The sequence below is a fragment of the Manis javanica genome, chromosome 3 (genome assembly GCF_040802235.1).
Source record: "Manis javanica isolate MJ-LG chromosome 3, MJ_LKY, whole genome shotgun sequence".
Classification (NCBI taxonomy): domain Eukaryota; kingdom Metazoa; phylum Chordata; class Mammalia; order Pholidota; family Manidae; genus Manis; species Manis javanica.
In genome coordinates, this window is record NC_133158.1 from 75,810,148 (window position 1) to 75,954,326 (window position 144,179).

The window sequence follows — 144,179 nt, forward strand, 5'->3', positions numbered from 1 at the left end:
AAATAAATTAAGTATTTATTTAATATTTGGCAATTGTTTTGAAGCAAACGTTAATCTGAGACTGTCTGACAAGGAGATCTGAATTTAGCGGGGGGTTAAGGGAGTGTCTTTTAGGGAATAGTATTAAAGTCACCCAGGGTATGAACTGGAGTTAGCTATCATGTCCTATAACATGATAAAGAAATTTTAACAATGCAGTTATATATTTACTTGCAAATATGTAAAGTTTTAAGATGTTTAGAAAGTAGTATGTTAGTAAATTGTATTCTACGGTATTTTATCACATGGATGTAGTGTTCATTCAATTTTTATGACTGCTTTTTCCTTCAGTTATCTAATTTTTCCTCCTATTCACCTTTCCCTCTGGTACATACAACCATGTTTCCACACAGCAAAGGCTTTTCCTTGTTTGGTTCTGCTAAAATTTCCTATTCTTGGTTTTTGTGCAGTACTTACACATTGGAGAAATAATAATGTGAACTGAGTTGGAAAGAATTTGAATGCCTTTAAATACCAATGGTAAATAAGTAATAAAAGCAGAGGCCAATGAGAACAGTTTAGCAACAAGAGAACAAAGGCATTTTGTTTTAAAATATTTTAAAAAACAAATGGGAATTTCTAAGGCTATTTGAACAGGTACTTTTAAGTAAGTAAGTTCCAGATCCAAAAGATGAAAAAAAGAGTGGCAAAATATAATTGTGGAATTTTAACTTACTATTGGTTTTATCAAATGGGCATGAAAGAAATTGTATTAACTTCCAACTATTGTTTTCTAAATTGGTGTTTACAAAAATTAAATGCTATTTTAAAAATTAAATAGGAAGTGGAAAGAAAATATTATGTATTTATGCACTGATTTAAATAACTTAAAGGATTTGAGTTCAATTTTTTTTAGATCTTTTGAGTAAGGAAACTGATTTTGAAGGGTAATGATGTAATAACCTGAGAATTTCTTAAATGGTCATGAAAAAATAGAAGAACAAATGCTGTTAAACTTTGGCAAAACATATTAAATATTTTCATGAGAATAAGATTTACATTAAAACAATATTGCATTTCAACCAAATTGGTATAATTTTCTGGATGTGGTATTCAGATCCAAAGCAAGACTCTTTATGTCCCTAAATCAATCAGAAAGTTTGAAATAAGGATAAGCATGTTGATTGATGCTATAGGTTATATTAAATTTCATCAAGAAGTAATCTTATGTCATGTGGACTAGAATACAAAGGATGAAAAAAGGGAAAAACATCCATATTGGCTCTGAAGTTTGCTGATTAATAAAGAGGGAACCCATTTCTATTTCTCTAAGAGTTTTTATAGAGAATGTTTAATTTTATTTTTTTCACAAGATTTGAACCAAATGGCTATATGGTTTCTGATAGCTATTAATGGGATTCATTGCATTAATAGCTGTTTTTCTGTTGAGCCACTTTTACCTTCAACTTCATGCTATATTATATATTTCAGTTTAATAATATCCTTGCAGGATTTTAGCTTCATTATTCATATGTGAGATGTCTGTAGATTTTTTTTTGAGGGGGAGGGGGTAGCTACTATTGTTGGGGAGGGAGACTTTTCCTCTACACTTCAATGTTATAGCTAGTCTGAGAATTAACTTGACATGAGATAAATTAACAGGATAAGTCAAAGTTAATTATTTCTGTGCAGGAACTTCATGTGCATGAGAGGTTCAAAGACAAGACAGGTAAAATGAATTATGTATGCTATCCTGTGCTAAGGAATGGGATAGGGGCCTGGGGTGTCAAAGGGGAGGGGTATAATCACAGAGTAGAGTAATTAAGATATAGAGAAGATACTTGGTAATCAGATGTTTATCCAGCTATGTGTATGGGATATTCAAATAAAATTTATCTCTGGAAATAACTCTTATACTGACAAGGATCTCCAATTTAGATTCTTCTGTATAGTTAAGGGAGCAGCAAAAATTTCTCTTGAGCCCACATGGTCTTTATTGCCTTCAGCTCAAAATAGTCCATATACTAAAGTGACACATTGTGGAGAGGTTTGTTCTTAATCCATTCACTGTATTCTTCAGATTTGGATATTGATGGTTTGTTCTCATAAATATTGGAATCTGGAAATGGTAGAATCACTCCATGATCTGGAAAAATCTGACTGTTTTGGAAATACTGGTCCTTCAGGGACTTCAGCCATGCGGGTATCAGAACCCGGCCTCCTCCGACCAGTTCAGTGCATGTAAATTTCTTTCTAAACATATGCTCTTTATTTATCATGCCTTATTTTTATCATCTCCATTATATTTTTGTTCATACTTCCACAAAAGCAATCTTTGAGACAAATTCCAGGTGATCTCAGAAAATACAGTTGAGGGAGTGGAGAAGTGAGACAGAAAAAGAAGGAGAGACAAAAAGTGTCTACTGAGTGGGTTCCAACCATAGGCAACTGGGTGTAATTTTTTGGGTAATCAAAAGAGAGTCTTAATTTTTTGAGAGACCATGAAAAATATATGAACATGTGCTTCATGCTCAATTTTATTTTCCTGCCATATTAAAAATGATGCTCCACGTAAAGTCTGCTAACTTAGCCACGTTCTAGAATTAAAAGAGCATTGAGCAGAGGTACACCTACCCAATGATACATATATAGCATATGAATAAAAAACAAGTCCATATTCATGTAAACCATGTTATAAACTAGTATGTAATGGTTAATAAACACACCAAACTCAATTCTTTTTTTTTTATTTTAAATTTTATTTTGTTATCATTAATCTACAATTACATGAAGGACATTATGTTCACTAGGCTCCCCCCTCACCAAGTCCCCCCCCACATACCCGTTCACAGTCACTGTAAAATCACTACTTGTCTTCTCTGTGTTGCATAGCCCTCCCCGTGCCCCACCCCCCACACTATACATGTTAATCATAATGCCCCCTTTCTTTTTTCCCGCATTTATCCCTCCCTTCCCATGCATCTTTCCCAGTCCCTTTCCCTTTGGTAACTGTTAGTCCATTCTTGGATTCTGTGCTCCTGCTGCTGTTTTGTTCCTTCAGTTTTCTTTTGTTCTTATACTCCACATATGAGTGAAATCATTTGGTATTTGTCTTTCTCCGCCTGGCTTATTTCCCTGAGCATAATACCCTCTAGCTCCACCCATGTTGTTGCAAATGGTAGGATCTGTTTTTTTCTTACAGCTGAGTAATATTCCATTGTGTATATGTACCACATCTTCTTTATCCATTCATCTACTGATGGAAATTTAGGTTGCTTCCATATCTTGGCTATTGTAAATAGTGCTGTGATAAACATAGGGGTGCATCTGTCTTTTTCAAACTGGAGTGCTGCATTCTTAGGGTAAATTCCTAGAAGTGGAATTCCTGGGTCAAATGGTAAGTCTATTTTGAGCATTTTGAGGAACCTCCATACTGCTTCCCACAGTGGTTGAAATAATTTACATTCCCACCAGCAGTATAGGAGGGTTTCCCTTTCTCTACAACCTTACCAACATTTGTTGTTGTTTGTCTTTGGGATGGTAGCCCATCCCAAACCAGCCTTACTGGTTTGAGATGATATCTCATTGTGGTTTTAATTTGCATTTCTCTGATGACAAGCGATGTGGAGCATCTTTTCATGTGTCTGTTGGCCATCTGAATTTCTTCTTTAGAGAACTGTCTATTCAGCTGCTCTGCCCATTTTTTAATTGGATTATTTGCTTTTTGTTTGTTGAGGTGTGTGAGCTCTTTATATATTTTGGATGTCAACCCTTTGTTGGATCTGTCATTTATGAATATATTCTCCCCTACTGTAGGACACCTTTTTGTTCTAATGATGGTGTCCTTTGCTGTACAGAAGCTTTTCAGCTTGATATAGTCCCATTTGTTCATTTTTGCTTTTGTTTCCCTTGCCCGAGGAGATACGTTCAAGAATAGGTCACTCATATTTATGTCTAAGAGATTTTTGCCTACTTTTTTTCTAAGAGTTTTATGGTTTCATGACTTACATTCAATTATTTGATCCATTTTGAATTTACTTTTGTGTACGGGGTTAGATAGTGATGCAGTTTCATTCTCTCACATGTAGCTGTCCAGTTTTTCCAGCACCATCTGTTGAAGAGACTGTCATTTCTTCATTGTATGTCCATGGCCTCTTTATCGAATATTAGTTGACCATATATGTTTGGGTTAATGTTTGGAGACTGTATTCTGTTCCATTGGTCTGTGGCTCTGTTCTTGTGCCAGTACCAAATTGTCTTGATTACTGTGGCTTTGTAGTAGAGCCTGAAGTTGGGGGGTGAGATCCCCCCCCACTTTATACTTCCTTCTCAGGATTGCTTTAGCTATTTGGGGTCTTTGGTGTTTCCTTGTGAATTTTTGAACTATTTGTTCCAGTTCATTGAAGAATGCTGTTGGTAATTTGATAGGGATTGCATCGAATCTGTATAATGCTTTGGGCAGGATGGCCATTTTGATGATATTAATTCTTCCTAGCCAGGAGCATGGGATGAGTTTCCATTTGTTAGTGACCTCTTTAATTTCTCTTAAGAGTGTCTTATAGTTTTCAGGGTATAGGTCTTTCACTTCCTTAGTTAGGTTTATTCCTAGGAACTTTATTCTTTTTGATGCTATTGTGAATGGAATTGTCTTCCTGATTTCTCTATTAGTTTATTGTTAGTGTATAGGAAAGCCACAGATTTCTGTGTGTTAATTTTGTATCCTGCAACTTTGCTGAATTCCGATATTAGTTCTAGTAGTTTCAGAGTGGAGTCTTTAGGGGTTTTTATGTACAATATCATGTCATCTGCAAATAGTGACAGTTTAATTCCTTCTTTACCAATCTGGATTCCTTGTATTTCTTTGTTTTGTCTAATTGCCGTGGCTAGGGCCTCCAGTACTATGTTGAATAACAGTGGGGAGAGTGGACATCCCTGTCTTGTTCCCGATCACAGAGGAAAAGCTTTCAGGTTCTCGCTGTTCAGTATGATGTTGGCTGCAGGTTTATCATATATGGCCCTTATTGTGTTGAGGTACGTGCCCTCTATACCCATTTTGTTGAGAATTTTTATCATGAATCGATGTTGAATTTTGTCGAATGCTTTTTCAGCATCTATGGAGATGATCATGTGGTTTTTGTCTCTCTTTTTGTTGATGTGGTGGATGATGTTGGTGGATTTTTGAATGTTGTACCATCCTTGCATCCCTGGGATGAATCCCACTTGGTCATGGTGTATTTTTTAATTCGGTTTGCTAGTATTTTGTTGAATATTTTTTCATCTACATTCATCAGGGATATTGGTCTGTAGTTTTCTTTTTTGGTGGGGTCTTTGCCTGGTTTTGGTATTAGGGTGATGTTGGCTTCATAGAATGAGTTTGGGAGTATTCCCTCCTCTTCTATTTTTTGAAAAACTTTAAGGAGAGAGGGTATTATGTCTTCTCTGTATGTCTGATAAAATTCTGAGGTAAATCCAACTGGCCTGGGGGTTTTGTTCTTTGGTAGTTTTTTGATTACCACTTCAATTTTGTTGCTGTTAATTGGTGTGTTTAGATTTTCTGTTTCTTTCTGGGTCACTCTTGGAAGGTTTGTATTTTTCTAAGAAGTTGTCCATTTCTCCTAGGTTTCCCAGCTTGTTAGCATATAGGTTTTCATAGTATTCTCTAATTATTTTTTGTATTTCTGTGGGGTTCGTTGTGATTTTTCCTTTCTCATTTCTGATTCTGTTGATGTGTGTTGACTCTCTTTTCCTCTTAATAAGTCTAGCTAGAGGCTTATCTATTTTTTTTATTTTCTCACAGAACCAGCTCTTGGTTTCATTGATTTTTGCTATTGTTTTATTCTTTTCAATTTTATTTATTTCTTCTCTGATCTTTATTATGTCCCTTCTTCTGTTGACCTTAGGCCTCATTTGTTCTTTTTCCAATTTCGATAATTGTAACATTAGACCATTCATTTGGGATTGTTCTTCCTTCTTTAAATATGCCTGGATTGCTATATACTTTCCTCTTAAAACTGCTTTTGCTGTATCCCACAGTAGTTGGGGCTTTGTGTTGTTGTTGTCGTTTGTTTCCATATATTGCTGGATCTCCATTTTGATTTGGTCATTGATCCATTGATTATTTAGGAGCTTGTTGTTAAGCCTCCATGTGTTTGTGAGCCTTTTTGCTCTCTTTGAACAGTTTATTTCTAGTTTTATGCCTTTGTGGTCTGAAAAGTTGGTTGGTAGGATTTCAATCTTTTGGAATTTACTGAGGCTCTTTTTGTGGCCTAGTATGTGGTCTATTCTGGAGAATGTTCCATGTGCACTGGAGAAGAATGTGTATCCTGTTGCTTTTGGATGTAGAGTTCTGTAGATGTCTACTAGGTCCATCTGTTCTAGTGTGTTGTTCAGTGCCTCTGTGTCCTTACTTATTTTCTGTTTGGTGGATCTGTCCTTTGGAGTGAGTGATGTGTTGAAGTCTCCCAGAATGAATGCATTGCATTCTATTTCTTCTTTTAGTTCTGTTAGTATTTGTTTCACATATGTTGGTACTCCTGTATTGGGTGTATATATATTTATAATGGTTATATCCTCTTGTTGGACTGAGCCCTTTATCATTATGTAATGTCCTTCTTTATCTTTTGTTACTTTCTTTATTTTGAAGTCTGTTTTGTCTGATACTAGTTTTGCAACACCTGCTTTTTCCTCTCTGTTGTTTGCATGAAATATCTTTTTCCATCCCTTGACTTTTAGTCTGTGCATGTCTTTGGGTTTGAGGTGAGTCTCTTGTAAGCAGCATATGGATGGGTCTTGCTTTTTTTCCCCATTCTATTACTCTGTGTCTTTTGATTGGTGCATTCTGTCCATTTACATTTAGGGTGATTATTGAATGGTATGTACTTATTGCCATTGCAGGCTTTATGTTTGTGGTTGCCAAAGATTCAAGGTTAGCTTCTTTACTATCTTACTGTCTAACTTTACTCGCTTATTGAGCTATTATAAACATGGTCTGATGATTCTTTATTTCTTTCCCTTCTTATTCCTCCTCCTCAATTCTTCATATGTTGGGTGTTTTGTTCTGGGCTCTTTTTCAGAGAGCTCCCAGCTAGAGCAGTCCCTCTAGAATACCCTGTAGTGGTGGTTTGTGGGATGCAAATTCCCTCAACTTTTGCTTGTCTCGGAATTGTTTAATCCCTCCTTCATATTTAAATGATAATCGTCCTGGATACAGTATTCTTGGTTCGAGGCCCTTCTGTTTCATTGCATTAAGTATATCATGCCATTTTCTTCTGGCCTGTAAGGTTTCTGTTGAGAAGTCTGATGATAGCCTGATGGGTTTTCCTTTGTAGGTTACCTTTTTTTTCTCTCTGGCTGCCTTTAATTCTCTGTCCTTGTCTTTGATCTTTGCCATTTTAATTATTATGTGTCTTGGTGTTGCCCTCCTTGGATCCCTTGTCATGGGAATTCTGTGTACCTCTGTGGTCTGAGAGGCCATTTCCTCCCCTAGTTTGGGGAAGTTTTCAGAATTCTTTCTTCAAAGACACTTTCTATCCCTTTTTCTCTCTCTTCTTCTGGTACCCCTATAATGCGGATATTGTTCCTTTTTGATTGGTCACTCAGTTCTCAATATTCTTTCATTCTTGGAGATCCTTTTATCTCTTTCTGCATCAGCTTCTCTGCATTCCTGTTCTCTGTGTTCTAGTCCATTAATGGTCTCTTGCATCTTGTCCATTCTGCTTTGAAGTCCTTCCAGAGATTGTTTTATTTCTGTATTCTCCCTCCTTAGTTCTTGCATATTTCTCTGCAAGTCCATCAGCATGTTTATGGCTTTTGTTTATAATTGTTTTTCAGGAAGACTGGTTAAATCTATCTCCCCAGGGTCCTTTCCAGGGGAAGATGTAGCAGATATCGAAGCTGTTTGGGTTAGTCTTGTCTGGATCAAATGTTTTTTGCCTTTTTATGTTGATAGGTGCATTGGTATGCTTTTGACACTTCTGTCAGCTGGGAGAGCGTAGACTTTATCCACTTGCTCCTGGCCTTTCTTTACTGGGGCAACTGCGACCCCTAGTGGCTTGTGTTGGGCAATTGCGTGTAGACTGGGTCTCTGTATCTTGCCTGGCTGGTATGGAGGAAGCTCCCTTGCTGTGGGCATGGCCAGCCTCAGGCTGCTGCTCTGCTATGGCGGGGCCCCGGAGGGGTAATGGATGGGGGGCTTTTTGGCTGTTTACCTCCATGAGGGGGTCTCACAGCTGTTGCCCAGAGGGTTAGTGTGCCTGAAGTTCCCTGTAATTTCCAGCTGCTGGACTGTGACCCTGGATGCTTCTGTCCCGTTGTGGGGTCCCTGTCCCTTTAAGACTTTCAAAAAGCACTTGCTTTTCTTTGTCCCAGAGGCACAGGCTGTGGGACCCCCTCACAGGTTTTACTGTCTTTCTTCCCTAGTTTCCAGTACCCCATGCATGCACTGTGTCTGTGCTCTGGTGCAGATGGCTAGGGCTGGGTGTTTAGCAATCCTGGGCTCCCTCTCCCTCCCTGCTCTGACTCCTCTACTCCCACTGGGAGCTGGGGTGAGAGGCCTCAGTTCCCGCCGTGCTCCGGCTTGTATCTTACCCCTTTCACCAGGCGCTGGGTTCTCACAGGTGTGGATGTAGTCTGGCTGTTGTCCTGTGTCTTCTAGTTTCTCTTTTAGGGATAGTTGGAATTGTTGTATTTTCAAAAATATATATGTTTTTGGGAGGAGATTCCCACTGTCTTACTCATGCCGCCATCTTGGCTCAGTCCCTTCCATCAATCTCATTTCTGTCACCAGGTACTGAAGTTCCATCTTTCTAGAACTATCTCTTTATAGAAGATGGCTGGCATGAAACCATCTTCTTCTTAAGGTTTACTTTCTCACTTATTTTATTTCTGTTCTGATATCAACTCTTCCAAAGGGCCTTTTTTTACCTCCTTGTGTAAGATAACAAACGTGTTCTTATTTTCCTTCAAAGTACTTGCTATTAACTAAAATTATATATATATATATCTTTCAATATATTGCAATTAAATGAAGGTAGATATCTTGTGTAACCTAATCACTGTGGCTTTTGCATTAATCTGTATATTCCTACCACAAAGCAGGGACACTTACTGAATGGATGACTCTAACAAGTGATAGATGAGTGTGTAAATTAATTAAATAGTTAATATATGAATGTTTATATTGTATTCTATGAAAAGTTGATACCAGATCACTAACATCAAGACAACTTACTAAACTTCAAATATAAGGAATTGCTTAGACAACTAGGCAGAATGCCTAAAAGATGAGAAATCATTGAGCTTCCCTCAGAGTCCCCCTTGGTGACATTAATGTCAGAAGGCTGCAATCTGTTTCTTCAGGGTTCTGGGAGTGAATAAAGTGTAGTTCAACAGTAGTCACCCAACCAGAATTCCATTCAAATATGTAACAACTACTATTCAGAAACATAAAAGAACACTAGAAATATGGCATCCATTAGCTCTTCCAAAACGAAAATACTAAGCACTGAAATCAAGATGATTGACATAAATTAAATGAAAGAACATGAGCAAAGGGCTCTGAAAAAAATGCCATATAAATAGCATTCATTCTCTTTAATAAAAATCAACACTAAACTTTTGTACTAAGAATTATAGGACACACCATAAGAAGTTATAAGTATTTAAAATGTAGAAATAACAAAAATTTGCAAAGTAAAGAAGTGGTACAAGGAGGTGGGAGGAAATGGAAGAGTTCTAAATAAATTATTTTCACTTCAGATTACTTGTTGCTTCTGACTTTAGAATGTATAATTTATAAAAATGTCTCCACATTACTTTTTAGTTACACTTATTAATTTTCTTTAACTTAAAGAGATGTTTGGGGAAGTATCCTTTATCCTTTGAGATGAAGTTACAGTTATCTTTAGTTGAGCAATTCTTTGAACATCATCAGTTTCTCTCTCTTGTTTTTTAAGTTTTGTAGAGTTTTCAGAAGCATATTATAATATCATTTCTTGCAGGAGTAGATCTTTGTTATATTTCCTCTCTCTATCCATCTCTTTCAAAATATAGAAGTGATATATAGATGGATGTGTTATCTTGAAGTGGATTAGAATTTTTTTTTTTGCTTTCTGCTTAAATTCCTTATAATACAGAGCATTTTTTTCCATTTACAACAATGCAGTGATTTTTTAAAAATTGGATTAAATAGAAAGTGTGAGAAAGTCCTGTGAGTTAAATCCTTATCTTTTATTATTATTATTATAGTTAATATAATCTGTATAAAGTTCTTAAGTACTATTTAAAGATGTGAAAATTACCACCAGAATACCTCTTAGAAGAATATGCATATTGACAGGGAGTGAGATAATGTATTATTATTTTCATTATATATAATTACTGCTATAGTATTTAACTTGCTTTTTTTCTTTCCCCATGTACAACTTATTGAATTTTTATAAATACCTCTTTCTACTAAAAAAATGAACATATAAACTTTCAGCCTATCATAGTAAGTATACCTAGAAAGTAAGTTCACTTGGTAAAACTGTATGAGAGGGAGTGACATGCCAATGCTCCACTAAATACTTTGTCTAAATCTGTCTAAATATGTATATACACACACACACGCACACATATATATACAAACATAAAATACAAAATATATACACATTTTATTCTAGAGTATTTTTTCAAATAGAGTAGATATGTAAATGTATATATAATCATATATACATTCATATGAATTTTAGGACCATATGTAAAATAATGTCAATATTAAAATTAGCATACATACATATGAGTTTAGTAAGTTTCCATACCATATATTTAATAACATCAAATTCCTACAGTATGTATTACTACTTGCATTTTGTCTGATTGATGATTCCTTTATCGTCATTCTATGCTGAGTATGATTTAGATGGTTCTCAAAGAGAAGTACAAAATGCAAGATGATCTGCACAGGTCCCAGATTGCAAGACAGAGAGAAAAGGTTTTTCACTGAAAGTAAGCCTGCCAAACCACCAAATCCAGGAATTACAGATTGCAAGAACAAGCCCTGCCCGTGACTGCAGTATTGGGACAGTCACTAGGGGTGCAATTGTCCAACAGCAGTTACAGCTGTCACATAATATTTCCCCACTAACCAGCACTCTGATGTGGGTTCCTCCATTTGTCACAGGTGAGAAACACATCAAAGTGCATGGCCTCCTGGCTTCAGGGTAACTTGTAAGCATGCTTTATCTCCTGTTTCACAACCTCAGGGAAGGACAACTAATAGGATCTTTCTCCTAGAACAGTGGAGTGAAATATGGCTTTTAAAGTATGATGGTGATATTATTATCTGTTTAGGCTGAAAGATGAGATGACTGAAAGTTCAGCATTCATTGATTGCCCTTTGCCCTTATCTAGCTTTTGAGGACAAAGTGATCAGTGTTACAAACTTCCGCCTGTCAGTATGGATCTTTCCTGATGAGTTCTACAAACTAAGGTAGTTATTTTCTTTTTTCTTTTCTTTTCTCCTCTTCCCTTCCTTCCTTCCTCTTCCCTTCCATTTCCTCCCCCCCTTTCCCTCTCTTTCTCCCCCTTGCCTGTCTCTCTCTTTCTCTTTCTAAGGTTTAAGGTATATACCTGCTTTAATATGTTACTTAACTCATGCATCACCCAATTTGTCTCCACCTTGATCTGAAATCACTCTTGCCCTACACACTATCCACATAATTATTAGAATTGCCAGGTGAACAAAATTTCTATGCTAAACCTGACCACAGTTGATTGTTTTCCAAGGGAGATAATCTGACTCAAAGATGGAAATGAGAATCCTTTTCTGAAATATTTGTGAAGGGTATCTAGAAAGAAAAGCCCATCTTTCTCTCTGAGTGGAATTGGATGTAAAATTTCTACTTCAGAGTTATTAGCAGCAGGTCTTCCATATAGTTTGAAGAAAAAATTAAACAAATGAAGCAGCTGTAAAGAGAATTGGCATAGATTGAGAAAAAAGAATGGCAATTTTCAAGTCCTCATAACCATTGTTCCTGATTTTTAACTCCATCCCAGTTCTCTTTAAATTTTTCTACTTCTCTAAATTATTTCAGGTCAGGTCTCTGTTATCTGCAACCAAAATAATCTTTATCTTTACATTAGATATATGCAAAATTATTTATTCAACAATCAGCTCTTAGAAAATAAGTAAGAGATTTCCAGTTAAACGTTTAAAATCATGTCTTTCCACTGGAGTAAAGAAATCTACTCCATAAGGAAAATATAAGTTAATAATGAAAATCATAGCAGCTTCTAAGGTACATCTGTTGTCATAGATCAGGTTCCCAAGAAATAGCCTCTGAAAACAGTTGTCTATTGGGGATTATTCTCAGGAACAATATTATAAGTGAGGGAGGAAAGCCTGTTGGGACAGAAAAGCTGAACTGCATTGCAGTTACAATATAGACCTCTGCTGACCCCATGGGAAGCTGTCAAGCTGAATGACCCTCCGTGATGTCTCCAGTTACTCTCCAGGCAAAGAGTAGTTGGGGCTTATTCCCATGTCAATCAGTCATTGAATGCAGGCAGTGACTTTTGGTTGGGAATAATTCCTGAAGAAGGATTTATCTATGAGTGGGCAAAGTTATTGCTTTGTCCTCTCATTTTCAGGCTCATTTCTTATAGCTGCCATGCATGATGCCTGTGGCCTCCAGGTTGGGGGGCTCATCAGGGTTCACTCAGCTAAGCACATCTGCTCTGCTGTGTTTTGGGGTATCCTTCTGTGAAGTTGCTCTCTCACCCTCTTTCATCTGTCACATTTCCTTCCCAATTTCCATCTTCTGTAAAAGATTAAATAACTTTTACACATATTATCTCTTCTCTATGGATGTATTTTTTATTTCTGTTATCACTTTAAGGAAAATTTAGGAAAAAGAGAAGATAAAGCATTTTACTCAAATCACCTCTTCAACCAGAAGCCCACAAGGCATTTTAAAATGTAGTTATCATTTTTCTCAAGTGAGCCATTCATAAATGTGTTAGGTGTAACATTTCCATTTACTTATTAAAGAGACATTCCATAATTATCATTTTTTATTTACTTTGCTGATTTAATTTTAAAGAGCTTTTTATTTGGCAACAGGATGGGTTTACTTTCTTGGCTCTTCTCATGTTGTTCAGAATATTCTGAGACTTTAAGCAGGTTGTGCATCACCCTAATTCCTGCATACTGACAAGTTATCTTTTTCTGCCATCTTCTGTCATTGTTTCTGTTATTGTGGTTTCTGTGGATCAAACCACTCCAGACTTTAATGACTAAAACAGCTATCATGTTATTATTTCTCATGAGGCTGTGATTTGGAACTAGATGTCCTTAGGGTTTCTTATGCAGCTGTATTCAAGTCAAAGCTGGGACATTCCAAAATGATCTTACTCACGTGTCTGGCATCTTGGGATGGACAGAGCAAAGGCTGCGGCCTTCCTCAGGCTCTCTAAGAGGCTAGTTTAGATTTATTTGCTTAACAGCAGGTGGCTTCAAAAATGAGTGTTGTAGGAAATAAATCTCCGATGTGTGCACATGTAGTAGGACTTTGTTTCCCTCTAGGGTAATACTGTCATGCCCTAGAGGCCCAATCCAGTCACATAACCAAGCCAGAGTTAGTGTGGGTGGGGAGTGAACTAGAGCCTGCCAGGGGGTATGATTCATCAGGGGTCCCAATGGTAACAGTCCACCCCAGCCATCTACTACCAACACAGTTGTTCTTGTCATCCGCTATTTGGAGAAAGATATATTACTAAATAATCTGAATCATTGCATGATTTATGTTCAGGAGCAATGCGTGAAACATCTCCATATAAAAATAGAAAAAAATATAAAATTAAATTCCTTACTCTTACTGTGCTTCCTGCTTTTCTGCTTCCTAAAACTGATATCACTTACCAAAGTAGAAGATGCTACCTTTTGTGCATTTCTGCCCTTTCTGTGTTGAATTAATGGGGGCTAAATTTCACAACAGGTGTTACAAAATACCTCTCCATACTCTCCTTACCTCTATGCACTGTTTTGTTAGCTTATACTTACACAAGTACTTTCTTATACTCCTTACTTCTCCATAGTCCATATTGTTCCTATTACTCATAGCGCCTAATCCTCAGTAATTGTGGGAGCCTGTTTGCTCCTCAAAGCTCTGTTTACATTCATCTTTATTGTATAAGATTTTCTTTGTTTGGCTGACCTGAAAAAAAGTCATCACTATCCCTTCTCTTTGTTGACCTGCTATTACAATATTTATAACTCTGATAACTCTACCAAATGTTAGACTCTAAGTGTATCTATTATGATCCCCTTTAGGTGAAAAGTGAAATCAAAGTGTTATGTCTGTATCTTGTTTCCATTTGCATAAGGCACTGGCAAAATGTTCTACAAATAAGAGCCCCCAAATTCATATTTATTGCATAATTATAGAAATGATTTAATTAATTTTGAATACATACTTGTGTTGTTGGATTCTCCCAGAGGAGGACGCCGCCCCAAATCACTCACGAAAGGCGTCTCTTGATGCAACAAGCAAGAGGAATTTATTCAGGAACCAGCTAGCTGGGGTCCAAGTGTCAGCCCGACGCAGCGGGTCTCAACAAGGACCCTGAGCAGCCAAAGCCAGAGGTTTTTATAGCATTTTCTAAGAGGACAGTATTTTTCTACAAGCATGTAACAGGGTTTTTTTCATAGACACATAAATCTTCAGCTGGCACCACATCCTGGGGTTTAACGGGATAAGATCACCCTCAGCTATACAGTGCTTAAGCAAGATAAGCTTGGTATGTATGACTAACTGACCAAGGTTAGCTGTCTGAAGGCCGCAGTGGCCCACCACCTGGTGTTTATGATTAACTTGTTTTTCACCTCGTTTTTCAAGGCCTTTCTGAGTCACATATTCAGAAAATGGCCTCTGAGCTTCTCAAGATGGCTGTGCTTAGGCTAACAGGCTAACCTGTTGTCTTCACTGAATGCTTAGATCCTACAGTGTCACATGCTCTTCTAGGTGCTTTGCATGTCTTAACAGTTAATTCTCTCTTTCTCTTTCACACACACAGGCACATATAAAGAGGAAGTACTTAAAAAAGAATTCCCCATTGAAAGTACAAGGTAACAGGCTAAGAATTCTTCTCAAGTCTTACTGCAAGTCAGTAGTGGAAGAAGATTTGAAGCCAGTTCATCTTTAACTAGTGCCCAGGCTTTCAGTCACCTTGTTCTGCTGAATCACTATTCACTTGAGTTTCTCAAGGAAAATGTCTGTTTTAGTAAAATTAAGTGTTTGTAATTATTTTTTCCTATTATTAATGTTGTGTAGACATTCAAAGGTAAAAAGAACTTTACTGTTTACTTGGTGCTACAGCTTCATTCCAAGGAAAAGGAAAATCAGTAATTTGCTCAAGAAAGATCTAAGATGTGAATTGAGATCCTCTGATTTTCTGACTAGCTTTTACATTGTACCACACAGATTTAGTACCACAATAGCCTGTTTATGTAGCAATTATGAATGGGTATAAGAGGGAAAATAATTGAGAGGATTGGAGCTAGTGGTTTGGAATAAGTTTAAAAAAAATAAAATTCTCAGAAGATTTTGGAACCAATTCAAAAGGTATAGTTTTTTTTCCACACTCGGTGTCATTTAAGAAATAGAGGGGTAACTAATAAGTGGAAATAGGAATTGTTAAAAATAACAAAAATATATAAAGCCACATCAGAAGTCAATAATATGCATAGTGACAGATGGAAAACTGAAAACACATCCAAAAAGATCATACTCATATTTTTGGGTGAACAATTTCTAAATATATAAACATATTTGATGATATGAGGACTGAAAATATGAAATGGTAGGAGAAAAAGTTTATGGAAAATAAACACTATATTGAAAAGTAGATAACAGATTGCCAATAAAAATAATTTTTCAGCCTTGTCTGAGAAATACTTTAATTGAGTTTTTTAACCAAAATAAACCTTGATATGATTAGAAAACTCCTCACAAACCATTCTAATAAAAGCAAAATTTTATCATTGCTCTGTCTCTAAGGATTTTTCCTCTTTGTTAAAGGAATGTATTTATCTCCAATTTCTATCTTAGACTGACTTCTCAAGTAAATCATAATGAGAACATTCAAATGTTTTGCCATTGGAAAGTTCAGGAAATCAGCATACTAATTTCAGAACATTCTTTATGGAAAACATATGAACAAATTTTATTTTTCATATACTTAACCTCTTTTTTTTTCTTCATAAAGGGTAACACTGAACTAGACGTTAGCTGAAAGACTCCCTAAGGATTCAGAAATGACTTCTGGGAAATCTAAGTTATTATAACTTCTATTTAGAACCTTGACATAAAACTGGTTACTTGCTATTGTCGAATAGAGTAATTCAAAGTCATTTCTTATGCCACAGACACATAAAGTAATAATACAGTAACATTCCCTTTATTTTAACCTTCTCACTTTTCTTCCATTCATTGTGTTTTTGTTTTTGTTTTTTGCCTTGAGAACATTGTGCAATAATGTGTTATTCAAAATCCCATGATTTATGAAAAAACAGTTTCATGACTTACTGCAGTTAGTCTATATAGCAATCAGGGACCAGTCAGTAAGCCAGAATTATTCCAGTATTTCAAAAAGTGAGACAAAAAAAAGGAGAAAAACCCATGGAGGAGGGAATTGGTTAAACAGATTTTGAAAAAACTGAGAAGACAAATGAGTTAGTGAGTGACATAACCCAAAGAGCTGCAAGGGCAGGAAGTTATTAATTTGCTTAGAGTAGAGGGACAAGAATGGAAATGTTTTTGTCACTAGGAGAGAGAAGCTAAGACAGGAAGAGGGAGCTAGACTCTTTGGCAGACTCTACAAAGCAGGACTGAGATCATGCAGGGGGAGGCCCACCGTGGAAACCAGAGGGAGAGAGAAGATGCCTCTACTTCAAGACATACCAAGCAGCAAAGCTTCCTGTTCTGGCTACAACTAACTCCCCAATAAGGGCTGGAGACACAACTACAAGCAATTGTCCTAGTTACAGAGTAGAAAATGGGAAGGGTACAATATAGATTTGAGAGCACCAGGCAGTTGATAAGCAAGCATAGTTTAGAAATCTAATTTGTCTCCACTACTGTTTTATTTTTATTAAGGTATCATTGATATACAATTTTATGAAGGTTTCACGTGAGAAACATTGTGGTTTCAACATTCACCCATTTATCAGGCCCCACACACCCCATTTCAATCACTGTCCATCAATGTAGTAAGATGCTAAGAGTCATTACTTGTCTTCTCTGTATTATACTACCTTCCCTGTGACCTACCTGTATTGTGTGTACTAATTATAATGTCCCTTAATCCCCTTCTTCTTCCCTGCTAACCATCCTCTCAAATCCCTTCCTTTTGATTACCGCAAGCCTCTTCTTGAAGTCTGAGTCTACTGCTGCTTTGTTCCTTCAGTTTTTCTTTGTTGTTACACTCCACAGATGAGTGAAATCATTTGATACTTGTCTTTCTCTGCCTGAATTATTTCAGTAAGTATAATAACCTCTAGCTCCGACAATATTGTTGCAAATGGTAGGGTTTGTTTTCTTTTTCAGACTGAATAATGTTCTATTGTGTATATACCACCTCTTCTTTATCCTTTCATCTACTGATGGACACTTAGGTTACTTCCATATCTTGGCTACTGTAAATAGCCAAGGGTTGCATGTCTTTTTGAATCAGGATTCTTGTTTTCTTCTTTGGGTAAACTCCTAGGAATGAAATTCCTGGGTCAAATGGTATTTCTATTTTTAGTTTTTGAGGAACCTCCATATTGCTTTCCACAATGAATGAACTACTTTACATTCCCACCAACAATGTAGGAGGGTTCCCCTTTCTCTGCATCCTTACCAGCATTTGTTGTTCCTAGACTTTTTGATGCTGGCCATCCTAACTGGTGTGAGGTGATAGCTCATTGTGGTTTTAATTTATACTTCCCTGATAATTAGCAATGTGGAGCATCTTTTCATGTGCCTATTGGCCATCTCTATTTTGTCTGTGGAGAAGTGTCTATTCAGATCCTTCACTCATTGTTTAATTGGGTTATTTGCTTTTTGGGTGTTAAGGTATGTCAACTCCTTCTTTATTTTTGATGTTAACCCCTTATCAGATAAATTGTTTACAAATATATTCCTCCATGCTGTAGGATGCCTTTTGTTCTGCTGATGGTATACTTTGCAGTACAGAAGTTTTTACTTTGATGTAATCCCATTTGTTCATTTTCACATTTGTTTCCCTTGCCTGAGGAGATGTGTTCAGGAAAAAGTTGCTCATGATTTTTTCAAGAGTCTTTTGCCTATATTGTCTTCTAAGAGTTTTATGGTCTCATGACTTACATTCAGGTCTTTGATCAATTTCAAGTTTACTTTTGTTCATGGAGTTAGATAATAATCCAGTTTCATTCTCTTACATGTAGCTGTCCAGTTTTGCCAAAGACCATCATTTTCCCATTGTATATCCATGGCTCCTTTATTGTATATTAATTGGCCATATATATGTGGGTTTATATCTGGACTCTCTTTTCTGTTCCATTGATTTATAGGTTTGTTCTTGTGCCAGCACCAAATTTTCTTGATTACTCTGGCTTTGTAGTAGATCTTGAAGTCAGGAAGCATAATCTCCCCAGCTTTGTTTTTCTTTCTCATGATTGCTTTTGGCTATTTGGGGTCTTTTGTGGTTCCATATGAATTGTAGAACTATCTGTTTTAGTTCATTGAAGAATGCTATTGGTATTTTGATGGGGATTTCACTGTATCTAGATTGCTTTAGGGTGGATGGCCATTTTGACAATACTAATTCTTCCTATACATGAGCATGGGATAGGTTTCAATTTATTGGTGTCTTGTTTAATTTCCTTCATGAATGTATTTTAGTGTTCAGAGTATAGGCCTTTTACCTGTTGGTTAGGTTTATTTCTAGGTATTTTATTCTTTTTGATGCAACTATGAATGGAATTGTATTCCTGATTTCTCTTTCTACTAGTTCATTGTTAGTATATAGGAATGTGACATATTTCTGAGTATTAATTTTATATCCTGCAATTTTGCTGAATTCACTTACTACTTCTAATAATTTTGGGGTGGAGTTTTTGGGATTTCTATGTACAGTAGTATCATGTCATCTGTAAACCGTGACACTTTATCTTCTTCCTTACCAATTTGGATGCCTTTTATCTCTTTGCGATGTCTGATTGAATGGCTAGGACATCCAGTACTAGGTTAAATAAAAGTAGGGAGAGTGGGTATCCTTGTCTTTTTCCAGATATTAGAGGAAAAGTTTTCAGCTTTTTGCTGTTAAGTACAATCTTGGCTGTGGGATTGTCATATATGCCCTTTATTATGTTGAGGTATAAACCCTTTATACCCATTTTGTTGAGAGTTTTTATCATGAATGGATATTGAACTTTGTCAAATGCTTTTTCAGCATGTATGGAGATGATCATGTGATTTTTGTCCTTCTTTTTATTGAAGTGGTATATGATGTTGATGGATTTTCAAATACTGTACCATCCTTGCATCCCTGAAATAAATCCCACTTGATCATGATGGTTGATCTTTCTGATGTATTTTCTAATTCAGTTTTGCTAATATTTTTTGAGGAATTTTGCATCTATGTTCATTAAGGATATTGTTGTATAGTTTTCTTTTTTTGTGCTGTCTGTCTGGTTTTGGTACTACAGTGATTCTGGCCTCATAGAATGAGTTTGGAAGTATTCCTTCCTCTTCTAGTTTTTGGAAAATAATAAGGAGAATGGGTATTAGGTCTTTACTAAATGTTTGATAAAATTCAGTGGTGAAGCCATCTGGACCACTGGTTTTGTTCTTAGGTAGTTTTTCGATTACCAATTCATTTTCATTGCTGGTAATTGGTATATTCACATATTCTATTATTTCCTGGGTCAGTCTTGAAAGGTTGTATTTTTCTAGAAAGTTGTCCATTTCTTCTAGGCTATCCAATTTATCTTATAATTTTATCATAGTATTCTCTAATAATTCTTTGTATTTCTGTGGAGTCCACACTGATTTTTTCTTTCTCATTCTAATTCTGTTTATGTGCTCACACTCTTTTTTTCTTGATAAGTCTGGTAAGGCATTACTTATTTTGCTTATTTTCTCAAAGAACCAGCTCCTGCTTTCATTGATTATTTCTATTATTTTATTCTCCTCTATTTATTTCTTCTCTAGCTTTATTATGCCCCTCCTTTTGCTGACTTTGTGCCTCATTTGTTATTCTTTTTCTAGTTTCATTAATTGTGAATTTAGATTGTTCATACAGGATTGTTCTTCTTTCTTGTGGTGAGCCTATATTGCAATATACCTTCCCCTTAGAATGGCCAGCCTTTGCTGCATCTCATGGGTTTCTGAGGTCTTGAGGTGTTGTTTTCATTTGTCTCTATATATTGCTTGATCTCTGTTTTTATTTGGTCATTGATCCATTGATTATTTAGGAGCATGTTGTTAAGCCTCATGTGTTTATGGGCTTTCTTGTTTTCTTTACATAATTTATTTCTAGTTCCATACCTTTGTGGTCTGAGAAGCTGGTTGGTACAGTTTCAGTCTTTCTGCATTTACTGAGGCTCTTTTTGTGGCCTAGTATCTGATCTATTATGGAAAACAGTTTTTGGGTGGGTTGTTCTGTAGATGTCTGTTAGGTCCATCTGTTCTAATGTGTTGCTCAGTGCCTCTGTCTCCTTACTTATTTTCTTTCTGGTTGATCTGTCCTTTGAAGAGAGTGGTGTGTTGAAGTCTCCTAAAATGAATGTATTACATTCTATTTCCCTCTTTAATTCTGTTAGTATTTATTTCACATATTTAGGTTCTCCTGTATTGGGTGCATAGGTATTTATAATGGTTATATCCTCTTGTTGGACTGACCCCTTTTTCATTATATAATGTCCTTCTTTGTCTCTTGTTACTTTCTCTGTTTTGAAATCTCTTTTGTCTGATATAAATACAGTTATTCCTGCTTTTTTCTCCCTATTATTTGCATGAAATATATTTTCCCATTCCTTCACTCTTCGTCTGTGTATGTCTTTGGCTTTGAAGTGTGTCTCTCATTGCAGCATATAGACAGGTCTGGTTTTTTTTTGTCCATTCTCTAACTCATGTCTTTTGTCTGGTGCATTCAGTCTATTCACATTTAGGGTGATTAATATGGACTTATTATCATTGCAGAGTTTAGACTTGTGGTTACCAAATGTTTAAGGGCAGCATCTTTACTGTCTAACAGTCTGACTTAACTCACTTATGCTATTTCAAACTCAACCTAAAGGTTTTTTTCCTCCTTCTTCTTCCTCCTCCACTCTAATATACTATGTGTCATATTCTGTACTCTTTGTGTATCCCTTGACTGACTATGTGTGTAGCTGATTTAATTTTGCTTTTGTTTATTATTTAATTCATCTACTTCCTTTACTGTGGTTTTATTTGCTCTGGTGACAACTATTTAGTTTTAGGAGCACTTCCTTCATATCAGTCCCTTTAAAATACACTGTAGAGATAGTTTGTTGGAGGTAAATGTCCTCAACTTTTGCTTATCTGGAAATTGTTTTATTCCTGCTTCATGTTTAAATGATAGTCTTTCTGAGTAGAGTATTCTTGGTTGGAGGACTTTCTGTTTCATTGTATTATTATATCATGTACTCCCTTCTGGCCTGTTAGGTTTCTGCTGAGAAGTCTGCTCGTAGCCTGATGGGATTTTCTTTATAAGTGATCTTTTTTCTCTCTCTGGCTGCTTTTAATACTCTATCCTTGTCCTTGATCTTTGCCACTTTAATTATTATATATCTTGGTGTTTTCTTCCTAGATTCCTTTGTGTTGAGAGATCTCTGAATTTCCATGACCTGAGAGACTATTTCTTTCCCCAGATTTGGGATGTTTCCAGCAATTATTTCCTCAAAGAGACTTTCTATCCCCTTTTCTCTCTCTTCTTCTTCTGGTACCCCTATAATGTGAATATTGTTCTGTTTGAATTGGTCACACGGTTCTCTTATTATTCTTTCATTTGTAGAGATCCGTTTTCTCTCTGGGCCTCAGCTTCTTTGCTTTCCTGTTCTGTACTTTCTATTTCATTTATCATTTCCTCTATCTCATGTAATCTGCTTTTAAATCCCTCCACTGCATATTTCATTTCATATACTGTATTTTTCAAAGTTTCTGTCTCCTTCTTGAAGTCCTCCCTGAGAGCTTGAATATTTTTTTCTAGCTCTGTGAGCATATTTACAATTTTTATTTTGAAATATTTATCAAGAAGATTGGGGATTTCATTTTCACTTAGCCTTCTTTCTGGTACCTGTATTTTTGTACAAAATTTATTTGCCATTTCATTTTTCTAGCAAGTCCTGTGGAACAATAAGTTTGTGTAGGTGGAGCCCTCTAGTACCCAGAAGCTCTATTCTGTGGAGCTGCCCAGCACCTGGGACAATGGTGGGTGTCACAGGCGAGCAGAATTGGCATCTGTTGGGAAGAAAGAGCCTTTTCTGCTCCTAGCTGCATTTCTTGCCTCCACTGCCAGGTCCAGTGGGCCAAGCATGCAGGGAAGAGCCTCTGTGTTATACCCTTGTATCTGCCATAGTCAGGTTCACTGTCTGGCTGGCCTGGCATGATGACAGGGTCAGCAGGTGTGCAGAACAGTGTCTGCAGGGAGGAAGGAGCAGCATGATGCGTATCACAGTGTGGGGCTTGGGGCTGCATTGCCAGCTATGGAGATGGAGTGTCTGAAGCTCCTAAAAGTTCCAACTTGCTGGGCTGAGTGTGCCAGGATGATTTTGTCCACATGCCCTTCCTCCTGAGCAGCAAGCTCTGTGTATTCTTTGCCCCTTTAGCACCCCTCTTGCTATTGGGAAGTGTTTCAAAGTGCCTGCATTTGTAGTGTCTTGAAGCAGTCAGTTGTGGTACTTGTTCTCCACAAATACCTGGAATCTTAGTCTCTCCAAGTATTCTGCCTGTCTTTGCTTTCCAAGCCAACTAATCTCCAGAGCGCCACATAATGTGGATTCATTCTCCCAGCACGGTTCTCCAGAGCTGAGTGTTCAGCAGTCCTGGGCTTCTACTCCCTCTCCACTCCATTTCTGTCCCTCCCGCTTGTGAGCTGGGGTGAGGGAGTGCTTGGTTCCTGCCGGATCAGGGTTTTGCTACTTTACCCTTTCCCGTGATGTTCTGTCTTTTCCCCAGGTGTAGACAATCTGTTGTCAGTCTTCAGGATTAATTGTGTTTGCTGTATTTTCATGTTATATGTGGTTGTGGGAGGAGGTTTCTGCCTCACTTCTCATGCCACCATCTTTTTCCCTCCCTCCTTGTCTCTACTACTTTTAGATGTAATTTAAGGAACTCTATAATCATTCAGGTATATTTTAAAAGATTTTTTTAAAGTAATTTCATCATAAAAGTTATAGAACTGTGTTCTCCAATAGTATTTTCTGTTAGGTTGGAAATATTCTGTCTGCACTGTCCAATACTATAGTTGGAAGGCACATGTGACCACTGAGAATTTGAAATGTGGCTAGTGTGACTGAGGAACTAAATTTTTGCATTTCATTAAATTTTAGTTAACTTACATTTACAGAGCCACATGTGCATGTGATTACCATATCGTTACATCAGAGATCTAGACATATTAAGTAACCAAATTGATTCACACACACACACACACACACACACACACACACACACACACACATATATATACATATATATATATTTTTTACTAAGTCATTCATTTTCTCTTAAAGTCATCAGAAAAAGTGTGTTTCTTTCAGGGACACTGTATATGTACTAATTTTCTTTTATAGACAAAGCTCAATGAAGAAGAATAAGTGTGTGTGAGAGAGAGAGAAAGAGCAGATTATGAAAGAACTTAAATTTCTAAATGATCTCAAATTATGATATTCATAATACACTTTTTATTTAGGTAAAATAAAACATGAAGTCTTTTCTACTGTTTTTTTTTCAGGTAGAGCTTTATTTAGACCTAATTGATATACAAAGAACTGCACATATTTAGTGTATGTAACTTAAAAGTTTCGACATATGGAAACCCTAATGAAGGTAGTAGACATATCCAACACCTCCCCGAGTTTTCTTGATTGCCTTTTGTTTGTTTGCTTGCTTGCTTGTGGTAAACACACTTCTGAAATATACCTTCAGCAAATTTTGAAATGTGAAATGTGATATCATTAATTCTAAATACTATGTTGTACAAATCTCTATATTATTCTAACATAACTGAAACTTTATATCCATTGAATAATAACTTAATATTTCCTCTATTTCCAGCCACTGGCAATCACTATATCTACTCCTACAATTTTGATTATTTTAGATACCTCATGTAAGTGAAATCCTACAGTATTTGATCTTCTGCAGCTGACTTGTTTCACTTATCATAATGTCTTCTAGATTCATCCATGTTATTGCAAATGGTAAAATTTCCTTCTTTTTTAATGCAGAATAATATTCCATTGCATGTGTACACTATAGTTTATTTATCCATTCATTTGTAAATGGACATTTTATTTGTGCTCATGTGTTGGCTATTGTTAAAAGTGCTTCAGTGAATATGCATATAAAGATATCTCTTTGAGAGTATGATTTTAATTATTTTGGCTATGTACCTAGAAGTGGAATTGCTGTACCACACAATCATTCTAATTTTAATTTTTACAGGAATCCCCATACTGTTTTCCTTAACTGCTGCACCATTTTACATTTCCACCAGGGTAAATGGTTGAATTTCTCCACAACTTCATCAATACCTCTTATTTATTTGTTTAAATAATAGCCATCCTAACAGGTGTGAGGTAGTATTTCATTATAGCTTTGATTTGAATTTTCCTGATAATTAATGATGTTGAGCATCTTTTAAAATACCCATTGGTTACTTGTGTGTCTTCTTTGAAGAAATGTCTATTTCAGTCTTTTGACCACTTTTTAATCAGGTTATTTGTTCCTTATGTATTTTAGATATTGACCCCTTTCACATACATGGTTTGCAAATACTGTTCTCTCATTATGACAGGTTGTCTTTTCATTCTATTGATTGTTTCCTTTGCTGTGAAGCTTTTTAGTTTGATGCAGCTCCACTTGTTTATTTTTGCTTTTGTTGCATTTGATTTTGGTGTCATTATCTATGAAATCACTATTAAGACCAATGTTAAGAAGCTTTTCCTTATGTTTCTTTTAGAAGTTTTACAGTTTTGGAACTTAACATGTAAGTCTTTAATCTATTTTGAGTTGATTTTGTGCATGGTATAAAGTAAGGGTCCAATTTAATATTTTTTGCATGTGGACATCAAGTTTTTCCAATACCATTTGCTGAAGAGACTACCCTTTCCCTGTTGTAGGTCTTTATTTAAAACTATGATATTTTGTGGTATTCACACCCAATTTTTAGGCTTGGCATGCTGTATTTGTCATATGGAAATCATTTATAAATCCACTTCATTTTTTAAGTTTTAATTTTAGACCAAATATATTCACATATCACTAAAATTTCATAAAACACAATATGATGGAAATATAGTATGCATAGATTTTAATTACATAATGATTTTTATAGTATTAATTAAGTTGCTTTTTAATTTTTGCTGCTTTGAATAATCTGATTTGAACATATTTTGAATTATTTTTAAGTGATGATTTTCTAAATTGCTAGGTCAAGTGTTATAACTATTTTTAAGACTCTGAACTGCCATCTGCAAATACTGATTAAATTAAACTCTCATCTGAAATATATGAGAATATATAATGAATATCTTTAATATAAAAATCATAGCAACCTAAAATGTGGTTATATATGAGATATTGTGAATTAGTAATGAAAGACATTAATTTCAACTGTCTTTTGACTAAATGATTTTCAAGCCTTTATCTTGGAAAAGTATCACCTGGATACCTTGTTTAAAATGAAAATTCTTGCACGTACACCAGAAGTATATCATTCAAAAAGTCAGAGCATCTGCATCTTAACTTGCACCCCTGGTGAATGTCATGCAAATTCAAAAAATACTTTTTGAGAAATGTTGCTTTAAATTGTCACATAAGAGTGCACAATGGTTTTGTCCAAATTTTCTAAATCAGGGGTAAAATATGGTTTCACCTAGAGATTAACATATAGGATCCTGATAATTAAAGTTTAGATGTTGCATGGGTCTGTTTTATATGTTAATTTGGCCAGGCCTTGGTCCCAGTTATTCATTCAAATACTAATCTTGGTTGTTGCTGTGAAGGAATTTTGTAGATGTGATTCACATGTACAGTCAGTATACTTAAGTAAAGGATATTGTCCTTGAAAATCTGTATGGACCTTATCCAATTAGTTGAAAGGCCTTAAGAGCAGAACTGATTCTACCTGCAGACTAAGCTTGAGACCCTCCCCAAGAGAGTTGAGCCTGTTCTCCTGACACCCTGCCCTATGGATTTCAGACTTTTTCTGTTAGTCCCCCACAATCACATATGCCAATTCATTTCCATCTATTATATAACTATTTTTTGTTTTTCTAGTAGAACCCTGATCATATTGATGTTAATGTCATTAATATTTACGTAGTTACATATACATTGGTATGATAAATGTAAAATTACATACGTTTTTTATAATTGAGTGTTTTTGCTTAAAATATGTGCTTTATCATATTGTATAATTATTTTGTAGAGCTCAACCCTTGATATGCTATCCAACTATGTTCCTCTTTAGTCTACTTTAGCATTCTTTATGATTCCACCCTGTCTTCTTTTCTAATTTTGGCTATAGTCAACTACAAACACAATTTTTTATCACCCCTTCTCTTTCCAAACCCTTCATATATGCCCCATTGTCTTTAAAATAAATTTTAATGCCTATTATATGGCTCACAAGACACCCCATTATCTAGCTCTTTTCCCCTTCTGCAATCTTATCACCTGCCCTGCTTCCTCTCCAGAGCATCCTTTCCCTGTTCCTCAGTAGCTCACACTCCACCCCTTTACATGCCTAATTCTTGATAATTCTTCATTTTTCAGTTTATATATTACTTTCCTGGAAACTCTATCCTATTTATACCTTCATGACATTTAATACATTCCTTTCATAGCTTTCATCACTACTTTACTGGTTTACTTATCCAAATGATTATCAGCTTTATATATGTCTCCTCAACTAGACAAATTGAAATGTGAGTAAGGGCCATATCTATTTTATTTATTCCTTTAGTCCAGATTTCCTTAAAAACAAATGTTGAGTAAAAGGCTGTGTAGATATAATTATTTAGGAATGAGTTCTTTGAAGCAAGTGTAAGGAACAGAAGGAATATACAAGGAATGAGAGAAGCCAATATGAGGATGTCTTATCTAATTGGCCTCCACTGTTGGTGACGGATGCTCAGTCTGTTGGCATATTATGAGATGTCTGTCAGAACTGTCCCAATGGAAATGCAAAAGAAAAGGATGTATTTATTTCTTGACTTTGTCATCACAGCACTCTACCCACTGCTCATGTGTAAATTTTAAATGAATTTCTGTGGCATTCATTATACAGAGACAGAGAAGCCTGCAGAAAACAGAAAGTTTTTTTTAAATGACACCAAAAGCACAGGCAACAAAAGCAAAAAATAAACAAATAGGATGCATCAAATGAAAAATTTCTGTATAACAAAGGAAATAATGAGCCTATAGAATGGTAGAAAAAATTTGCAAACCATCTCTCTGATAAGACGTTAATATCCAAAATATATTCCTACAAAAACAAGAGTAAAGAGAAGGAGGAGGAGGAAGAGAAAAAGAAAGAAGAAGGAATTTGATTTTTTTTTAAATGGCCAAAGGACCTGAATAGACATTTCTCCAAAGAAGACAAACAATTGGCCAACAAAGGTATGAAATGTCACAAAGTTGCTCAACATCACTACTCATCAGAAAAATGCAAATCCAAGCTACGATGAGATATTACCTCACACCTGTTAGGATAGCTAACTAAAACAACAAAGATAGCCAAGTGTTGGAGAGGATGTAGAGAAAAGGGAACCCTGTGTACTGTTGGTGGGAATGTAAATTGGTACAGACATTATAGAAAGCAGTAGGGAGTTCCCTTGGGTTATTTAGATGGTGACCTAAACCTGCTATTTTATGTTTTTAAGGTTTCCAAAGTTAACAAAAAGCATAGAACTGCAAACACCTTATATGACCCTTGATCCTTCATTTTAAATGCCACAGCTTTCTTTTAGCTCAACACTTTATTTTCTCCCTGCACCTAGTCTCATTCACTTCAGGTGAGAGTTATCATTTTGATGCTACCACAGATATGTAGTGATCATCACCCTAAATTACCAAAGAAATAGGGACCTCATTCCCTGTTGTAAGTCAAGTGATCCAACTTCAAAATTCTACCTGAAGGCTACCAATTGCTTTAACCGAGGTAACCATGAAGGTAAAAAGAAAGACTTGAAGGAAAGTAGTTTGTTGGCAATTTTATTTCAGAGAGTAGGTTAACACAGGTGACTTTGAAAAATAAGAAGGAAAAATGAATACAAGGTGCAATATAAATTTGTACATTCCTATCAGAGACTGGTACTCAGTTCCATGGGACATTTCAACATTCTTATGAAATGAATCTCAGAAATTACTAGGAAGATAAAAGAGGGATATGTTTCTTCATTAGTCCTGTCCCCTATTGGCCAAACGAGTCCTTGTGTGCATCAGTTTCTTTGTGCATTCAGCTTGCACGTATAAGAATGCCAAAAATGTACTTTTTTATCCCATCTTGAAGCAACAGAGAAGTCCTTTAAAGTAAGCAAGAAGCACATGACTTAGCACACAAGGCAGGGACCCGTCAGGTCTTAATTTTATAAACCTAAAAAGCCTGTGTGGAATTTATTCTTAAAACAGTGACTTGGAATAAAAGAACAGGGCTGAGAGGTAATAGAATCATAAGTCAGATATGTGCATGATGCCACCTCTTATTCTTATCACAAAAGAAGAATCAATAAACATCCGAATAAACAAGTGAATGCATATACAAAATTAAGATATAGTTAGTGGTCATGTGACAGCACAGAGAGGTATTTGTATAGTTTTAGATAAAGAAAAATGTTGATAGTCTATTGGTGAGTAGAGTGCTTTCTGCCCATACATTGTTATCTTCAACTACTACATCATTTAGATAAAATAATATTATTATGGGATATCAATCAATAAACCATTTATAGGTATGTAATATATATCCATGCATTTATTTATATAGCTTGGGGAAGGTGAAAAACTCAAGTAGTTTCTTCGAAGTATTTTTTTTGCAGCTTTTTCTTGCCTTCATATTATTTAACTCTTCTATTTCCATATATACAGAAAGGTTACCAAGGAAACCAGAAATTATGGTAACACCGACCTTGTTATTTATTTTAGAAAAAGAAAGTATGTACTGTTCATGCACTGACCCTTTAGCTCCTGCTCTGTTGGAGATAATCTCTTTCTCTACTCTGGAAAACAGCTGCTATAGCCTCCCCAAATCTTTTATTTTCTCTTTGGTAGGTTCTATATAATGTAAATATATTTGAGAACTTTGAAAGAGTTGATCTCCAGAATATCTAAGTATTAAAAAGTTTGAGTTGTTTGGATCTGGCCTGTGAGATAGTAATTTACTCTCTGAGTACAAAGGAATTGCCTGTTTTCATGAGCAAGCCAAATTTTCTTTCTGAGATTCAATTTTCTAAGCTAAGAAGTTCGGCTTTGGATGATAAGTATCTTTAGATCTTTTATTTATTGCTAGAAAAGGCAATGACTCTTTATTCTCGAGGGTGCAAAATTTGCCAAGAGAGTTTTTCTTTTAATGGCATCTCCCTCATCTTTCACACTTTGTTTATTTCACTTAGCTATCAGCCTGGGATGTTTTACTGAGACACTAGTAGGTATTTATATATGTTTGCAGGACATTTTTTTAAAAGTGACTTCCAAGGTATATTCTTTTAAAAAAATAATGCTGACTGGTCATTTACAGCTTATAAATTTGAACTAAGATATCTTATTCCTCTCTTAGTGATTATTTCTCTTAACATTAAATACAGCAAGCCTCTGTTCATACAAAACAAACAAAATGCTACTGCATTGTTTATTTAGTAAATACATACTAAATGTATCCTAAATTTACTGTACTGTTTCAGGCATAAAACAACAGGGCTGAGAGGTAATAGAATCGTAAGTCAGATATGTGCATGATGCCACCTCTGATTCTTATCACAAAAGAAGAATCAATAAACATCTGAATAAACAAGTTAATAAATATACAAAATTAAGATATAGTTAGTGGTCACGTGACAGAATGGAGCCGTGAGGGAGTGGAGGCCTGGGATTGCTGAATACCTAACTCCGGAGATCTGATCTGGAAGCACAAACCTACACTTCATGGTGCTGTCATGATACTCATGTGATTAGGTGTTTGGAAAGCTAAGACTGCCAGAATTCCTGGAGAGACTTGAGATTCCAGCCACTTGGATCCAGCAAGGATCCATATCCAGCTGCTCTGGAACAAAAGAAAGGCGGGCAGTCTGAGAGACTTCCTAACTAGGAAGCCCTTAGCAAGAGGGCTGCTAAAGGGGAAAGGATTGCACAGAGCATACTGCTCAGGAGAAAGGACACATAGACAAAATTGTCTGAGTGTACTCTGCTCAGCAGGTTGGGAGCTTTCACAATTTCCAGATGCTACAGCTCCCTGGCTGGCTACACAGCTCCAAGGACCCACTTTGTGATAGGCAGCCTGTTGCGCTTTTCTCCCAGCCAGCTAGCTCCACATGGCTCACAAACCGGCAAGGACAGAACATGAATAACTTCTTCAACAAGAAGCTGTTTGATCCACTACTTTTTCTTCTCTCATTTCCTCTCATATATTTTTATGAGAATGCAAAATGACACACTCACTATGGAGCAGAATTTGAAAATATAAAAAAATTTACACTATCACTTTGACACAGAAATCCAACTTCTAATAAAAACCTTCTTCAGAAGATATATTTACAAAAATATAAAATGACAGGCATAAATTTATTCACTTAGGTGTTGTTTATTATAACAAAAGATTGTAAATGTCATAAGTATCATCAATAGGGGATGGATTAAAGAAACTATAGTACATTCTCACAATGCAGAATTAAACATCTGTAAAATGGAATGAGTAATGGATGTTTCTCAATGAATATAATAAAGTGACAGAACACGGTGTACAAATTTATAGACTGCATGCAACACTTTGCGTAAGTGATGTGGCTATATGTGTATGTGGCATACATATTATTTTCAAACAAAAACAACAGAAATATAAAAATAGTTAAAATTATTTCCTTTAAAAGAAGGGAGGAAACAGGCAGAAATGAGGAGAGTAATGGAAGTGAGATTTTAGTGAATATATTGTTAGATAATTTTTTGTATTATTTTAAAAATTTCTTATTGAAAACTAATGTTCATAGAGTAAAGTGAATCAAGCTTAAGTGTAGAACTTGAATTATCATAAAATTAATATATCCATGTGTCCACCATCCAATCTAGGAATACAGGAGTTAAACACTACAAAAGTCCCCTCATGCCTATTGTCAAGTGATAACTTCAATTGACTTTCTCTTTCTATCTTTAATGACTCCAAGACCACTTCGAGCCTCTCTCCCTCTAATCTCTCTCCTCTCTCTTTCTTTTTTTTAGGGGTGAGCTATTTTTTATCTTTAAATGAAAACAAAGCATATATCTTCTTAGATCCTATTATTACTGGCAACTGAATGGTTATAAGAATTATCCATGTTGTGTGTAACAGAATTTTAGTATTTTTGTGTCATCTCTTAAATTACTGTAGGTTATTATAATTTATGAGTGTATCACAATTTTTCCATCCTTTCTTGAAAATCTCCTTGAATGTTGCCAGACTTGGGCTATTATGAGCACTGCTGTTATAAACACTCTTCTACATGTATTTTGCTTTATATATACACACAATTCTGTTACAGTAGGCCTTGTATACTTTCCTTGTGAATAAATAATGCTGAACATCTTTGCCACCTTGTTGTCATAACTTTTAACTACACCAGCAAAGTATGATAATTTCCATTGTTCTTATCTTCGCTAGCAAATGAGATTTATATGTATTTTTATTTTTCACCTTATCTACAATTATTGGATTATAATATGCACACACACACACACACAAAATTGCAGTTTGATGCAATATCAAAAACTAAACAAGGTTCTGTAAACACCATACACATCAAGATATCTAGTGTTAGAGTTAGCCGCAGTAGACTTACTGTGACCTGTTCTGGGTTTAATAGTGTACCCCCAAAATTCAAATTCACCCAGAACCTTGGATTGTAACCTTATTGGAAAGTAGGTCCCTCAGAAGCTTGTAATTAGTCAAAATGATGTCATATTGGATTAGGGCGAGCCCTAATCCAATGTCTGATGTCCTTATCAAGAGAGAAAGTAGACACACAGGTACATGGGAGAATACCACATGAAGATAGAGGCAGAATTGGAGTATTGTGTCTGCAAATCAAAATGACAACAAAGATTGCCAGCAACCACCATATGCTGGGAGAGAAGCATGGAATATATCCTTCCTCAGAACCTCCAGGAAGAACTAACTATGCTGACATTTGGATTTCAGACTTCTATCATTGCTACACAGAATTCTATTATATCAATATGTCATGATCTTATTTATATTTGGTTTTGGTTGTAACTATTTTTTGTATCTGTTTTGGTTCACATATGGGTATGCACATCCTTTGGATACATAGTTAGGAGTAAATCTGAGGATGTGAAGGTAATCCAACTACTGTTTCTATGCTCCAGAACAGCCCTTTATACCCTGCCTTATGATTCCATGCCAGGATTGGGCAATCTTCTTTTGTCCTTTGTCAGCTGACTGCCTGCTAGCTTCTGCCAGTAGTGGGCACTAGATAGGCCTGGAAGGAAGAACTAGGGGAAATGAACCTTTTTGCTTGACTTGCTTTTTCTTTCAACATAGAGCCAACAAAAGTTCGTCAGCCCGGAAGATTTGGTCGTCTTGAGGCCAACAGTTCACTTTTTAAATTTCTGTAGTCTTGCTAAGTTTTAGACTATGTCCTCTATCTTGATTCTTCAGCTTAATGTTTATCATGATTAGTATTAATGTATTATTTCTCCATATATATTTTAGAATTATTTATGTCTACACAACAGAAAATACATTTGATTGAATTTGCATTGAATATATGGATAGTTTTAGGAAGAATCTACATCTTTAATATTTTGAACTTTTAATTCAGTGAACCTCTATATTCTTAATTTATGTTGATACATCTGATATCTTTAGTATTCCCTTTCGGAGAGATTAATTTTGATTAATTAATTTTGATTAAAAATTAGTTCCTGTATTTTTGAAGATTACTTTTGCTGTATATAGAATTCTACCTTGGCTAGCATTATTATTATTATTTTGACTTAGGGATTTAATTCTTCTGTTTAGTGAGTCTTATTATTGTCCTTTAAAACTAATATTTCATTTTCTTCTGGCTTATTTTAATATTCTTCTACCTGCTAGTTTTGTTTTTATTTACATAGTTTCATTGTGTTGTATCTAGGTATGGCTTTCCTTGTATTTATCCTGGTGGTTTATACTGCCTGTTTAATCTGTTGATCATGTGTCTCATCATTATTTGAATACTCTAAAAGCTTTTGTCTTCAAATATTGCTTATTTTCCATTTTCCTTCTTGTCTTTTTTCTGAAACTCTTGTTAAAAGCATGATAGATCTTTGAACAATATTTCATATGGATTTTTTATCTTCTGTAATTTTCCATCCTGTTTTCTCTCCCTGTTCTGTATTCAAACCAATATTCTAGTAACTAATTTATCTTCAACCCTAACATACTGTTTAAGTCACCCATTAAATTAGGTATTTTAGTTATCACATCTTCTGACTTTAGGATATGCATTTTTATAGTTATATTTTTTCCAAAAGCTTTTACCTGTATTTATTCCTTTAAACATATTAACATTATTTTAAAGTCTTTGTCTAACATGTACATTATATGATCATTTTCAATACTATTTCTTTTGTTTCTGTTTTTATTTTACATTTTCTTGACCATTTCATGCCTGTAATTTAATATTGAGAGTAGGATATAGTATATGAAAAAATATTAGCAACATTTTGAGACTGGATGAATTTATCTTTCTACACAAGGCATTTCTGTCATCACCGCAGCATACCAGAAATCCCAGCTAATGTTAAACAAATAAGTGATTAGGATTATTGATTCTGTATTCTAAATTCCCTAAGGGTTGGTCTATGTTCTCTATACTTCAATTTTAGGTGGACATGTGTTTTATAGTTGTAATTTTGAAACTTTATAGACATTTTAAATAATCCAAATATTAAATAAAAAAGAAAGTAATTCCTCAAATTAAAAAGTCCTTAAAACAAATGGAATAGATGAGAAAGGATTACAGATGGCTGGGTGAGAGGTGAGAGAGAGGCTTCTTCCTAAAACTGCATATAATATGAAAATATAATTAATACAACTAATCCTGAAAGAGCAACAGGAAAGAGGACTATGCCAGACTGCATACACCTGGAGAAAAGAGCAGACCTCATGGAACAGGGTAACGTACCAAAGCTGTGCCCAGGGGGAACCAAGCCCTTCCCCAACCCCAGCTCACTGGCTGGAGAAAGAGAAATTGAGTGGGAAGGGAGTGGAGGCCTGGGACTGCTGAATACCTAACTCCAGAGATCTGATCTGGAAGCACAAACCTACATTTCATGGTGCTATCATGATACTCATGTGATTAGGTGTTTGGAAAGCTAAGGCAGCCAGAATTCCTGGAGAGACTGAGATTCCAGCCACTTGTTGAAAGCAGGGATCCATATCCAGCTGCTCTGGGACAAAAAAAAGGTGGGCAGTCTGAGAAACTTCCTAACCTTAGCAAGAGGACTGCTAAAGGGGAAAGGATTACACAGAGCATGCCGCTCAGACAAAATTGTCCAGGTACACTCTGCCCAGCAGTTTGGGAGCTTTCACAATTTCCAGATGCTACAGCTCCCTGGCTGGCTACACAGCTCTAAGGACCCACTTTGTGATAGGCAACCTACTGTGCCTTTCTCCCAGCCAGCCCCACATGGTCACAAACCATCAAACCCTACCCTGGTGTTAGGCCAGCCAGAGGGAAGATCTGTCTACAGCAACTACAAACACAAAGCATAGAGACTTATACCTGTGTGCTTGGCTCACCTGTTCAGGCAGTGGAGACAGGCATAGCGGCCAGGAAGCAGCAAACAGCTCTTTTCTCCCCCCAGGCGCCAGCACCACTCTCCTGCAACCCCCAACATTGCTTCAGGGACTGAGCAGCTCCAGAGAGTAGAGTTTCTGGACACTAGCGGGTGCCATATACAAATATAAAATGCAAAAGGAACCTGGTTCAGAGTAAAATCAATGTAACTCCTGAGAAAGATGACATGGACCTCATGACTCATCCTGAAAGGGAGTTCAAAATAAAAATTATTAACATGCTAATGGAGGTACGGAAAGATATTCAGTAACTCAGGAATGAATTCCAGTCAAAGATCCAATCATTGAAGAGCACAATGAAGAGTATGAAAAGCAGATTAGATACGGTGGAGGAAATGATAACTGAAATAGAAACTAGAGAAGAGGAATACAAAGAAGCAGAGGCACAGAGAGAAAAAAAGGATCTCTAAGAATGAAAGAATATTGAGGGAACTGTGTGACCAATCCAAACTGAATAATATTCACCTTATATGGGTACCAGAAGAAGAAGAGAGACAGAAAGGGATAGAAAGTGTCTTTGAGGACGTAATTGCTGAAAACTTCCCCAATCTGGGGAAGGAGATAGTCTCTCAGGCCATGGAGATGCACAGATCTCTCAACACAAGGGACTCAAGGAAGACAACAACAAGACATATAGTAATTAAAATGGCAAAGACTAAGGATAAGGACAGACTATTAAAAGCAGCCAGAGAGAAATAAGATCACATACAAAGGGAAGTCCATCAGGCTATCATCAGACTTCTCAGTAGAAGCCTTACAGGCCAGAAGGGAGTGGCATGATGTATTTAATGCAATGAAGCAGAAGGATGTGGAACCAAGATTACTTTATCTGGCAAGATTATCATTTAAATTTGAAGGAGGGATTAAACAATTTCCAGATAAGCAAAAGCTGAGATAATTTACCTCCCACAAACCATCTCTACAGTCTATGTTGGAGGGACTGCTATAGATGGAAGTGTTCCTAAGGATTAATAGTTGTCACCAGATACAATAAAACCACAGTAAAGAAAGTAGAACAGCTAATTACTAAGCAAATGCAAAATTAAATTAGCTATCCCCCAAGTCAATCAAAGGATAGACAAAGAGTACAGAATATGATACCTAATACATAAAGAATAGAGGAGGAAGAAAAAGGAGGAAAATAAGAAAAGAACCTTTAGATTTAAGTGAGTTAAGTTAAACTCTTAGATGGTAAGGAAGTTAACCTTGAACCTTTAGTAACAACGAATCTAATGTCTGCAATGGCAGTAAGTACATACCTATTGATAATCACCCTAAATATAAATGAACTGAATGCACCAATCAAAAGACATAAAGTCACTGAATGGATAAAAAACAAGACCCATCTATATGCTGCCTACAAGAGACTCACTTTAAACCCAAAGACATACAGAGACTAAAAGTGAAGAGATGGAAAAAGTTATTCCATGCAACTAACAGAGAGAAGAAAGCAGGAGTTTCAGTACTTGTATCAGACAAAATAAACTTCAAAACAAAGAAAGTCACAAGAGGCAAAGAAGAACATTTCACAATGATAAAGGGATCAATCCAAGAAGAAGAAATAACCATTATAAATATCTATGCTACCAACATAGGAGCACCCACATATGTGAAACAAACACTAACTGAACTAAAAGGGGAAATAGAATGCAATGCATTCATTCTAGGAGACTTCAACAGTCCACTCACTCTGAAGGACAGATCAACCAGACAGAAAATACGTAAGGACAGAGAGGCAGTGAACAACACATTAGAACAGATGGACCTAAAGGACAACTACAGAACTCTACTCCCAAAAGCAGTAGAATAAACATTCTTCTCAAGTGCATATGGAACATTTTCAAGAATATATCATATACTAGGCCACAAAAAGAGCCTCAGTAAATTCAAAAATATTGAAATTGTACCAACCAGTTTCTCAGTTCACAGAGGTATGAAACTAGAAATCAATTATGCAAAGAAAATGGAAAATTCCACAAACACATGGAGGCTTCACAACATACTCCTACATAACAAATGGATCAATGACCAAATAAAAACAGAGATAAAGCAATATATGGAGAAAAATGACAGCAAAATTCAACACCACAAAATCTGTGGGGTGCAGCCAAGGCTGTAGTAAGAGGAAAGTATATTGCAATACAGGCCTACCTCAGGAAAGAGGAACAATCCCATATAAGCAGTCTAAACTCACAATTAATGAAACTAGAAAAAGAAGAAAAAATGAGGCCCAAAATCAGTAGAAGGAGGGGCATAATAAAGATTAGAGCAGAAATAAATAAAATAGAGAAGAATAAGACAACAGAAAGAATCAATGAAAGCAAGAGCTGTTTCTTCAAGAAAATAAACAAAATAGATAAACCCTTAGCCAGACTTATCAAGAAAAAAAGAGAGTCTACACACATAAACAGAATCAGAAATGAGAAAGAAAAATCACTACAGACACCACAGAAATACATAGAATTATTATAGAATACTATGAAAAATTATATGTTAACAAACTGGATAACCAAGAAGAAATGGACAACTTTCTAGAAAAATACAACCTTCCAAGACTGACCAAAGAAGAAACAGAAATTCTGAACAGACCAATTACCAGCAACGAAATTGAACTGGTAATCAAAAACCTACCTAAGAACAAAATGCCTGTACCAGATGGCTTCCCCGCTGAATTTTATCAAGCATTTAGTGAAGACCTAGTACCCATTCTCCTTAAAGTTTTCCAAAAAATGAAAGAGGAGGGAATACTTCTAAACACATTCTATGAGGCCAGCATGACTCTACTACCAAAACCAGGCAAAGACATCACAAAAAAAAGAAAACTGCAGACCACCTTTCCTGATGAACATAGATGCAAAAATACTCAACAAAGTATTAGCAAACCAAATTCAAAAATACGTCAAAAAGATCATCCATCATGGTCGAGTAGGATTTATTCCAGGGATGCAAGGATGGTACAACATTCAAAAATCCATCAACATCATTCACCACATAAACAAAAAGGACAAAAACCACATGATCATTTCTATAGATGCTGAAAAAGCATTCAACAAAATTCAACATCCATTCATGATAAAAACTCTCAACAAAATGGGTATAGAGGACAAGGACCTCAACATAGTAAAGGCCATATATGACAAACCCACAGCCAACATCATACTTAACAGTGAGAAGCTGAAAGCCTTTTTTCTAAGATCAGGAACGAGACAGGGATGCCCACTCTCCCCACTGTTATTCAGCATAGTACTGGAGGTCCTAGCCATAGCAATCAGACAAAAAAAAAGGAATACAAGGCATTCCAGATTGATAAAGAGGAAGTCAAATTCACTATTTGCAAATGACATGATATTGTACATAAAAAACCCTAAAGACTCCACTCCAAAACTACTAGAACAAATATCTGAATTCAGCAAAGTTGCAGGGCACAAAATTAATACACAGAAATCTGTTGCTTTCCTATACACTAACGATGAGCTAGCAGAAAGAGAAATCAGGAAAACAATTCCATTCACAATTATATCAAAAATAATAAAATACCTAGGAATAAACCTAACCAAGGAAGTGAAAGACCTATACCCTGAAAACTATAAGACACTCTAAAGAGAAATTAAAGAGGACACTAGCAAATGGAAACTCATCCCATGCTCTTGGCTAGGAAGAATTAATATCATCATAATGGCCATCCTGCCCAAAGCAATATACAGATTCGATGCAATCCCTATCAGATTACCAGCAACATTCTTCAACGAACTGGACCAAATAGTTTTAAAATTCATATGGAACCAAAAAAGACCCCAAATAGCCAAAGCAATCCTGAGAAGCATTCTTCTAATTTAAAGAGACATATTCTCAGAAAAAGGAAAGTTCTATCCCTTTACGTTTCTTTAGATTCCTAAAAGTTGCAACTTTTATCAGGAGAATATAAAATTGATGAATGCTTTTATAGTTTACTATTGATTTTGGTCATTTTGTGTCTATTAAAAGTAAGATGTATCTTGAGTGTTATTTCCACTAAGCCATCTGGGTCATGTAAGTGAAATAAACAATCTGCCCTGTATTTGCATTCTAGAGATACAGGCATGGATAATGGCAATAACATATATTCCTTTCTGTTTGGGTCACATGAAGTCTGAAATCCTCACTATACTTCACGGATCTGTTAAATAGCCATGCAAACTTTGGAAATATTAAAGCTGTTATTCCATGTAGAATGTTATTTTTATTAATAGCAAAGACACATACCTACAAATACTGGAATAAAAATAGTAGCCATCAGTTCCTCATCATCACCTAAAAGAAACTCACCAAAATTTTAAAAGCCTCTACTAAAGTACATTTTTTTCAAAGTAGAGAGATAATTATAGATTACCATATAATTCAATAGGAAAAGACTGTATTGAAAAGTTTGAAATTCTCATAAGCAAGATATTATAATTTTTACATAAACACACACACAGACACACACACACATATAATTTAAGATTTATGAAAGTAGATATTGGAGGCAAGAAGTGGACAAAGTTTGCTTCATAGAGAAAAAAATAGGTTTATTGAAAAAGTATATTCAGAAAATCTATTCTTCTATAATATCTTGGACAGCCAGATTCTATAAATCTCCTTACTTAAATAAATCTTCAAACTAACCTCCTATTCAGTAAATAGGACTGAAACACAATAGCTTGTCCTGTAGACTCAAGAGCTAAATATATCTGTATCAAGTTCCAAATGGTCTAGCAGTTTAAATGCTCCGTGAATTTCCTATTGATAGAAACCCTTCATCAGCATGCCCATGGTTATCTCTCTTTTTGCATTTCTTTGTACAACCTCAAATCTCTCTTCCTCTTACCTCAAACAGAAGTCTGCTTTCCTAGAATAATAACCCAGGTTTGAAATACTTGTCTGCAGCTGTCTAACTAACCATCTTATCCCACCTCCCATGAAGATTACCCAGAAGGATCAGAAGACAATTTAATCAGTGATTTCTGTTTCTCAGTTCACTAATCTATACTGCACACCCTTCCAGTGTAGTTTCTTAATACCTTGAACTTTAGTCATAATATATCTATGAGCTACATAAATTAGAAATTGTCTTACAGTACTTGCAGGTAGTGGCTTTTATTCTCCAGATTCTTCTTCCTTGTCATGATAATTACTATTATCTCTACATGACTGCAGGCTACTTGAAAGCTAGAACAATGTCTATTCTATTTCACCTGGTACAGTAAACTAATACAATAACTGGAATTTAGAAGGACTTACTGATTTATGATATAAACACATAAAATTAACTTAATTTAGATTTTAGAATGACTTAAAGAATTTGATTCTGATAGAACAGTTTCTATTATTTATGAGTAATCATTTGTGTGGAATTTACCACAGTTTTAAATGATTTAAATTTTGATTTTCCTGCAAAACACAAAATTGGTTTACTTGATCTAAATGTTCAGGAATGCACAACTTATCCACTTTATATGTAATATGTTGTTTACTTAGCTTCACATAGTTTCAGAATAAAATGTTCAAAAGGAGACATAGAGGCTAACAGGCAAGATGAAAAGGGAAAGCCATGAGGCAATAATTCAGGGAGTGATAATTAATGTATATAGATATAAAGTACATGCTTAGAGGCAGGATATCAATCCTGAGGGTATCCCTGAGATGAGTTGAAAAGTAGGCATCTGATACTAGGGAAGGCCTAAGAATATCACGTGTGATACAACATTCCAGTCTTTGTACAATACTTGTTTTTGTATTAGACTGAGGCGCATATTGCATTCAGCTACTACATATGCTTTCCATATAAAGCTCAATTTGCTTGATCTCTTTTTTCTCATTCAATACCCTGTGGTATTTGATATCACCTACTTGTGAGGGATTCCTTGACATACTAACTTCAAGTTCAAACATTAACTTTCTCTTCTCATCTTTCTAACCATGTTAGAACTGGGCCTTACACCAAGAAGCTGTCAACAGAACCATGCTGGGTATAACAACAGCAGAAGCTAAGCTTGTCACTTGCTGGTGGATGTCTGTGAGTGCAAAGGAAATCTGTTAGAGAAAACATCTCTACTGGCTCAAGGACATTTTTCTTAAAATAAAATAATTGAACCCAGTCCTGAGGATTGAACACATCAAGTCTTCTTGATGGATTTACATAGCCAAGAATCCCATTAGAGTCACCATTTTAATGTTCATAGTTTACCTAAACATGTCATAAGTGATAACTATTTTTTGCCCTCACAACAAACCTAGGATATCAGCAATTAATTCTTATTCCCATTTTACAGATGAGGAAACTGAGTCACAATGAGCATGAGATCACATAAATAATGTGTCAAAGCCAAGATTCATACCAAAGTGGTCTTGTCCTAAGAGTCCATTTTCTTGCCCACTAGTCCATATCATCTCTGATAAAGTTGTTACATACTATTCATACCCATTTCATAATTACATTTAAATGATGATTCAAGATCAAAAAAGAAAAAAAACAAATGCCTGTGAAAATCCATACATTCACTTGGCTCATTTATTCATTAGTTTTTCCAATAATTTGAGATCACCTACCTGTGTTAGTCATTGTGTTCTACCCTGGAAATACAAAGATGAAACTATGTTTTCTCTCCTAAAGTCTACAGTAATAGAAGAGATGGATAGTATTCTTCACTGTTCATGCTGAATACTAGGAAAATAGAAATTTAAAGAAAGAACATTTTCTTTAGAATATTATTTTAGTTTATATCACAGAACGGGCAACTAGAACAAACCACATATGTCTGCTTAGGTTAAAGTTAAGAACAGTGAAAAAGTGTCAGGGAAACTGGAGAAATGTAATTTTCTTAAGTGAGTGTAGTGTAACTGAGTAAAGTCACCAGGAAAAATTGTCAGAGTAGCCTGTTTTTTATCCAGCACTGTGGACTATGACAGAGGGCTCTCCACAGGGGCAGGGGGTGAAAGCTGGAGATAGAAAATCCTCCCCAATAATATGTATTTCTTTTAATTTAGGATCTCCATACATGGATCTTAGATTACTTTTACCAGGAAGGGAGGCAGCCTCCATGGTGCTTGAGTAAACACACACACAAAAATCCGTGGCTTTATATTTAAATCCAAATCTCTATCATCACTAGGTGAAACTAGAGGCTGTGTGTACCTGCTTTCACACAGACATCTCCTCAATAGGTTGCTACGTAGTGACTTGTCTCCTGCACTTTTATTGTACTTGGTAAATTTATGCACTGTTTATACTTTCCACCAAGATTCCACATGGGGCAAAGACAAGTAGAAATAAAGTGTTATTTGTTCCATGGCTGCACACAGAAGTGCAGGCACATGAAGTCACATTATGTGAAGCAGTTTAGTTGCTTTAGTGCTCCACCCATTCATGCTTACAGTAAACTTACTCTGATTTTTCTTAGAGTTCTGACTTTTTATCATCATTTCTTTTTTACTGGAGATTATCTACTGACTCATATATTAATATCCATCTTCCTGCCTGTCAAAGATTGTATTGATCAGAAATGGAGTCATGCCTGAAACTAACTATTCACAGCGGTATGGATGGTGGTGTTCACCTAATGGACTCCTCCTATGGTGTCTAGAGGGCAGGTGGAATGCTCAAGAACACGAACTGGACTATAAAAAAGATCTGAGTTTAAATTCTGCTCTTATACTCATCAGCTTTTACAAATGAGTTTTTTTTTAAACCTAAATCGATTTCGTCCTCTAGGAAAAGTTGATAATGAAGACTTTTACCTCAAAGAATTTTGGTAGACAATTGAATGAGATAACTAATGAAGGCTAAATTTCTGTTCAAATTAAATGTATTTTACACTTTTAAAATTTCACAATTTTCTTATCTTAAAATATTTTGTTAATTCATATGATCTTCCTTGTTAACTGAGATTTGAATGGTTCACAGTAGGCTAATTTATGGGATGTTTTGTGAACTTAGTTTCTTATCTTTACTTTTAAACCAAATCTCTAAACTTCTGAGTTCCATAACAAAATATATGAACTGAAAGTTTGCCTTTAACATACATATATGGGGACATGATTTTCTTATGCCAAAATCCATTTAAAAATAGCATTGGTTAAAAATCAATTCTCCTTTAAGTTCAGAATAACTAATATGATTATCTTCAGAAGAGACAATGATGGTTTAATTCTTAATTGAGAAAGAGTTTAAGAATTAACATTTTGGGTGCCATTAGAAAAATTTTACTTGTGTTTTTGAATGGGAACAGATTTGTAATGCATTATTTACTCAGCAGGCTGTAACCAGTCCTTCTGTGCTCTCTCAGTCTTTTTCATCAATGCTCACAGAGCTCACTTCTCAAAATACATATTATTTTTTTCCCAATAAATCAAGCAAGCTTTGTAGGAGCACATTACATCCTTTCATGTAGAAATAGATCAGGGGAACAATATTTAATATTTACTGAGTATAACTGATAAACTCTCAGTATGGCATAGATTTGTAATTATCCAGTTATCATTGTTTTCAAAACCGTGTTTTCTCCTATCCAAATACCGTAGATTGTCTCAAACTCAGTATCTTTTCTTTCATTACTAGGGTCTCTTTCAATATACTTTTCCTTTTGCTTGCTATGACAAGGGCCAGTTAGCTTCAAAGAAAAGAAAGAAACCAAAAAATTTAGAAAGTCGTAGAGATGCTTATATAAGAAGGTGATGAAAATCTCATATGAAAAAATAACAGACTCTTAAGTTTTCAAGTTATCTTAATCGTTTGTCCCTTTTTAGGGAATTAAAGACAAGTCCCTTGATTGGACCCAGCTAGTTAACACCCGAAAACGCCCCAGGCTACCTTGATGAGTCATGCTAGAATGACAGAACTAGCCTATCAATCCAAGGTCGATTTCCTCAGTCCTGATTTAAGCGGCTCTCCCTCACGAGGGAGTGGTGACCATGCTCTGTTGTTCTCAACCTGACCAGCTAGCTCAGTTTTAGGCTTTAGTTTTACACTAGCTCCTAGAAGGAAAGTGATTGTTATGGAGGAGAAAAGATTTGGAAGGAACTGGTATTAGGTGAAAACCAACATCCCGTCAAGGTATAAACTGTAGTTTTGGTTATCTCAGAGCTTTCAAATATGCCATTGAATTTATATAGAAATAAGAATTTTTGTAGTAAAATTATTTTTTTCTCTTTTGCATGTACATCAATATTTATATAAAGTATATATGTTTTTTCAGTGGTCCAACTGTTTAGTAGGTATTAACCTTGTCTAGTCAGTAATATCCTGTTTACTGTGTTTAGACAAAATTATAGGAGGAATGAAAAGTCTTGTTTCACAACATGCAGTACAATTGGGGAAAGTTTGCCATTCTTATCTACAAGTACCTTTCTTTATTTAATTAGAATTACTATGAATCCTTTGTTGTTATGATTTTTGTTTGTTTTAATTAATTTTAAAATATATTTTTATTGAGGTACATACAATAAAATACACAAATATGAAAATCTTAGTGTAGAGCTTAATTAATTTTGACATGTGTATATACATAATGTAACCATCACCCATCTCAAGATATCAAACATTCTCACTTATTCTCCCCTCTTCACCTATTTCACCCAATCCTCCACCCCATCCCCTTATGGCAACCATCATTCTGTTCTCTATGACTCTATTTATGTTTTGCTTATTCATTTATTTGCTTTGTTTCTTAGAATCCAAATATAGGCAAAATCATATGGCATTTACCTTTCTCTGACTTATTTCACTTAGCATAGTACTCTCTAGGTGCATCCATGTTGTCATGAATGACAAGATTTTATTCTTTTTATTGCTGAATAATATTCCATTTTATATATATTCCACTTCTTCTTTATCCATTCACCTATTGTTGGACACTTAGGTTTCTTCCACATCTTGGCTATTGCAAATATGCTGTAATAAACATAGGAGGGCATATATTTTTTGAGTTAATGTTTTTTTTTCCTTAGGGCATTTCTCAGAAGTGGAATTGCTGGATTATATGATATTTCCATTTTTTGTTTTTTGAGAACCCTCTGTACTGCTTTCCATAGTGGCTGTACCAATTTACAATATTACCAGCAGTATACAAGGGTTCTTTTTCTCCACATCCTCACCAACATTTGTTATTTTTTGTCTTGCTGATATTACCATTCTGACTGGTATGAGATGATATCTCATTGTTTCAATTTTCATTTTCCTGATGATTAGTGATGTTGAGCATCTTTTCACTCATCTTTTGGCCATTTATATGTCTTCTTTGGAAAAATGTCTATTCAGGTCTTCTGCCCATTTTTTAACTAGGTCATTTGTTCTTTTGATGTTGAGTTGTATGAATTCTTGATGTATTTTGGATAGCAATCCTTTATTGAATATATCATTTGAAATATGTTCTCTCATACAGTAGGTTGCCTTTTTGCTTTGTTGGTTTCCTTTACTGTGCAGAAAGTTTTTAGTATGATGTAGTCCCACTTGTTTATTTTTGCTTTTATTCCCCTTGCCTCTGGAGACATATCCAGAAAAAAAAAATTACTTATGCCAATGTTCAAGTTTTCCAAGAGTTTTATGGATTAGGTCTTATATGTAGGTTTTTAATCCACTTTGACTTTAATTTTGTATGTGGTGAAAGAAAATGATCCAGTTTCATTCTTTTACACACAGCTGTCCAGTTTTTTCCTGATCAAGAGACTGTTTCCCCATTGTATATTCTTACCTTCTTTGTCATATATTAATTGACCATATAGATAGATGCAGGCTTTATTTGAACTCTCTGTTCTGTCCCATCATTCCATGTATTTGTTCTTGTACCAGTACCATCTGTTTGATTACTATAGCTTTGTAGTTTGAAATCAGGGTGCAATGATACCCCCAGCTTTGTTCTTTCTCAAGATTGCTTGGTATATTCAGGGTCTTTTGTGGTTCCAAACAATTTTAGAATTATTTGCTCTTGTTCTGTGAAGAATGTCATTGGTATTTGATAGATAATGCATTGTATCTGTGGACTGCTTTAAGCGTATCCAGCCTAAGATTTTAATCAGCAAATCTTGAGGGTCTTGATGGTCAAACTATTATAAGTTAGTCAATACAAAAGGACAATGATGGAAATGAAATCTGTGGCTTTAAGTGATATTATAAATTAAAACAGAGAGAAGAAGATGGAAATATTAAGCTCTATTCCAAAAGACCTGAAATTATGATTTTGAAATTCTTAGAAATTAGATGAGCAAAGGTAGGGTATAAGATCTGGAACACACTGAAAGAAGAATACCTCCAGTAGTTCTCTGAAGTTCACTGCTTTCATTATATTACTAAGGGAGTAACATTGGCCTAATGGTGGTAATCAAGATGATCTAATGTCATTGGAGAAGAGAATATTAGATCCCATTTTATGGGATTTAAATGGTGCAAATGACTTCCTAGTTGAAATACATTCACATGAATAATTAATACTAGCCTTAATGTCACCTAAAGAATCTGTGTAAGTCAGAGTCAGAAGTAAAAGGAGAATCACTGGATTATCAATATTCTTGCTTTCTGGTTGTCAGTTACACAATTGCTTAATTGTTAAAGTTTCAAAGAATTAAAAAGTGAGTGACACATGACTATTTTTCTTACCTGTTATATTCCATAATATTTACAGTCAAGCAAATGCCTGTTCCTTTTGTCAAAAATATATTTTTTTCTAATTTTCAGTATCACTTTTTAAATAATTCTGTTAATTAATCAAACTGGTGGGAGGCATTATAAAGCGATGGCAAAAATCACAAGTTCTGGAGACAGACACATCGGGTTCAATTCTCAGTGCTGATACTTACTAGCCACTTAATCTTACAAGTCACTTAACCTCTCTTTGCTTAATTTTTCTCATCTGAAAAATATTTTCTGTACTTAAAGATAATTAAACAAGTTATATTTTATGATGATTACATGAGCTGAACAAAAAATATACTTATATCAGAGTAGAGAATATTTTAGTTTATCAAAGTTAGTTTTAAATTATATGTACATTTCTCTCATCTCAACTTTTTCAAATTTTGTTCTTTATGTTTCAATGGGAAGTTTGTTTAATAAGAAAAATATGTTATTTCAGTTGGTTCAGTACAACCATGGAAATAATTACTTAGTGAATATGAAAAGCAATTTAAAATACCAATAATTGTTTCTATGTTTTACTGCCTGTAGGAAGATTCCAAAATGTTTGTATTGAATTTATAGAACTTTAAAGTAATTAAAAAATAATAACTCTATTTGTTATTTCATTTTCTTATTAGTGGGTGAGGATATTAATAAGAGAGATAGAGAGTTAATCAAAAGTCAATTGTGGGACAAGAAAGAGGTAAAAGGCATTTACAACATCTAAACTTTTTGAGTCAATATTTTCTGTTACTTAAAATCTTGATGCAAATTGTAGATAATTGTTTTATAACTTAAAGTAATTTACTTTTTATATATTATATGAGCCTGGAATTTGAAATCCATTTTGCTGATTGCTCACTTATTTATTACTAGTAATCACATTTTGGGGGTTAGTTTTCTAGGGATCTTAAACTCATAGATTCAATGTCTAATGATGCTTCCAACATCTTTCTGAGATAGATATGGGTCAATTATTATTCTTCCTAACAGATTTAGGACTGATATCCAATCTAGGACAATTGGAAAATACTACATAAAATCATAATGATGCATATTACTAGAGTATACCTATTGTTATGTTTTAATTTATTTCTTGTCAACAATATGAAAATAACTAAAAGGGTTGTACACATGTGCCGATATACAAATAGTCTGTAATCAAGGTCAGAATATTTCTTTGCAATCTCAGTTCAACATTTCAGTGACTATTCTGTTATCACAGAAAGAAAAAGCATACAATTCCCAGAACAAAACTGACAATTGTACCAGAAGCTCATGAGACTGAGAGAAGTCATCATTAAACTTCTGAATTACTACTGGGTGGAGAAGAGCAAATCAATCTAGTAGTTCATGATTTATTTTAGGAAATTGGATTTTTTTTTCAATAATTGATTCTCTGAATGCCTACATGGAAATTGTGGAAGATTTGCAGGGTTCAAAAACTATCATTAAAAACGATAAGGCAGGGAATAGATTATGCCAACAACTACATGCGCAACTAATTTGAATGCTTTGGCTGAATTACTGTTGTGCTATTTATTATAACTTTGCTGTTCAAAGTCTGCACGGATAGGAATCAAGTATATTGCTTCCATTAATGTTAAATTGTCTTCAGGCTGTTTCTTGTGAATTTTTTTTTATTTCAAATTACCAAGCTTCATGAGCTTTACTGACAAAGTATTTTTTTACTAAATTATGATATGAGAATGAAAATATGTCTATTTAAGTAAAAATTGTATTATCCCTCACAGTAAAGTATTTTCACACACCATGTAATAAATTGTCAGCTATTATGGCCATAGATAAACAAATAATATGGTCTCTGTTCTCAGGGAGTTTTCATTTAGTGATTGAGAAAGAGTAAAATTTGATAGCAACTGATTTTTCCAAGTTTAATTTCATATAACTACTGTGATTTAAAACAATGTCAGAAGTAGAGAATAGCTTGCTGTGGTTGTCCAAGGTGGTTTCAGTACTAGGCAAATTTTCACTGAACGACTGACCATGCCAAAAACTAAAGGGTGAGAACAAACAAGTCACACAAATAAGGGAGGCATACACCATTCCTCATTTCAGATCTGTGAAAATCTAAGTCAATGTTTGCATTATACTTAACACTGATTACTCAGTAGACATTGCTGTTTTTTTTTAAACAGTATTAAATGAATCTCTGCCTAAGATTGATCTAAGTCATGTGACCTTGAATTCTTAAAATACTTGAGTTAGTTTCTATAAGAATATAAGCATTGAAAGTTGAATATGTTTAATTTCTGTGAATTTCAGAATTTGAATTTATAAAAATATTTAATTCTAAGTAAGTTAGAACAGAGTTCCGTAAGGGATCTTATCTAAATTTGTTAATACCACTGGTAGATATTACACACACAGAACTTACATACATATACAGACAGAAAGATAAAAACAGAGAGTTTATAGCTTCAGTTATATAATTCACAGCTTTATGTAAAAAGAGCTATCATTTATTTTTGCCCCACCTTTACATTTTAACTGGGATTGCATTTCTGAAAGATGGGACAAGTTGAGTTTATCTGTTTTATAGCACCTACACCAAAATTTTGGAGCAGACCTTTAAGATTTCCTTTGTTCTAATTTGTAATCTTATGGAGGCTGTGGACCAAATTTTGAGTGAGGAAGTGAATGGAGACCAGGTGATAACCTGAGTATCTCCAAAGCCCATCTGGGGGATAAAATATCTTATCTGCTTCCAGTTAGCTTTTCAACCTCAGGTGGTTGCTTTCGGGATCTCTGAGCCCTTTGAGAGCTGTTGCTGAGAGAGGAGCCTGAAGCTGTAGTAATGGTAGTTCAGGGGCATTTGGGAGCGATTTGGGGGAAAGGTCTGGCAGAGATGGACAGCGAGGTGGAGGAGGTTGAAGTGTTAGAGGGGAACATACTAAAGGATTCAAGGGAGCTGAAAACAAAGTGGAATGTAGGGAAAAGGTGGAGGGGTGGGGAGAATAGGAGTGATAGGAAAGGAGAGATCTTAGATGAGACAGTCTGGGAAGTAGCCAAGCTGTCCATAACATCCATGGTAATATTAAACTTTTTTTAGTAAAAACTTCCCATTTTTTATATATTTCTTAATGTATGTGAATAAGTGCCATAATAGTGAAGCATGTAGTCAACAGAGGCAGAAAAGAGAGTGAGAGCTATGCCTGATTAATATCATCACACAATCCCAAGGTTGAGACAGTGAGAAAATACCACTGCCTGAAGCCTGTGTTTGAGGAACCAATGAAAATACCTCCAGGATCCCTGTGGTTCAAGAAGCTACAGAAAAACAAAGGAGGCTCCACAGAAGGGGTAAAAAAAATATTCTCTGCCTGAAAGAATCAAAACAACTTCTTATGATGCTACAGCAGACAAATATCTGGAGCACTGGATTAGGAGTTGTGACTCATCATGGAAATGGATCCCCTCAGCTAGGAATGGGCATAAAGGGTCGCAGAAGTCAGAATTAATACTTAGGTGAAGACAGTAAGGTCTGTGGGGTGGCTGACTTACCATCTGAGTCACAACACCAGCAAAGTGTTAAATATAAAAACAGATCTGGATTTAGATATGGAGCCATATTATTCAAAAATGCTATTTCAGTGGGGTAAAGATGATATTGCATCAGGAAGAATACTCTGAGTTTAAGAGCTACAACTGTCTCAAAGGTCAGGAAGAAGTGAGCTTTTCTTTCACAGTTGATTAAACAAGATTAGACAGAACAAAGTAAGGGGAGCAGGTGGTGGCACGTTCAGACAGTTGATCAGAGAATGTCTTTTCTTGTGGTCAGCCTATACAGTAGAGAGCCTAAAAGGAGAGGTTGCATGCTGGCTCAGGCTGAGAATTGATTGAAATTCAAGGATATGGAGAAAGAAGAGAAGGGTAAATAAAGTTTTGTCAAATTGAGCATTCAGTCCAGACTGGTCAATGGGCATAAACAGTTTAGCTTGCCATTTATATGCAAAATATGGGATTTGGAGGGTCCATCTCTGTCCTTGTCTGAGGTAAACAAGGAAAAATGTCCAAGAATCTTAACTAAACCATATTGAAAAGAATAGTTTGTTGTTGTTGTTGTTTTTCCACTAAGTCATTTCCTGGAATACAAAAAGGTGATGGTTTTCTTTAATTGTTAGTGTTTTCCAGGAGCAGAGATGAAGTTTAACAGAATAAAGTTTAATTTTAATACCAAGTTGCAAGTTGTATCCAGATCTATTCTATGTGTTTCTCATTCTCCTTGGACCAGGGTTTCAAACTAGATGATTGGTGGTCTTCTCATGACAGAGTTTCAAGAAATAAATCCCCAAATACAAACATACCTCATGTGCATGTTCATTCTGCTTGTGCTATGCACATCGGCCAGAGCATCACATTGTCCAAAGAAAGTCACATGACATAGATGAGGTAGGCCAAATCCACAGAGTGGAATCACACACCCCAGCAGAGTCAGAGGAAAGTCACATGGCCAAGGGAATGGATAGAAGGAGGACTGAACAATGGGTAACGATAATATAATTTCTCATAGTCATAGAATATGGAATATCATGATCAAACAGTCTAAATTGTTATATTAGGAGAGGTCTGGATGGAGAAAAGAATATGAGAACTTCCCCTGCTATTGATGTTTATGTTGCACCCTCATAAAGTCATCTTCATGGGTTCATCTTATGTTACACCTTCCTTATGCTTTAAAAGTTTTCTAAGAATTATCACTTATTCATACTTTTTGCCAAACCACCTTCACCTTCTGCTTCATACTTTGTGTTTTCTGCCATCTTTGTCTCAGAACTTCATATTTAAAATAGAAAAGATTCATAGAGTAGAATGGGTCATGTTATTTTTCCCCAGTGCTTCAGAGTTTACACAAACCAGTTGCAATATAGGTTAACTGTGATTTCTTTCTTCTTACTAATCAAATTTTGCAACTCCTAAAAATCTCCCTCTGTGTGGTAGTTGCACAGCAAAATAGCTCCTGCTAGTAAGAATATGTCATGGATATTGAGGTACAGCTGTCTGTCTCATCTGCAGTTGCTTTATTTATTTCCTTTTTATTCTACTAATCATGATCACTGACATAAACAACAGTATTTCATTCATGGAATAGGACCATCTTATAAATACTATTTCATATTTAGCTGTGTAGAATTATACTAATAAGAATTGGAATAAAGTGGTCTGATGCCTCAAGGTTGGATGGAAGAAACTTTAAAATATCATGCAGTCATGGTCTAAATCACCACAGCTTTTGAAATTGTAGCTGGAATATACCAGTGCACTTTCCATTTTATGCATAACTGAACAGAGATTGTGTGAAAATTACATGCCTGTGAAACTTTCCAATTTTATGTCATAACTCAAGATAGAGTAAGGATCATTCTGTATCTTCTGATATGCCCTTCTGTATTTATTTTTTTGAAAATATTTCGTACAGACAGCAATTACAAGAATAACAGAAAGTATTGTGTAAGCCTTCCCTAAATAACTCTTCTCATCAGAGAAGGAATCTCCTTGGGCCACAGAACAGGAACCAAATCCAATGTGTCAACAAGACTTTATGGACAGGAATCAAGCTCTTTGGATATAAGGAATGCTTTATCACAATGTTTTTTAGAACTCTGTTATGATTATTAAATCTGGTAAAGGGATTTAAAGCAAAAAAAAATCAATTGACAGTAATTCAGTTACTTCTTGATTGTTTTTCAGTTAAGAACAACCATGTTAGAAAACACACAATATGTAAATTTGAAAAATCAGGCAATTGCAATTAGTCACTTAGTAGATTTGAACAAACAGGTGTTAAAAATATCTTCCTTAATGAAAATAGGTTGTAGTAAAACTGGAAATTTCTACAAAATTTTCAAGGTCAAATAGAATTTGTCTTAATAAAGAAAGTAATTGAGATAATTGTCTACTAAGACATAGGTATTTGAGCAAGTTGAATGAATCTTCATGTGTTAAAAAGGTTGATATGTCAAAGGAATGTAAAGACTCCACAGATTTTGGACTAAAATGTAAAAAGAAAAGTCAATCCTATCCACACACTAAAAAAGAAACCCAAGCCAAGTAAACTCCAACTTTAAAATGTGTCTGGTAACAATCCTGTCCAACCTTTATCTAAGAGGGAGCTGTTATCTTGCCCTGGAAAGCAAACACGTATCCTTTGTCCTGGAGATGACACTATTTTTATCATTCTAGGCTCTTTTCTATGTAAGCATTCTTGAACAAGTAGTTCAAAGCAAAAGCTATTGATATCTTTACTCAGAAGTGTAGAAACACAAGAAATACAAAGGAAAATTCTCATGCAACAATATCACCCCTCCTTTCTATGCCATTTTGGCTTCTGGTAAATTTCCTATGAGTACACCAGTCTATCACCCACTTTGATAAGTATGACTTACAGGCTGAGACAGAATTTGTTCATTTTTCATGCAACATTATTTTTGGCTACTATCAACAGGACCGCATTTAGCAGGATGAACCTGAGCTGTAGTTTTGACCTCCTCCACACCATTCCAATATCCCCACTAAGCAAATCATCAGTCTACCTTAACATCATCAGTCTCTAAACCATCAGAATCTATCTTAAAATACCATGTGGTTTCTCCTTATGATTCTGTATTGATCCTTCCATTTAGCCTAAGGTATTAATCTAGGTTCAGCAGAATGCATTAGAAAATGCACAGACTCCACCCTGGCTTTAAAGAAGGAACTCTAGAGCAAATGCATCATCCATAGGAACCGTGGATAGTGAGTTAAGGCTGATCTGAAAGACTTCCAGGGTTGAGGTGGTGTTTCCTCAACACTTGACATTCTCTTATGACCACTCTTTAGGTGCAATTCTTCATGTTTTTGAAAAGGAGGAAAAATAATTCCTGGCTACCATACAAGAAAAGCAGTCCAAATGGCATATGTAGTGACTCTGGAAACAAAATGTTAGAACTATTATGGTCTTCCAAATGGTAATTATATCAGTTGGGGACACAGGTAGACAGTGCCTCCAATGTGTTCTGGATGACTGGCAGGCCTTAGGATTGCAAATTCAGTTTGAATAAGAGAGTGTATTTATTATTTTTGAAGTGACTTCCCAGCAGTAGTTCAAACTATTCTGTTTGTCTGTACCCCCAGTTGGATAGCATTTATTTGAATCATGGAATGAGTGGAAGAGGGCTGGTAAAAAAATCCAGAAATATTTTCCATGCGAAAAGCAGGATCTGGAGCCATCCATAGTATTGAAAGAAAATGGTTTTCTCCTATTTCTCTTATTATCCATGATTTTCTCCTATTTGTACAAATATAAGAGCAGAGACATTGACAGCTTTTGTTCTGGAATATCTCTTCACGGATGTTTGAATATCAAACCACCTGGGGAAATAGGGACAATGTCACTGTCCAGGGCACAGGGAATAGAAGGCAAATTTATTTATTATCCAGGAGAATAAAGATGATTTCTTTCTAGAGTAAGTGTTGGGCAGGTTTTTAGCAGCTCCTTATAATATCGGTGGCTCTTTAAGCTCCATTTTCTTCAGCTGTGATACAAATCTGCTCTGTGTGTTTAGCAACCACAGGACTGTATTACATGAATCTGTGAGACATGGTGGGAAAGGGAGTCAAGTTTGAACATGAAGTTCACGATGCCTACTGTGCTGTAAGTGATGAAGTCCTCTGTCTCTGACCCTGGAGTCTCGTATCTTCTGCCAACATCTGTGAAACTATTATTAACATGTTATACGGCAAACAGGGAAAAATCTCAGACTCTCCAGACTTCTTGATAGTGTTTAGATTTTAGGATGAAAGTGTCTAAAAAATAATTCCTTAATTTGCTACTTGGATCCTAAACTTTATTGTGTAGCTCAAAGAAAGAAAAGTCTATTAATTTTTGTAATAATGGGTGTCATTGCAAATATTTCATAATAACAAATAACAAAAGAATGATACTGAACAAGTTGATTTGGGTAGATTATGAACAGAAGGAATAAATACCTCATCAGGCCATGACCATCCCTGTCAAGCTGTTTCTTTCTGAGAATCAAGTAGAAATTATTCTACATTTTCACTCCTTCCTACCCAGGTCTTAGACCCCATGCTTTCATGATGTTAGCCTATATTCCTAAAGCTTTCTGAAAAAATTTTTCACTTGACTCTAAAGACCATTAAAAATAATAGGTGACTGTGGTCCTTTGACTTCTGGTGGTATATTTAAGATATTGTTGCCAGGAACTGAAAAAACCATATAGAAATGTCCTTAGAATTCATAAATTCATATGCAAGACCTTTTCCCTTACATAACAAGGTATGTTATGAACAAATTATCCATAATTTCTCATGATAACCTTGTATTTTCAGTATTTATAGAGGAATTTTTGAAGGGCATACAGTTCCTAGTAGAGCTAGCTTTTGAGGTCAAATATCTTAGTATTTTTCCAGTATTCTTTCCAAAATAACAGAAAGAGCTAGAGACCAGCATAAACTATCACTTCTTCATCAAATTAGTAAGTACTATAGATTCACAAACTATAAGATTGCTAGTCATCCTAGAACTTTGCCAATTTACCTCACAAATTAGAAGCTAATCTTTAATCTTGCAAGTGGTATTAACTTCAAACCCCAAACTTGATTCTAACTTATCATCTTTCCTTGCTTCTAGTACAGCACAATAGACTGCCTTACTAATGCCTTCTTAGTGCTCATCACTATTTAGCATTAATTTCATTTTCATTTCCAGAACCTGGACTTTTGCCTTTTTTCATGTTTTGAATCACTGAGTTATTGACATTATCTACAGCAGTATTTGAAATATTTCCTAAAGCACACACAATTTTGGCATCTGAGAAGATTGTTTACATCATATCCAGTCACATGGTAACAGAACAGAAGAAAAGCTATATCATTAAGAGCTAATTTAGTAACTACTTAAAATACTCATACTGGTTAATGTTTATGGTGCTTATTGTGTGGCATCCAATGAGCTAAAAGCCTTTGAAAATTACCTAATTTATTTGTCATAGCCACCCTATGATGTAAATTTTTTTTATGATTTTTTAGATGAGGAAACTGAATAAAGAGAAGTAAGTAGTTTGCCCATGATCATGGTATGAGAGATAAGTCTACAAATCAAAACCAGGATTCTGAATCTGACTTCAGACCTACCTAGTTCACCAGTATATTAAATTGTCTTCTAAAAGAAAACATGACTAGTTTAATTTAACTAATGAGTTAATAAATGCCCACCTTATTTGTCATCCTTATTCATTTTTCAATGAGTTTAGAACATTTTTCTGTCACTGTTGCAGAAAAAAATTCTTATGCGCACTAACTATAACTCAAGATTTAAAATCAGCAAGAAAATTGAGATGATAGAATGTCAGAGGGTGAATTAGTGAACACCTCCTGTTTTATTTTTTAATAATGTGATGGTTTAGTCAAGTTAAAAACACTGAGCTTTAGATAAAAAATTGAGAATGGATAATAAATTGGGCACACTGAAAGATATTCATTTGGGGAATTAATTTACAATGTTGAAAACACAATTATACCCTGATTGAAATACATTTTTTTCTCTTACAGACATTCATTTTTAATTTATTAATTTCAATGCTCATTACATTCTGATTAAATTCTCTTTCTGGAGGAAATAAGATTTGAAGTGCCTTGCATTGTTTTCATTATCTTTTTATACAGAAATTGTAGATTTGATATGTGCTTGAATCCATTGTACTTTCTCTCTTTTCAGTTTTTATTTTAAGTTGATTGTATTTAGGAGAAGAAAACAAAACAAAACAGAGGACACTCAGTTGCAAATCAGTCCCTGAGTGATGAGAGATTATATAAAGTCTCACATATCTACTGTGAAAGTTTTACTTTTAATGAAATTCCACTGTGCCATGTGAATCATGGGAAAAATGTAACATGTCTGCGTTTTTTAAACTATCTTACAGTGATTTGTTCTTATAACTTAATACTGATAAGCAAGAGTAAGTTATTTATTATTTTGTGTGTGAATTAATTTATTAGACATTGAAGAGGACATAAAAAATAGAACAAACTCTATTAGATTAAATTCTCCTGCAGCCTACACTTCACATGTACTACACATATGTAAAATACCTTCATATGCAGTATTTGGACTTTTGATTCTTCAGCTGAGCAATGAACCTTTTGAGATAAGGCATCAAAAGACAGTTGATGGCTGATTCACTCTTCTACATTTGACTTTCTTTTATATTATTAGGAGTTACATGCAGATATGTGTGTGTATATATAAATACAGATCAAGATATGCAATGTACATGATGATAAGTGTTATTGATATTAAGAATTAAATATAATAAAGATCACTAAGAGCTAGTGGTCAGGAAATGATTTGAAAAGCTATAGGCAGACACTGTTGAGCACTGAGAAAATGGAAGGCATTATAGGGAGAACACCTAAAGCCATCAAAAACAGATTCAGGAAAGAAATAGCAACAGGATTGAGAAGTGGGGAAAACAAGGAAAGCTATATCTACTACTGTTTCATAATAAAAAAAATTTAATGTTCTTAATTTTATCATAAACCCAATGTTGTTGTAAACAAGAAAATTAAAACTCACCAAGTGCCCAAAGGTATACAGAGGAAAGGAAAGTAACTTTTAAGTCTATACCCTGTGGATAACCACTCTCAACATTTTGAAGCATCCTGCTTGACCTCTATTTTATTCTCTGTAGGACCAGGGTTGATAACTTACTGAAGAAAAGACTAAAGTGAAGGGCACAAACTTGGTATACCTTATTATCCTCCTGAAGCCTGGTAGTCACATGGGAGGCAAGCAGGGAAGTAACTAAAAACATTTAAAAAAAACCCTATATGAACGGTTTGTACTTTTCTTAAAGATGAACTAGATTTCAGAAAGCCTTCTTTCATTGTCATGATATTCTCATAATTTTAGCCACCTTCAAAAATCTTGAAGGGTGGGAAGATAAGGGCTGGCTGTCAGTGGAGGAATCAATAACCTTTGCCTCAAATCTGCACAGAAAATTCTGTGTGTGCTTTTTAAAAATATTTCTTGGCCTTTAGTCATCTCTCATATTTACTCATAAGCATTCAATGATATGGGACTTAGTTGACATTTTAGGTCTTAGAAATATGGTATGATTCCTTGGTCCTCATCACATAGATTTAAACAACAACATGATTTTATACATAATCTAGGGGAAAATTCTGAAGTTTTCCAAAGCCACAGGAAGTGCAAGTTATGTATAAATAATTATTTTTTATTAGAGGACAAGCGGAGGCTAGCAAATACTACCAAATTCTATGTTTGTATAAGACCACAAAAACACGCTGTATACACAAACACATAAATGCACATTCACATACATATTTTTAACTTATACTTCATACATGGTTAAATACCTTGATTGTTTTTTAATTCAGTAATATGAATTTATGTCATTTTAAAGAAATCTTAACTAATTTATGGATTTAAATAACTTTTCTAATTCTATTCTAATAAGCATCCTGCATTTATCTTTCCATATTACAAATGCTACTCAGTACACAAACTTGTGCATTTTAATTTGAACACTTATAATTTTCCTAAGATAAATTGTTAGAAATAATTTGACATAAAATGTTAGATTATTTAAAAATTTTTGAAATATATTACAAATTCTTATCCAAAACAAAGTGTCATTATCATATGCTCAATATGCACAAAGTGCAATTTTCTTTTAGCCTCACCAAGTGTGAGGACCATTACTTTTTAATATTACTTATCTGAAAGAAACATTTTAATGTTATTTATAACATACTATATAATTATTTTATCACAATAGTTTTTATATTACTTACAAATTGGAAAGGATTAAAAATCTAAAAATTAGAAGTGTATGTGTAATTTTCAGTTCAGGTATAAAATGGAATACCATACAATCATTATAAATCATGTCTTCAAAACATGTTGAATGTTACTAACTTTCTCAAATAAATGAAAAAACATTATCCACATCATCATTCGTGGACATGTGAATATTTATATATGCTGCCACTCTGCATCTATGAACCATGTATGGAAGCAAATATACCAGTTTGCTAGCTGGATAATAACATTATAGGGTACTTCTACTTTCATATTTATATTTATGTATTTTCAAGTTTTCTGCATTAATTAAAATCACTTGTGTAAAAATACTCAAATATTTAATATACAGATTTTTTTCCTATTTATTTCTCCAATTTGGAAGATACAATATTTACCAATATACATTTGTGAAATTGTCATTCTGAAAATTCATGTGTTTGACCCTAAGGGTGTTAAAATTCTGTTCATGTTTATAGTCATTTTATGTCATTTTCTGTGGATTCCTCTTATGAATTCTTTGTCCTTTTTTCTATTATGGTGTTTGTCTTTCGGTTTATTTTCAAAGACTTTGGAATATAGAAAAAGTAGTAATCCTTTCTCATTCGTCTAAATTTGAGGTTTGGCTTTTAATTCTAGTGTTCAACAAAAATCCATAACGCTGTGTAGATCTTAATACCATTTGCCCTCATATTTATTTCCTGCCCTTGTGCTTTCCAAGGTGAGTGGGTGGTAGAACAGGACACTGATATCTGATAGCTTCATTTTTAATCCCACTGTCATCTGGATTCCTGTTAGTTTTGGAAATATCTGACACTGGTTAGACAATGAAAGGTGTAAGGGAGGGAGAAACCACAGAGTATTTCCCCAGGAGAGCTTCTAGGCCTCAACAGGCATCTCTAGCAGCAAGCAGATCTCCCCTGTGTTTCTAGGTGGGCCCCAAACTTTGGTTCCAGGTTTTCCTGGGGAACCTCACTCAATCTTTTCCTGGGGAACCTCAACCCTGTACCCAGTAACACCTATTCTGCCTTCTGTAGTGACTTCAAAATGGTATTGCATTGAAGTTTTAATTTTCCTTACTCTAGGAAAACAAACATTTTTGAAGTGTTATTCCCCATTGGACCATGTCCTTTAGCCTTTTATATTTCTGTTGTATTGTTAATCTTTAAATATTTTGGTTTCTAGATGATCTTCATATATTCTAGATAGTAATAATTTTGTCAGGAATAAATTCTAAACACATTCTCCCATTGATGTTGTGTTTTATCACATTTTATGATATATTCTTATAGGATATTTTTATTTTATTACAACTGTATCTGATTTGTATCTGTGCAGTTTGTATCTGCTTTAAGAAATTTCTCTGTACATACCACAAACTATTTTATTTTCTCTCAAACATTTTAAGGTTTTGCTTTTAATATATACATATATAGATAGATAGATCTTTATTCACCTAAATCGCATTTTCTGTGTGGTGTAAAATACTGATCAAAGTAACATTTAACGTATGAATACAAAAATCTCAAAGGCATTTAATGAATAACCTATTCCTCTCTAATGATGCAGGGTGCCACCTAGCTCATAAACAAGATTTAATATAATATTGGGCTTATTTTTAGAATCCTTATTTTGTACTATTAAATAATTTGTCTATTATTGTGCAAATCCCATGCTATTATAATATAGGTTTAGATGACTCATTATTGGTACAGTAAGACTTCTTAACATTCTTTTCCTTTTTGTGCCATGAAAATTTCATAATACAATTGTCAGTTTCTTTGAGGGAACTGTTGAATTTTGATTGGATTAAACTAAATTCAAAGGTTAATTTGATGTGAATAAATTTCTTTAGAATATTTAATCTTCACATATAGATATAAATTCATTTAGGCATTTTTGTGTATATGTCTTAAATAAGTCTTATAATTATTTTATTACTATTCTACACATTTTTTCCATTTTTATTTATTGTCAGCTCATAGTTTTTCTTCTTAGCACTTTACAAATGTATTTTTTAACTGCCCTGTATAGCCAGTATGTAAGCAATATTTATTTTCTGCAACAACTAAATTTTACCTCAATAGTTTTTGTGCTTAGATTTTTCATGTTAAATTTAATCATATAAATTTGTCATTTTCATTTTTTCTAAATGAAAAGTGGTTGAATAAGAACAATTTCTTATTGTTCATTTTCTTATGTACAATTAAATCATCAGTGAAAAACAGTAATTTTCTTTCTTCCACTCAATCTACATATTTCTTTCCAAAAATAATTGAGCATATGCTGTAGAGTAATTTTTTAGGTATAATTCTCTATGACATTGTCCCTTTTATATGAATGTTTTATATAAGCTTGCCTATGTTTTTCAAGTATTATTGTCCTATGTAAAATCCAAGGTCAGCCTCCGGTTGATCTTTCACTCTTGTATTTCTTATGTGTACTTTCTGATTTTATTAATTAAATATGCTGGAAGCTTGTCTTCTAAGTTTTTGAAGAATTTTGTAAGTTGGTATTATATCTTTTTCCTCTGTTGTAAGAACTTGCACTCTTAGCTTTGTCATATGTCTCCTATTCAGTTTCTTTTAATTTCCTTAGTTTCCTAATCTCCATGCTTGAATGTTCAGCTTTTAATTTTTTTGCTTTTCTATTACAGTCTTGTAGAGCAGAAAACTTCCTTACAGATATTTCTCAAATTTAATCCCCCATATACTAATGTGTAATGTGTTATCACTAAATACTATGTATTTCATGAATTCCATTGTTTTCCTGCAATTATGTTGTATATTCTTAAAGTAATTTTAAAGTAATCTTTTGGTTTATTTCCATGGATACATTATAAAGTATCCATAGTAATATTTTAGTCATCTTCTTAATTCTAAGTTGCATTAAGTCAGAGAACATGATCTTCATATATAGTTTTTAAATAAATGCTAGCATGTGATTCTACAAGATATTAAGGAATGTACTCTTCTAGAACTTTACTTGCAGTTTTTTGTTGGTTGGTTGGTTGCTTTTTTATTATTATTGTTTTTCTAGTATAGAACTTAAGAGTGCTATCATTTTCCTAGTTGTGGAGGAAAAGAAAATCTTCCTATGATTGCCTTTCCAAAAAAAAATTTCTATGGTATTTTTCCCCATAACACTTTTCTTGAGTCTCATTTGTACATATTTCCAAGTAAGAATAATTTCCTAGAGTTTGTGATAATCACAGTGTAGGTTCCATGTTGAAGAGTTACTGTTTTTATTTAACTCTTAAGTAATATAATGGTTTTATATTATCAGTATTTCCACAACAGAAATTGTAATGCCAGTTAAAATCTAGGACTTCACAAGAAAGGGACTATTTGGAGGAGGCTATTCCATCTAAGAACTTCTGAAATATCTTTCATTGCCTTTGAACAGTAATTTCCTTAATATTATTCAGGATCAAGGAACCCTATAGGACTTAATATATCTGTGACACAACATAAGCAATTAAGAGTAACTATTGGCTCAAAAGAATAAATGCATTTGTTGGAAAGCATTTGCAGTTTTTATCAGTATCTTCTTGAAGTTTTGGAGAGCTTTAGAATGAAGTACTACATGTAGCACAGACAAACAGAAGGACCTCTCCCCTCCAAAAAAAGGAAAAGCAAACAAAAAACACAGTTAAGCCTTATCTGGTATCACCTTAATAAGGTAAACTTATGAATTTTTATCCTAAGAAAATGAAATACTATTCTTTGATCTAACTACTAGCTAGAAATGAGACAAAACAATGCAGTCTATCTTCATTAAAAAAAAAAAAAAGAAGAAGCTCTTTACTGAAGGTAGAACTGCTACTGCTGAAATGGAAGAGATTTGATCTAAACCCAGTGCATTCCAATTCATGCACATACAGTATCAATTTGACAATTCTTAAATCAGGTGGCCATGTTACAATGAAAAAAGGACGATAATGAAACGTATTTTCTTCATTTAACTGGTGTCACACACCACACCCAGTTTGTCTGCCTGGGTATATACCCTTCCTTCAAGCAATAAGGAATTCTAATTTATATCAAGTACATCTTATGAATTAAATAAGATTCCACTTTTATCCTTCAAACCTCCTTATTATAAAATTAGCACTGAAAAGGCAGGTTTTTATCCACCCCCTTGCTGTTGTCTTATTTTTTTATATGTAATTGGCAAAAAAAAATATTTTTGATTGGAACAAGAATGAGTTTGGCATTTTGTTATAATAAAGTAAAGCTCTAAATGAGTTGTGTATCTCATCGCGATTAATCAAGACTTTCTAATATGCATGGCCCAATCAAAGTTCCTCCTTGGTCTAAATAATTTTAATTAAGCAATTCTACCTTCTTTAGCGGTCATCACTGGGAGATAATTGACTGAATCAGTAATGAAGCATTTGGTGGATACTAAACAAACAGCAAGGTTAATTATCTGGCAGTGATGTCTGTTACGGAAGTGCAAAACTGGCCTTCCAAGTTTCCTAATCCTCTACAGAACCTCTTAGTAAATTATAATAATCCTCATTCAGATATACTGGGCAACTGCAGTTGCTATGCACCATGCAGGGTCAGATCAAGTACAGAGAACCTCATTTAAATATAATAACGGTGAAGTGTGCTTCTAAAATTAGCCCATTTCTTTTGGGCAGCATGTTTTCTTTCTCTTATTTAATTGTTCCTTCAGTTTTAAATTCTGGAATAACTCTCCAAATCCTGCAGCTTGGTACCAGCAAATCTGACAGCAAAGATATGCTTGGAGACACAGTCCAGAAGTTTATATGATGTAATATATAATCCCATAATTTATATGATTTATATTCACTCAGCTATTGTTTTACTCCTCTTCCCTTCTTGCCAATAAATCTATTTGTTGTGGGTTCCCTGATGAAGCAGATTGTTTTCAGGAAACACAAAGTTGAATTCTGCATTCAGGTGCATTTTGCATTCAATTCCACTCACTTGATTTTATGCTTTAAAAAATAATTGTAGTTGTGTGAATATTTTCGTCAAGCAAAAAATGGTGTTTGAAATTCATATCAAAACAGTTTCTTTTCAAAGGTGAGAATGAAATATTAATAAAGATAATCTTAAAATCATTTGCTCTTTAACCTGCAGAACTGGCAGAAGTCTTTTTTTTCCCTACATTATGTTTGATAAGATTCTGAGCTTTATTTTCTAAACTATTTTCCCAGATCACTGGGTTCCTGTTTTTAAATTTTCTAAACTCTTGCAGAATTATGAACATTATAATTGGATTTCTATATTTCTATATTTAGTATATATTTTGCATTTAGTACATTTCTAAATATACTAAAATGCAACTAGAAGATAACTAAATATTCATTGGGAGGCATTCAGCAAATAGTATATCCTTCTCTCTTTTCCTCTTTTCTCTGAATATAAAAGTCAAAGTAATACATATACCTTGTAGAAATGTTGAACAACATAAAAGTAATGAATAGAAATGCATTCATATGGGCTGTATTTGAAATGTTATTTTATTTAAAGCATCTATTCCTGTGAGAATAAAACAGGTTAATTTACAGCACCCAACATATCTAAGCCGCTATGTGTGCTGATTATCAACTAATGTTATTCTTATTATTTCCACTTATTATGCAAGAATCAGAACATAATGTAAGTACTGTAAAGGGGCTTAGACCTAGATGTCATTCCTTTTCACAGAATTTAATCTGGTATAAATGTCAAGTAGAGACACGAATTACTTAGGTCCACCTGGTTTTGGTAACACCAATAGCTAATTTCTTGGTGCTCTGGAAGCCAAAGGAAAACAACATTGTTCATAATAAAAGTGTCACATGTGACTATGGGTTTTGTTGGACTGCCTTTGGTAACCAAGTCAACATGGTAAAGATTTTTATTTTTCCTTATTGGAATTAAATAATAACCTGGCATTTCAAAACAAAAAGAAATCCAAAACTCCACTACAAAGATGGTACCACTAGTTTCCTGAAGTGGAGATGAATGAAGAAAATCTTATAACTGTAGTGAAGAGAATTCCCATGAAATTTAAGAGAGAATAACTTTCTCCTTTTGAATTTGTTTTTTTTCCTGGGAAAAAAATAATTTTCTGTGACACTTTTTTGCTCCTGGAGCATCTAAACCAGTACAACTAAATAAGAAATGTAACATAGCAAATGACAACAAAATCTTCCAAGAGAGCTTGGATGTTTCCCATATGTAATGGAAAGTAAAACATAGCAGGTATCAGAAAAAAAAATGCAGGCATTTTAGACATGGGCTTATTCTCCAAAGTATAAATTATAGTTTAGATAAATTTATTTAAAGGCTTATATTAATCAGATTAAAATATTTCTAAAATTTGCATTTTCATTATTTCTTTAATACATCTTATAGGATTTTGTTGTCTTTTTTTTCATCTATATATAGACAGTATCATTAATGCATTCCATCCATGGTACCCTTAGTTACAGAACATTAGCAAATGCCTATTTTATCTAACATAGTAATAGTTGATAGTGATAGTTGATTTATCTTAATCAAGTTCATTTATACAGATTTTCTCTCAGGAACAGTGGCAATCTCAATTTAATAAGCTTTAAGAAACACATATTTTCACAAAGTATTCTCATCACTTTTCTGTGCTTCAAAGTTAACAAAAATATTTTGGCTAAACTGGCAGCACACACAGTACATTTTAGAAAATCTAGTGCTGGGTTAATTTATAAATTAAGCGTATGACCTGTTATTAAAAAATAATTGGAGGCCTTGTATTTTCTACTTAATTTATTCTTTCCAAATACATGATGTTGTCATAAATTCAACTTCTTGCAATTCATTATATATGTAACCTCATGAAATATTTTATCCCACAAAAATACCAAAGGAAGCAATATATACTTTCCATATTGCATGCGATTCATGGAGCTGTGAGACAAGCTAAACTAGATTTAGTAGAAGAATTTTGCTTAGAGATGGACAAGACTATCTACACACATTTACACATGTATCAACACAAAATTTGGGAACAAGGTATTTTGCAAGTATTTTAAAGAACATTCATACAGTTGAAGTTTTTCAAATCTATTCACCTAGAAAACAAAGCAGAATTAATCCAGAATAATAAAGATCAACTTATTTTAATAATTTAAAATACCAAGAATTTTTTTTAAAAATCAAGATTAATAGGGATATAGGAATTCCAGTGACACAAATCAAACTGATAAAACTTGAAGTGCAGAAAATCACGTTTTACACAATGCCAACCATGGAGAGCACAGGTCTTCATGGTGTCCCATCTGGCTAGGTCCCCAGGGCCATCCTGGGTCATGTGTGGCGCTAGAAGTGTATTGCAGGGATCTGTGCCCTGCAGAGCGATGAGTGAGGATCTCAGTCCAAAAAGAGGAACATTATAGTTTCCTCTGAATGATTTCAAGAAAGACAAGTACTTAATAATTAGCACTAAAACAGGCAACAAGGAAAAGGTGGAGAATAGGACAGAAAAGCTTCAAAATGGCTTATAGATGATGGGGTTAATTCTAGATAATTTAGTCTGACTTTGGACAGACTGATTTCCCCTAAAGTTACACACTCTGTTTAGAGACCTCCTTTTCATTAGACATTTTGTGGGCTTAAGATATTGCTTTATTAAAGAAAAGGGAATTAAAGTATTGAAACTCACCTATTGGAAATATTTTTTATGAATTAAAGTGTTGAAACTCACCTAATATTTTTATGCAAATAAGCATTCAAATAGAAACAATAAAACAATTTTTAAATCTGCCTACTTTTGGAGAGTGATCATGTCAAATACCCATATTCATGATTGGACAATGGTTGAGAATGTCTTTGCTATTATAAATGCATATTTTTACCTGTGATCCCCAAATCAGAATTATAAGAGATACTCAAAATTGAACTGACTCACCTACATAGATGTCCACCACAGGCACACTCACATACATGTGCATACGCACACAGACAATAACAAAAGCATTGTTTCCAAATGTTTCCACTTACTCGGTGCTTATATATCTGCTAGGAAAATGTCAATGGGTTTAATCCCAAGAAAATAACAAATTTCAACAAACCTAACCTAAGCAAATAAACAATAGCTTTGTGGATGTTTGTAATGTATTGCTGATAAGAATTAATATATATTTTCCTCTTGTTCTAAATATAGTTGCAAAGAATATACCTTCAAGGATCCCCAAATGCATTATTATGCTAACATAGATACAATTTTCTTTTCCACATACTTTCTCAGTCTTTCAGCCATTTTATAAATATTTGACATCTCTTTTAGATTTAATTCCAGAGGAGAAATACAATAAATTTTCATGTTTGATTCCAAAGTTTCGTATTAGTCATACTACCTCGATGAGTTATTTGAAAGTTTTCCTCTCCCACCCTCCAGAGTTCAGTAAAAGGGATGAATAATTTCCAGTAGAAGGTATTTTTATGTAATATAGAAACATAAAATTTACAAAGTCTCAAAAAACAAATTCAGCCTTTTAGTATTTAAAAAAAGGAAATTATATTTTCCTTTTTTAGGTCATTGTTATAGCTGCGAAGAAATTTCAATATTCACTTTATTATTTCTCTACTATGTAAAGATTACTTCATATTTCCTCCTATACTGCATTATTTTTAGTAATGTGAATTGTGATGAATCGTCTAGTTATACCAAATGAAGAATCAATATTATCTAAATTAAATTATAGTGTTCTGATTACATTTATTATCAATGGTTTTCATTATACTTTTTCTCTGTCATGATTTGGCTGCATTAGAGATAGTCAAAATCATTGCAACTAATACAATTTTGGAAGCATGTTACAAACCAAATCATTTTAATTCAAAAGTGTGTCTGTGCTATATTTTTTTATATTTGAACATCTCTATTATTCAGTTCATTCCTAAAGAGAATTTTTACACCTACTATGTTCCAGTAGCTGATGATACACAAATTACCAAAATACCTACTCTCAAATACATTACAACTTAGTAGGTAAAGTAAGTTCAATATTACAAAAAAGTTGGGAAAAGTGTTTAAATCAAAGTATTCTTAAGAAAGCTTCCATTTGTCTAGCATTACGGTTAACCCAGTGTAGCAAGTGAGGTGTAAGAAGATAGGCACAATGTTTTTATTGAAGAACTTTACATCGGCCTGAAGTTAAAGAATGCAGAAGCTGATCTGTTGGTGTTGCTAAAATATATCAGGCAACTTAACACTCCAAATGCAATGGCACAAAAGTGTGACATAAAAGAGTAAAAGAGCATATTCTGGGAACTGCAGGGGGATTGGTATGACTGGCACATAAACAGAGAGTAGGGAATTTTTTAGAGTTGAAAATAAGAAACAAATAAGGGCAAGAACATTAAAAGTTCTGTAAGTGAGGCTAAGGAGTTTGAACTTAAAGAAAACCACATTCTCCTTTTATCCTGTCAGCCTGAGAGATGTAGTTGCTTGCTGTCATTGTGTATCTCACTGTTAATTTGATTTGAAGAGGTTTTCAGCACTTTAACACAAACATAAGTAGCTTTGTTTAAATTCCCTCCATTGGGCCAAGGCCATGGGCCCTATGGTACTGACAGCCTTGACCAATATACACTAGTAATTACAACATCATTATGAACATTCTTGCACATGCTTCCTGATGCACATACAAAAGAGTTTTCTAAGGCTGCATATCCAGTACAATAGATACTGGCCACATGTAGCTATTAAGCACTTGAAATGTGGTTGGGTGTGCTCTATGTATAAAATACACTAATATGTAAAAGACATTTGATTCTGAAGAAAGTACAAAATTAAGGGAAGTATCATAAATATTTTATAGTGATTATATTTTGATATTTTTTTTTTTTTTTTTTTTGAGAGGGCATCTCTCATATTTATTGATCAAATGGTTGTTAACAACAATAAAATTCAGTATAGGGGGGTCAATGCTCAATGTACAATCATTAATCCATCTCAAGCCTAATTCTCGTCAGTCTCCAATCTTCTGAAGCATAACGAACAAGTTCTTACATGGTGAACGAATTCTTACAGAGTGAATAAATTCTTACATGGTGAACAGTACAAGGGCAGTCATCACAGAAACTTTCGGTTTTGATCACACATTATGACCTATAAACAATCAGGTCAAATATGAATATTCATTTGATTTTTGTACTTGATTTATATGTTCATCCCACATTTCTCCCTTTATTATTATTATTTTTATTTTTAATAAAATGCTGAAGTGGTAGGTAGATGCAAGATAAAGGTAGAAAACATAGTTTAGTGCTGTAAGAAGGCAAATATAGATGATCAGATGATCAGGTGTGTGCCTATGGACTAAGTATTAATCCAGGCTAGACAAGGGCAGCAAGACATCCACGGATGCAGAAGATTTCTCTCAAAGCAGGGGGGGTGAGGTTCTGAGCCTCACCTCTGTTGACCCCCAAATTCTCACCTGATGGCCCCCCTGCGACTGTGCCTGTCTTAGGTTGTTCCTCCCTTGAGGAATCTTACCCGTCTCTGGCTAACCAGTCATCTTCCGGGGCCATACAGGGAAATGTAAAGTTGGTAAGTGAGAGAGAAGCCATATTGTTTGCAAAGGTTAGCTTTTTACTTCTTTGCAGATTTATGCCCTGTGGCTTCTATGCCCAGCACTTGTCTCGAGGTATCTTTACCACCTGGAGGAATTATGATACTCGGTAAATTCGATATGAGGCACGAATTCTATTTAAGGTTTGTAATTAGGAAGGAAGAAGAAAAGCTATAGATGTAGCATATGAAGGAAACTTGGGAGGATTGATTATTTCTTTGACATATCTTCTTGTATAGTACCTTAAGTATGTATAGGTTTTAAACTACTAACTAATTTGCACACACATATTAACATAATAGGAATACGGTGACATAAACAAAGCAAATCTATAATTACCAGCCATCTCCAGTGAAGCCAAGAAAACCATTTAGGCACCCTAGGCATTTGTGAAAATTTATCTATGATATGATGGATATTGTCCAACTGTACTTGAACCATCAGACAAATTAAAGCAGCCCATTTCTGGGATCTGTTCACATCCCATATGTTCTTTTAACCATAGATAGTCTATAGTCATGAGATTTTGGGGTGCTACAACTTGCACCCCTCCCAACTCCTGGTTGAGTTACAACAGTACAGATCCAGTCAAATTCGTTGTCTCACTGTATGCACATGCCAGCCTAGACATCTCCCTCCTCCTTCTTATGGCAAGTCCAGGAGACGGTGGGCTGGATGCAGCCACAACCGCAGCATCGTCCGGATCCCTGTGGAGGCTTTTTGATGATCATCCCCCGGCACGAGTCCTCCAGAGAGTGCTGATGCCGGAAGCTCCTCCTCATATCGTATCTTAGTTCATTTTCTGGGTATCCAAGCTAGGCCTTGATCTTCTGCATAGAAACAAAGAGACCCTTTGCCCACACTTTGACATGCCCTCTATACCACTGTGCAGAACTCATTGGAGGTCAGCACACAGTAACTGCTTTTTTTTTTTTTTTTTTTTAATTAAGAGAAAGGAATATTATCAGAAAAGAGTACCTCCATAGCTGATCATCTGACACCCTTTAAGTGATCAACATTAAGGATATTTAAAGCATGCGTTGATCTTTGATTTACCAATAGTTTTATCCTGTTAAGGAGTAATCCCCCTTTTCTTTCTTTCTTTCTTTTTTTTTTTTAAATTTTTAATCTACACTTACCTGAAGAATACTATGTTTACTATGCTCTCCCCTATATCAGGTCCCCCCTAACAACCACATTACGGTTACTGTCCATCAGCTTAGCAAAATGTGGTAGAGTCACTACTTGTCCTCTCTGTGTTGTGCAGTCCACCCTCCCCTTTCTCCCTCCCCCCCATGCATGCTAATCTTAATACCCCCCTTCTTCTTCCCCCCCCCTTATCCCTCCCTGCCCACCCATCCTCCCCAGTTCCTTTCCCTTTGGTACCTGTTAGTCCATTTTTGGGTTCTGTAATTCTGCTGCTGTTTTGTTCCTTCAGTTTTTCCTTTGTTCCTATACTCCTCAGATGAGTGAAATCATTTGGTATTTCTCTTTCTCCGCTTGGCTTATTTCACTGAGCATAATACTCTCCAGCTCCATCCATGTTGCTGCAAATGGTTGGATTTTTCCACTTCTTATGGCTGAGTAGTATTCCATTGTGTATATGTACCACATCTTCTTTATCCATTCATCTACAGATGGACATTTAGGTTGCTTCCAATTCTTGGCTATTGTAAATAGTGCTGCGATAAACATAGGAGTGCATCTGTCTTTCTCAAACTTGATTGCTGCGTTCTTAGGGTAAATTCCTAGGAGTGGAATTCCTGGGTCAAATGGTAGGTCTGTTTTGAGCATTTTGATGCACCTCCATACTGCTTTCCACAATGGTTGAACTAATTTACATTCCCACCAGCAGTGTAGGAGGGTTCCCCTTTCTCCACAGCCTCGCCAACATTTGTTGTTGTTTGTCTTTTGGATGGCAGCTATCCTTACTGGTGTGAGGTGATACCTCATTGTAGTTTTAATTTGCATTTCTCTGATAATTAGCGATGTGGAGCATCTTTTCATGTGTCTCTTGGCCATCTGTATTTCTTTTTTGGAGAACTGTCTGTTCAGTTCCTCTGCCCATTTTTTAATTGGGTTATTTGTTTTTTGTTTGTTGAGGCGTGTGAGCTCTTTATATATTCTGGACGTCAAGCCTTTATCAGATCTGTCATTTTCAAATATATTCTCCCATACTGTAGGGTTCCTTTTTGTTCTATTGATGGTGTCTTTCGCTGTACAGAAGCTTTTCAGCTTAATGTAGTCCCACTTGCTCATTTTTGCTGTTGTTTTCCTTGCCCGGGGAGATATGTTCAAGAAGAGATCACTCATGTTTATATCTAAGAGGTTTTTGCCTATGTTTTTTTCCAAGAGTTTAATGGTTTCGTGACTTACATTCAGGTCTTTGATCCATTTTGAGTTTACCTTTGTATATGGGGTTAGACAATGGTCCAGTTTCATTCTCCTACATGTAGCTGTCCAGTTTTGCCAGCACCATCTGTTGAAGAGACTGTCATTTTGCCATTGTATGTCCATGGCTCCTTTATCAAATATTAATTGACCATATATGTTTGGGTTAATTTCTGGGGTCTCTAATCTGTTCCACTGGTCTGTGGCTCTGTTCTTGTGCCAGTACCAAATTGTCTTGATTACTATGGCTTTGTAGTAGAGCTTGAAGTTGGGGAGTGAGATCCCCCCTACTTTATTCTTCTTTTTCAGGATTGCTTTGGCTATTCGGGGTCTTTGGTGTTTCCATATGAATTTTTGAATTATTTGTTCCAATTCATTGAAGAATGTTGCTGGTAATTTGAGAGGGATTGCATCAAATTTGTATATTGCTTTCGGCAGGATGGCCATTTTGACGATATTAATTCTTCCTAGCCATGAGCATGGGATGAGTTTCCATTTATTAGTGTCCCCTTTAATTTCTCTTAAGAGTGACTTGTAGTTTTCAGAGTATAAGTCTTTGACTTCCTTGGTTAGGTTTATTCCTAGGTATTTTATTCTTTTTGATGCAATGGTGAATGGAGTTGTTTTCCTGATTTCTCTTTCTATTGATTCGTTGTTAGTGTATAGGAAAGCTACAGATTTCTGTGTGTTGATTTTGTATCCTGCAACTTTGCTGTATTCCGATATCAGTTCTAGTAGTTTTGGAGTGGAGTCTTTAGGGTTTTTTATGTACAGTATGATATCATCTGCAAATAGTGACAGTTTAACTTCTTCTTTACCAATCTGGATTCCTTGTATTTCTTTGTTTTGTCTGATTGCCGTGGCTAGGACCTCCAGTACTATGTTAAATAACAGTGGGGAGAGTGGGCATCCCTGTCTGGTTCCCGATCTCAGTGGAAATGCTTTCAGCTTCTCGCTGTTCAGTATAATGCTGGCTGTGGGTTTATCATATATGGCCTTTATTATGTTGAGGTACTTGCCCTCTATTCCCATTTTGCTGAGAGTTTTTATCATGAATGGATGTTGAATTTTGTCAAATGCTTTTTCAGCATCTATGGAGATGATCATGTGGTTTTTGTCTTTCTTTTTGTTGATGTGGTGGATGATGTTGATGGATTTTCGAATGTTGTACCATCCTTGCATCCCTGGGATGAACCCCACTTGGTCATGGTGTATGATCCTTTTGATATACTGTTGAATTCTGTTTGCTAATATTTTATTGAGTATTTTTGCATCTACATTCATCAGGGATATTGGTCTGTAATTTTCTTTTTTGGTGGGGTCTTTGCCTGGTTTTGGTATTAGGGTGATGTTGGCTTCATAGAATGAGTTTGGGAGTATTCCCTCTTCTTCTATTTTGTGGAACACTTTAAGGAGAATGGGTATTATGTCTTCTCTGTGTGTCTGATAAAATTCCGAGGTAAATCCGTCCGGCCCCGGGGTTTTGTTCTTGGGTAGTTTTTTGATTACTGTTTCAATTTCTTTGCTTGTAATTGGTTTGTTTAACTTTTGTGTTTCTTCCTTGGTCAGTCTTGGGAGGTTGTATTTTTCTAGGAAGTTGTCCATTTCTTCTAGGTTTTCCAGCTTGTTGGCATATAGGTTTTCATAGTAGTCTTTAATAATTCTTTGTATTTCTGTGGAGTCTGTCGTGATTTTTCCATTCTCATTTCTGATTATGTTGATTTGTGTTGACTCTCTTTTTCTCTTAATAAGTTGGGCTAGAGGCTTATCTATTTTGTTTATTTTCTCAAAGAACCAGCTCTTGGTTTCGTTGATTTTTGCTATTGTTTTATTCTTCTCAATTTTGTTTATTTCTTCTCTGATCTTTATTATGTCCCTCCTTCTGCTGACTTTAGGCCTCATTTGTTCTTCTTTTTCCAGTTTTAATAGTTGTGATGTTAGACTATTCATTTGGGATTGTTCTTCCTTCTTCAAGTGTGCCTGGATTGCTATATACTTTCCTCTTAAGACTGCTTTCGCTGCATCCCACAGAAGTTGGGGCTTAGTGTTGTTGTTGTCATTTGTTTCTATATATTCCTTGATCTCTATTTTGATTTGTTCATTGATCCATTGATTATTTAGTAGCATGTTGTTAAGCCTCCATGTGTTTGTGAGCCTTTTTGTTTTCTTTGTAGAATTTATTTCTACTTTCATACCTTTGTGGTCTGAAAAATTGGTTGGTAGAATTTCAATATTGTGGAATTTACTGAGGCTCTTTTTGTGAGCTAGTATGTGGTCTATTCTGGAGAATGTTCCATGTGCACTTGAGAAGAATGTATATCCTGTTGCTTTTGGATGTAAAGTTCTATAGATGTCTGTTAGGTCCATCTGTTCTAGTGTGTTGTTCAGTGCCTGTGTGTCTTTACTTATTTTCTGCCCGGTGGATCTATCCTTTGGGGTGAGTGGTGTGTTGAAGTCTCCTACAATGAATGCATTGCAGTCTATTTCCCTCTTTAGTTCTGTTAGTATTTGCTTCACATATGCTGGTGCTCCTGTATTGGGTGCATATATATTTAGAATGGTTATGTCCTCTTGTTGGACTAAGCCCTTTATCATTATGTAGTGGCCTTCTTTATCTCTTGTTACTTTCTTTGTTTTGAAGTCTATTTTGTCTGATATTAGTACTGCAACCCCTGCTTTCTTCTCACTGTTGTTTGCCTGAAATATGTTTTTCCATCCCTTGACTTTTAGTCTATGCTTATCTTTGGGTTTAAGGTGAGTTTCTTGTAAGCAGCATATAGATGGGTCTTGCTTTTTTATCCATTCTATTACTCTATGTCTTTTGATTGGTGCATTAAGTCCATTTACATTTAGGGTGACTATTGAAAGATATGTACTTATTGCCATTGCAGGCTTTAGATTCGTGGTTACCAAAGGTTCAAGGTTAGCTTCTTTAGTATCTTACTGCCTAACTTAGCTCGCTTATTGAGCTGTTATATACACTGTCTGGAGAGTCTTTTCTTCTCTCCCTTCTTATTCCTCCTCCTCCATTCTTCATATGTTGTGTGTTTTGTTCTGTGCTCTTTTTAGGGGTGCTCCCATCTAGAGCAGTCCCTGTAGGATGCCCTGTAGAGGTGGTTTGTGGGAAGCAAATTCCCTCAGCTTTTGCTTGTCTGGGAATTGTTTGATCCCACCATCATATTTAAATGATAGTCGTGCTGGATACAGTATCCTTGGTTCAAGGCCCTTCTGTTTCATTGCATTAAGTATATCATGCCATTCTCTTCTGGCCTGTAGGGTTTCTGTTGAGAAGTCTGATGTTAGCCTGATTGGTTTTCCTTTATAGGTGACCTTTTTCTCTCTAGCTGCCTTTAAAACTCTTTCCTTGTCCTTGATCCTTGCCATTTTAACTATTATGTGTCTTGGTGTTGTCCTCCTTGGATCCTTTCTGTTGGGGGTTCTGTATAATTCCATGGTCTGTTCGATTATTTCCTCCCCCAGTTTGGGGAAGTTTTCAGCAATTATTTCTTCAAAGACCCTTTCTATCCCTTTTCCTCTTTCTTCCTCTTCTGGTATCCCTATAATACGAATGTTTTTCCTTTTGTATTGGTCACATATTTCTCTTAGTGTTGTTTCATTCCTGGAGATCCTTTCATCTCTCTCTATGTCAGCTTCTATACGTTCCTGTTCTCTGGCTTCTATTCCTTCAATGGCCTCTTGCATCTTATCCATTCTGCTTATAAATCCTTCCAGGGATTGTTTCACTTCTGTGATCTCTTTCCTGACATCTGTGATCTCCTTCCGGACTTCATCCCACTGCTCTTGCATTTTTCTCTGCATCTCATCCCATTGCTCTTGCATTTTTTTCTGCATCTCTGTCAGCATGTTCATGATTTTTATTTTGAATTCTTTTTCAGGAAGACTAGTTAGGTCTGTCTCCTTCTCAGGTGTTGTCTCTGTGATCTTTGTCTGCCTGTAGTTTTGCCTTTTCATGGTGATAAAGATAGTTTGCAGAGCTGGTACACGTGACCGCTGGAAGAGCTTCCCTTCTTGTTGGTTTGTAGCCTTTTCCTGGGAGAATAGCGACCTCTAGTGGCTTGTGCTGGGCAGCTGTGCGCAGACAGGGCTTCTGCTTCCTGCCCAGTTGCTTTGGGGTTTATCTCCACTGTTGCTGTGGGCTTGGCCTGGCTGGGGCTGTTCCTCCAAAATGGTGGAGCCCCATTGGAGGGGGAGCAGCCAGGAGACTATTTATCTCCGTAAGGGGCCTCTGTGCTCCCTGCTGCCCAGGGGGTTAGAGTGCCCAGAGATCCCCAGATTCCCTGCTTCTGGTCTAAGTGACCTGTCCTGCCCCTTTAAGATTTCCAAAAAGCACTCTCCAAACCAAAACAACAGCAGCAACAATGAGAGAGGGAACAGAAACAAAGAGAAAAAAAAAAGGAAAAAAAAGGAAAAAACAAGCGATTTTTTTTTTTTTTTTTTTGTCCTCAGGTGCCGGTCCCAGGCACCCGCTCACTGGTCCTGCTGCCCTGTCTCCCTAGCACCAGGGTCCCTGTCCTTTCAAGGCTTCCAAAAAGCACCCACCCACCGGTCCCGCAGGGAAGGAACGCTCAATATTCTTTGTCCTCAGGCACTGGTCCCACGCACCCGCTCACCAGTCCCGCCGCCCTGCCTCCCTAGCACCAGGGTCCCTGTCCCTTCAAGGCTTCCAATAAGCACTCGGCAAAAAGAGAGAAAAAAAAGGGGAAAACCGCGCGATTTCTTCCGTCCTCAGGTGCTGGTCTCAGGCACCCACCCACCGGTCCCACAGGGAAAAATGCGGGATATTCTTTGTCCTCAGGTGCCGGTCCCAGGCACCCGCTCACCAGTCCCGCCGCCCTGCCTCCCTAGCACCGGGGTCCCTGTCCCTTTTAGGCTTCCAAAAAGCACTCTCAGAAAAGAGAAAAAAAAAAGGGGAAAAACGCGCGATTTCCTCTGTCCTCAAGTGCCGGTCTCAGGCACCCGCCCACCGGTCCCGCAGGGAAAAACGGGGGATATTCTTTGTCCTCAGGCGCCGGTCCCAGCCACCCGCTCACCAGTTCCGCCACCGTGCCTCCCTAGCACTGGGGTCCCCGTCCCTTCAAGGCTTCCAAAAAGCGCTTGCCAAAAAGAGAAAAAAAAAAAAAAAAGGGGGAAAAACGCGCGACCTCCTCCGTCCTCAGGCACCAGTCTCAGGCACCCGCCCCCAGGTCTTGCAGCTAGAAACGCGGGATATTCTTTGTCCTCTGGCGCCGTTCCCAGGCACCTCCTCACCGGTCCCGCCACCCTGCCTCCCCAGCAACGGGGGCCCGTCCCTCTAAGGCTTCCAAAAAGCGCTCGCCAAAAAAAAAAAAAAAAAAACCGCTCCGGTTTCTCTCCACCCGCCGGGAGCCGGGGGGAGGGGCGCTCGGGTCCCGCCGGGCTGGGGCTTGTATCTTACCCCCTTCACAAGGCGCTGGGTTCTTGCAGGTGTGGATGTGGTCTGGATGTTGTCCTGTGTCCTGTGGTCTCTATTTTAGGGAGATTCTTCTTTGTTATATTTTCATAGCTCTATGTGTTTTTGGGAGGAGATTTCCACTGCTCTACTCACGCCGCCATCTTGGCTCCGCCCCCCCTAGAAGTCCTGTATTTTGATATTTTTAAGAAACATTAAGTTATATAAAATAAATCATTGAAATTTGTGTCACCTATTATTTTTTAATATGGCTACTAGATAACTTAAATTTAAATTTACATATTAGACTTGCATTATGTTCCTCTTTGACAGGGTTTCTTTAAGGCATATGTTTGAGTTGGAATTGCTAAGTCATCCTATGTACATGTATCTTCATCTGTATAAAAAATGTCAAATGGTTTTCCAAAGTGGTTGTAACAATTTATACTCTCAACAGCAGCGCATTAGAGTTCTAATTTCCTCTACATCCTTTATCATAGTTTCTACTTTACACTTTTTAGTTTTTGATAAACCAGTGGATATGTGATGACATCTCCCTGCATTTATCTGGTCACCAGTGATTTTATATACATTTTCAAGTTTGTTAGTTTCTGTAATATTTTTGCATAGCATCTTTTATTAACATTTCACATTTCTACAAATGTTAAGTGAATATAGATCGTGGATCACTCCAGAGGAAAGATTCTTTATAGATTTCCAATTATTATAATATATAGTCATTTTTTGTATAAATACCTGATGAATCTCCCTAAACATAAAAAATACAAACATTAAAGCAACAGGAATATAGAAACATCAAATATTTTACTCAGATTTATATAGTTTTAGATTTATATTGGGCCATGACATGTACCCCAAATGAGACAAATATATTTATAACAGGTCTGATGCTTTTATTTTGAAAGAAGAGTGTTGGTCCCTTTACTGATAAAAATATAAAGAATGAGTTCCTTTCTATTGCCAAAACTTTAAAACATAGCTTATACAGCCAGAGTTCTCAGGGCTTTAGAGACAGGGAGCAGATGTTTGTTGGAGAGCTTGTTTTATGGCAAATCTTTGTTTCAAGGTGCTGAATCTCTTATGAGAAAAACAAAGCAATTTGGATATATTTACAATTGAAAGAAGTGCTTACAATTTAAAGCTGCCAGCAAATTATCCTTTACCCTCATCATAAATTCAATTTATTGAAATTCACCTTGTGATCATTTTCAGGCTTTTATAATCTCAAGTGAACAGAGCATTAAAATCAGTGGTAGAGTCCAGAGAGGAGAGGAAATCCAGTCACAAATCATTTGCTCAAAAACTTGCCTTCATCCTACTTCATCTGATTCTCCATTTCATAGCAGAAGATACACAGATGTAGTTTTACCTCTTTCTGCAGGTCTGGGTTGTAACTGCACAAAAGACTGAGAAGAAGGATAGTTACGGAAATCTGAGAAAACCAAAGCTGATTTCCGCATGCTTAATTGAAATGTTATTTATGAACAAAAATAACAAGGATAGAGTGAAATGCATGTGTTTGTGCACATGTGAGCCATGAAAAGATTAAGTAAATATGTGTTAGAAAATACATTATTTTTCAATTTTCATCTGTGCCAATTTGAACATAAGTATTAACACATTGAGACTGTCATGAATTTATTAATTTTCACTCATAACTTTTTGAATTATGCTAGACACTAAATAACAAGATAACAGAAATTATAAATTCTAAGTTCTTGCTTTAAAGATGAGAAAAATGCATCAAAACTAAAAGCATAAAATTAAAGTATCAGGATTTCAACATTTTCCATTTTATGAAATCTCAATTCGACACTGTTTTATGAAATTTGAATTTAGCAGTTAAAAAAAGTAACCATATTAAATTTAACAATCACAATCTCTATGAAAGATGTACATTTGTGTTTCATTTAGAACCTTTAAAGAAAGTTATGTAACAAATTAAAATAGTCATAACTAAAATTTTATGTAATTTATAGAAATACCATCTCTGCTTCTTGTCCACTTACTCTCTTTTTTGAGCTTGAAAAGACCTTCCAGCTTTTAATATGTATTGCCATTATTAAAATTTACTCATTTCAAATCTATGCCTTCTATCAGCCTATGAGTTCCATAAGAATGGGACTATGTCAGACTCTGAGTTGACACATTCTAGAAGGTCAAATAATTAAAAAACAGTTAATGAATAAGTGAACAGACTTTCAGGTTTTTATAAGATGGTTAGTTTTTGAGGATCTAATGACAGCATGATGAGTATAGTTAACAACACTCTATTGTATACTTGAAATTTGCTAAGAGAATAGATGCAATTATGGGGAGAGGAAATCCTGGGGCAAAATACCTCTAAAATCAAAACCAGTCAAAGGGAGAAATAAAGTTTAAAGCCCCTTTATGCTTACAAACTGCAGTCTGGGGCCATCTCTTTTGTGCTGGGGCAGAAGCAAGCAAGACTTCTCCCTTAACTCTCAGGTTCAGATAAGCCCTCAGTTGTCCAGGTAATTACCCATTGATAAGGAGATGATCAATTCTCAACCCCTGAGGAAAGCCTGTTGATATGCAGATGCACTAAAGCCAGGCAAAGTATTCTTTAAAATATTACAATTTTAGGCACAGTAGATCATAAGCATTCTCACCACAAAAATAAGAGGATAAATATGCAAGGTGAAGGATGTGTTAACTAACTTTTTTGTAGTAATCATTTCACAATATATACTTATATCAAATTATCATGTAAAGTATCATTTACACCTTAAATTTATACAATTTTATTAATTCTACTTCATTTAAGGTGGGAAAATGAAGATATCTGTATATATCTGTATAATTTTCCACATATTACATATATAACAAGTGGTAGAACATGTTAAAATTCATATAGTCAGTAATATATTGTTTCAGGTCCAATTTTAAATTTCTGCATGTTCTTTTATTTTACTAATATTTTGTATAGAGCCTTTAATCCTAGTCATGGCATGAACAAAGAAACTTTTCCTAGGACTTAATCTGTTATCAGATCTATAGGCATAATACTGAAGGTATTATAAATATTTGGCTTTCAAAAGCATGAGAAATAAAAGAAACTGATGTCTTACAGGACAGAATATCTAAAGAAATATAAGATGGATTGAAAATAAGTCAGAAATGAAATGACAGTACTTCTTGTAAATGTAGTGAGAAGGAAATAATTTGATTAATGATATAATAAATGATTATTGGAGATTAGCTATATGCATCACACACAAAACTGTGAATGAGGATACACATCTGAATGTATTTCAGTCACTATGAACTGTGCCAAAATGACAGCCTAATGTCTTCTGGTGTAAGGACTGACCCAGAGTTACACACATGCTCAATTAGAACAGTGATAATACTCATTTCACTTTATCCTCCCAAAAAGTAGTTCTAAAGGATGGAGGAAGATTCAGATAAAATTACTTAGGAGGAAGAGGTAAAATGAAAAAATCTTTTTTAAACCTCTGAAAAGAATTAGAATTGTGATTTAATTTTTTTGAAGAATAACTTGTGCTATTTTATCTTTCTATTTGCTTGCACTTTTCCTTAGATTTAGTCCAGATTGCTCTAAAATATCTAATATTTGGGAAGTTTTCACAATGCTCCCCTGCCTTTCCTTAACTGCCCAGTCTACAGATGTACCCATCAAAGTCATTTTTCATTTCTGTTAGTGTGTTTTTGATTCCTAGTAATTCTTTTTGCATCTTTTTTAGAGTCTCCATAGCTCTACTTTCATTGTTCATCTCCCCAAGCATGTTGTCTACATTACCATTATGTAAATCCATTAACATATTAATCAAAGATACCATAAATTGTTTGATAATTCAAACATTCGTATCATATCTGAGTCTTGTGCTCATGTTTACTTTGTTTTATCACTGTGTTTTTTATCATCTTTTGTTGTACCTTGTAAATTTTGTTGTTAAAGGTAAGGTATAATTTGCTGGGAATAGAAACTGAGGTAAATATGCATTTAATGTGAGGTATCTTGTCAATCTAACAATTAGGTTGTGTTAAATATTTTATGTAGCTGTAGGTGCCAGAGGCTAGAAATTCTGCTTGTGTCCTTTTTCTTATATCTGGGCTTCCCTAAAACTTTTCTTTAGGTGGAGTCAGTGATTTGCAGCCTTTTCAGCTGTAACCAGTTATATCATAGCCCTATTGATTGGTGATAAGATGTGAGGGAGGAGAATAATTCTATAATCTTATGATTAAATCTTAGTTTTTTACTGGGCCAGTGGCTGTTTCTTAGATCCCCCCACCCACAAGAAAGTAAATTTTGCAAAACTTGGAAAAAATTACTGCTTTGGCCTTCATTGTTTTTCTTGGGACAATACATGTTAACCGGGGGCAGAGTTTAATATGTAGATTTTTGTATGGTAGAGATACAAATAACCACCATGATGTTGGTTCTTGGGTCCCTTAGGTCATAACCAGTATTGTATCTAAACTAGTATGGTTTTCCTAACATTACTTTATTAAAGTGCCTATATATGCTTTGCTTTTAAAATACCCTTTAGATCACCCTAACATATTCTTGTTTCTCTCACTAATTAAAAAATTAATTAAGATCTTTGGAAAGTGTTCATTTATATTTATTTGCTTTATATCTTTTTTTGAAAATATACTTTTATACCTTAATGAAAACCTAAGAAATACAAAGTATTAGATCTTCTGACATAAACACAAATAAAATCTATATGGAAATACAAAAAGTATACAATATCCTAAATAACTCTTCTGTTAAATAGGACATTCAATGGCATGTTATAGATTGTTCTGAAAATAAAAAGATAGCATCATTATATATAATAAGGGATGCAATTCAAACACAACTGCATATATTAAGTGTTCATAAAAAGAAAAAGGAATTAAAAAGTCAATTTAAGCACTTCAAAAAATGATCATCAAAATAAACATGAGTGAAAATAAGAAGAAAAGATGATAAATAACAAAATTTAACATTTATGTAAATTTAAAAGACTGAAAATAACCTGTAAATTTTAATTATTAAAAAAAAGAAAAAGAAAATAAAAAATTAATAAGAAAAAGGTTTTAACAACATACATGTATTTGAAAAAGAATATAAAACTTTTAATAGTATTTAGATTACCCACAATGCTGATAAAATTCAAATATTAAATTTTAATATAACAGCATTTATTATTTTTCAAATACAAAATATAAAACTCACTTCAAAATTAATGAAAAATATAACAAAAAAGAAGGGATGGAAGAAGGGTATTTGAAGAAAAATAAAGAGAAATATCATTCTAGATATTCCCAGAGGTTAAGGAAAGCCTCTCTAAAATGATAGTAGTAAAGCACAGATCTGAATGAAGTGAGGAAGTGAGTTACTCAAATACAGGAAGAGATAAAATTTAGAGGTAAAGGTAAGAATAATTGCAGACAGTATAACATTGAATGACATTATATGTTTAAGAAATAACAAAAATGCCATTATGGCTTGAGTAAAGTGAGTAAAAGTTAGAGGGCCAGATATAATGTTACTATAGATTTGAAATGTAACACCATTATGGCTGCACAAATTAATTTTTATAGAATTATCATTAGAAAAATTCCTGATTGTGATTATAAATCTTTTAAGATGACTAATTCTTAAGTTATCACAGTATTTCCCAGATTATAGAAAAAAATGGAACTCTAAGATAATGCAAATCAAGTATTACAGAAAAGATGTTATTAATACTGATGTGAATATTACATACAACATTAGCAGATAGAAGCTAACAAAAACATTCAAAAGATATTGAAATAGGTTTATTTAAGGGATATTCAGTTATTTTTCAGGTTAGGAAATATATTTACATAGTGCATTGGCAGTAATAAGTCAAAGAAAAAAGGAATCATCTCAAATAATTCCTGAAAAAGTATTTCATAAAATTTAAAATCATCTTAAAAGCTAACTTGTCAATAAACAAAGAGAGTTACTTGTTTGGCCTTTATTCTTTTTTCTTGGGGTAATATACTTTTATACAGGGGCAGAGGTTAATTTGGAAATTTTGTCTGGTAAAAATGAAATAACCACAGTGATTGTGGTCTTTGGGTCCAGAGAACAAAAGCTAATATACCAGGCATTAATAATACCATCTAAAAAGAATAAAATAAAATCTGCCTCAGGCTATCAATTAACATTTGTTCTTAACAGTAAATATCTAGAAACATTTCAATTATTGAAAGAAAAAAATAAGAAATATTCCACTAAGACTACTGACATTCACATTATTTGACAATTCTAATCAATATGACATTCAATAATAATACAGGTACTACTTCTAAAAGAAAAGCATTATTCTGTGCAGATTATACAGTTGTTTATTACTACTGAGACAGCTAAGGACAGAGGGGCAATCCAGTTAGAGCAAGATAAGGGCCCTGGGAAGGACAAATCAGATGCTTACTGAGGACCTTGGAAATGTGAAAAACAGGAGACTTACACTTGAAAAAATTAAACAATCTATAAGAAGGTTCTCACTGAACCTCCGTGATAAAATCAGGGTTGTCATGTAGCTTAACAAACGCATACTAGTTAAAAACGGAAATGGCCTTTAATACGATTGGCTAAAATACAGCTGTCATTCTGATGGGAACCTATAGAACACAAAGAGCTTCTCTCCCTTCTGGATGCAACAGGCATGAAACCCCTTAACCTGGGCCCATAAATGGCAGCCTCGCCCCTCTCAGTATATGCCTGGGAGTTCTGTTTCTTTATTTATCTCTATCAATAAAAAGCCTTTCTTGCTTGCCTACCTTAAGCATTTACGAAGTTCATTCTTTGACTCCATAAACAAGAACCCTGGTATCACTACCACATGTATTATGAAAATTTGGTAAGGTAGGCATAAGTACACATTTTTTTTACCCTATAAGTGAAAAATATGTCCTTCAGAACATAATAAACAGATGTCATTTCCAAATGCAAAAAGAAAGTGTCTAGAAATTAATTTTAGAAGAAAAAAACCTATGTAAAATTTGTAAAATATATGTCAAAAATGAAGTATTGAATACAGAGAAATACATTATTATTAAATTGGAAGATTGACTATCAAAAGGATGCAAATTGCCCCCAAATTATCTATATATACATGAAATGCAATTTTATGTGAAATTCCATTACGATTATTTTGTAACATGACAAAAAAATGAATATTAATCAGGATAAATGAATTTTTAAAAATAGTCAAGAAATTAAACAAAGAAAAAAAGAACTTAGGGACCAGTATTTTTCTTCTCAATAATTATAACAATGTGATGCTGGTAATAACAAGCATAGCAATTAAACATAATTGAAATATAGTTACAAAGTTGCTATTTTGAAAATCAAGAAATGGATTTTTTTAGTGTTTCAGAAGTCCAACTATAACAAAACTGTCACTGTATCCACATTTGGAGGCTCCAAACACAAAATTCCCCTGCACATACTCATTCACAGGTGGGATAGAAAGTAAGAGTTAGAAAGTAAGAGAGAATAATCAGTAGAGTCCCACAGTCATTTTCTTGCCAAAGAACTTTCAGAAAGAGGGTAATAAAGATACAGGAATTCCAGATTGGTAGAACCAGGAAATGAGGTCACATGTGGTATTTCACCCACTTAAATGTCAAAGTCACCTCAGATGTTTACATAACTTGAGAAGAAGACTATGAAAGAGGGAAAACTTCTTAATTAATAAAGAAAGATAATACTGGGCTAAGAAGAAGATGATGTTGATCATAATGGATGAAGAGGTGTTTTGTCATAGGCAGGAATGGAGAACCAGTTTTAACTGGAGAAATAGTGATTCCAGCAGTGAAGAGCCAGCAAGGAACCTGACCTCATCTCTTTGGTGTCACATATTTCTTCTCCTACCTCTTCATTTTTTTCATTATTTTGCTTCTTCTCCCTTTGTTGTCTCTTTAAAAATAATGAGTTTTAAGTTATTGATAGACTTTATATAGTTTATTATGAAATATAACTTGTCCTTTTTCAGAGAACTCCAGTTACCTTACTTGGGATCTCATATTCATAAGCCTATGACTTTTAAGTCTAACTCATAAGGATTAAAATGCTTACTAGCACTAGCAGATCTTAACTAAAGGAAAATATTGTAACTAATATAATATATAACTGCTGAAGGAAAGCAAACATCTTAATATCCAAATTTAATACAAGATATGATGCTGCATGTTGTAATATACATATATTGATACAAATTGATATACATATGCATATTGTATTAGTAATGTGGTATATATATACTTATATTGGTACTGCAAAAATGTGAAATTATAATTATGGCTTAAATTCATGAAGGTAACTTAGGTTGAATCTTTAGTATTAAAGCATCTGTTCTTTATTCAAATATCTGTTCTTTCATGGTAAGTGAAAATACATCTCAGTGAAGTTACTTGATTGTTCTCATGTCAATCATAAGGAAAAGCAATATTTTATTCAATTTAGATAGTATTCAACACGTGGTTTCTGGAGGCTCCAAACACAAAATTCCACATATTGTTATATTTCATATATTTATATTTAAGAGAGGTTGGCTTGAGGAAGCAATTGCTCTAGTAACATATGAAATATTCTACATTCCATTTTTTGGATGTTCTAACAGCAAAGCTTGGTGGTGGTAGTCTGGTGACATGTTCCTGTTAGAGTTTTCCTTTTAGAGATAAATGGAGGTGTTAAATAACAAAGTTTTCATTGTCCTGAGAAAATTTCACAGATCACTCTTAGAAGCAATAACTTATTCTAATGAGAGATCATTATAAAAATACAAGCTAAATATTGTAAAAAGTAAGTTTAAATTGAAATAATTTGAGTTTTTACTAGTTTTTTTGTTTATTATTTTATAATTTCTATAGCTATAATTCATTCAGTGTCAAATCATCTAAATCACAGCTTCTAAGATTAGAATTTACAAAATATTTACCAAAATTTAGATTCACATACTTCATTATCTTTTATTTCATTTTTCATTTAACATTTTAGCATACAATTTGGGGGAGCTGACAGGTAAAATATTTCACTGTGAAGCATATACAAAGTGAGTAATTCAAATTGCTCACAAGGGTAAAAGATAAAAATTTCATAAGATTAAATAGATGAAATATAGAAAGCACAAATACAGTAATTATTTGAATTATATTTTATCAAAGATTATAGCAGTTGTTTATTTAACCATTAGTGTATTAAACACTATTTAATAAAAACTTGTGTTTTTTGTTAAAAAGAACAGAATTGGAAATTAGACAAAATCTCACTGAAATTCTGTATTCCTCCACAGCTATAAATGGGAGGGTGATTCCTTAAACTGTCCACATAATCACTGACTTGGTCTGCTTCTAGGAACCAGCAGTCTCTGAGCTTGTCCTCTTTTCGTGGTTGCAATCCTAAAGGATAGAACCCAGTATTACCATGTGTTCTTTGTCCTGTCAATGGTCAAAACAGTCTAGATCTCACCTCCTTAAAAAGGCTTTAGAATAACATTCAGGATTTGGAATGTGATTTAGAATAACATTTAGTCCTAAACAAAATCATAGAAATCATTCAGGTCAGCTCAATCATTTGAAAAAACTGCAAGCCGCAGAGTTGAAGGGACTTCCTCGAAGTCACACAGAATAGACTTAGAAGAGATATAAATGTACATAGTACATACAATTAGTATCTAAACACCAAGAAGCAAATAATTCATACATAACAATCAAGCATATAGCTTATATTAAATAACTGAAATCAAAGCTAAGTAAATAATGAAGTAACAAACTACGAAGAGTGTTTAGTGCAAAAAATTAATGAGGAGGGAAGTATGGAGGAATTTTGTGTTCTGGAAGTGATACTGGAGTTCTTGTTTACAGAGTCAAAGAATGAATTTTGCAAACTCTCAAAGTAGGCAAGCAAGAAAGAGCCTTTTTATTGACAGAGAAGTAAAGATACAGAACTCCCAGGCATATCCTGGGAGGAGCAAGGCTGCTCAGGGATAGGAGTTTTATGCCTGTTGCATCAATGAGGGAGAGAAGCTGTTTTTCTATAGGTTTCCGTCAGAATGCCAGCTATATTTTAGCCAATCATACTGTTTCTATTTTTAACTAGTACACCTTAGTCAAGCTATGTGAGCTACAGCGACTTGCAGTCAGTAAAATAATTCGTTATCAGGGAGGCTCAGCTGAATCCTTCTTATACATTGTTGAATTGTTTCAGCTGCAAGTCTCTTGTTTTTCACATTCCTAAGGTCCTTCAAACACCTCGTTTGTCCTTCCCAGGGCCCTTATCTTGCTTTAACTGGACAGGGACTGCCCCTTGTTCCTTCCCTGCCTCAGAAGGTGTTGAGGCTTGCATCTACTTTTCAAAGAAATTACTGGTTATGGATGGGGAAGGAATTTTTCATTAAACTGAAATGAAAGGAATATTATATGGTTCCTTTTATGTTGCAACATGCCAGCTCAGAGTGCTTTATACTGAAGTTCTCAGATTATGAAGATACCATGAAAGTATACTCTTTTTTTGTTATATGAACTTGCAGTTTGTTTTATGAATGTTTCTACTCTGAAATTAAAGGCAAAGAAGATGCTATGAAGAGGAATAATTAGGGAGCTTGAGTTTCAGAAAAGCATCATGATTTAAGTACACAGGCTCTGGTGTCACATTATCTGGTTCAGATTCCTCTCCATTGCTTACTAGATGTGTGACCTGATCACTTAACTTCTCATTTATAAAATGGGGATTTTAAGATGGCCTGCTACATAAAGTTCTAGGAGTACTAAGCTAATGTAAAAGTAATGCCAGAGGCTTAGCACTAAATAATTACTCAATAAATGTTATACATTAGGATGTGAAACTGAGCTTCATTTGTAGTTATTTTCTGAAAATTAACAAGATCTGAAATTAATAAGATTTTCATGATATTACCCCACCTTTCCCCAGCTTGGTAATTTTCAGATTTGCTATATATCTCAAGGCACTTTATAACATCCTCCCAGCCAGTAGTGATAACCTCTCATTCATGTGAATTCCTTTCTTATTCTTTTCTTTCTACATCTCTTGTGAAATGCACAATATACCACTTTCGGAGTAATACCTCTCTCTTTATAGTATCCTTGAGAACAGTGTTTGTGATTAATTTTATGTAAATGTACAGAACTGAGCTAACTTCCTCTTAAAGAAATGAAAGTCCTATGAAAGTTGAGTGGATCAATACCCTCCCTAAACATTTATAGTCTGAACTACATAAATGAGCTCTTACTAGACATTGCTCTGTTTTCTAATAATTTCATTTGTCTTGAATTTGTCTCAATTGTCTATCTTTTATGTCCTATCATCTATCATAGCAGCTCACAGATCTGTTCAATCAAAATGGAGCATATGTTGATTTTTCAGGAAACTCATGTTAATAATTTCCAAAAAGTAATCAGCAGTCATCTTTAGTCAGTCTGATTTCTTCCCTTCATCACTGCCAATTAAAAATCAAATTATTTCCACTAAAATTTATTTTATGTAAAAAGCAGATAAAGATTTTTACTTTTGTTGTAAGTTTACACAACCATATTTCTTAAAAATTAAATTTACCTGCATGACTGGTGTTTAATTATAAGAACTGATTTGACTTATGGCCTAAAGATTCTCTGATATGAATGCAGCCCATTGTTTTAGCAAATGTTAACTTTGAACTTCAAACTTAAGGAAGATAACTGAAAATTTGACCTTGTGCTAAGAACCAGAATCATAGAGCAAAAATTGCCTCTACATAGTATAGTATTCATTCTCTACTACTTCTCACCACCATACATTGTAATGTTTCCATTTATTTGGCTGTGTTTATATAATGTCAAAAAGACATAGCTAAAAATTGAAAGTTTGATCAAATAGCCTTATAGACTAATTGAAAGTTTTAAGATTTGTTTTTAAATTGACTTCTCTAAAAATCTATTTCAAGATGTACAGTTACGTAGTTCAAATAGTTTTTGTTTTTATTTTTTTAAGTGAATTTAGCTAAAGCAGTTGTATAGACACTATTAGTAATGTGTTTACTTATGGCGTAAGAAAAATTAATTTTCTAAATCACCTCAGACTTCCTATAAGAAACCACATATAACCATCTTTATTATTCACAGTGGCCTTGTGCCCGTATGACATTCCTCTCCTTAAAGTACAACATAATAGGTAACACATTAGTATCGAACTAATTTTCCAGTCAGATGAGTATGCTTAGAAGGGAGCTAATAGAAACTTCAGTAATAATAATACAGACAATTCATAGTATAGAAGGGCCTATTATTCTGTAGCATGGTGGTTTTGATATATTTAACTACCAACCTTCAAATTAATTTGTGGTTCTGCTGTATTAATGTATCCTAAATCAGGCTAGATTCATTGTTACTCAAAAAGTATTTTGATGTAATACAAAACAATGTAATAATCAACATTGTATTTTCAGTTGCATTAATATAGAGTTATTTTGAAACCATAATTAATATTTATGAAATAAATAAGCTCTCATAAAATTATAAATACATAGGCATTAGGGTATTTCTATAAAATATATCTGCTTTCATGGAAAGTTCGTAGTCATAAATACTAATGATTTTGAGAAAATGTGTGGGTATATGTAGATATATTATATATTAAACAAAATCAAGTAAATAATTTTGTTTTCCATGACTGTTAATACCAATTTATCCTAGTTTATCTTTCCTTATGAAACTAAGAATTATTTTATTCAACAGCTTTAGTGCATTTTTCCATTTTAAAATATATTTAACAAGAATTAATTCCATTCCTGCATTGTGCACAATAGGTTAGAGTTACAAGGAAACATAAATGTATAAGACACAGCACCTGCCACTTCTACATCTTACATCAAGTAGAGAGAAAGGCAGACATTTATTTTTATAATGTGGAGTAGTAAACCACGTTGAGAAGGGGAACTGGAACTAGAGGTCATCTACTGTATTAGTTTGCCAGTAATGGCTGTCACAACAAAATGCCACAACTGGGGTGCATTAACAACAGAAATCAATAATTTCCAGTTCTAGAGACTAGAAGTCCAAAATCAGGATGTCAGCAGAGTAGGTTCCTTTCAAGGTCTGGGAGGGAGAACCTATTTCATGCCTCCCTCGCACCTTCGGGGGTTTGCCAGCAATCCGGATATGGAGGCATCACTCCACTCTCTGTCTTTATCTTTATATGGAGTTCTCCTTGTACCTCTTTGTGTCATTCTCCCTCTGTGCATGTCTGTCTCTGTAAATATATTTCCTCTTTTTATAAAGACAACAATAATATTGGATTAGGATCCATCCTAATAACATGATTTTAAATTGGTTACCTTTGTGAACATTCTATTTCCAAATAAGGTTATGTTCTAAAGTACTACAGGCTCAGATTTTAACATATTTTTCAGGGGAGACACAATTCAACCCATGACACCTATCTATATTTTGTGTGTTTCACTTTGGCATTTCAGTCCTTCCTGATTATACCTGGGCTAACAATGAACTATTGACATGAAGAATGAAGGGGCCTTTTGGAAGTGAAATGAACATCTAGGAAAACAAATTAGGCATAATGAGCTTAGTTTTCTCTCTGACTTCCCAATAAATTGACAAACAAGCTTTGGAGCCAGGAGGCTTCTTGTGTTTTAGTAGTAACATGGAATTAAGGTTCTTTATGGAAATCTGGAAGATCTGACGGTTTCCATTTCAAGCACAGAGAGTTGTAGGGTCCAGTCAAATTATACTATTGCCTAACAAACAGCAGAACTGTCCAAGGCACATATTAGTATCCAGAGGTAAGGAGAAAAGAGAAATTAGAAAAAAGTAAAGAAGAAACATATCATGGTAGCTTATTCAATGTGAGATGGCAGAATACAAACCATGGGGATGCCCATAAATGGTATTTTGAATTAGCAAATTAAGACAAGAAGCAGGAAAAAAAGAGGCTTACATGCAAAAGTTATATCATGGATGTGAGTATAAGAGATACCTAAAGGAATGGGCATATGGCATGGGGAAGGGTTGTAGAGTTAAGAATATAGCATCCTGTTTTGAAAAGCCAATTTTAAGTCCAATTCTAGCCAGGTATGCATGAGTATCAGAGCTGAGATAGTGTGTATCAGTAGGTTGCTTTGCTTACATATTCTTGAAATTCAATAGTGTTTTACTCACTTGAACTTGATACTGCTTGGGGCTATGTCTTTACTGCAGTCAGTACTAGGAACATGTTTAAATTTTTCAATTAGTATCCTGACAGGAATACTCACTTTGACTGGCATTTCCTACTTAGTCTTCAAGACCCAATTCAACTGCTGCCACCTATGTAAAGTCACCCCGCCTCATCTTCCATAGAGCTATTGGCTGCCTGTTTGGTGTTCTTATGGCGCTCTGTTGATTGTTTTTATATTTATCTCTTCAAGAGCAGTATGATCTTCCTGAAGACAAGGAATGCATCATATTTTTCTTTCATGCCTAATGCCTAGAATAGAATCTAGTAATTATTAAATAAATGTTTGCTGAATGAATAAAAACATGAATGAATAAAATTTGGCCACAAAATTGTATAGATAGTGATGGAATAAAAAACTGGAATATATTTATACATGGTCTTTTTCTATAGTTTTAACTATTAATAGTTGTAAAGTGAGTAATAGCAAGTGGTATAAATCAAACCATGGTGAAAGTCTCAATATATATTAAATATGAACATGTACATGAATATACATGTACATATGTATTTATAAAATCTCAACACCTTTTTGTAATTGTGCTAGTAATGTTGCTCATCATGGTAGAATTTGCAATATATTGTCATTGTTCAAGTCAGCCATTTACAGTATATGAGGAATTCAATGACTACATAAAAATACACACAAGTATTTATATATTGAAAATAATAGTTATGCTTATACTATTCTATAGGTGCATTAATATGGGAATCTGAATATTCAATATTATTTTTTTAATAGGCAAAAGAAGCAGAAATAATGTTAGTTCACATGAACACATTAAATGTTTTTAAATGATTATTAATGCTCTTATAAACAGCATAGTGTCATCTACATTGCCAGATGGTGTGGAGCAGAGTATTCTGTGATAACTCATCAATGCTTTTAATCTGAAAGCAAGTGAATTAACATCCATCACATTTTGCACATTTAGGGAGCCCAGGTCTTTGATTCTGTGATGGATACACCTTCTAACCTAGGCAGTTTGAAATAAGCAGTACTCCCCTTCCAGCCTTACAGATGTGCTCATAAATCCAGCAGAGCTGTCCGCAGGGCCTGTCATCCCCTTGTCCTGTTAAACATGAATCTGTTTCACTGACAGGAGATGGGAATCCCACAGAACCAGATCATCGTTAACATTTCTAAAATGCTTGGAGGTTCCTTTAGACAAAAGAAATGTTATAAATACTGTTATGATTACCTTTTTTTTCTCTTTGAGAATGATTCCTATTCAGAGTACACCTTTTGTTTTTTTTTTACCTCCTGGAAAATATTTGTTGTATCGATGCATTCTCCAGTCTCTGCCAATGAAGAAAAATGTTTGCATCTCTTTCTCCACAAACTGTGTGTGGGGAGAGACTTCAAGCTGAATTAAGAACACATCAGTGAGCTCCAAATAAATAATTCATCCTGAAGGCTGAAATGTTACCTTTTATTCTTTGTCCTATAATTGACACAAAGTATGTGTAGAGTAATTTGAGAAACACAGACTATACAAGATTGGAATATTTTATTATAATGAAGGATCATTATTTTTTGCAAAGAAGTGCAAACACCCTGATCACTAAGCACCATGTTCTAAATCAAAGAATAAGATTATGGCTGAAAGCCCATTTTATTAGAATTTGACAACTTAGTATTTACTATTTCTGAACTCTAAGAGACTGAAATTTCTCAAAAGTTCTATATTATTTTTGTTCCATCTTGGATTTGTCAACAGTAAGAAACTGTAGTACTATCTCAAATAAAATTATAAAGTGTTGATTTAGAGAACACTAGAAATGATCTAGTCCAAAAATTTAAATGGTAATAATAATAATTATATACACTACCAATAATGTACAAGACTTAGCTTGCTAACCTCCTAAATATTCAGATAAAATAACTGACTGAGCCCTGAGTGTTTGAAACCTTTGCCCAACTTCCACAGAACTAGTCAATGCTGAACCAGACCCAGAAGCCAGGGAAAGCTAGGTCTTTATTGGAGGTAATTGTTTTACTACACTGCTACAGTGCAAGTAAGCCCTGCTATTCTGCCAGAATAGTAATATTCTTAATGATTCAAGGTACTTCTCACTATAAGAAATTTTAATGTTCTTGGCAAAAAAAAGAAAAAAATCCAATAAAAAATCTTGTTTAATATAAACAATGTTGAAATGGTTAAGACATAAAAATTGATAGAAACCAATTGTTAATATTGGATGTATAAGCAGCATGCATGATTTGCTGTCTGGCTATGGTTTAATGGGAACATTTCACAATGGGAAAAAGTATTTGGTTTAGGTATTCACTGAGTTTGCAAATAATGTGATCAAGATGTTATTTCAGAATATAATGTCTCTTCTTTTTCTAGTTGTGCTAAATTTGAACGTGTACAGGTCTTATTTGACACAAAAATAATTAATTATCATTCTAAAGGCAGCTATAGAAATTCTGGATAGAGAGGGTTATCTTTGTGTTACTATAAATAAAATTCAGAACAACATGAAAAGAGGAAAAAGTATGTTATCACCTCGAACACATGTTGACTTCATCATATTTCTCTTTCCCTTATAATTGCTTCTACAACTCTCACATTTTTCATTACGCAAGTTGTGATGCCTTGTATAAGACTCATATGTATTTTACACTGACATTATTTGTCTAACACGTGAGACTTTGGGTGAGCTATGCTTTCAGAATCAAGATTACTCTTCTTTCAAGCATCAGTGTCCTCTGGATTCTTTTAAGCTCTAAAATTGCATGAGATCCCAGTGATGTGCCATAAAAAGAATATTGAATGAAGATTTAATGGATCTGGTTTAATGATAGAATCATGCCGCTAATAGTAATAACAATAGCTATTTGGTTAGTGGAGGTGAGAAGTAGAGAAGATAACAGGATTAACTGAAGGTGCAATTTACATAAATACATAATATATAAATATATATGAAAATCCATATGTAGAAATCTGTGTAAGTTATTATGTATTTATAAATCTCATGCATATATAAATATGTTTTAATATATATGTGTGTGTGTGTGTGTGTGTGTGTGTGTGTGTGTGTGCAATGTAAGCCCAAATGATCCAACTATAAACAAGATTTCAGGTATCACCTTTTATGTAGTTAGCTTTACTTTAACTAATTTAGGGAAAGAGGATAGCAGATGGCTATAAAAGCCAACCTTTTAAATACTACTGAAAAAGCCACGATCTCTAAGCCATCAGATATCATGGTTAGTGGAGGTGAGAAGTAGAGAAGAAAACAGGATTAATTGAAGGTTTATATATACATAGGATAACTAAACCTTGTATGACACTTGCATCATATTATCCTCACATTGCATATATAACCACCCTTATATTACCCCATCCACTATATCCCCAATTAATTCCTACAACATATATATCATATCCTAAAGTCTACACCCAGGAAAACACTAGGCTTTTTCTCTGAAGAAATTGAATAAGATTTGTACACACACAAAATTAATGCTTCTTATGTTGACACTTCCTTGCAAGAAATAAGCCCTTTTTTACTCAAATGATATCTGTAGAATGGTAATTTAACTGGATGCTAGAAAACAAATAGCTTCAAAATTCAGATATATTTTTAACCTAAATTATTTATCTTCCCAAAGCATCAGTAATGTCTACAAAAAGCTGATAAATGTGCAAAGATATAGGAACTTTACTTACCATGAATCTTTAATTTAGAAATTCTGTGAAGACAAACCAGTGAGACAGATATGGAAATCAAGAAAGAGAAGACAGGAGTTTCGGGAAATGATGTATACAGCACAGGATGTCCAGAATGTTGTGTCTAAGACAAGAGCTCTGCAGCTGACCTAGAGGGCAGCCTATACAGAGCAGGAAAATGTGACCTATGGAAGAGAAGCATCTTGGGATATTATGAAATAGATGGAATCTATAACTTGTTTATGAGCTTTAAAATTTTAAGGATGTGACAATAGCAAGTAATGAAAAAAAACTTTTTGAAGGGAAAATAAATAATATACTAGAAGATCATGACTCAATTATTTTCCCTGATCTTAGTAAAATGCTCTAGTTAGTGGCAATTTTCATGCATTTAGACCATGTATTATTTTGCTAGTGTTGTCACAACAAAATACCACTGCCTGGGTAACTTAAACAACAGGATTTGTTTTATTTTCTTCACAGTTATGGAGACTGAAAGTCCAAGATCAGGGTGTTGGCAGGTTTGGTTTCTTCGAGGTCTCCTTGGCTTGCAGACGGCCCCCTACTCCCTCGTCCTCACATGGTTGTCCCTCCCGGGTGTCTCTCTCTGTGTCCAAATATCCTCTTCTACAGGGCACCACCAGTCAAATCAGATTAAGACCCATCCTTCTGGCTTAATTTTTAAAATGATTACCTCTATAAAGGACCGTCTTCAAATACAATCATGTCCTGAGATACTGGGAATTAAGATTTCAACATATGTGTTTGGGGGGAACAAAATTAAGTCTATATGAGGTTTTTAGCAAAATGTAATCTTCACACATTAAAACAAATTAAGTTTTAAGATGTTAAGTCATTTTATGGTCAAGGCTTAGAAGATATTTTTATATTTCTACTAACAGAATTACAGCCTTAAAAATAAGAAATCACAAGATATTACAAAATTGATGAAAGTAATAATCACAAACAATAGTAGAAATAAAATAGAAAAACTGAAACAAATATATACTATTACATATTAAATAAAAGAGGAGAGATGATATGAGTTAAAACATTTTCACATTGGAGAATAAAAGGATATTTTCTGTGGTTGATGAATCAATTAAAAAATTAGTATTTTCATAAGGAGTTTTGAAATAGACTCTTGAAAAAAATCCAAACAAATATTTTAATATAATTGACTGTTGTGAGATTGAGAAGAAAATGTGGGTGGGATATTTATTTATGTCAATATCATTTTTAACAGTTTTATTCATTACCTTGTAGATGTGATAAATATATAACAGTACTTACTATAAATAAGCAGTATTTAATATTGTTAGCCTTCCATTATTATGTAATATTTGGCTCTAGTTTATCATTACCTTTAATTTTATCGTCTATCATTTTGAATTTTAAATGTTTAGGCTTTAACAGCCATGCATTTAATTCTCTTATAAATGAATCAAAGTTTCCAAAAATAAAAGAAAATGTGATGTTTAAAGGAAAAAGGTACAAAAAATAAAGAAAATATATAAAATGCTATACTAGTGTGCTTTGGAACCCTTAAAAGCTTGGCTAACAATTAGTTGATTATTTGCTAGGAAAGTCTAGGTAAAATATTATGATAATTATTTCACAGAATAATTAAATATATTTTATTATATTGCTAACTTTTTGTTAAAAACTGATGATGAGAATGCTATCAAGAACAATCTCATTTTTAAAATATTTTATTTCATAGTATTTAATTTTTAATCTCTTCTGTTCATTCTCTACCCTAACCCTTAATTATTTACATTTTATTTTTCTTCCTTATTTTCATGAGAAATCCATAATAGTTAAAATTTTTTCATTATGTTATTTAAATCTTATGACCCTCCAAATATCGATTTCACCTTTTCTACACTCTCCAGGTTTTTATTTCATAGGTTATTGTCTCTGGTTACTTAACATCTGAGGTAAAAGTTCAGCAAATAAGGAATTACAGTATTAAAATAAAGAACATAAAATATTTACAGCTTAAATATAATCCATTTGAGATATTCATTGTATGCAATAGTCAAAGTTATGAAAAGATAATTCCTGATGTATCTACATTTCAGGTTGTATAAGCTCAGTTCCTCCCCCCTACCCAGAGTCATCTCCAACTGCGCTTGTACTGTGTGCTATTTGAAAAGTTTATGAACATTCTTAATTCCTTAAAAAGAATTTTCAGATTCATTTCTTTATTTACTTAACACTAGTGAACTCCCTTTAAAGACTCCTTTTTGTGTCATTCTTTTACAACAGATACAGAAAATATCAAAACTTGAGCCATAAGAGAAGGTTAATTTGAAAATCAATACATTGTCAGCAGAAGCACTATCACACCCTTGGTATAAAATAAATTCTGCCCTTTCTTCAACAAAGTAACAGGTGCAATTTGTTTTAACAAACAAACACCTAATATACTCCAAATGCATTAAACTCTCACCAGTTTAAACAAATACTCTTGTTACCATTACTGGCAAGCCCCTTGCATGGTTTCCTTTGTATGATTTCATCTCTGGTCGAGTCCTCTCACCCCCATTCTTTATAACGAATATGTCCCTGCTTTCCTTTCCTTTCTTTCTTTTTCATTTACCAGTCTTTGTTATTGTTGATTCTTGTTTCTTAGTCAACCTTAAGTCCTATCACTCACCATTGCATTTCAATATGAATTACTACAGGAATTAAATGATAAAAAATTTAAATGGAGGAAAAAAAGATAAGAGAGGATAAAAAAATAAACAAACAGGAAAAGGAAGAGGAAAAAGTAGAAGAGGGAGAGAAAGTGAAAAAAAATATGTACAAAGTCTCCAGTTGTTGAAAGGCAATTTCTTGTCACTTCAACCATAACTTTAGTTTTGCCATCAATGAAACTATCATAGTAAGAAGGGATTTTTGAGCTTCATTTAGTATGCTCAAGAATGTAGCTCTAATGATGACTCCAGAAGGTATGGTTTCCATAAAACAAGCAATGTCCATCTCTTATGATCAATTAAATATTACTGGTTAGTCAAACAGTTCAAGAAAATCACTTAAATACCGTAACAGTAAGGAATTAAATTGTGTATTATTTTCAGGTTAGAAAGATAATTTCCAAATGCAACAAGTAGAAGATTGCAGTGGAGGCAATCAAATCACACCAAGTATTATTCAAAACGGCACTTCCAAGGTCATGAAAAAGCCACCTCATAATGTGAGGTTATTTGCATCCAGAAACATCACTCCTGTTGAATTACCCATCCCCTTTATATTACTTTTAGCAATTTAGGTGTACTGGAGCAGAGAAACAGTTAGACTGACAATGGTAACAGCCCAAAAGAGAAGATCGTTTCTGTTTCACATTTTCAGGCTTAACTTCTGGTAAGGAGAATGAATTACAATGTAAAGGTCATAATAGCATTGCTTTAGTGTTTCAGTTTCCCTCCTGAAAGGTCCTGTTTTAGTTTAAAAAAAAAAATAGATGACAAGCATTTTTATATTGACACTTTGTTATATTTAGTTATTGTGTATTTCACTTTAAAAACATTTTTATATTCTACAATGCTTTCACAATTTCTACTGTGGTTACAGAAATAATGGGAAGCAGACTACGTTGACTTTATTCATCTTGATCTTCAGCATCATACCTTGTAGTTCTACACAATTTAAAAAAATGAGAACATCTGAACCCTGTTCTCTTTTATTTATGTATTTAATTGAAGTATAGTTAATATACAATACTAAATTGGTTTCAAGTATATAACACAATGGTTAACCCCAACTAGTGGTTAATCAACATAGAAAGATGTTACAGCATCATTGGCTATACTCTCCATGCTGTACTGCCATCCCGTGGAGCGCTGGGATGTGTGAGTGGTGAGGGGGATAAAGAGTGTAGGTAAAATTGCAACATTTCCAGAATATCTTGCCTGGCCTTAATGCATCTTCATATCAATAGGTGTTTCCAAGGGGTGCAGAGAAGTAGACCATCTTCATATCAATAGGTAACTACAAGGGGAACAGGGCATATCTGGACCAGAGAGGTTGGGTGGGGTCCCTTTTTGCAGCCAAGTCATGAGAGACATGGGTGAACAGAAGTGGATGACTGCTTGTAAGCATGAAACAAGTTTCTCCCACTTCATTTCTCCCTTTGACTGATTTTGGGTTCAAAGGTATTTTGTCCTGGGGTTTTTCCCCCAGAGTTACAAAGGGCACAAAAATTCTGAACCCTTTTTTCTTAGAAGGCCTTTAGGCTTACATCTACACATTAAATGACCTGATATATTTGAAAGGAAACTCTAAGAGAAAGTTTTAGATATCAAGACATAGGCTTCACAGTTATGAAAAATAGCTGATTTAGGGTAGTGAAGTTAGAAACATTTTTAAATACAACCAGAATTGCTCTGTGTAGATTAGGAATGGCTCACAAACACAAACACATATGTTTTACGTGTAATTTTATAATACTTTATATTATACGTTTGATACATTATATAAATACATATGTAGTACTTATTTATTAATTCATATATGCATAAATATTCACACTTTACACTTCTTATATTATATATGTTTATATACTTTCTAGATTTTAACATCACTCTGTTTTTTCCTTCCCAGCAGTTAGGGCAATGTTCTTTTCTCTGATTTTATCTCCCTATTGCTTGATACTTAAACATATTCACTACATATTGCATTAATCTTGTTACCACAGAAAGAATATGTGCTCTTCTGAAAAAATAAAATAAAATAAAACACTTAGGCAATATTTTTAGCATTGTACCTAAAAACATTCCAAATGTACAAGTACATTTAAGTGTAACAGGGTTGTCACTCAGTGATGTCCTTTGGAGAAATCTAAGAAGTAAGGAGAACAGAGTTTAACTTATGAAAGACATGCCAACAGAAATGAGGATCAGCTCTCTGGTTTTCCAATTTTACCACCAAAAGATGAATGGACAAAGAGGCCATAAGCTATGAGCTGATTTACAATAACCATCCAAGCTCAGCATAAATAGAGTTCCTATAAAAGAAACTATTCTGATCATCTGTGTACTTTCTGACACCTGGCAGGACTGCCACAACCAAGAACTTGGATTCATAGACCCTTAAGTCAAATAGAAGTCTTGGAATAATACTCAATTCCTTCTTTACTGCAATCTCCTGGTCTCCCTAGAGGGATTCTGAGGCAAGTATACACACAAATGGGAAACAAAACATTCTTAAGAGTTGAGCCAGTGTTCTGATATCACCTGCACAGGCCTCTTTGATCTCTAGAGACTATTTCTTCTCTAAGTCACAGTGCTGTCACTGGTATAAGTAAGAGCTTTTGATATCCCTTGTCTTTGAAACATGGATAGTGAGAGAAAGCAGCATAGACTGTCTTAATGATCGTGGCCTTAGATGTTCATCTAGGAGATGTGGATTAAGGGTTTAGGAGAGGAGAAAATGTGGGGGGAAGACAAGTGATGAGAGGGGAGTGTAGCCAAGCTCTATGCCTCCATTAAATTTGCTTAAGTCACAGTCCCCAAAGCTTAACTACCTGGTTATATCTAACTACCTAGGACAGACAACAATAATAGTTGTTTTTGCTGTTGTTTTATTTCTTGTTGTTGTTTTCTTTCCAAAGCATAACCATATGAAATTAAACTGTTCAAGCAATGATTTCACAGTAGGGAAATATCAGGAACAGCTTATGAACATGTCAAGGATGCCTTTGTATTAGCTAATAGTCTTGATTTGGAGGTGGTAGCCAGTGTGACTAGATGTAAAAACATTGGAATAGAAAGGTAAAATTATCCTAGTGGCAAACACTACTTGAAAATATTTTGAAAACGCAAACAGAATCATTAAAAAAAAAAACTACTATGAACAGCATGAAAATTTAGGCAGGTAGCAGTATATCCAGTGAGCGAAATCATAAGCCTCTATACATATAAAACTTGACATGTTAGAATATAATCAAAAGGGGTGATAATTTAATAAAGCTCAAACACAGCTTTCAGAATAAACATATGAAATGAATGAAATCAGTATAAGAAAGCTATAAAATATTTTTTTGAGAAATAAGAGTAAGTTGGATTGGATGTGAAGCATACTGTGCTCTTGTACTCAACATCATACTCCTAATTAATTTAGACAGTCCTAATAAAAGTGGACCATCAGCTTATTTGTTGTTTGTTTTGTTCCAAGTTTTTGGAAGACAAGTACTTATAGCTGAGATGATAGGGGGAGTAGAAAACAAGAAAGAGCAAGAGAGTGCAACAATGAGAGTTAGTTCTAGCAAATCAAGAAAAATAATTGCAAAATACATCACAAAGGATTATTATGCAAAATATAGAAAATTTTTGACAAGAAAGGCCCATAAAGTCAAAACAAGAATGGACAAAAAATAAACTACGAACAGCAAAAAAGGGAAAAATGATCTTCAAACATAGAAAAAGATGGTCAACCTTACTCAAAGTAATAAAAATTCAAATTTAAACTAAACTGTTTGGCAAACTCCAAAAGTTTGGCAACCCACCCTTTCAGTGTACAATCCAACAGAGATTACAGAGGTAATGATTTCCAGCAATATTTAATATGAATTTTCCTTTTACCCAGAATTACCATTTTAGGAATCTCTCCCAAATCAAAGTTAAGAAATGATATATGTGGAAATATTACATAGTACACTATTTTTAACAGCAGAAGACTGGAAGTAATTCAAAAGCCCCTTAAGAAAGGACTGGTTTAATAAACTATGGTGTACCTATCTAATGCTGTTGAAAAATTCATGGGGATGAGCTCATAGTACAATAAGAGAATAGTATTGTAAATATATATGGATACATTGTTGAATAAAACAACAATCTGCAAAATATTTGAATAGTATGCTAAGTCTGCACTGAGGGGGATAAAACTCGTGTGTGTATATATATATATGCATTGTGCATGTAAATATATTAATTTGCTCATATTTTCAAAAAGAAGAAATCAAAGGGTAAACCAAAAACTAATAAAAATGTTTATGTGTAGGAGGATGAAGGAAACAGAATTAAGTGACTATGTATAGAAGCTAGATGTATCTTAATATAACTTGATTTATAATTTGGGCTTTGCAATCACTTGAATAGTTACCTGAATTTTATATGTGCTTTATATAACTAAAATCAATAAAGAAGGAAAATATCCTGCGCTAAAATTAATAAAACTCCAATAGAAACAGATGACCCTAATTGTGTATAAAGTTGGTGACACAATCACAAAAAGGAGAAATGTTCTGTTAGCTGTACATGCCATTTTATCAAACCCTAAAGACAAGGACTACCCAAATTGCATGTATTAGTTGCTTTTCTGGGTGGGAAAATTTATATTACTATTTGAAATTATTATATTCATGTTCAGCATAAAGGAAATAGGTAATTATGTTATTGTAATTAGAATCAAGATATTTCATGAAAGTAATGAAACACAAATTAAAATTAAGCTAAGTAAAAAGTCTGCAATAATAATTTCATTTGGAAACCAGGGTATAAACATAAAATTTTCTGTCTAAATTTAGTACATGCTATTTTGTATGTATCTTTGTTAAAAATGCATGTATATGTGTCTGTGTGTCATATACAAATATATCACCATTAAGAAAAATATTTAAAAAATGTATTTTAATAAATCTGTTATGAGCTATTTCCCAATCAGCAGACTCTTACCTCTCCTTTCTGTATTTCAGATTTTCTTTCCAAATCACCTTTATTGATAGTCATTCCCTTTAAAAATTTTTTGTTCCTTATTTTTCAAGAGTCTGTGATTCACTCTCATAGAATGCCAAAAAAATCCTTTGATTCCTTCCATTCAATGAGCTGAAGCTGAACTCTCATCTTTACTCTGCCTACAAGCCCTTTTTTTCTTTGGTATCTGTCACAGATAACTGCATTCATCATCCTCCCAGTCAAACAGATTATATTTTTCTTTCTCTTGCTCTTAAATCAGTTTTAAAGTCCTCATATTGTTCTTCTATAAAATGTCTTGCATCTCTTTTACCATCTCGATTTTCATAGCCACTTGTCTAATTACTTCAATGTCTAACTTTATCTTTCCAAGCTCTCCTTCCCCTACCAACTTTAATTCATCTTATACTCTGGGGCTGTGTTAATATTTTCAAAGTACTACTCTGTGTCATTCCATTTTCAAAAATTCATGTGGTATTTAAAGATAAACAAACAAACAAAGTCACCATATGACCCAGCAACTCCACTCTTAAATATCTACCCGAGAGAAATGAAAACATGTTCATGCAATAACCTTTCTTATGTACATAGATGTAAATAGCAGCATTATTCATAGTAGTCAAAAGTGAAAATCCAAGTACCAATCAACTGATGAACAGATAAACGAAATGTGTGATATTCATAAAGCAGAATACTATTCACCAATGAAAAGGAGTGGGGTACTGAGAAATGCTATAAAACATAGATGATACTTGAAAATGTTATGTGAAGTGAAAGAAGCCATTCACAAAAAACCACTTATTTTTATTCCATGTACATGAAATACCCAGACTAGGTAAATATAGAGAGAAAGTTAGTGGATTCCTAGAGCTGAGGATGAGGGTGGGAAGTGAGGTAGGCTTCGGATTGAGATAATAGGGGTCTTAGGTAGTGGCTGCTACAAAGATTCTTTTGGAGTGATGGAAAACTTTTAATTGTTTCAAAACTGTAAATATAATAAAAACCATTGAGTGTTTGCTTTAGGTGCGTTAATTACATAGTATCTGAATTATATCTCCATAGATTAAAATAAATAATATATGCAACTAAAAAAGAGAAAGCAATGCATACAAACTCATTTTCTTGGTGCTTCAAACTAGCATAGTATGGCTTCAAACTGTCCTGGGTGAGGAATGATACACATAAGGAAATCTCCATTTTTGCAAAATTCCATTTTGATGGAATGACTAACTTTTTCCTGTCTCCAGAGCATGGTTCATTATAGTCTCTAGGCAAGTCAGTGTGGGAATACCTCTGCAACAGCTATGAGACTGGGAAGTCAATGGATATAACTTGATCCAGGAGGATAGAGGAAAGAGTTTGGATTTCTTGGTTAAAGTGTGGAGTTTCCTACCCCACTTCTTTCAGAGATAAATAGCAAGCAGGTATGATGTCCCAGGGGCTGCTGGTCACCATTTTGCAATGATAAAGGAGGTCCACTTGAGGAAGGGCCAGTATTTGAAAAGGGCAGAAACAAGAGATTCAGATAGAAATACAACACAAACACTAGATTTCTCTGACTACAGCCTGCTTACCTCTGGGCTTTTTATTATGTGAAACAGTTAATCCCCTTATTGTTTAGCCACTTGAATATAGTTTCCTGTTGCTGCAGCTTGATGCATCCTTCTGGACACCCTTTATCTGTATTTGCAGATAAACTTTCTGCTGTGTTTATTACTGCTTTTCCCTGAATCCCTGCCTGCTAAATGCTTTTTCTACTTCAAGATGTCTCAGTCCTATTGATTCAAACTATAGGTTATTTTACTTGATCTTCCAGGTAGAATTCCTTCCTTCTCTGAACTTCTATAGCATTTACAAAGTCAAAACTATTATGTGTACTCATCCTCTTCTAACGCATTTTCTGTGTCTTAAAGGAGGATCTACATGTAATTTATATTCTTTTTTTCCCTAGAAATCCTCACAAATTGACTGGTTCATATGATGCTCAAGAGCTCCTCATTGAATTTCTACTAAATGAGTGCATAATTCAGTCAGTTATTTATCTACTAAGAGTATGTCAGGAACTTTCAGGTAGACCTATTTGTTGTAAAACGTTTTATCATGTCTGTTTAGGGTGTTTTCCTATATTCTCCTTTTCTTCCTTGTTGCAAACATTTGTTCTGTTCTTCCTGCATTTTAAAGATCCTCAACCTACTTTTTGCATTATTCTACCAAAATGCTTGCTACAGTCTCACCATCACCTCTTTTACAATATCGAATAGCATATCTAAGATGAAAGAATGTGACACTCTCTTTAAGAACTGCTATCTGGGCAATATTCAGTGATGTTTCATTTAAGAAAATACCACAGTTTCTGTTTCATTTCATTGGAAGACTCGTTTTTCTCCATTAGACCCTGAGCAGTAAGGGCTTTTCCTTCAAAATCAATGTTTTAAAATACTTTCACTATAGAGTGCAGAAAACAGCTAAAAGAGGCTCCTGTCCCATTAGAACAAAGGACAGAATTGGATTATGAATGCTCATCTTAGAATAAGAGGTACAGCATTATGGAGTCACTGTATGAAGAAAGAAAAAGAAAAAGTGCATTGGAGAAAAGACTGAGAAGTCTTCCAATGATTTCAGTTATATTTTCTCCAAAAGCCTTACTCCAATGCAGAAATATGGGACAAATTTCAATATGGGACCCAGAGAAGAAAGAATTAATTAATTGGGGACTATTGTTTTTGCCACCTCAGGAAAGGACTGTCACCAGTTCCTTGGCTATAATTAGACCCAGTCCACTGCATAATGAGATAAAAGTATATAAATACATTAACATAAAAATAATGACAAATATTTCCTCTTCATCAGTCTCCTCACTGGTCTCAAAAGAAAACTAATACCAATCTACTTGACCAACTCAGCGATTTTTGTTCTCATCTCCATCCCCATGCAAGAAGTGTCTAAACTTTTAACAAATACAATAGACAAAAAAAAAAAAGCATAGGATTTGGGAGAAAATACAAATGATTTTACAAGAAGAGAACATTAATTACATAATGAAGAGCTGAAGGAGAGAATCAAATCTAACAGGCTGTGGCAGAGAAGGGCATAGGGGGATACATGCAAGTTAAACAGAATGGAAAGGATAAATGAGGGCGCTGGCAAGTCAAGATTATTGAATCGGATTTTCTTTAATAAGTGGTAAAATACAGACTTCAGCAATGATTTCTTTTCTTTTTGACTAGATTTTATTTTATAGAGCAATTTTAGATTCACAGCAAAATTGAGTGGGAAGTGCAGAGTACCCCATGCCTCCCATGCCCATGTATGCACAGCCCCCCAGACTATCAATATCCTGAACCAGAGTACATTTGTCACTATCGATGAATGTTCATAGTTTACATTAGAGTTCACTTTTGGTATATTGCACATCATCTGGTTTTGACAAATGTATAATAACATGTATCTGTGATTAGAGTATTATACCAGAATAGTCTCACAGCCGTAGGAATCTTCCATGCTCTGCCTATTCATTCCTCCCTGTCCCCTAACATGTGAGAATCACTGATCATTTTATTCTCAGCAATGAAATTTTAATTAACTACATTTTGCATATTTTAATTGATTTTTTTAAAGTAACAACATTATAAGATTGTATCACATAACTACATAGCCCATGGCTTTTGTAGGGCTGAACTAATACGCAATGTAAATAGCATATTCATTTGTTATAAAGTGAAAGTTATGCCAATTTTCAACAAATCTTTCCTTTAGAAATAAAATTTCATGTCAAATCACCTTCAAATACTGTCACACAAACTGGAATTCCATGTTTTACTGGGGTAGATATAATAACAGCTACCCAAAGACGTTCATGCCCTAACCACCCAGAATCTGTAAATATGATAAAAGGAATTTTTCAGATTTCAGATTGTGATTGAGATTCTCAACCTTGAAATTGGTATATTATCCTAGAGTATCAAGGAAGGCCCAGTCTAGTTACATGGGTCCTTAAAATTCTTTCTCAGTTGTACTCAGAGAGAGATGTGAGGATTGTAGTAGAGTCCAAGAGATGCTGCTGTCTTTGAAGATAGAAGATGGTTGGGCAACCTCTAAAAGCTAGAATGGCAAAGAAATAAATTCTCCCCTAGAACTTCCAGAATGGATTGTAACCTTCCTTGCCACCATATTGATTTTAGCCCAATTTGACCTGTGTCAAATTTTTGACCTATAGAACAGTGAGACACTAACATTTTTATTGTTTTAATCCACTAAATTTGTGAGGATTTGTTAGAATAGCAATAGAAGACTAATATATCTACCTTCTGGACAAAGGTCTGGTGACCAGAGTACACAAAACCAGGTGTACAATAATCTTACAGGATTCTATGTGAATGAACTAGTTGTCTTAACTTTTTTATCCCCATAGTAACACATATTCAGAGGAATAACTCCCATGAGCATACCCAAATTTTGACTATTAAGTAAATGAATTCTTAGTTTTGTTCATTTTTGGTATATTAATGATAAATTCATCAGTTTCTATCATGTATATGTAGTATTTAATGGTGTTATGATTGTCTGAGAAAACAATTCAAACTGGCAGTCAGAGATAAACTATTTTGATTGAATTAAGTTCAGGTGTTATTGTCCTAACATTGAAAACTGATATGGATTGAATTGACTTTTTAAATATAAGATAGTGTACAAACCAATGGAAAGATAAAAACCAAACTAATAGAAGTTGATGAAAAGTTGGTCTTAAAAACTATATTGAAAAATTTTAATTCTAATTTGAAGCAATTTATGAAAATTTAAAAATTGAGTGATGTCTCAATCAAGAAAGAAATTTGTTTGTAGGGGTTGTTTTTGATATAGAAAACAAATTATCTATAGCAAACAAAACAATAAAAAGCAAGATAAATGGATGTCAATTTACATGGAGGATAGTAGATAGGGAGTTATTTTTCAAAAATACCATATTTAGGAAGAAATTATAAGGAAAATATTCTATTTGCCTTCTCATGTTCATGAGATATATTCTCATAAAGAGTGAAGATACATTTCTGACAGCTTAACCAGGATTTACAGAGTCATAGTTAAGTAAAAATACCCAAGAGTTGGTCCCGCTTTGTAGAGAGTATCCACCACTAAACTTCCATGAATCCCTGTTAAGAGCACAGGAAGACACAGGGAGTTGCCAACTTGATTTTAGAATATTCTTTATAAATTTATCTTATAAGAACGTAAGACAAAAAAGAACAAGAAATTCACATAAAAATTGGGGAAAAATGTGATTTTCAGTCAAGTAGCATATATTGAATACTGAGTTAAGATTCAAAAGAAGCTGTTCAAAAATGTTCTGTAATATCTCTTGATGCCTAGATAAAGCCTTCTATGTATCTGCTTTTAAATAATTTCTTTACAACTTATTGTCCATCTTTTTCACTGTCACAGTCTTTCTATTTATCTTGGTACACATTTGTAATTTATAATCTTCTCCCTTCACTTTGTTTTCCCAACTTAGTTCATGTTTTCCCCACTGTATTAATGTATCTTCACTTCATACATTAATGTATGTTAACTTCATATTGTTCTTTATTGACAAGAAACATATTGTAACAAATTACCAGTAATTAAAGAATGAGAATTTTTGCCCATTGGCAGAGGGCAATTAGAAGACTATAAATAATCTAGTTTTTGTTTTGTTTTGTTTTTGCTAAAAGGAGAAGTATATATATATAATTAAAAACAGAAATAATCCAAAAGAGAAAAAGAGCCTGATGTGTTATTTCCATGTAAGTTACATATGCGCTTATTAAAATGGAGAATTGGGAAAGCTATATGCATTGTTTAAAATAAACTGGCTTAATAAAGTATTTCAGTTTAAGTTTGATATATTAAAACATAATTTATATTTCTGGATATAAGATGATTTTTCACGTTAAATATTTTACAGCATTTAAATGAGTAAACGATCCCTAATTTGTCTTAATGTTCTTTATTTTGAAGACAGTAAAAATCTACATGTCTTTTTCTCCACAGTTATTACTCACTTCTTATTTATTTAAAATGCAGTTCATTACAAAGTTTATTTTCTGTTAGACAATCTTTCAAAAACAATTCAATCAGTGCTGTGAAACATGACTACAAGTATGCTCTAAATCACTTTAATGAATAAATTATTCACGTTTAAATTTATTTTGTTTAGTAGTCATGCTACCTGTGTAAATGGAATTTTATTCAAACTGTAACTCAAGCTTGGTGTTTTAACTATTTTGTATGGATTTTTAAAAATCCATTGTGTATCTCATTGTATCACACACACAGCAAACCTAGTTTATAAAACTGCTATGGATGATAGTCCCACAGAAGACATGAACTATGCTTTGCCAAGTTGTATCATTCTCTATGATTTATGGATTGAAAATTTTATAATAATACTTAAAAGTGTTTAAATTATTTTGTGATTATTTAAAAGAAAATTAGAGTGTATGCAAACTAAGCATGAAGATTCACTGATAACTTTTGCAATAAAGCTTTATATTTAAAAGAAGACATAAATTGTTTTAGAATCCCACATGGAAGTTAAAAATAGAAAAACTTTGGCATATCGCTTCTATGCTAAGCATCAGCAAGAAAATTAAATGATAGGATTTGTGAATTTTGGATTTGCTCAGAAGAACAGTGCTTTTATTCACACTATGTCCTCATTTATCTTATTCCATTTGACCATGGGGCATGCTCTCTAGTACCCATTCTCCCTTATGCTTTCTAGCACGTATACTCTAGTCCTGTACTTTGAGAATTTCTTCCCAAACTGACTGCATTTTCCCTTTAAAATGACATTGCATATTAGACATGCCAGTTTTCAGAATATTCTGCCTCAAAAGAACATGCAAATTTTGCTAGCATTGGAACTTATACATTCATTACTTGTCATATTTTCTGACAGAGGAGCTGAAAAGGACAAATATATGAGAATATAAGGTTTAGTACCAAATATTGTACTTTCAAGTACTGATTTGACAAAGTAGGAGAAGGCTCACAAACATTCATAAATTAGCCATTTGATTTATTAATTGTCATTGATTCAGTACTGTTTAATTAAACAAATCATCTTTACATTTTGTGTGCAGTACAAGTTACAGAAGACACATCTTGATGACTGTTCCTTTAACTGTCATAAGTGGAAGGCTGCTCTGAGTATCTTAATCTTTAAAAGCAGTAATCCCACTGGTATGACTGCTAATGAGAAAAACACATTCCACGCGTCTAGAATTTTAAGGAAAGCAATCGCTGAGCTTAGCACTTCATTTAGTCACCTCATACATCACAGGCTCATTATTATTTTTTCTTTCCATATCAAGGATTTCCATAGCAAGTGAAAAAAATATCAGGAGTTTATGGCACACATGAAAGGAAAACGTACATAAAGCGAGAAGGAAAGAGAAATAAACAGGACGGAAACAACACTTGCATTGACACAGTGATAATGACTATTAACATTGTGGGAAGGCACCCGTCATCCAGCCACCTGCTCCTGACAAGCATAACAGCAAGTAAGGTTAAGGAAATGAAATGCTTAGGAATTGCTCGGTTTTTCACTCACAAAGTCTTTGTTCAAAGGAACAAAGCCTCTTAGATTTAAAGTCTTTGTTCAAAGGAAATGGAACCCTCAGGAACTAAACTAGTGTGGGAGTAGTTCAAGATCCCACCAACATCCCACCTGAGGGACCCATGTATGTCCACAGCCTCCGGAAAACCTGAGTGAGTCATGACAGTGCAGTCATGTTTTTTTATTTTCCCATTTAGTGAAGAATCTGGGACCTGGGGGCTATTTCTTGACCCCCTAGTACTACAGAGTATTAGCAGCTGAATCAGCCTGGAGCAATGGAAGGACCTTTCCGACTTTTCCTCCTCTGGGGCTCTCCCAGGAATTGATAACATTTTCTGAAGTCCTTTACTGACTTAAAAGACCCATCATTTCTGCCCTTGATTTTTAGGCTTTTCGTGCCTTACAAACCAGTTATTCTAATCTGTTCCTGAAGATTTCCATCTTCACAGAACTGTATTTATCTGATTCCCAAACTGTTTACTTGCTCCATCTGGGAGGAAGCATACTCAGAGCTAACAACAGAGCCAGACATTGGCCAGTGTACTGTAATGCATTTCTAAATGTCATTTACCTTTAATTTCCACAGAAGTTCCCCTCACAAATGACCAAATCTGGATGACCTACACAGTTACTTAGAAGTATGTTGTTTAATTTCCATTTATGTTCATTCCATTACTTTATGTGATTTCTCTTCTTTTAAATTTGAAAAGTTGTATTTATGGTCAAGAATTTAATCTTTAATGGTAGCTCTCCTGTGTGTACTTTTAATTAATGTGTATGCTGTGGTTGATGGGCGAAGTATTTTATAAGTATCAAGTAGGTAGGTCGATGTGTTGTGCAGGCCATCTATATCCTTAATGCTCTTCTACCTATTTGTTCTGTTGTGCCCTGTCTCCTTGAGTCCCCCGTGTGGAGCCGCAGTCACCAGGCTCAGTCGCGAGATGCAAGAGCAAAACAGGTCTTTATTGCTAGCTGGAACTAGGGTCTCAGTGGCCCGTCAGAACACAGGACTCGACTGAGACCCTGAACAAAGTTCCCTTTTTGCTTTTATACTTTTGGAACAGTTAGGGGCTTTCCAAGGTCGGAGGTGGGGGGGGGGGTTTATTGTGACCTTAGCTGATTGGCTGAGGAGGGTCAGGGTCTTGTTGTACAGGTTGCTGGGCATGGTTTCTGTGGGAATGGGTGTGGCTTGAGCGGGAAACTTCTTACTCAAGATGGAGGACACAGAACAAAATGGAGGCGGTCCAGTTGGTTAGGGGTCATGTAGGGGACATAGTTTTCAAGATGGAAGACACAAAATGGAGGCAGGGGGTCCCACAGTTCTACTAGAGATGAGCATTAATGTTTCTTCCTGCAATTGCAAATGCGTCTGTTACTTTTTTCATATCTATCAGTTTTTGCTCCATGTATTTTAAAGGTATTTATCCCTGAAAATATTCCTTATTATTAAATGGAGATCTCTGATATTAAGCAGCTGCTCCAGATTTCTTCTGATAGTTCTTACATATCTCTTTTTATCCTTTTGCTTTGAATGTGTTGTTATGTTTATATAAATACATACAAATTTATCTAATATTTACATTTAAGGTGTGTTTCTTATAAACAGCGTGCCTTTGAACTTTACAGTTTAATCTAATCTTTTTCCAATTTTAATTGGTGTGTTTGGAGTGTTCACATTCAATGTGAGTATTAGTGTGACTGGATTAAAATATATAAACTTTCCAATTCTTTTCTACTTTAAACATCTGTTCTTTGATTATTTTTCCTCTTTTTTGCCCCATCTTAATTTAATCAAGCATTTTATGAATTCATTTTATCTCTATTTACGTACTTAAATGACTTTTTAAAAGTGCTTTAGTGGTTGGTTTAAGGTTTAAAATTCACATCTTTAATTTGTTTTTCTGAATGATCAGTGTCTATTTATTGACATAGGGTCCTATTGGACCTCTTCATCCTCTTTGAATCAGAATCAAGGTAATCAGAATTTAGCTTTAAATAATATTATACAAATATGCTATAAACTATAAACAAAAAAATTAATTTCTACTATTTTTGTGTTATTTATTTATTAGAATAATTAAGAATTTAGAACAAATTAATTGTATTTTAACTTTCATTAGTTTACTTCCTCCCAGTCCACACCTTAGAAAAGCAATTTTCTATGAATAATGAATTGTCCTTTGTCTCTGACCCAGAAGTCCTTTGTCTTCTAGTATATGTGTGAAATCCTGGTAGATAAACAACATGACTTTGCAACTAGGGTAAAATCTCAAGCCTTTCATAGTTTTTTAAGTATCTTTTCATAACATCCTTCTCACTATTAATCTCCATCCAAATCCCAGCTTTTTTCCATCCTCTCTGGACACCTGCCTATCTCCTCACCCCAGTGAGTCCACCAGCCTCTATTTGGTTTTTCCCTATCTTCACTGTGGTCCAGAACATGCCTGAAGGAAGGAGACTGAAGTGATCATAGGGCTTATTTCTTGTTTCCCATCTTTTAAGACTCGTAACCCTATGCTATCTGTTGTCTAAGCCCCAAAACTGTTATGCTTTATTTTACACCATTTTCTAGTTTTATTTTATTTTTTTTAATGTCAAAAGGACACATCTGGCATCAGTTACTCCTTCATGGCTGGCTATTATTTCATTTTAAAGCTTTGGTGTTAAAACTGAATTCATTTTATTAAGTCTAACTTTTTCTTATCAAAATTGTGTTTCCCCTCCTTGTCTGGCTTTTTGGGTTTTTCTAGGGAAAAAAAGAAAGTGTTCTACACTTTTACTTTTTTTATCTTATTTTATCTTTCTTATTTTATCTTTATCTAAAAATAACATTATTACCATTACTATTTGATGATCTAGAATATTCAAACTTTAACTCCACTTGCATGCTCTTGTCTTTAACATTATTTTATTTAGCACATACTTTAAACATTTCAAGATACTACAAAGATTGTTTCACATAGTTAACATTCATTCCTGTTCATCTACCTATCACTTTTGTTGGTGGTATTTGTTATCCCCTGCACATTCTTATACAGAATAAGAAATGGGGGGAAAAATAAACAGAAGGAAGGAAAGGAAAGCAGGAAGGGAAGAATGGAAGAAGGAAAGAAAGTTACATACTTCTGACTTTGTTAAATACAACACATATTTTATCTAAAACATACAACTGAATCTTAAGGAAAAGGATTATGGTAGGAGTTTATGAAACATTTATTTTTGAGTTTAGCAATACATTAGGGAACCTGAAGTTAACCATAACATCAATGATTTGGGTTTATCATAAATATTTACTATAAGGAATCATTCCTATAACTGAGTTAAATATATTTAAGGATTATCAAAAAAACATAGTTTCAGTTTTCAAGAATGTGTTAAATATGATCTTATTAGAGGCAACTAATTAAATTCAGTGACCTCTCAAGGAGAATACCTGGTCCAAGACTATGTGTAATAGGTAAAGAAACTACTCCGTAAGCTGCTACTAAGAGACTGTTCTGTATTTGGGAAGAAGATGGCAATGTGACTTAACTCAATGGATAAACAGGAAAACGAGACAAAATACATAAACAGAGGTGTATCAACACTACAGTCAGAAGTACAAGTAGAAAAAAGTCACATTTATTACTCACTGTCATGTCTAATTAAGATTATTGGCAACAAATGGGTACCTGGCAACAGATATAGTATAATTGTGCTAATCCAACAGAGTTTTGCATCCAGATACATTAATATAATACCTGATAATTTTATGTGCTTCACACATGAAATTGCTAAAAACTATTTTGATTATGATTACATCCTCTGTTTAATTATTCCTTAAATTTGGGTTTTAAAACACATTTTAATTTGGAAAAGCTGTAGTTGAGCAGATAATTTTATACTGCAAGTTTTGCAGTCAACCTGAGAATCTATTGTGAACATTCTTCTCTTATTAAAAGGAAAGTTTGCAATATAAAGATAATTTTAGTATGAGGTAAAAAAAAGACAAAGAGCAAAGCAAAAAAGCTTTTTTACTATTATTTTTTATTCTAATATCCATCATTATTTTCAAAACAGTGTTTCAAAATAATAATGAAATAGGGACAATTTAAGCAGTCCCTACCACCCATCTGTTTCACAGAGAATAGACAGAATAGACTCACTGGCTACAGACAAAAATGTCCAATTTAATAATTAAGTAAATTTCCTTGGTCATAAATAATATTTTAGATGTAAGTCAGGTCCATTGGAAGTAACATAAACTCTTTCAGGCCCACTGAGATCTCCTTTTTAAACGGTTGTTGTATTATTAAAGGGAGCTTAGGAGATTCAAAGAACTAACTTATTTCTCAACTTGTCAATCTTAGTCTTGAGAATATATACATTGACTAGTAGAATGACTGAGGGTAAACAATTTTTTGTTTCCTGGTTTCTACTCTATGTCCCACCTTCAGCAGTTGTGCTCTAGCATCCTTCCCAAAATTATCTTCATGTTAAAAATGGGATATTCTTAGTTCATTAAAAGTTGCATTAAAAAATCATTGTTTATTTTATAGTATTTCATTTTTTTGTCATAAAATACTTGACAAAAAAAATAGGAGTAAGTGATAAAATTAAGATGACTTCAGTTGTGTCTAAATCTCGGTCTTTTTGTCATGTAATTAACCACAGCTAATTAAGTATATTTGGTGTTTGTGTGAAACCAAAAACTATGATGCTTAGCTTCTGCTTATGTCTTAAATAAAACCCACCTATTACTTGAACTTATCCAGACAAGAAAAGTATAATCATAACATCATATTTTATTCCTGATTTTTTGCAGAATACTCAAAAGGCTGTAAACCAGATAATTTCCAGCAATGCACAAGCAAGAACCAGGGACTATTTTGTTGAAATTCTAAACTACAGCTAGATAAATGTGCTGTATCATTGTCCTTTGGACTATTATGCCTTTATAATTTAAATAATGAATGAACACAAGACAAATTTTAAGTAAGTCAGGTAAAGAAATTGAGTTTCAGTCTTTGATTTAATATTAGAATGATAAATCATGTATTGATAGAGAAAGCCCAATTGTATTCCCTTTATCAATGGCTCCCATTCTTAGAACCAAAATATCTTCCTGGAAGGGAGGTAAGTGAGGTAATATCTTCCAATTGTTCAGACAAAAAAAGTATATCTTAGCAGAAACCTAATTATAATTTCATAATCACTATTTGGATAAAACACAGACTTACTGGATGAAGAATTTGTGGAGATGAGATTTGTGAGATTTTTCTAAACACAGATGGATTTTGCATGCATGTTTTAGTACTTCGCCATTTTTATATGAGCCCGAATCTCTATTCTTCACATTAAATTTATTTATCCTATCGATCCACTTCTTCCTGAGCACAACAAATTGCTCAGTGCTTTATTACTATGGCAGCCATTAGTTGTGCTGGTTTGCAAAATTTCTTGATGATCTCAAGATCTATAAAAAAATAGTGTGGTCTTCTATTTCAAAACTCCCACTCTGTTATTAAGCTATCCTGTCAGAGGTCCCTGGTATTGTTATGACTACAAACTGCTCTATTTTCTAATTTTAGAATGGAAGGATATTAGCACTTAGTGAATTAAGCAGTGAAATGATACACAAAACAAACTAAAACAAAACAAAAAGTTGTTTCTGCCGTTGTAAAGTGTTGCCTGAAATCAGTTGTTCACTGAAATCAAATCTTTGAAAACTGAGGGAAAATAATGCCCTACTCCATGTTTAATAAAATAATTGCAACAATAAAATCCTCAGTTATAGTTTTTCTATTTTGTAAAAATATCATTTTGCACTGTCTAACTTAATAATTGTCCCATTGGGAGATGGTAGAAAGTCAACCACGTGTTTGTTTTGAGATCAGTATAAGTGGCTATCTATCTGACAGAGCAATGAATTTGTCTTTCTGAAACACAAACATAGGATTGATGGATGTTTTCTGCAAGTCACATAAAAATATTTTTTATAATTACCTAATTTTTCCATGGTCCAAAGAGAAAACTTCATCATAGAAATGCAAGAAGAAAATGAAATCACAGAACATTGAAATAGTGGGTCTTTCTTTGGAAGATGGTCAAACTTATGAACAGGCCTAGAGGTTTTGTAAACCACATAGGATTTCATAATTTCCTTATTTATCAGACAGTTACCCTGGTTAAGATATGGACAGACAGAGGAGAAGTTATGTATCCAATGTGATTAGGTATATTCAGTGGAATGACGTAAGACTTCCAACTTCTTATTCTTGTGCATGCATTAGTTCATTCTGTATGATTTTAATTAGGTTTTGTTCAATGAATAATAAATATAAGAAACAGTATAGCAATAAAGCAAATGGTATAAATAAATTTAAGAGGAAATTAGATATTTTTATTGCCAAAGAACAACAGTACACAGAAAATGGATTCGAGTACAGGAGTAAGGCAGGCGAAGCTGATTTATTATATGAGAGCACAAGCATGGAACAATTGGCCATTTTCTACCCTGTATTTTCTTATGTCTCACCTTTGGAAGAACCAGTATTTTAAGATAATTATGTCCCATCATGGAAATGGTAACAGTTGCATTTTGGCAACTCAGCATACAAATAATACTAGCTCTACTCAGAACATGTAAGCCTGAACTGATGAGACATTTGAGAAAGGACTGTCAGTAGCATCTGGTTGGAAGATGTAATGAGGATTGTGAAAGTTAATGCAAGGATAGTGACCTAGTTCTGTCTGCAAAGTTTCTAGAGTTATGAATTCAAAGTAATCTGGGATTTTAGATCATATCCATAAAATAGTACAGAGGATACATACAGGGAATATGAAACATTGTTAGATATTCCAATTTCTCAAATTGTTATTTTTTCAAGTTTCATTTACTGGGTCAAATATAATCCCAATTTGAAACAGCTGCAAATGGTATATAATTATGTCAAAATGTTTTGTTGTCAGGATTCTCAGTTGCTTACATTTGCTTATGAAAAGGTCATTAGGAGAAAAGCGAAATGAATAGCAAAGAGATTACAGCTGGTTAGCTATTATTTTAATTATGCAATGGAATCAGCTATTTCCTGCCAATATCTAAAGTTACTTATGGAAAATTTATTCAGAGGTTCTGTAAAAATATTTTTTTGTATTATTTGCATTGCATGTCATAAATCCATATTTATTAATCTTTCTGTAATGTTTAAAATTTCTTGTTGAATAATGACCATCCATGCATTCTCTCAACAGTATTTTTTTGGTGGGGCTATGATATACCTGACACTACATATTATCCCTATTCTTAAGGAATGCATAGTCTATTCTGGGAGATAAAATGCACAGTTATTGTAAAGCACAACATGAACGCCTCCAAGCATATAATTCTAATTCAGATATTTTATACTTCTTAAAATTTCAATGTTTAGAATCCTAAAAATTTAACTTTTCCTATTATTTTCTCTCCTTTTTCTGCATCTGCAATGCTCATGTTTGCATTTTCTTCAAATTTAAAGGGAGAAGATAAAAACAAAATTCCAGATTTCCCTTGATCCAATTTACTAAGCTTTTAGGTATTACTCTGTGAATTCATAAAATTTACAAGTTAAAAATAACTTGGTCACATGCTTTAGCAATTAAGGTGCAAGAGTTTTTTAAGGGTTACATTAAGGACAGGAGGAATTGATGTATTTTATAAATCAAATATTTAAATTATTAATTGTCACAGAAGGGTTGACTTTGGGGCTTAGAATTTAGATAATAATTACTTTGGAAATAGAGGGCAGAGCAAGAAGGTGTCTTTTTGTGTTTTGCATAGCGGCTTGAGCCCAACATCCTTTATTATGCCACAAAACTGCTGAGTGCTTATAATGGTAGGGTGTAGTGGGAGCACACCAGGATAATGAGGTTAAGTAGCATGGTAGGAAATATTTTATATCCTGTTTCAGGAAATAGGCTCATAATGCCAGCATATAATTGTGAGTTTAGGAAAGCAAATACCTCAGATGTGTTTTTTTCCCATTTCCTCCCTGTATTCTAATCAAAATAATTTCTTCACTGTCCCCCTTACCTTAAGTGTTTTTATGAATTCCATTCTGGAGTCCCATTTCCATTCTCTTCTGCCAATCCAAATTCCCTCTAACCTTCACAATCTACCTCAAGTTCCACCTCTTCCCTGAAGCTCCAAGTATTGGGCTCTGCCTTAGTCTTATCTTTCTTAACTTCTTGGTGATCCCAAGAAGTTTACATATGGAATGTCCTCATGCCTTCCAGCAAATAACATAGGTACATGGGCAACTTAAAAATCAAGTTTTCCTAAAGCTCTGTGTGTGTTTGTAGGAATTTGGTTTGATGTATAATTCCTATATAAATATAAATACACATACATATGTAAATTTAGATGGTAATTCTTAATTGAATAATTTATAGAAAATATATTTTCTTTAATTGTAACATGTTTTATATATTTCATGGTATCTATAAAGCAAAAATAATTGACTATTAGCAGAATTATGCAATATCGTAGGTAATCACTTTTACAGGAAAGATTAATTTTCTAAAGAACTACCATGGGACATGTCCATGGAACAAAAAGATCAAACCAAGCCTGGTAAAAATTTACATGTAACAGCAGAACATACCAGTGAACCCCTGCTCATTCTTGAAGACCTACCCAGTTTCTTCCTCATCTCAAAAATTATCTTAAGATCTTGACCACAACTCTAGATAATAATCACTAAATTCTTGTTTTACCATTCTGTTGTATACATAGCTTTTTAAAGAACAGAATAAATGTATTGAAATTATCTATCACTTTTTTTGCCAACTCAATAAAACCCGGAGGTCAGAAATTACACCTTTATTTGCTTAATACAAATCAGTGCTCAAAATTTATCAAATAAATCAGAAAGGTAATTATGAAAAGCATTGTATTATTTATATATTTTAGATATGGGGATATTTCTCTCCAACTTTACTTATTTATATTTCAGAATATAAAATATATGAGGTCATTAAAATTGCAAATATAGTTCAAAGTATTCATATTATTTAAAAATTGTTCCATAATGTCTCTATACATTGTATTTTCTCTTTTATGTTGATAAAGATAATGAGGAAGAATTTATTACTAAGTGAAAATAGAAAAAATTAGGTGTGGGGATTTTATTTTTTTATCCAGGAATGTGCGTGTTATTAAATCTCCATGGATGAACACTAGTATGTCTTATAGATCATAACCACTTCTATTTAATTCCTATTGATTCAATGTTATTTTCAGAGCTGCTTCTTCACAGATTGTTTAAAAATATATGACTATGTGGGGGAAGATAGAAGATCACGGCTGTGAGATTAAACATGAGCATATACATTCACAGAACCCACAAAACACAAAATGTGCTGAAGCAGCTGGAGTGTTCTTTTTTTTTGATAGCAAGTTAGAAGACAGGAGGATGAGCAACTGTTGGCAGTTGGATAATACTGACAAATGCAGAGCAATTCATGGAAAGAATTTACTGAGGAGGCCTGAGACTGACATGTGGGATCACATTTTACCTCTATTGGCAGTATGATTATTTTGAAATTAATGTGACGAGATAAACAAAAAATGTTAAGTTTGATGGCTCTACAAATAACATTTCATACTTAAAAAAATGTGTGTGCTCTTATTTCAACCAAGCCCCAATGGAGAAATGTGGGTAGTTATATTTTATTTGATATGCTAGTTTGTCATAAATAGCCTTGTTTTATGGTTAACTCAGCTTGTAAGTGGTAAATAAAAGAATACTCCTTTTTTTGTGAAAATAAGCTCATTAGCAATCAAAAAAGGGCATGCCTCTTATTTTTTTCAGATCACTTGTATGGGAGATTGAGTCAGTCTTATATATATTTGAGCTTGGCCTAAAATTTATTGCATCTTTAGTTAAAATTAGTTCACAGCTATCTTTAAGTATTTTGAATTTCTTAGACAAGGCTTAGAAAATAAGGACTGGAAATACTGTGATGATTTATCACTTCATAAGCTGGCTGCCAATTGTGTAGGTTACTAGGGAGTTATTTTTGTTCCTCAATACTGTCTTTGCCTTTCTGATATTTGAGAGAACTCCCACTACCCTACTGTCCCGTCCCCAGCCTTTGGAGGGTACAGTAATGTATTTGACCAAGGCATGGAATATTTCTATCTTCCTGCCTAGCCCCAGCCTTCAGCTGGCTTCTGCACTGCACTTGAGGAGGGCACGGCCTCCACCAGAGAGATGTCCCCTAGAGATTCTGCCCTGCCCAGCTCCCAGACTTGGCACACTACCCCCTTCCCTTTGGTGAAGATTGCAGGTGGCACATGAAAGGTGTGTAGTTGGGTGTGAAAACTCACTCTCTCTGCTCTTAATATACTTTATTGACCTAATCAATAAAGTATATTAAGAATTCATCTGGTTTTTACTTACTTATGGCCCAGCAATTTCAACTGATTTATGCAAAATAAATGAAAACATAACTCCACAAGAAGATATGTTTAAGGATGTTCATAGCTATCTCATTTATAAGACAAAAACAGTGGGAACAACCCTAATGTCTACCAATAAAAATGACTGAATTAATTGTATATTTGTAAAATGGAATATCCAGAATAGAAAAGAATTGACTACTTGTACAGAAAACAACAAGAATAAATCTTTGAACATTATGTTGAGTAAAATAAGCCATTATAAAATAGTAAATACTTTATGAATTTTCCATATGAGGTTCAATAACTGGCAAAAGAGCCTATGGTGATAAAAATCAAAATTGGTTGTCCCATGAGAGTAGGGGGCAGGATGTATTGGCTAGTGGCACAAGGGAACTTACTGAAAGGGTAGAAATGTTCTATCTTGTTTCAGATGGTATTTATATGGGCATATATAATTGTCAAAAAATGTGTATGGATGTGTATAATTCCAAAACAAAAATTGAAGCCCTTAAATATGTGCAAATTTTAGTTTTTGTAAATTTTATCTCAATACAATAGAATTTTTAAAAACTATACAGTCATATAAAAAGTATGCAAAGTATTGTCAAGGTGACTATCAAAATTTATAAACTCTCATGATTCAAAGCCATCCTTAAAAAATATATAAAACAAATACTGGGAAAATTAATTGTATAAAATAAAGCAAATACTAATGTTCTACATTATTACTCCTTAAAGGAGTAATTTGGAAAAGAAATAATAAAGCACTGAAAGTACTGATGAAAGAATGCATGTGCACCTTGCAAGTAACAAGACAATGCAACTGTAAAAGAAAAGATTCTTTTAATCTATTCATTTTGATTCGGTTATCCTTTTTGATAATAGTTAATATTAAGGAAAGTTTGGTAAGAATTGCTTGCTCTTGTTCCTGCTGGTAGTGTTTGGATTGACCTAGTTTACTTAAAAAGCAATTTCAGGATGTATATAAAGAGGTTATTAATCTCTATCCTCAAAATTTTTTCCAAAATATCAAGAATTTCTTTCAGGAAATCTGACAAGAATATAGCACTATTATACATTAGAAAAATGTAAAGATTGTCTCTGATTTATTTTATAAAATATGTAGACATTAAAATGGAAGTATGAAAAATAATGACAAGACATTCTTCATAATCTAAAATTCAAGGAAAAGGAAGGTGAAAAATTTTAAGTATAATATTATCAAAATTCAGGGTATAAAATTATACAACAATATACTTTTTGGATTCTGAAGTATTCCATATTATGGTATGTATTGGCTTGTTATGAAGTCAAAATACCAGACTGGGGTTAGAGACACACACATTTGGCTCAGAAACAGTGTATACTTTGGGCAGCACATTTCAAGAAATTTAAATATAAACTTTTTAAGCAAATTTTTATATTTTCTTAATAAATATAAAAAAATTATTTTAATATTTTGCAAAGTCTTAAAATTACCATGTTATGGAGTACATGTAGAGGGCCAGTCTGTTTTACACACAGATGAGTATCTCCAGATAATTATTGAAACCATTTTTATGTCATGAATTATTGTAAAAAGTAAATTCTGTTAGACTCAGATTTATTTTTAACACTTCATCATTCCCCATACTAATTATTAGTTTTTAAATAATTTATATTCCCAGAAACTTGTAAATATATTTTAAAAAACAATTCATGTAGATTAATTCAAGGCAATGAAATAATATTTTTATATATAGTACTAAATAATAAAACATTTTGAAAAAGTTGAAAATAATTTCTGATAAAAGAACTACCTTATAAAACTTAGAAACTACTGTCTTAGCTTATCAACAATGTATAAAATTTATTGAACAGTCTGTATTCTTGCCTCATCCAGTTGTGAAAATTTTCTCAAAGAGGCAAAGATATACAGACTACAAACACTGAAAAATGTACATCCAGTTTTAGCCTGAGCCTTTAGGATTCAAACATCTCTTCTCTTGGAGATCAGCCCCATTTGTAGAGGGATGGAGAATCAGATGCTTATTTCATTAAACTCTCAATGAGGAGCTTCTCTCATTTATCTTAATTGCCACTATATCCCCAGGACATAGAACTGTACCTAATATGTAGAAACATTAGAACATATATGCTGAGTGAATTATTAGACACAACTGAATTAAGTAAGGGAAGGTAACAAAGGGGAGATGCTTCAGTAATCAGAGTGAATTTCAACACAGATGAATGGTCAACAATGAGAAATGCTAACGAAATGTCTTGTAAATTAAAGACTTAAAAATTTCACTGGCTTTGGCAATTCTATTCTAAAAAAAGAAATCTTAGAGGTAGAGTGTGGGGTAACACCACGTGTCATTAATTTTAGAAGAGAATTACTGAAAAAATAGAGATAGCTGACATCCACAAGTAATGCACATAGTGAAACATTATCTCTTTTACTCTGAATCTCAGCAAGTAAAAAATAACAACCCTCACCCCTCAACTTAAAGCCATTTCCATATCTTGATTTCATGAAATGTTCATTGTTTGTACAAATGTTTCTCCTTTCTCAAAACTTTTGTAAGTTTTTCCATTTTCCCTGAAGGTGTACAAAATATATCAGTATTCCCTTATGTGAATGACAGAGGTAGGTTTTTGAATTACAACACTTAGCTAAGGAAACCACTTTGAGAAATATGCAATAAAAACAATTGACTTTACATTGCAAAACAACATATCATATAAGAACCAACACCAGACTGAAATGCAGGGTATTCTTCCATGAAGAATATCCCTGGGGATAATAATTTAGCTCACTTAGAAAGTTAGTTTCAACTTCGATGAGATGTCTCAGAGCCTCTTCATGGACAGTACCCTTCTACTACATCTTAGATTGCTTACAAGTGTTTTTTTCCAATTAATGAACACCTTGTCCTGAAGTCATGGTAACTTCTAGTTTTTGTCCCTGAATGCTTGTCCTCTAGTTTGTGTCCCAGTTTCAGCCTCCACACTCCTCAGATCTCTGAAAATATGCTAATAGAACCAGAGCTTCTAAGCTCCTATTATTTTAAACCATAAACAGTACTAAAGCCCTTGGACAGACCCCTTCCTATTACACTTAATCTACCTTTATAAATGCTTTTTAACACAACACCAAATGTCAAGTAGAGAATGTCCGAAATGCTGGGAACTAGATCCACCAAAAATGTGTTTTATAAGTTGATTCAGTTCCCTTTTTACTACTGCATCTCTTTTTTTTCTTTTCTTTTTTGGTATCATTAATATACAATCACATGAGGAACATTGTGGTTAGGTTACTAGATTCCCCCCATTATCAAGTCCCCATCACATAGCCCATTACAGTCACTGTCCATCAGCATAGTAAGATGCTACAGAGTCACTACTTATCTTCCTGTGATACATGCCTTCCTCGTACCACCTCCCCCACATTATGTATGCTAATCATAATGCCCCTTATTCCCATTCTCTCTCCCTTCCCACTCATCCTCCCCAGTCCCTTTCCCTTTGGCAACTGTAAGTCCATTCTTGGGGTCTGTGGGTAGGCTGCTATTTTGTTCCTTCAGTTTTTGCTTTGTTATGCTCCACAGATGAGTGATATCATTTGGTACTTATCTTTCTCCACCTGGTTATTTTCAGTGAACATAATACCCTCTAGCTCCATTTATGTTGTTGCAAATGGTAGGATTTGTTTTCTTCTTATGGCTGAATAATATGCCATCGTGTATATGTACCACTACTTCTTTACCCATTCATCAACTGATGGACACATGTTGCTTCTATTTCTTGGTTATTGTAAATAATCTGTGATAAGCATAGGGGTGTATATGTCTTTTTAAAAGTGAGATCCTTTATTATAAGAGTAAATTCCTAGGAGTGGAATTCCTGAGTCAAATGATATTTCTATTTTGAGTTTTTTGAGGAACCTCCACACTGCTTTCCACAATGGCTGAACTAGCTTACATTCCCACCAGCAGTGCAGGAGGGTTCCCCTTTCTCAACATCCTTGCCAGCATTTGTTGTTCCTAGTCTCTTCTATGTTGGCCATCCTAACTGGTGTGAGGTGATATTTCATTGAGGTTTTAATTTGCATTTCCCTGATAATTAGTGATGTGGAGTATCTTTTCATGTGCCTGTTGGCCATCTGAATTTCTTCTTTGGAGAAGTATCTGTTCATATCCTCCATCCATTTTTTAATAGGGTTATTTGCTTTTTGGGTGTTGAGGTGTGTAAGTTCCTTATATATTTTGGTTGTTAACCCCTTGTCAGATATGTCATTTACAAATAGATTCTCCCGTACTGGAGGATGCTTTTTTGTTCTACTGATGGTGTCCTTTGCTGTACAGAAACATTTTAGCATGATGTAGTCCCATTTGTTCATTTTTATTTTCTTTCCCTTGCCCAAGGAGATGAACTCAGGAAAAAGTTGCTCATGTTTATATTTAAGAGATTTTTGTATATGTTTTCATCTAAGAGTTTTATGGTTTCATGACTTACATTCAGGTCTTTGATCCATTTTGTGTTTACTTTTGTGTATGGGCTTAGACAATAATGCAGTTTCATTCTCTTGCATGTAGCTGTCCAGTTTTTCAACAGTTGTTGAAGAGGCTTTCATTTCCCCATTGTATATCCATGGCTTCTTTATCATATATTAATTGACCGTATATGGTTGGGTTTTTATCTGGGCTCTCTAGTCTGTTCCATTGGTCTATGGACATCTTGTGCCAGTACCAAATTCTCTTGATTACTGTGGCTTTATAGTAGAGCTTGAAGTCAGGAAGCATAATCCCCCGTGCTTTATTCTTCCTTGTCAGGATTGCTTTGGCTATTCATGGTCTTTTGTGGTTCCATATGAATTTTAGAACTATTTGCTCTAATTCATTGAAGAATGCTTTTGGTATTTTGATAGGGATTACATTGAATCTGTAGATTGCTTTAGGCAGGATGGTCATTTTGACAATATTAAATCTTCCTATCCATGAACATGAGATGTGTTTCCATTCATTGATATCCTCTTTAATTTCTCTCATGAGTGTCTTGTAGTTTTCAGAGAATAGGTCCTCCACTATCTTGGTTAGATTTACTCCTAGGTATTTTTTCTTTGTGATGCAATTGTGAATGGAATTGTTTTCCTGATTTCTCCTTCTTCTAGTTCATCATTAGTGTATAGGAATGAAACAGATTTCTGTGTATTAATTTTGTATCCTGCAACTTTGCTAAATTCAGATATTAGATCTAGTAGTTTTGGAGTGGATTATTTAGGGTTTTTTTTATGTACAATACCATGTCATCTGCAAACAGGGACAGTTTAACTTCTTTCTAACCAATCTGGATGCCTTTTATTTCTTTCTTTTGTCTGATTTCCATGGCTAGGACCTCCCAAACTATGTTCAATAAAAGTGAGGAGAGTGGGCATCCTTGTCTTGTTCCTGATTTTAAAGGAAAAGCTTTCAGCTTCTTGCTATTAATTATAATGTTGGCTGTGGGTTTGACATATATGGCCTTTATTATGTTGAGATACTTGCCCTCTATACTCTTTTGTTGAGAGTTTTTATCATGAATGGATGTTGAATTCTGTCAAATGTTTTTCAGCATCTATGGAAGATGATCATGTGGTTTTTGTCATTCATTGTATGGATGTGGTGTATGATGTTGATGGATTTATAAATGTTGTATCATCCTTGCATCCCTGGAATAAATCCTACTTGATCATGATGATCTTTTTGATGTATTTTTGAATTCGGTTTGCTAATATTTTGTTGAGTATTTTTGCATCTATGTTCATCAGGGATATTGGTCTGTAATTTCTTTTTTTGTGGTGTCTTTGCCTGGTTTTGGTGTTAGAGTGATACTGGCTTCATAGAATGAGTTTGGAAGTATTTCCTCCTAGTTTTTGGAAAACTTTAAGGAGGATGGGTATTAGGTCTTCACTAAATGTTTGATAAAATTCAGCCATGAAAACATCTGGTCCAGGGGTTCTGTTCTTAGGTATCTTTTTGATTACCAGCTCAATTTCCTTGCCTTTAAGTGGCCTGTTCAGATTTTCTGTTTCTTCCTGGGTTAGCGTTGGAAGGTTTTATTTTTCTAGAAAGTTGTCTGTTTCTTCTAGGTTATCCAGTTTGTTAGCATATAAATTTTCTTAGTATTCTCTAATAAATCTTTTTATTTCTGTGTCCATACTGATTTTTCCTTTCTAATTTTTAGTTCTGGTTATGAATGTGGACTCTCTTTTTTTTCTTGATAAGTCTGGCTAGGAGTTTATCTATTTTGTTTATTTTCTCAAAGAACCAGCTCCTGCTTTCATTTATTCTGTCTATTGTTTTATTCTTCTCAATTTTATTTCTTTCTGCTGTAATTTTTAATATGTCCATCATTCTATTGATTTTGGGCCTTATTTGGCCTTCTTTTTCTAGTTTTGTTAATTGTGAGTTTAGACTGTTCATATGGGATTTTTCTTCTTTCCTGAGGTAGGCCTGTATTGCTATATACTTCACTCTTAGCACAGCCTTTACTGCTTTCCAGAGATTTTGCAGTGTTGAGTTATTGTTGCCATTTGTCTCCATATATTGCTTGATATCTGTTTTTATTTGGTCAATTATCCATTGATTATTTAGGGGCATGTCATTAAGCCTCCATGTGTTTGTGGGCTTATTCATTTTCTTTCTGTAATTTATTTCAGGCTTCATACATTTGTGATCTGAGAAGCGAGTTGGTACAATTTCAATCTTTTTCAATTTACTGAGTCTCTTTTTGTGGCCTAGTATATGATCTATTCTTGAAAATGGCCCATGGGCACTTGAGAAGAATGTGTATCCTGTTGCTTTTGGATGGAGTGTTCTATAGATGTCTGTTAGGTCATACTGTTCTAATATGTTGTTCAATGCCTTTATCTCCTTACTTATTTTCTGTCTGGTAGATCTTGGAGTGAGTGGTGTGTTGAACTCTCCTAACATGAATACATTGCATTCTATTTCCCCCTTTAATTCTGTTAGTATTTGTTTCACATGTTATCATTATGTAATGTATTTCCTTGTCTCTTGTTGCTTTCTTTGTTTTGAAGTCTATTTTGCCTGATACAAGTACTATAACTCCTGCTTTTTTCTCCCCATTAGTTGCATGAAACATCTTTTTCCATCCCTTTACTTTCAGTCTGTGAATGTCTTGGGGTTTGAATTGAGTGTCTTGTAAGCAGCATATAGACAGGTCTTGTTATTTTATTAATTCAGTGACTTTATGTCTTTTTATTGGTGCATTCAGACCATTTACATTTAGAGTGATTATCAAAGGTATGTCCTTATTTCCATTGTAGGCTTTAGATTCATGGTTACCAAAGGCTCAAGGGTAATTCCATAAAGGTTTTCTTTTTTCTTCCTCCTGCATTCCTTATATACTAGGTATCATATTTTGTACTCTTTGTCTTTCCCTTGATTGAATTTGGCAGTTATTAATTTGATTTTTCATCTGCTTAGTAATTATTTGTTCACTTTGCTATAGTTTTATTTTCCCCGGTGACAACTATTTAGCCTTAGGAATACTTCCATCCATAGCAGTCCCTCCAAAATGCACTGTAGAGGTGGTTTGTGGGAGGTGAATTCTCTCAGCTTTTGCTTATCTGGAAACTGTTTAATACCTCCTTCAAATTTAAATGACATCCTTGCTGAGTAGAATATTCTTAGTTCAAGGCCCTTCTGCTTCATTTTATTAAGCATATCATGCCTCTCCTTTCTGACCTGTAAGTTTTCTGTTGAGAAGTCTGATAATAGCCTGATGGGTTTTCCTGTGTATGTGATCTTTTTCTCTCTCTAGCTGCTTTTAAAAGTCTGTCCTTTTCCTTGATCTTTGCCATTTTAATTATTATATGTCTTGGTTTTGTCTTCCTTGGGTCCCTTGTTTTGGGAGATCTGTGCTCCTCCATGGCCTGAGAGACTATCTCCTTCCCTAGACTGGGTAGTTTTCAGCAATTATCTCCTCAATGACACTTTCTACCCCTTTTTCTCTCTCTTCTTTTTCTGGTACCCCTATAATGAGAATATTGTTCCATTACTTTTTCAGTTGAGTATGTAGATCACTCATTTTTCATTTTTTTAATATAACATTTAATGTCATACATATTGACCAAGATGTCATCTAGGTTCCTCCCACAAATACTGATTTGAATTTATTTTTTGTTATTCATTATCAATTTCATTTGTTGAAACAATTCTAAATTGTAAGTTATATTTGCTCTACATTTTAAATAATATTATTCACTGTTCTTTGGCTTACATTTTTGGCATTAATATTTGATTAATGCAACTTTTTTCTTATGTCCATTTAAAATTTTTGCTTTGCCTTTGCTGTGCTACATATGTACCAAAATTTGTCCTCCAAATGATCATTAATTTATTTTTTGTTTGGGATTTTTCAGCTTTCTAAATATAGTAAGTCTTTACTAATTCTGGAAATATTTTCAGCTAATATCTTTTCAGCCATGCTTTCTTGCCTGTCTCTTAATTTTTTCATTCTAGAAATCCAATTAAAATTGAGTTAGTCATTCTCACCCCATTCTGTATGTTCATATTCTCATATGTTTCCAATCTCTACATTTCTCTTTGTGGCATATGGATTAATTTCTCATATCTGGATTCCAAGTTACTTATTTTCCTTTCAGCTATACCTGAGATGTTTTAGACATGTATTGAGTTTTAAATTCAATAATTGTGTGTTATGTTTCTAGAAGTTCTCATTGTTTTATAAATTTGCCTGGTTATTTTTACTAGATAATTGATCTTTATTATCTTTACATAATAAACATGCTTATTTTATATTTTATACAAGGCAATTTTAGTGTTCCATAGTTTTTACTAGACTGTTCTGTTCATTATGGGGGTTTTTGTGATTTGTTTGATTTTATTTTATGGTTCATATACTTTGGAAATCTTTATATGTGGAAATATTTTAAGCTTAAAATGCATCCTCTGATTATAAAATTAAATAGAATGTGTTTCATATTATTAAGTAATGAATTAATTAAATTCATCACAATGGAATTAGAAATTCCAGACCCCATGAGTGGTGTAGTGTTGCAGAATTTTCTGATTTTTGTTTTTGTTTTCTTTTATTTTTTTCTTTGTTTTAATGCTCCAATTAGATCAAGGTCAAAATGTGCATGTGCCTACACTATCTCCTACAGAGTTTATTTTTAAAATGTATTTTCCTCATCAGTGGTATCTTACTTTCAGGCAGAAATATCCAATTAGTCTTTTTTCCTCATCATTCTGCAGTATTTTCTTCTGTTAAATTTAAGGCTTAAAATTAGAAATTAAGGCTTTGTACATCTGATGGAATATGCTTCCTGGCTTACAGTGGCTCCAGTGAAAAGTGAAGGCATGGCCATGCTTCAGCCAAAGACAGGAGGCAATGCTGTTTCCACCACTGAATCGTTGTGTCCTTGGCCAATTCACTAAGCCTTTTTAAACCACAATTTTCTCTTAAACAAAATGTTAGTGATGTCACTTAAATCTTGCCATAATTTTAATCCTTAAATGAGAAAAGTATTTGTATGAAATGATAAGGTAACTTTTACATACAGGTATTTAGTGAATAGTAGTTCCTCTCACTTTCTTCTTGGACTGTTTGCCTACTTCCTCTTCCTAAAATTCCTTCCACTACCTCTTTTCTTCCATTAGTATTGTCATATTCATTTTTCTTCAGTCATTTTCATATCATCACTACTCATTTGGTTCCCAAGTGTGACATATACCCTGAATCCCTGTCTGTCCTGATCATCCCTGTGCTCCAATACAATATGCTAGTTCCTTTCTGTATGTCTCTGATTACATATCATTTTTCCCTGGTTCCCTTAGTCTAGTCAGTGTCAGAGACCATATTTTATTTGTCTTTGAATTTATGCTCATTGGCTAATGTCTCCAAAGTAAACTTACTTAATAAACTAGGTAGGAATATATACAAGCATATCTTGGAGATATTGCAGGTTTGGTTCCAGGCCACCACAATAAAGCAAATATTATAACAAAGCAAGTCAATTAAATTTTTGGTTTCCCAGTGCCTGTTATTTTTACACTATGTAGTCTATGAAGTGTGCAGAAACATTATGTCTAAAACAGCAAACTATATACATTAACTTAAACATACTTAATTGCTAAAAAAAATAACCATCATCTGATCTATCAGAGAGCTGTAATATTTTTTGCTGTTGGAGGATCTGGCATCAAAGCTGATGGCTGTTGACTGATCAGAGTGGTGGTTGCTGAAGGTTGGGGTGGCTGTGGCATTTTCTCAAACTAAGGCAACAAGGAAGTTTGCCATATCTATTGACTTTTCCTTTCAAGAACAATTTTTCTGTAGCATTCAATGCTGTTTGATAGCATTTTACCCACAGTAAAACATCTTTCAAAACTAGAGGCATTCCTTTCAAACCCTGCCACTACATTATCAACTAAGTTTATATAATATTATAAATACTTTGTTGTCATTTCAGTAGTCTTACTAGCATCTTCACCAGGAGTAGATTCCATTTCAAGAAACCATTTTCTTTGCTGATCCATTAGAATCAACTCCCTGTCAAAGTTTTATCATGAGAAGCAGCCACTCAGTCGTATCTTCAGGCTCCACTTCTCATTCTAGTTCTCTTCCTATTTATACCGCATCTGCAGTTACTACCTCCATTAACATCTTGAACCCCCTCAAAGTCGTCCATGAGGGCTGGAATCAGTTTCTTCTAAACTCCTGTTAATGTGATAGTTTGACTTCTTCTCATGAATTATGAATGTCCTTAGGGGCATCTAGAATGGTCACTCCTTTTCAGAAGGTTTTCGATTTACTTTGCCCAGATCTATCAGAGAAATTGCTGTATGTGGCAACTATAACTTTATGAAATGTATTTCTTAAATCATGAGACTTGAAAATCAAAATTACTTTTTAATCCATAGAGTGCAGAATGGGCATTGTTAGGAGACATGAAATTAACATTAATCTCATTGCACATCTGCATCAGAGCTTCTGGGTGAACAGGTGCTTTGTGAATGAAAGGTAATATTTGGAAAGGAATCTTTTTTTTCTGAGCATTAGTTCTCAGCAGTGGGCTTAAAATATTCTGTAAACCATGTTATAAACAGATGTGCTATCCATTTATAGAGCTACAGGCAGAATAGATTTAGAATAATTATTAAAGGCCCTAGGAATTTTGGAATGGTAAATGAGCACTGGCTTCTACTTAAAGGCACGAGCTGCATTAGACCCTAACAGGAGAGTCAGCTTGTCCTTTGAAGCTTTGAAGCTAGGCACTGACTTCTCTCTAACTTTGAAAGTCCTAGATGGCACCTTCTTCCAAAAGAAAGCTGTTTCATCTACATTGAAAATCTATTTTTTAATGTAACCACCTTCATTAATTATCTCAGCCAGACCTTCTGGATAACCTGTGGCAGCTTCTACATTAGTATTTGCTGCTTCACCTTGTACTTGTGTATTATGGAGATGGCTTCTTTAAATCTCATGAACCAACCTCTGCTAGTTTCTGACTTTTATTTTGCAGCTTCCTTACCTCTCTCAGTCTTCACAGAATTGAAAAGAAGTAGGGATTTTCCCTGAATTAGGCTTTAGTTTAAAGGAATATTATGGTTGCTTTGGTCTTCTATCCAGATCACTAAAACTTTTTCCATATCAGAATTAAGGCTGCTTCACATTCTTACCTTTCATGTGTTCATTGGAGTAGCACTTTTAATTTCCTTCAAGATCTTTTCCTTTGCATTCACAATTTCTCTATTTGGCAAAAAAGACCTAGCTTTCCACCTGTTTCAGCTTTCAACATGCCTTCTTCACAAAACTTAGTAATTTCTAGCGTTTGATTTTAAGTGAGAGATATGCAACTCTTCTTTTCATTTAAATTCTTAGAGGTTACTGTAGGGACATTAACTGTCCTATTTCCAATATTATTGAGTCTCAGGGAATAGGGAGGCCCAAGGAGGGAGGGAGAGAGAGATGAGGGAGCAGCTGGTCGGTGACGCAATCAGAACAAACACATTTTTCTGGTTAAGTTTGCCATCTCATATGGGCATGGTTTGTAATGCCCCAAAACACTGTGATAGTGACATCAATGGTCACTGATCATAGACCACCATAACAAATAGAATAATAATGAAAAAGTTTAAAACGTTGCAAGAATTACCCAAATGTCACACAAAGACACAAAGAAGGCAAAGGCTTTTGAAAACAGTGCTAGTATTTATATTGATCAACACTGGGTTACCACAAATCTTTAGTTTGTAAAAAATGCAGTATCTGTGAAGCACAATAAATTCAATAAAATGAGATATACCCTTAGTAAGGTTATTGATAATCAGGTTTTGTAATTTGATGCATATAGATTGAAATCAGGAATCTCCCACTGTTATGTGAGGTTGAACAAGTTATTGACATGATTTTGTTATCTTTAAAGTTGGTATAATGATACTTGTTTAACAGTATTTTTTAAATTAATTATAAATGTTTTTTGAAACTCTTGGTATATACCTGAAATATTCTAAGTCCTAATAATATGATAGCTGTTAATATATTTTAAGGAAATTCTTTATATATAAGCATATATATGTTAATACTTGATGGTAAACAGTGAACAGCTATTTAAAATGGCTTACTGGAAATTTCCATTGACAATATAAATGCATAAACTAAGCAAAAAAAATACAAAGTGTGGCATCTTTTCCTCAAATTGCATCCTCACCATGATTTCTCTTTTTGCTATTTGATACGTTGCCAAGTCCTCAAAACTTTGGAGTAATTTCTGACTTCCTTCCCTCCATTTCCTTTGACTGATAGTCATCAGTCCCATGCATTCATTCGATCAGTTGAATGGATCCAGGGAGGGGCTAATATTATAAGTTCTACCTTCATGATTAGACCACAAAACTTCCACATTGGGCAAATTAATGTGTTTCATTTTATTTCAAGAAATATTTTTCAGTGCTTGTTATGTGTTTAATAATGCTTAATTAGTAGTTATTCTTTTAAGACAGTTGGCCATAGTAAAGGGTACTTTACGGACTATGTTTCAGAGATAAATTTTGTGGAACTGAGAATTGCCCCAGTAGTTCACAATACTAAGCAATTAATTAGGAAAAGTATTTGTAGAAGGCATAGTTCAAGTTGGAGGACTTAAATTGGCCTTTAAGATATGGACAAGACTTGGAACAAAGAAGCTATGTATTTCATATATAAAATTGATTTAATTATTTAGTACCTTGTTATTAAATATGTGCCACACTAAAGGCCAAATAATAACAATGCTTCATTTGAAGGAATCTTCCTGAATGTTTGAAATTATGATACTTGAAGAAGAAAATGTGAGATGAAACATTTTATTTATTAATTGTTTAAATTTGAATATGACAAATAGCTGCTGAATTAGAGCCTGAAAGAATTCTTCACTTATTATGGTTTGGAAAACTAGTTCTTAATAAGAGGGAAGAAAACCCTGCAACTTTGTTAATCACAATTTCCCATTAAAATCTCACATCTACTCACTGGCTTCCCAATATTAGGTGGAAATGTCAATATTTTGATGTAATCTCAATAGGGAGGGTATGGATTAAGAAACACTCTGGTGTGAGAAAATGCCTTTCCCTCTGCCTTAACCACATGAGGATTTGATAAAGTTCTGTATAGATCTATATTCATCTTCCTGATATTTATGATTCTTTGGAGTCTTGAAATAATCCTGAAGAATTTAGAATAATATTGTTTTCTTTTAATTAGTTCAACTCTTTCAATACTGTACACAGCTTCATTGTCAGTTTGTTCTTCAACAAGGCAAATTATGTTTGCAGAGACATCTTTCTGAATAAATCTGTCCCAGTTTCATCATGAGGCTAATTTCCAACTGATCTGAAGCATTTTAATTCGGCACATTTATATAACCTAAGGCAGCCTTGAAAAACATTTTTAATATAATTGTATCTCAAAATCATATTAAATTCATAGGATTTGCAGAATTCCAAATTGATTTATTCAGATATTTTTTTCTCTACATGTCCATCTATGTATCTTTATACACATTTATACATTAAACATACATCTAATTTTCTTTACCTGAAAAAATTCTCTTGTGGACCTGCCACACACACCAGTCAACACTCTACATGTGTTCACACCACTTTCAGTTCAGTTATTTTGATCCTGTGTGTTCAACCAAAATGCTGGTGATGTTGTTAGCAGACCAGCCAGGTCACCAAGGGCCTTTTTTTTCTTTTTTTTTTTTTTTTTCAGGCTATTTTCCTCTTCTTAATACCAGGATGATGCTATTAACAACCATGTTAACTGTTAAGGCTTAAAATCATCCCATATGATAATACAATATATTTTTTGCCTATACCACGGTTAATACATGTATCATCTGCTGTTTTGTTTTGTATTATTTTCACTTGTTCCCACATCATTTTCAAATATTCAAGGAGAGGGGTCAAGTTGAACAGTTCCCCTTCACACCCCATTGTGCCTCCCACATAGTGAGTGTTCTTTTCCTCAAAACACTTCCATATTCCTGTCATGATACTCAGATTAATTTTCCAACAAGAAATTCCAGGCTCATTATGACCTGTCCTACTGGCCTGCTGGCTTTATGTCTCACCTTTCAGTTCCACAGCAATCTGATTCGTGCTACTTCAGTGTCATGGACTTGTCATTCTCTTGCTTTTTCCACTTGGCCTTTGCTCAAGTTACTTCTTTGGACCGAAGCATTCTTCATCAATTGGTTCCTCACCTTTTTTAATGACTGTCATTTCATGACACTTTTGCCCATTTTCTAAAAGTACTAGATGTCACCTGCTTTTTAATAGTGAAATTAATTAAAATTAATTTAGTTTAGAGAATTTTGTGACAGTCCTTGGTATAATTGGAAACAAATGAGATGTTTTAAATCCTGAATTTTATGTACTGGAAAAAAAAAAAAAGAAGAAAATCAGAAGGCTAAGTCTACAGATGTAATCCCTGCAAAGAAAAGTGTGTTTTATGTAAAGAAGTGAATCTTGTAAATAGATAGAAAATATTCCTGAATTTACCCTTTATTAAATCTTAGTACCAGAACATAAATATGTTTCATTTTCTACTCTACCATTTACCATGCCTGTGACTTTGGACAAATATATGTGTAAGTTTGTATAAAGCAATTGCTTATTGGAAATACCATACATTTAACCAAAACCTTAGCACATTTCTGGGCACATAGTAATTACCCAATAAATATTAGCTAAAAACCATCTCATGCCATAGTCAGCCCCAAATTAAAATCCTTACCACTCTATCTAGTTCATTGTGTACCTGTCTTTTTTATCATTTCCACTCTAAGGTATTTAATAAACCACAGCTCTGATTTACTGAACATTGTCATTTCTCTTTCTCCATTCATTGCTACCAATTGTCAGCCTGGTGCTTCATGCAGAATGAATGCACAATTAATATTGCTTGTATGAATATAAAATGAATATTTAGCCATTTTGTTAAAAATAAACTTAGCGTTTTACTATGACTAAATTTTTTTAAGGCCCACATATTTTATAGAAGTACTAGCAGGTATACGTTCTATTGTTTGTTTCCTTTCTGGTGGTTAAGGCTGATACTCATAGATTGAAATTTGACTGATTCAGATAAGGTTAAAGTTATATCTTACATGTGAATTAATTCAAAGGATATTATTTTAAACTCAAATACATAGAACAGAGTCATCTATTATTATGTAAAGGAGGCTAGGCCATGTAAAAATTTTTGGATAATTACAAATTGCTTTGTCTTTCCTGTGATTATTTCCTTGTAAAGTACTTGAGACCTCTGCACCACACATTTATATGACATGTACATGGGAGGATTCATACCTTTATTGAAAGAGTCCATTATGTGTAGACATCAAGAAAGGATAAGAAGCCACAGGATGGTGAGGGAAAGGGGATTAGCTATTAAAATTTCTGGAGACAGGGAATTTATTACTTGTCAAAAAAAAATTAATCAGAGTCCAAAATGCATTTATTTTAAAAAGTATACTGTTATACATTTTTGATAACTTTAACATTTCAAATACTGCCTAAGAATAAGACAATTAACATATTTTCCCATGTCTTACAAAAGTTCCACTTACAATTAAGTGTGATCCTATAAAATATGTACAGTTGCATTGCATCAATTCTTCTTTTAATATCTACTCAAAAAACATTTGCATCTGTTTTCCTGTTAGCATTCAGAATGCTCCATAAAATACAATTATGACTTTAGACTTTATAGGGAATTATCAAAATGTCTTTATTAATTCAACTGATATTTCAATATAGTAAATATTCCAACATGAAGCCACCAATTATTGAAACAATCATATGCTGCTTGTAACAGCATATTGTACATGCTTTTCATACATCAATAACATATATTTCTTATGTATATATTTGCTTTTTAAAAACTCTAAAGTACACATTAATTTCAATGTTAGGGAGAAACTACATTTTCAGTGACAGCTACTACAATTTCTAATTATTTTTTCTTTTATTGTTTAGTTCAAGGCTTTGTCTCCTGCACAGTTGTAGAAAGGCATCCCTTCATTACATTTTACAAAGCAGCTCACTGATAGAATCAGTAATAATCATGAACTTGGATTATTGATTTCTTAAAGCACTTATAAGAAATTATCCACTAGTGGATTCAAAGTGTATTTGGGCATATTTAATCATACAAAATTATAGTTCTTTTAATTCCTTTCAAACGGAACATTAATGACTATTGGATCATGAGTTAGTAAGTAGAGAAGTGTGAAGGTGGCAAGAGAATGCTATTACAAAAGAGAAGAGACAAAGAAGGGCTGCACTGTGCACTTTACATTTAGTTGAGTCATCCCTCTAGCCAACATTTCATTTCAAAAATCAGTTGATGTTTGAATGAGTAGGAATGTAGACTTTCTTCTAAAAAACTACAAGCAACCTAACTATTTTATTACCTATAAAAGAGGAAGATTCAACATCAGATGCTCAAACATATTTCAGACAGACATTGTTTTTCTTTTTCTAAGTATGTGAATACTATTTTTCTTGTATCAAAAGGACTTCAGTTTGACACCAGTTCCCTAACTGTCAAATGGATGAATGAATGGGCAAGATGAGAGTGAGAAAAGACTTAATAATTTTATTACGTACAATGAAGAAGACATTGATATCTTACAATTGAATTCAGATTTTGGCTACTTTCATTAGCATGAGTGTCTTACATTTATGAAATTGAATTTATATTGTATAAAATGAACTATACAATATAATCTAAAGAATGGCAAAGAGTTTTTCTGACTTCCTTACCTGAAGAGTGATACATAAATATCACATGTGAAGAAAAATAAAAGCTGACTAGAGTCTGAATATCTCATGATCTGGCTTTTCCCTCCTGGGGAAAGTGTCCTTTATTTACTTAACTGTCATATTTGAAAAAAGAATGCAAAAAACCCAAGTGTCAGAAAATGTTTTTTAAATTAAGTACTTATTAATATGAAAAAATATGAACAATATGAAGTTAGAAATGCCTTAATCACACTGAAAATCCTTTGCTTATTCCTATACTAAAGTAACTAGGAAGTTGAATTTACCTGGTGACTTTCTAATTCTGAAGTTATAGACTCTTGAATGTCCTTTGTTGTCTTGGAAGGCCATTTGAAAGGCAATATACAAGAGATGATAAGCAAATCAAATTTAAATTTAAACATGATCATATTGGTCAAATATTCTAGTATTTGAATATTGAAGTCAAACCAGAGATAAAAGTATGTGACTGCATCTTTGGGTAACTATCCCTTGTCTCACTTATATATCCATATGCACATATATCCATATGTCCATATATGACTTTCCCATCTTTCTAACAATGAATTGCTATGAACATACTCTCTTAGGCTGTTAAAGGCATATCACTTATAGCATTTTTAGATCTTAGGGCCTTCTAAAATTCCCCAAGTTGACAATGTGATAACTGAATTACATGAAGATTCAATCTTTGTATGTGCCAGTAGAAATGCTATAGAGGAAAATGTCTTCTCTATTCCTAATAACCAGTGACCAGAACCTGTTAAGTTCTCAGATTCCTTTCTTAGTTACACTCTTCGGATCATTAGTTAATCTGATCATGTGTATTTTAAGATTAATATGAAACAACTAGTTGGGAAAATAGAGGAAACAAAAAGTCGTTACTTTGATTTTCGGACCATACCGGAGCTGTTCCTCCTCTGTTAACTGTGTTCCTAGTAGTATCCTTTGTGTCTTCTGCCTGAGCTACATTGGTTACTAGGAGTTTTTTTTTTTTTTTTTTTAGTTTGTTTGTTTTCTGAAAGAGACAGCATGGTTCCAGTGCAAATGCTTTGTGAGTATTTTTACTTCAGCCTCAGATGAGCTTCCCTAAGAGATCTTCATTGCTTACTCTCTCACTTCATTAAATCTACACAGAAACATTTCATCATCACACTGCCCTTCTCTGCCAATCCTATATAAAATTGCAATACCTTCACCTCCAAATATATTAGGTCCCTCTCTGCTTCATATTTTCTCCTTAGCACTTAATACTATGTATCAGACAAAAAATCATGTGATCATGGGCTAATCTATGAAGTCTTTGTTCAAATCTTTTATCTTTTTTGTTATTTTTTTTTCTATTACTTTTAAAGTACATTATCTTATTATCTCAAAGGCATTTCCAGTTATAAGCTGCAACATTATTTTATGTAAAGCTATGAAAAAAATGCCACCAATTAAAAAATGCTATGTCTTTGGTGAAAGATGCATTATGGTCAGAAAGATATTAAAATGTTGACAGTCATTGAAATGGACTATTTATACTGTTTATCTTTGCCTCCCTTACTAGAATGAAAGTTTCATAAGGCCAGAGAGCCTTTTTTAATGGTTTCTTCATTGCTATCCACATTTATAGTATCTATCATTCTTGGTACATTATACTAAATACTCAGAAGTATTTTTGGCTAAAAAATACCTAAACAGATTTCAGTAGTTTTATGTTTAATTATTCTGTCACCTCCATGACTTACAATTGTTATATACTTCTCCATATCTTTTATCTTATCTCTCTCATGAAGCACTAGTTGAAGACATAAACAATCAAAATATGGGTATTTATAAATTATATCAAAGTAGGAACCCTTGACTTTACGAAGATGATTGTGTGTGTGTGTGTGTGTGTGTGATGATTTCAGAAAGCATGACTCTTTGTTCTTAGTTAGGATTAAATTTGTATGTGAGACAAAATGGAGTAGTTTAAAAGTAAAAGTATGATGAACAGTTCTGGGCTTTTGTAGTGTTCATGGTGTCCAGGACACAGGTTCCATCTAACCTGTTGCCCTACTCTGCATAGCCTTGGGTTCACAATTCAATCCATAGTATAAGGAGACACTATCAGTTCCACCTCTCTAATCTCTATGCAGCAGGAGGTAGAAGTACAGAAGAGAAAGATATAGACTCCATCATTTAAAGTCACTTCCTGAAAATTGCACATACTCTTTCTTCTTACATCTTATTGGTCAATGATGTTGCTTGACCACATATAGCACTAAGCAAAGATGGAAACTTCAAATCATTGACCTGGATGGTCAATACCATATTACTTACAAGAAACAAATTAAGTTTATGAATAGTTGGCATTTTTTACTCTGAAAAGTATGATTTAGACTGTTTAGACATTTAGACTATAGTATAGCTCCCCAAGAAAACATCCCACAGTCCTACGAAATTACTCCTTTCAACTCACAGTCCAAGGTTCTAAGGATATGCTACATAGGGCTCCAAATAGTCTAATGATCTATAAGCTATATAACAATTTAAGAATCCTCTTAGTATTTCTATTCCCACTCACCTGGTTTAGAGATTGACAAATGCAATGAAATAAAAAATGGATGATGGGAAATACACAGCAGTCACTGGTCATAGATGTTTTCACATCCTAGAGGGTAAGAATAGAAAAGACTCCCTTCTATGACAAGAGATAATTTCCTATAGTTCCATCATCTGAGCTTAGCAATGAGAGTGCACCCCACATGATGGTGTCTCAGCTTTCACCAGTGGGTTTCCTGCAGGCCTATGATTGGATCTGCTGTTAATTTATGATGTAAGCAATTACAGGCTGTATTAAGCAAAGCTTGTGGTTTTGACAGTGTAATTTCCCTAAAAAATTAATAGGTTTCTAGTTAGTTTTCTTCTAGGTCTCTCCATTTGTAAGCAATTACAGCCAAAGCTGTTGATATATATTAATTTAAGCTTAAAGATTCTTGCCTTTTATTTAACACCATCTTGCTTATCATACTTTGAGAATATTTGAAACAATAGACTTGGATGGAAAAGGAACCAATTTAGTCTGGCTTTGCTACAGAGAATAAAGTGTTCTTGAAATAAGCTCGGGGAGATAGTCATATCACATTGACGTCTGTGTTTGGGAGCTACCATTAATAATGGCTTTGGTTTGGTATACCAACATATTTGCTTCTTCAATCCTCTGAGTCCCCAAATTGCTTGACTTTGAATCAGTGAAAATTGCACCCCACTGGCCTAGATTGCTTTCCTAGGCAGAATAGTAATCTTTTCCAACTCTTCTTTTTGGCTGGTAAATTCTAGTCAAAGTATTGCTTTCTGTTAAGCATCTAGAAATAGCTAATGAATACCTATATTCTGCAAATTTCTTATCATGTTCTCTAATGTCATAGCTTCCTTTAGCATATAGTCTGCCTTTGAATTTGTGCCCTACACTTTGACATTAACAGCAAGTATTAACTTTTACTATCTAATCCATCCAACCCAACATATGACAAATTCCACTGATCCATCACCATATGCTTAGGTTAACTGTTACTTGTAGCACTATAACCCAGGTACCAAATTCTGCATTAGTTAAAATTAGTTTTGGCTGTAAATGGCAGAATATCCCTATTAAAAGTTATAGAAATTAACAATTCCAATAGGTAGTCATAGACATGCTATAGTGTTGCCTCTGGGCCCATCTGTCAAGGGACAGTTGAAACAGTCTGTGTTGAGACCCTGTTTGCCTTGGGCTCTTGATTCACCATTTAAAACCTGTCTCACTTAAGATATGAACTCCATCTCCATGTCCTTTGATTTTCTCAACTATACAACTGAGATAATGTTAAATACTCCATAGGATTTTTGGAAAAATTAAGCAAGTTAATACATACAATGAACTTAGAACACTTTCAGACACAAAGTAAATTGTGCACATTAGCTTGTGATTAGCTAACTTCTGCTTTGCAACAACCATCCAAAAACAAGTATTTAAAATGCCAGCCATTTATGTTGCTCACAATTCTTCAGGTTAGCAGTTTGGACTGGTTTGGGTCAAGCTCCTCTGATTTCCAGGTGGGGCTTGCTCAGCAGTCTGCTATTCATCTGGTAAGCCCACTGGGGCTGGCTTGTTCTTGAGGACCTCACCTGAGAAAGGTGGGATGAGCAGGTGCTTTATTGATGTGTTCTGTGATCCTCTGATGGCCTAGCATGAGCATCATCACACAGCAGCAGAGGCATGGGTGCTAAGAACAGCAAAAAAGGGCAACTTCTAGTGTTTAAACCTTTTCACCTTTTCCCAAATCTATGCTTGCATCATTTTTGCTACTGTCACACTGGTTGAAGGAAAGAGCAAAATCATGCCACATTCAAGAAGTGGAAAAAAGACTAATTCTTGAGGGAAGGAGTTATGAAGTCACATTGCAAGAGGAGAACATTCTGTAGCCATATTTGCAACTGACTAACACTATGATTATTATTGTGTTGTGTTAAACTCTACCTTGAATGGCCTCATTCTCAAATTAACATCATAATCCAGTTCCAACCATCAGAGTTTGCATTCTGAGATTAAGAATACAAAAATATCCACTTCTTTTAAGGACATACTGAAAGCTTCTGTGGTAGGCAAAATAACAGCCCCACAAAGATACTCAAATTCTAATACCTGGAACCTGTGAATTTGTTATGTTAAATGACAAGGGGAAAATAAGATTACAACAAAATTAAAGTTGTTAATTTCCTGACCTTGATTTGAGGAGATTACCCATAGGTCCAGTGCCACCACATGAGAGTAGAAGGCAGGAGAGCCAGTGCCAGAGTCAGAGAGAGATTTGAAAACAGTTAACTACTGGCAATGAAGATAAAGGAAGGAGCAGTGAGCCAGGAAATGCAGACCTTTAGAAGTTAGGAAGGGTAAGGAAAAGAGTATCTCTTGGAGCTCTAGAAGGAACACAACCCTACTGACACCTTGATTTTTAACCCAGTGAGACCCATTTGGGAGTTCTGATATCCAGATTTGCAAGAATAATTAAATTTAGATTGTTTTAAGCCACTGCATTTGTGGTAATTTGTTAAAGCAGCACCAGTTGCCCACTCTAATTCTGCTTCCATTGGCTAAAATCTAATAATGTGGCCATGTACAACTGCAAGAGAAGTTGGGAAATGTAGGATTTTTTTTCAGGGTATCCATGTGCTTAACTACTTTTAGAAATTTCATTTCTATAGAATGAAAAGATATATTGTGAGACACCCTGACCTTACTAGTTTTACCACTGCAGAGTTCATGCAGTGATTAAGCATTTTAAAAACATTCCATTCTAGTAAGTGAGAACCTGATTACCAGACTTAAATGAGGGATAGAGAAGAATCTACAAACCTATTAGCCTAATGATACAAGTGTGTGTAAAAATAAACATCTATTCAGGAGTTTTTAAATGAGTCAATACATGTAAAAGCTACAGTGCAGCATTTGGCACACAATCAACACTATATATTTCTAGTCATTATGATTTTTTCTTGTTGTTGCTATGATTCTGCAAATAATACAGTTCCATCAGTTTAACTGTTTTTATTTTGGGGAAAGTTAGTTCACATAAATTTTCAATCTGGGGAACCACAGTCTTTCAAAGCTAATATTTATACCCATACTTTTATCCCTCTTTAGAAAGTGCAGAGTCCAGTCACATATTCTTTCCACGTTGCTCTAATGGTCTTGATTTTATCCAGCTTTATTTTTGTAGTTATCAATGAGCAGTATGGCAGATTAACAATTGTTTCTGTGTTACTAATTGTTAATAGTCAAGGATAAATAATGTATAGACGCACAGCAAGTGGGGAAACAAAATACATAAAAACAAACCAAACAAAATAATACCAGGAAAATTAATAGTGAAGCATCTATAAAATACTTTAGGAAACTGAGAAATAAGGTTTCCAGCATTTGCATATGTCTACTCTACACTGACCTCTCCAATCAGAAGAACATTTTGTTAGCACCTATGTTCCTAACACTGTGCTACTAAAAGTACTATGTGTAAAAAGAAATAAGGAATATTCACTGCATACATATGTCATTGTT